The 144,179-nt window shown below is 42.8% G+C and overlaps 6 protein-coding genes across 11 annotated transcripts in view; 4 read left to right on the top strand and 2 right to left on the bottom strand.

The window, feature by feature from the left end:
- The window catches only part of dapk1 (death-associated protein kinase 1), an 83,707-nt gene extending 79,339 nt beyond the window's left edge, over positions 1-4,368 (top strand). For both annotated transcript variants that reach the window (XM_080766663.1, XM_080766664.1), the window contains 2 exons: positions 2,264-2,659; positions 3,435-4,368. In XM_080766663.1, coding sequence (XP_080622789.1) covers positions 2,264-2,659; positions 3,435-4,358 — 1,320 coding nt within the window. In that variant the 3' untranslated portion in view covers positions 4,359-4,368. The remainder of the gene's footprint in view (positions 1-2,263; positions 2,660-3,434) is intronic.
- Positions 4,369-14,584: 10,216 nt separating this feature from the next.
- ctsla (cathepsin La) lies at positions 14,585-19,531 on the top strand. Its single transcript, XM_080766584.1, has 8 exons — positions 14,585-14,736; positions 15,636-15,770; positions 15,948-16,070; positions 16,241-16,393; positions 17,489-17,713; positions 18,514-18,682; positions 18,803-18,920; positions 19,065-19,531. Exons 2-8 carry the CDS (start codon positions 15,645-15,647, stop codon positions 19,162-19,164), a joined length of 1,014 nt encoding a protein of 337 aa, XP_080622710.1. The 5' UTR covers positions 14,585-14,736; positions 15,636-15,644; the 3' UTR covers positions 19,165-19,531.
- Positions 19,532-21,864: 2,333 nt separating this feature from the next.
- fbp2 (fructose-1,6-bisphosphatase 2) lies at positions 21,865-42,440 on the bottom strand. The gene is made up of 7 exons (XM_080766134.1): positions 42,123-42,440; positions 33,267-33,429; positions 32,298-32,390; positions 31,495-31,641; positions 28,050-28,187; positions 23,933-24,052; positions 21,865-22,218 (listed from the first exon to the last, which is right to left on the bottom strand). Exons 1-7 carry the CDS (start codon positions 42,293-42,295, stop codon positions 22,033-22,035), a joined length of 1,020 nt encoding a protein of 339 aa, XP_080622260.1. The 5' UTR covers positions 42,296-42,440; the 3' UTR covers positions 21,865-22,032.
- Positions 42,441-43,995: 1,555 nt separating this feature from the next.
- Positions 43,996-52,550, bottom strand: fbp1a (fructose-1,6-bisphosphatase 1a). Its single transcript, XM_080766135.1, has 7 exons — positions 52,313-52,550; positions 51,131-51,293; positions 50,740-50,832; positions 49,681-49,824; positions 49,023-49,160; positions 48,444-48,563; positions 43,996-45,300 (listed from the first exon to the last, which is right to left on the bottom strand). Exons 1-7 carry the CDS (start codon positions 52,486-52,488, stop codon positions 45,118-45,120), a joined length of 1,017 nt encoding a protein of 338 aa, XP_080622261.1. The 5' UTR covers positions 52,489-52,550; the 3' UTR covers positions 43,996-45,117.
- Positions 52,551-55,569: 3,019 nt separating this feature from the next.
- On the top strand, positions 55,570-117,386 carry kank1a (KN motif and ankyrin repeat domains 1a). Of its 5 annotated transcripts, XM_080766967.1 has the most exons (14): positions 84,969-85,045; positions 86,774-86,820; positions 90,581-90,722; positions 99,214-101,904; positions 104,805-105,008; positions 107,468-107,579; positions 109,570-109,815; positions 110,981-111,068; positions 111,877-112,096; positions 113,616-113,758; positions 115,447-115,647; positions 116,121-116,219; positions 116,332-116,888; positions 116,960-117,386. In XM_080766967.1, the coding sequence occupies exons 3-13, from the start codon at positions 90,686-90,688 to the stop codon at positions 116,392-116,394; spliced, it is 4,104 nt and encodes a 1,367-aa protein (XP_080623093.1). In that variant the 5' UTR covers positions 84,969-85,045; positions 86,774-86,820; positions 90,581-90,685; the 3' UTR covers positions 116,395-116,888; positions 116,960-117,386. The 5 variants fall into 5 exon arrangements, with proteins under 5 accessions (XP_080623091.1, XP_080623092.1, XP_080623095.1 ...); XM_080766965.1 differs by lacking the exons at positions 84,969-85,045; positions 86,774-86,820 and adding an exon at positions 55,570-55,776; XM_080766966.1 differs by lacking the exons at positions 84,969-85,045; positions 86,774-86,820 and adding an exon at positions 82,560-82,654.
- A 3,517-nt stretch (positions 117,387-120,903) lies between these two features.
- On the top strand, positions 120,904-134,682 carry dmrt1 (doublesex and mab-3 related transcription factor 1; the record flags this gene model as incomplete). Its single annotated transcript, XM_080765697.1, has 5 exons — positions 120,904-121,104; positions 123,470-123,629; positions 126,535-126,689; positions 130,854-131,013; positions 134,645-134,682. 5 exons carry the CDS (start codon positions 120,904-120,906, stop codon positions 134,680-134,682), a joined length of 714 nt encoding a protein of 237 aa, XP_080621823.1.
- Between the last annotated feature and the right edge of the window lie 9,497 nt (positions 134,683-144,179).

Here is a 144,179-nt window from a genome sequence, read left to right as displayed (position 1 = left end):
ATAGCCACCTGATGTTCGTGCGAAACACTTTTGAAAACATGGTAGGCCTGTTGCATTGTGGGTTTGAGCTGCCCTTTTTGATGTCAATCAATCAAGTGCAGTGACCTTAATTCAAGTGGCAGATGCCAAAAATTACGTTATTACTTATTTAAATTGTATATTTTTAGGGCCATGTCATGTGGTCTACCTGCACAGCCTGTGTGATCTACTGGTAGATCACGGTCTACCTTTTGGGCACCCCTGACTGTACAGGGACGAAGCTGTGGAAAAAGAGTTACCTCTCTGGGACATTGACGGACTCGACCCGCATGAACACCAGTATGAGCCGCTCAACATTGACAAACGGCCTGTCTGATCTGTGCCAACTTTACTCACTGTGTTGAAGTTCCAATAACAACATCGTTACCCTGTCTGGCTTCGCGTGTGAATTGTGTTTCACTTGTAAATTGTGTTTCTAGAGAAGTCCTTTCAGGCCTCAGGGAGGTCATCGCCACTGATTGTCCAGCTCGAATCTCAAAACATTAGCGTTTTGCATCTGTATGCAGCTGTAGTCTGTAGCACGAAACCTGTTTATCAAGAACCAGGGTCACTGTGAAGGAGTATAGATGGGCTGTTTTCGGAGAAGAACATGGACATTAATATAACATACCCATTTTGGTGTTTTAAACATTGTTATAATTTAGCTATTGAAAAATAGCAGATCTATTTTTGAAAAATCATAGATAGAGGATTTAGAAGATTTTTTTAATTTTTGAGGTCAGGCCTAAATGGGTTAAGGGGTTAAAGTGCAATAATCAACATCTACAAACAGCCACATGGCTAACTCTGTTTATTGTTTTTAATCATTAAGACTTGATTCAGAAGTGAACCGGAGTCATTTTCATTTCCTATGATAACTCATGGTAGGCTATCTATGGTTCGACAATGATTCAAGATTCTAGAACGTTTATTAGAAAGGTAAAGGAGCTACAACACAAATAAATAACTCATCCATGATGTTGCCTCCATGCTGGAAAGCTGAAAAATCTTAATTCCTTTTATCTACCGCATTCCCTTGACGTGACCTGGTATGGCAATTATATACTGAGCAAGTCTGCACCATTATAAGTCAATAAAGTATGAAATAACATGGAAGAGCCACTGTTTAGTGTTTACTAGTCTCTGACCAGCAACATGGCTGTCAAGTGATACATCCCCTTTGGATTTTTTTTGCCAGGCGACTAGTGGAAAAAAAATCCAACCGTCTCCAGGGTTCTCAACCCTGTCCCCCTGCTATCCCAATCACACCTCAACTTCACACCCTTGTAAAACAGACAACATTTACATAGTCAACGAGTTGAGACTGCATTCCAAAGTCATCTGACCCAACCCTCGATTGTACCTGCATCTAGGTGTGGATGTTTAACAATGAGCAGTGATTCATATGAAGATACATGGATTAGAATCCATTCCACAGTAACCAATGGTTGGTTTGGGATTGAAAATATTAATAATATAAAAAACAAACAGTAAGTAATACTTTACTCTGTCTCTGAGGCATGCTTTGATCAATACATTTCCCTCGCTGTGTCATACCACTAGGGGTCGCTGTGTGTTCATCAGTAACATTGTCTCCATGTGCTTTCAATGACTCAGAATGTCCGGAACAGATTGTTTCTCTGCTTGTTTATGGGAATGCCTGTGGTTAGGAGCCAAGTGGATGACACAGCAAACTTTCAAAAGCATTTAGCCAAAGCTAGTTGTACATTACTCTGACCTGACTGAGTCAACTCCCTTTGAAAAACACTGACTGAGAAGAAAAAAAGACACGTCACCACGGGGGTCTGTGGTGACACAACACATTTTGCCTCCCTAAAATGTAATTCCCGGAGACGCCACTGGTGTAATTCCTTTGTATCTCAGATTTTTTGCTTTGTCTCCATTCTCCCACCATATTCTTTATGTTCAACGTCTTTCTTCACCACATCTGCTTGTGACTCTGTTCTCACCTTGTTCCTATTCCTAAATGCCCCCTCCCTGTTTTCAAGTTTCACTCTTGGCCACAATCTTTCTTCCCATGTTGTACTTCTTTTCTGCCTTTGCTTCCTCTCTCTCGTTCTCTCCTTCTATCTCCGTTTGGCACACACACACTTCCTGCACACATTTCCGTGTCTGGACTTAATTTCCCCGGCAATTTTCTTACGAGCCAACTCTGTCTGTCTCTCTCTGTCTGCTTCATCCACCACACGGCCCCCCTTCTCCCTCCATTCTCCCCCACCCTCAGATCAACATCATGCAGAGTGAGACGGTGCAGGACGTGGTCCTGCTGGAGCCGCGCTGGCTCTGCAGCAACGTGCTGGCCAGGCTGCTGTCGGCGGAGACGCCCAAGGCCATCCACCACTACAGGGGGCGCTACAGGCTGGAGGAGGTGCAGGCGCTGGCGCCCGACAGCGACGTGGACGAGCTGCTGCAGGTCCTGGACGCCATGGACGTGTGCGCCCGCGACCTCACCAACCCCTGCATGGTGGACGTGCCGGCGCTCATCAAGACCAACGGGCTGCAGCTGCACCGCTCCTGGACGGAGGAGGAGGAGGAGGAGACGCTGGTCTACGGCGGCGTGCGCCTGGTCCCCGCTGAGCACCTCACGCCGTTCCCCTGCGGCCTGTTCCACAAGCTGCAGGTGATTAGAATCAGTGGTTAGAATCGCTAGTCGATACTGCAATGTGTGGAACTACTCCCGTTACACAAGTAACAAGTCCAGAATTCTAAATGTACTTGAGTAAAAGTACAAGTGTATTGGCATCAAAATATACTTAAAAGTACCAAAAGTAAAAGTTCTCTTTATGCCGAAATGTCCCACTCCCATTTCCAAGTTTCAAATGTATGAACATCGTTTGAAAATAGCAGATCTACAAGCTCGCAATGCTCACAATGCGTCGCACCACGACGCATTGTAGAGCGGATATTTTCAAATGGCCAAAATGTATATAGGGCTGAAGTTGTCTGTTTTGTAATAATAATCAAGTTTTACAAAGTAACTAGTTCCTATCCTAAAGTTGTCAAATACTCAGTGGAGTAAAAGTACAATATTTGCCTCTGAGATGTAGTGGAGTAGAAGAAAAAGTACTGGAAATTGGAACTCAAGTAAAGTAAAAGTACCTCAAAATTGTACTTAAGTATTAGTTAACTTTTACTTTGTGTCCGGGTAGAGCTCTCACCTTTGGTAGTGCATGGGTTCGATCCCGGCCAACTCAGCGCATGAGTAGCATGGCTTGCGTGCGGTAAGTCATGTGGGAGGTGCTACTGGGAGCTAATGGTAGGTGTGGCGCTCCACCTATAAGCAGTCCATCACCCAGTGGTCTTTGGGCATCGTTACGGGGACAGGCGTGTTACCGGCTGATGGTCGACAACAAGCCACTACCGACCGACGTCTTCTACTTTCCACCGCTGTGTAGGTGAACCTCTGCCGCTGGAGCCACCAGCAGAAGCCGGAGGAGGAGGGGGGCGGCGAGGAGACGGACGGAGACATCCGCCTGTGGACCGACGGCGCCAAGGTGAGCCAGGCCGGCGCCGAGGCCATGGTGCTGCTGGTCAACCACGGCCAGGGCGTGGAGATCCAGGTGCGCGGCCACGAGTCGGAGCGGGCCAAGTGCTACACCCTGCTGGACACCGTCTGCAGCATAGCGGAGAACCTGCTGGCCTCCACGCTGCCGGGCCTGCTGACCGCCAAGTACTACCTGAGCCCTCAGCAGCTGCGGGAGCACCACGGCCCCGTCATGATCTACCAGCCCAAAGACTTCTTCCGCGCCCAGGTGCAGCGGGAGCCGTCGCTCACCAACACCATGGGCGGCTACCGGGAGAGCTTCAGCAGCATCCTGGCGTTCGGCTGCACTGAGGTCTACCAGCAGGGCAGCCTGGGCTCCCACGTCCACATCTCGGACGTTTGCCTCCTGGCTCGGAGGAAGCTCTGCCGCATGCTGGACCCTCCGGACACTCTGGGGAAGGACTGGTGTCTGCTGGCCATGAACCTGGGGCTGACGGAGCTGGTGGCCAAACACTCGCACGCGGGGACTCCCGACGGGGCCGCTGAGCTGGACTCGGACGGGCGCGGCGGCGGCGAGCAGCTCCCCCCCCCGGCGCTGCCCAGCCCCACGGCGGCGTTGCTCCAGGAGTGGAGCCTGCGAGCGGACAGCACGGTGGGCGTGCTGATGGCCAAGCTGAGGGAGCTGGGCCGCCGGGACGCGGCCGAGTTCCTCCTCAAAGCATCGCCCGTCTTCCGGGTCAACACGGAGGCAATGGGCGGGGCCGCCAACGGCTACGTCCCCACCTGCAATGGGGGGACCTCCTACAACTCCATCAGCTCCGTCATATCCCGCTGATCAAAAATAAATAAATCAAACAAACGACAGTCGCTTTGTTCTCCCGACAGCCTGCGAGGGGTCGAGACGGCGGCGGGGGCACTGGGACATGGACATGAAGTGCAATCTTTTATCAGAGGGACGGAGCTGCTCCCCCAGAAGTGTTTGTGTTTGTGATATACAGTATCTACCCATCCTTCCCGTCAATAGGAATGTTCTGAATCAGCTGGCTGTCCCGAGCTCCAAAGACTATAGATGCTCAACTGGTTTTAATTCTGTGTTTAATCTATTGTGCTGCTTTTAACACACTTCCAAACCCCAACGCACATCCATGTCTGAAGCTGTGCTCCGAAGGATATTCAGCTGTGAAAAGATGGCAGCCATTATATAAAGATGGCTTTTTCCACACGTAGGTTTTCCATAATGCAAAGCTGTAACGATATGATGGCTGCCATCTTTAGACACATCGTCTCTCCCAGCTACATATAGTATTTACGATCTCCTTGCATACATTTTGTGACAGTGGGCATTCTGTTCAGTGCTTAACGGGATAGTTGCTTCTTCTTTTTATTTATTTATTTAAATTTTTATCAGAGTGCCTTTATGGCCTTCTACCTCCCTGAAGAAAAGCACAATGATCCTGTTGATATGTCAAAACAATAGTTTCCATTCAAAACACATGAGGAACTGTGCCTTGTTGACAGTCATAGATGAAATACAAGCAGACAAAGTGCCCTCTGACATTAGCAAGAGCAAGCATTTATTTACATTTGGATTTATGTTATACAATGGTTAAAATAACACCCCAACTTTTTGTAATTTCACTGATTTCTACAACGCATCTCATTTCAATTTGAGTTCATGATACCGTTAATTCCCTATGGACTTGGGAAATACAGTGAATATATACACACACTAGTGTACAGTATGTATACAAAACCTAGGGCTAGGCCTATACTGTACTATACCCAAAAGTCTTTGCATTGATTCCGCAATCCAGTTATTTATGAATCCATGAATTGTTTCCACCAACTGTTGGCCCCAACTTTGAATTTAGATGTCACCTGATATATCGGTAGGCAGATGTCTGTGATTGTTTGTATACGGGAGACTATCAGGAAGCCAGTTGGTTTTAACCCATTCTGACCTGAGATCAGATTCTAAAAATGTCTTCTACATCCTGACAGTTTTCATTCTGACCTGAGATCAGATTCTAAAAATGTCTTCTATGTCAGTCGCTCTTCGTTTTTTCAAAAATAGCAGACCTACAAACTCATAGCGCGCCACTCGGTGGCGCGCTATGAGCTTGTAGATCTGCTATTTTTCAATAGCTGAAGCACGACATGATGCTAACACCAAAATGGGTTAATAATGATGGATACTAAGTAGGATCAATCGATGCCCATGCCAGCAACCTAGTGTTTCAACTCTCCCTCCCACCATCATTATTAACTATATAAAATATTGCAATTTGAGTTTTCGGGGCAGTTGACAGCTTTACTTTACTTTACTTTTGGTATAGCCTGAAATGCCAATATTACCACTGCACTTATACATAGGCTATACATGTAGAACATATCTTGAGGATGGTTTCTGTTCCTTCTGCCAACTGCCTAAAATCTACCCCATATCCTAGTCTCACTGTCCTTTCAGACAGTTACAACCTTGTTTCCAACAGGCTGTGTTTAAACACTGTAAGATGAATGTATTACAAGTCCTTCTGGGGTTATTGTGTCAAGTAAAAACAAAAAGAAAGAAAATAAGTACTGACTTCTTTGCAGTACTCGAAGTAATTGAAGAAATGTCCACAAAACATTCTGATCTGAAATGTCCCACAGTAGATTACTTTTAATATTTTATTTTCTTATTTTACACAAACTGTGGGTAAAATCATTGCCAATTATGTGTGCCTAAACACACATCATTCTTCTATTATTGCCTTGTACAGTATATACGCTGAAGTGAGATGTTTCTTAAAGGGAAGTGAGTATGTTTTCCTGTTCCTTGTTCAAAATACAGGCACATTTTCTGAATCCTTGGAACCAATATTGATAGTTTTTTTTTTAAACTTGTCAATGTTTGGTGTCTGTTTTTCTGGAACATTCTGAGTGGGTCCTTGCTCTCGGATATCAAAATACATCTGCGGGAGAGGAGTGGACTTAAAGGTTATTATTATTCTCTGAAATCTTTTTTACGTGTCTTTCTTTTAAGTATGTGCTCTCCACAGTTTCAGGGAAAACGGCATTATTTTGAGTGCATTTCCCCTGGAAGACTCCTGTCTAAAGCGTGATCTATACTTCGCCGCGCACTGGTGTCACACACTGAAAATAGACAAGCTACATGCTCACAATGTGTTGCATCGTGAGGTGTCGTGAGCTTGAAGTTATTTTTGGTGCAGGACACCCTTGTAAAACTTAAGTATAAATTAGGCTTAATCGTCTCTTTGCACAAGTCCCCTTTGTTTCTATATTTATGTTGCATTCCTTCAGCATGTCTTGGAATGCCATGTCCTTATTACTTCTGACACTTTATAGTGTAACACATTTTTATAATAAATTCTTTACCCAATACTACTGATTCCAATGCCTCATTGAAGCTGTACATTTAAAATGTTATTAGACAGCTAATTCCCATTAGGGGTTATATTAGGTAGTATCATCTATTTCCATCTGTTCCTGTTCTGTGCATCTTCCTCCAGTCACTCCAGCCACCTGCATGTCCTCTCTCACCACATTGATAAACGTCCTCTTTGGCTTTCCTCTTGTGTAGCAGTTTCATCTTCAACATCCCTCTTCCAATATGCCCATTATCGCTCCTCTGCCCATCCACCATCCCAACCTCTCCTCTCTTACTTTTAACACCAAACCTAGCTTCCAACCTGGGATGTCCCTCTAATATCATTCCTGATCTGGTCAAAATATCTTCAATTATTATATCTTCAATTCATCTCAGCCTCCTGGCTTTTCGTCAGTGACAATGTCTCCAAGCCATACATCAAAGCTGGTCTCACTTACTGTCTTATACATCTTCTCTTTCAGTCTAGCTGGTAACCTTGTGTTACAAATCACTCCTGCCAGTTCCATTCTGAGAGAGGATGATGAGAGGTGGTATGTATCTTAACAACTTCCCTCCATCTGATCTCACGCTGATATCTACAGCCTACTTAACAAGACAAAAGACGTAGATAACAACTCATTGTAAACCATTATGTGTGAGACCTCAACCCCCAAGTGTCTCAACAAGGTGCTAATGTTAACACACACACGAATACTTGTGCCTCTCATGCATAACATTAGGTACAGTCTACAGATAGGGTTTGGATACCTTTTTTTTTTGAGCGGTGCCTAACCGCTCCATTACATAGCAATGTACAGTATGTATATGTATGTCCGAGCACGGAAAGCTGCAACACGGCAACTCTGTCATTTCTCGACCGTTTCGGAGCCAGGCCGCCACCCCCGGTGTACAGGCATTGATTTAGATGTGTGTGGCAAAAAAAAGAAGCCTGGAGCACAGATTTGGACCACAGGTTTGAACAGATAGACACTCGAACTTCTGAGCTACTGCCTCACAATGTCCATGTGAATGTGAGAGAGAGAAGTCCGTGAAATTTAGCAAATTAAATACTGTGAACGGCTTTGTAGAGCTGGGCAGAATTCGGTGGGCAGGAAATATGGGTATTTTTTAGTTGACTCTTCATTGTGTAATGTAATAGCAGATTTCAAGCTGATGTTCAAAATGCTTTGAGCTGTAGGAATTATGAAGTCCAACACTTTGATTTTCCGCCTGAATTAAATCTGACATAACCCTTCCCAGTTGTGTTCTGTGTCTCGAGAACTCACTCCATTCTGGCACTACAAAAACAAAAATGATGCACATAATGCATTGGAGTGTCATGTCAGATTAACCTCACCACATAACAATCAACAAAGCCCTTTAACAGTATCAGTTGCCAGATACACTAATTATGAGTCTATATTATTTCCTCTTCTGAACCAGTGTTCCATGTTTGTTGTGGGTTGACTGTATGCTCTGAGGCTGGCCTGGATTGAATTCCAGGCAGTATTATTTACACTTCTCTGGCCTCATTGTGGGGTTAGCCGGCCTTCGGGGACAGGAGAATCCAAAAACATGCACGGTTGTTTTGGCCTGACCTGAGATCAGATTCTAAAAATGTCTTCTACATCCTGACAGTTTTCATTCTGACCTGAGATCAGATTCTAAAAATGTCTTCTACGTCAGTCGTTCTTCGATTTTCAAGAATGGGTTCCCGCCCAAAATGGGTTAATGCAATTACATAACAGACTTGGGTTTAATAATAGGCTATACATTTCACTGTGATACTTAATTACATATTCACTCAGTCTGTAGGCTACATATCCATTCACATACACTGTTGTGTTTACTGATGATATACTATTGTTAGAAAATAGTGACCCAGGCCCAGCATAGAAGCCCAGTTAATTTGAACTATTTTATATTTAATTTAACTGTATTCTTATGTCTCGTTTTGGCTCTTGACTTGACTCTCCCCTCTAGGTTTATCGCATTGTGGTAGTTACTCTATACTAGACCAAAGTACATGTATTAAACAAATTAACACACACACAGTGAGTATAAAGTACACTACAGTAACTAAATGTGTATATAAGCTTATTTTTTTAAGAAGTGATAATGCTATTTCCACTTTAATGCCACACAGTAAATAACATATTCTTAGATTTTTAAATCTTTCTAGTTTGTCTATATGAGGACTGTTTTTATACCGTGGTATCACTCCTCATACTGTAGGAACTAGCACTCGAAATTATTATACATAATATTATTATTATTATTAAATATAAAGCTAGGAATAACCAACTGCCAGTAAATATTTAAATAGTGCTCTTTCATTTTCAGGGGGAAGTTACATTTAAAAACTGTACAGACGACAATGGAAACTTAACTTTTTGTATGTCGAATATTTTCCAGACAATTAAGAAGGAACTGATATGTGTACCAAATACCTTACTGCACGCATGTATTTGACTCATCAGCAACAACTACATACAAATGATACAATACATAGCGAGTGAGAAGAAAAAGTGAACTGAGAAAAGAAAAGAAGGAACTGAGAAAATATAAAAACAAAGAGCTGTATTATCTCTGTAGAAATTAATACAATGTCATGCTCACTCTTTGAATACATTTTGTTAAAAAAAAGAAAGAAGGAAAGAAGGAACTGAACCATGTGCAGGCTACTACTTCACTATTATACATTAAACTGGATCATGTGCTATAGTCAGTATTTGACTCCAATATTTTGAATATTTGTGTGCATAATTTGATTATTAGTATCACAATATAGAGGTATAACCCTTTTAATGCTTTGTTAACTAAATACATTTTCCAGCCAGCTAGGATACCGTTGTTTTTATCCATTCATGAGAGGGAGCATAAGGATGGAAGCCATGAAAACAACACAATGAGCAGACAAATTTGGAACACAAAATTGAAGTTGATAAAAATAATAAAATTAATAAAAATAATATCACTTTCATGTTTTGTTCAAAGCACTTTTAATTGCCTTCATGTTGAAACATGCTATTTAAATAAGCTTGTCTTGACGTGCCTACTCTACACCCTCCCCAAGCCAATAGTGTTTTGTATTGATTTGTTTTACTGTGCCTTACGTTTTATTTACACCACGTTTTAAGTATCCTACTTGTACTTTGCTCATTTTGTTGATCTGTTGTTTCAATTCCTGCCCTCGTTGTGAACCACAACGTGTTGGAATGATAGTGAGACTGACCATGGTCTGTAGACATGTCGATCAATAGACATTAGTTTACTTTGTTTTGGAAGACCAATGCTGCACACTTACTTGGGAGAGAGTATCTAATCTGTGAGATAACATTTAGGAATGAGTGTTACAGCCTTTAGGACACTTAAGGACACTTCAAAAAGAATGTCTGTACATATACCTAACATCTGAACCAAGTATTGGTGCCTTAGTTTACTTTGAAATCTTGCAAATTTGTTAATGAAATCACTTCAATTTAAGTGGTTGACACCCAGTACAATGAAACACAGTACATTTAGCCAGAAGCTTATGTTTCATACATAGAAAATGTCAAAACCTATACTGTGTAATGAAAGGTAGAAAAGAAAACCTCTTTAAGGTTTGTGCAGACCTTCTAACTGCTCCCCAATGATGGATCTGAATTCTGAACACTTGGACAGCAATTATGTATCCATTTTGGAACCCATTACAGTGGGAGTGAGTCATACATTTTCCAACATGAAGCACAAGCACAATTAGGTAATTGTGCTCCTAGTCAAAATATAAAAGGCACACCATTTAAATTGCTTGGTTGAATGCTTCTGAATGTTCTTCTGATTGTGATTCTACAATGGTCAAGTATGTTATTTCAGTATTTGGACAGCTGAGCTTAATAACAGCCCTGAAATTCAGAGCACCTGATTGCACCTCTTGAATTGTTAACAAGTTACAAGAATCAGTTGAGAAAAAAACGGTATCTAACGAAACCACGTCAGTGTGGTTGAACTGGACATTGTTCTATAACTAGATATTGATGTTGTCTTGTTAGTCTAGCTACTAGCCGGCCTGGTAAACCAACCAACCACCCTGGAAGTAGGCTACTGCATGGGTTCAGTTGGTTGAACTGGATATTGGTTCAATCATTTGGTGTTGTACTGTACTGGGATCAGTTAGTTAAACAGGATGCAAGCATCGATATTTCTGTGACTGAATCTGCAAATGTATAATTTGGAACCATAACCAATCAAAACATGTTCCATTCCTGGATGTATTTCTTACAATTCACCTTTAGCTAAGCCTCACCCACTTAGACACTACCACTTGGACACTTTCCAGCCAGGCTCATTCATTCCAATGTAAATAAAATAGATTTTACGCATTAAATACTGGCTCATTCAAACCTTCAAAATCTCTTCCAACAAGGCCTGCCATATGCACTGGAGAAATATGTGCGTGACAATACTTTTTTAAAACAATGTTTTATCATAATAGGAAAACTATTGGTGGAGAGGTTTGTCTAACCCATGTTATGCTTAGCTGTGATTGGACCATAGCAATTTAGCTATAGGTCAATTGTGTTTTTCATCAAAAGGATGACAGAAAATGTGAAATATCTTTTTAGATTAGATGGAAACATATTGGCTGACAAAAAAGTAAAGTGCTAAAATTATTGTCAGACTAAAATGTCAACAGTTTTTGTTGACCAAAACTAGACAAATAAATGTACAGATTATTGGACTAAGATTAAGACTAAAATGCTCGACTTTTTTTTTTTTTTTAAACATATGTTTATTGATTTTCTTTACAGTACAAAGAAGTATTTTCAAAACAATTGACATATATTTCCCCCCCCCCCCCCCCACATCCCCATGGCAGCACAAATACAAACAAAATCTTATCACAAAATGTTTTGACAACAATACATACAGAACAAAAATTAATAAATAATAATGACAAAACGAAAAATAAAACGAAAATAAAACACATTACATACATCACAGTTCCCTACCCCCACCCCACAGCTGACTACCCCGGTTAAAATGCTCGACTTTTAGTCTAAACTTAATTACTACATTTAAAAAATAGCCGACAAAAACAATACTGGTATCTAGACAGGTAGGCTACATGGGTATCTTGGTGGTGTATCGAATCTTGTGGACTAGACCCATTGCAAGATGCTGTACTCTGTCGTCGACCCTAAGCCATTCCAGCCTGTCAAAGTGGGCAGGGGTGAGGTGGGTTCGGGGGGTGAGGCCAAGTAGGAGCCTGACCAGTTTGTTTTGGGAAGTCTGTAGCCTAGTTTTAAGGGCCTTTGAGGTGCTGTGGTACCAGGAGGTGCATGCATAGTCAAAGAAACCTTGTAGCCTACGAGGGCTCCTGTTAAGGTCTCTCACCTTCCTTCCTGTCATTAATATCTTATTACTACATAACGTCCATTAAAAGACTCCAGCGTGAAAAGGAGTCTTTGAAATAACTGGACATGAAAACTATGGTTCTCAAGGCAATGGCATGTGCCATAGCTACTTTGCTATCACAATAGTTATGCACCTATGCCCTAGGCTAGGGCAGAGGCAACGAGAGGGGGCAACACAACTGCGATAATCAGTCATAACAAGTTCACGTTTTACCAGTTTTACCAATGACCTCACCAGTCACATGAGAGCATATTAAAGCCTAGATGTGCTAACAAGTCCAAACAGCAGTTGCAAACTTGCAGACCACCAACATTGTTTTATTTCATGAATCATGACTTCACTCTTTGCTTGAGAACAAGGCTGAGTGTATTATCTAATTTAACATTTGTGGAGTTGGTCACCTGACCAAAAGCGGTTGACAGAAACTGGTCGACATGTTCTGTTGCCCCAACACGGGCAGAAACAAGGCCTTTTAACCAGGCTACTTACACACACTACAACTCGCTTACAATTCGCAAACCTGGCAACACTGTTCCGTGTTCTCATAGGCCCTCCAGGCCCGCCCCCACAGCTACTTTTCAGTCTCACAATCGGCCATCTTGCTTTTTACTTCGATGCGCGAGTGGACATTTAATGCAAATACATTAATTATAGCTCCAGCAAGCAAACACAAACACCTCAACTCCATCTCATTGTGAATAAGAATTCCGAGGGGAAAAATAATTTTTGGAACGCCACTTTCACCCAGTATGAAGCTAAATGTGGAAGCCGTGTGTGTCACACCAACACTGGTGACCCAGAGAATCCTGTGCCGATTCTCAGGCATCTGGCCTGAGGCACTGCCTGCGAGTTGGCTCTGCGTGCGCTTTTTCCAACTCTCACTGATTTATCCAGCTCACACGTCAATCACAGTCAGCAGCTCTCAGCCTGCACACACACGCACGTCTGTCTTGCGCACACGCGCACACACACACACATACACACACACACACACACACAGAGACACAGAATAGGCATGCAGGCTAAGGCGAGTGGCAATTTAATGCAAATAAATTATTTATAGGTCCAGCAAGCAAATCATGATGGTCTGTAGGTCACAATCACATTCCGATTTGAGGGGTTGTGTTTTGTATGACATTTTGGCCAGTAGTTTTATATCTATCTCAGCTTTTGCCTGATAGCACACATGCTAACAGTGCTGACCACAACGTTAGCAGCATTTGATGACAGCTTGCCATAGCAACGTACAGTGTGCGCAGACCTAACGTGAGCTTCTGGGACAGAAACTTGCGTTTTCATGACAGCAGCAGCTGCTGCACCCTGTGATAGATACTGTGCTAAAGATGCTAAAGCAACACAAAACAACATCCACACGCAAAACAAACCAGGGACCAGGGTTGCCACATATCGTGGATGTGAGAGTGAAACAAGCAACCAGGTCTATAAAAATGTTAATAGGCCAGTTCAAAGTAGGTAAATCAGAAATGGTCCGGAAATTAGTCTTAAAATAATCAATTATAGTGTTCACTGTCACACTTTGTTGTCTAATGTTGTTTCAGAGCAGTGGAACTCAAACATTTCCATGTCAAGGACTACCAATAGATAAACAAGTCCAAAGTAGCTTATAATGATCAGACTTGGCAACACTGTCTCTAGGTTGAACGTTCGACTTTACAAGCTCACACATATGAAATATGTTTTTTTGAATCTTCAAACTGAGACATATTTGATGATAATACTGTTAGCACAGTCATCATACTCCAAGAGCATACAAATGGAACCAAATGGACCCTGATTTTCCCAGAGAGCAAATGGTATCAAATGGGGGTCTGTGGCCTAATGCATTTCAAACTGGGGCTTCTTGCTATTATATTCTCTGCATATCTTATCAACTTGGGGTGAATATTTCACCACAATACTTTACTGAATATTTCACAAGAATATAACACAAGAGTCAAATGTACGGTCAAATGTAATCACAATATAGGCTACAGATGTACATATTTATGACACAGTAAAATGTCAAAATTAGTGCTATCCCCCCCCCCCACACACACACACACACACGACAGGCAAGGCTGTTGTTTGCATCGTTAGCAGGCAGCAGCTACCTTGCCACTGCTCTCTGTGACTGTAGTTGTTTCACCATGTTTGCATTTATGAGAAATAAAAAACACTTTCTGTTATTGCAACGACACTGGGATGAGCCCGGCGAAGCCGGGCGAAATTCTAGTACAGTACATTCAGATCCATAGGGATGCGATCACGTGCCATCGAATCACATGTCGATGACGCCACGTATATGGGCGGGGTTTCATTTGGATAAACACGACTGTCCACCAATGAGAAGAGGCTCCTCTCTGCCTTTATAAACTTTGTGTCCCAAGCACTGACTAAACCCAGAGAGAGAGCATTGTTTTTCTTCACGACATCAAAGAATAAGGTGAGTGTCCAGGCTAAATGAACCACATTGCTTGATTTCGTATTTATAAATTACTGAACCTATGCTATCGATCGCAACCTATTTTGTAACGATCCATCCATAACGTCGAAGTATAATTTGAGATTGTTTAATGTAGGCCTAATAAAGACAATGGAATTATGATTAAACTTTAAATGAAAACTACAAGATCTATTTTAATAATAGACTAGTAGTGTGTAACAAATTCTGCCACATTAGCAACGCTATGCCAGCTGGTAACATTTTTTATGGTTCATGTTCGTTGTCGGGAGTACAGTAGCCTAGCCCTGGCATGAACGAATTAAGGCCATTACTTTAATTTCATCATGTAACTAACTGTATCCCACAAATAATAATGTATTTAGCGGATCAAGACTTGATTAGGAGCCAGGGTTAGTAGATAAATGCATGGGCTTTTCTTTGATTTCTTGGCTGTGTGTTTTGTTCTCGTCCTTGTTGCTTGGCTCTGAGCCGCAGTGGATCCCGTGACTTGACTTGTTGGGACAGACAAACAAAGCGGCGTTGTTTTTTTCTCACGGATTTTCGTCAAGATCCTATTCTCTGATGTGTTGAGACCGTATCGTGGAAGCAAAAGGGACATGCTATTGATATGTTATGACCACTTTATAGAGATATGACGGTATATAGCCTATGGGCGTATTTGTTGAAAGCGCCGTTGTGGCGTAAAGGGCGATACTGCTGCGGTGAATGCAGATTGCAAAACACGGGTCGCATTATGATTGCATCGAGTCTTCATTTGCACGAATCATTAAAGGCAGTAGGCTTTGTGCCTTTGTGTTGCTGCCAAATGAAATGATCATAACACGTTCATTCGATCTTGACCTGGAATTCCAACTTGTCCCCCCCCCTTCCTTCTGCAGTAGGTCGCCATGATGCTTCCAGTAGCGTTATTGACATTATGCCTCAGTGCAGTCCTCTCAGCCCCAACACTAGACAAACAGCTGGACGAGCACTGGAACCTGTGGAAAAACTGGCACAGTAGAGCATATCATGAGGTGAGCATTAACAACTCAAATCCTCTGTGTCCGAGTGTCCGAACACTATTTTGCTCTGTGTGTGTTTGTTGTGCACAGGATATATAATAGATAGATAATAAATATATATTCATATAATTTATTGTTTGCCATGTTTATTAACACATAATTATTCATTATTATTATTTCTATTTGTAGAAGGAAGAGGGCTGGAGGCGAATGATCTGGGAGAAAAACTTGTGGAAGATCGAATTGCACAACCTGGAGCACTCAATGGGCAAGCACACTTATCGTATGGGGATGAACCACTTTGGTGACATGGTAAGATGGTCATATAATAAGCATCACATCTTTCATTGGAGTTCCACTGGGCCATGCGGAAAATGTTTATTTCTGATGCCGTTAGGTGATTTGGACGATGGCCAAACAACTTGGAATGTGTTTTGAAGCGGCTGCCATTTGTTGACCCACATGTGTTGTTATTTCCACAGACACACGAGGAGTTCAGGCAGGTGATGAACGGCTACAAGCCCAAACAACAGAGAAAGGTCACGGGGTCACTGTTCCTGGAGCCCAACTTCCTGGAGGCCCCTCGTTCCGTGGACTGGAGGGAGAAGGGCTACGTCACCCCCGTCAAAGACCAGGTAATCATCTTTATCCACCTGGTTCAACACTGACGTGACAGGTCTGAGTCGTCATCAGAAAATGTTACAATTCTGTGATTGAAAATGTTGGAGCATGTGCAGAAAGGTGGATTATTTAAAGGTGAATGACGATCTGCGCAAACAAACAATGGCCATCGGAAAACGTCCTAATTGTGGGGCGTAACAAAACCACAACAACAACTCACCTGTGTTTCAATACGGCATATTAATCCATGTGGAAATAAGAAGTGCCACAGAAAACAATATGTTATTAATGAATGGCAATAAGTTATTAATTAATGGCAAGGGAACATTGTGGCAATTTTTTTTTTTGCTTCTCTTGAAGCTAAAGCCTGTCCTGCGTTCATTAGTAAATGTTTAGCTTGAACTCTGTGATAAGGTGTCCCCTTATGAGTTGTTTTTGTTATCTGCTTTCCCCACACAAACACACACTCCTCCTTTGGTGTACAGTTTGTTCTCGCCACTCCCACACAGACACCATTTGCACGTGTAAACCGAAACCAGTCCAACCACTTGGCCATTAGGGGGCGGAGACTGCAATCTGTCTGTACAATTATATGGATGTAGATTGTAGACAGTGCAATGTTCATAAGGAAATGGTCTTCAACTTTCTCAAGTTGCTCTATCTCCACTTTAGATTGATTGATTAATTCTGTCCAAATCTTCCTCGAAGTCCATAGCTAATGTTTAGATTAGATGTTAGATATTTAATCCATTGTTAATCATTTACCACACCAATTCTCTGAAAGGGGAAAATGCACAACACGGCAGTACAAGTTCATCATGTTACAGCTTGTAGACCTGCTATATTTGTCCAATGTTCGTGCCCAGAATCTGCGTTCATGTGGCTCAAGTTGGAAATGTTTGAGTTGTTGACAAATAGGGATTGTATCTTTGTAATGATGATTTTCTCCTTTATTTCCCCCAGCTCATTGTTTACTATTTTCTTCATAATTGAAAAAAACAAAACGAAAAACCGTATCAATGAGAAGGAATATTGTTTTTCTCCCCATTGTCTTTATACTTATATTCGGATGTGTGTTGATCGTTTTTTATCATCTTGCATTCCACCAGGGCCAGTGCGGTTCCTGCTGGGCATTTAGCACAACTGGGGCCCTCGAGGGCCAGCACTTCAGGAAGGCAGGCAAGCTGGTCTCCCTGAGTGAGCAGAACCTTGTGGACTGCTCCAGACCGGAGGGCAACGAGGGCTGCAACGGTGGGCTGATGGACCAGGCCTTCCAGTATGTCCAGGACAACCACGGCCTGGACTCTGAGGACTCCTACCCTTACCTTGGAACGGTAGGGCTCTCACCATCATCACATGTTACTTGACGAGTACTGTGATTAATTGTGTTTTTGGCGTTGGACATTGGAACATATAAATAAAAGGAGAAAGGATGAAAGTTTACCCTTTAGGCTTTGTAAACAAAAGTTGCACAGGGCATATATGGCAAATAACTTAAACTAATATACAAAGAATTGCCTGGCAGTTTTAATACATTATATATGTTTTATATGAATAAATTAATGTTGAAATAGTCCATCTACATTAAGCTTGTGCTTGTGGATCTGCAATCTTTCAACATGGAAACAACAATAATTATTATCTCAAAAAGATGCGTGACTTCATTGTGACAGGCCTGGGGAATGTTACTCATCTCATAGAGGCAGATCATCTGTAAAGGGCCTTGCACACCAGGAATGATGAACTATGAAGATAACTATATTACTATAACAATAATGATGTGAGCGTCCACAGCGAACAAATACTGTACGTGCTATCGCGTTGAATGTGAGTGATGTATTGACGCCACATACATTTGTCTGGATTTGATTGGTTGTCACAGTTTATCATTCATCAACTCGCTCAAAATAATTATCCCAGTGATATTGTACACCACTTTCATTGTCATTATACTGTAATTGTGGCGTAGACAAATTTGTATAAAATACATAGTTAACGATCTTGGTGTGGACAGCCCTTAATATTGTATTTGCAGTGTTCATAATTACGGGCATGTCTGTGAGTGTTCTGGATCTCGTCGTCTGTTGTTCTAGTCTGTGACTTGTTGCTCATCCGTTCGCATTGTAATCCTCAGGATGACCAGCCGTGCCACTATGATCCAAACTACAACTCTGCCAACGACACCGGCTTCGTGGACATTCCCACCGGCAAGGAACATGCTCTGATGAAGGCTGTGGCAGCTGTGGGTCCCGTGTCTGTAGCTATCGACGCTGGTCACGAATCCTTCCAGTTCTACCAGTCAGGTCAGTGTGGATGATGGACAGGCTTGTGAAGCAGGTTTTCTCGGGCTTGAATCCAATGAATATTCTTCTGGTATGCTCTATTTTCGATTGCTTGTTCATTGTTTGGTGGCTGTTTTGTAGGGATCTACTATGAGAAGGAGTGTAGCAGCGAAGAGCTGGACCACGGCGTGCTGGTGGTCGGTTACGGGTTTGAGGCAGAAGATGTAGACGGAAAGAAATACTGGATTGTCAAGAACAGGTGAGTCGGGGGTTGTGTTTTGGCCTACCATACATCCTGGAAGACTGCTATGTTCTTGTAGAGCAGTTATTTAGCTTTTTAATATTCAAGGACACATTTTGAGTTTATAAACAAGTTTTTGACTGTATTTTCAACCTCTTTCAGCTGGAGCGAGAAGTGGGGAGACAAGGGTTACATCCTCATGGCCAAGGACAGAAAGAACCACTGTGGAATTGCGACAGCCGCTAGCTATCCTCTAGTCTAGCCTCACCACGCTGGTCAAGTTCATGGAGCTATTAGTGTTTTTAATGCAATGGTTTGGCAGGAGAGACGGCTACAGCCTGAAGGAGACGTCTCTGAGAGCAACACATTCAGAGCCCTCTGCAATGTTCTATGGAGACATAGATTTTAGGGAATCGATGCCATGGTGTTTGGCTGATGTTTATGCCACTTTATTTTATGTTCATTTACCAATATTTTTAGGTTTGTTTCATTTGCTCTTTGTAAATATGTGAATGCTACTGGTTAAGTGTTTTTCTTAACAGTTGGTTACGTGTTTTGCTCATGAGTTGCTTTTGCAACTGGCAAAGTGCTCTTTTTTTCTACTGTGATCATTAAACTTGTTAAATGTATTGTTGTTTGGACTCATTTTAAGTTAATGTTATAGTCAGGACCTTTGCGTCTGACAATTATAGTGTTTACAGGGATTGGGCGACACATCAACAGACATACTGTAAGTCATTATTAAACAAAGACCATTTTATAGTCCCTATATAGAGCATAGTTTATCTGTTGATTCAAATGATCAGGACAAGATCTCACCGCAAAAAGCATGATTGTTAATAATTGATCATTGCAAATGACCAAACAGAATGGTGTTTCATGACTTGCATGTACTCATTCTGCCATCTGTTTTTAATTAAGACCAAGGCATGCTATTTTTCATTCCTGGTGCAAGGACCATTTTAGGATTAGTCAAGTACAATGGTGTGTATTCAAGATGTTAACAAATGGGATTATCAAGGGTATGTAGAAAATGTAATCAGAACATTAAATATGTTGAAAATGGTGTGCATATAATTTAATACGGTATTAATGGTATTACCAAGTAAGGGTATGAAAAATTGTTGATGTCGGGCATAAACCGTAAACCAGTATTTCAACTTTATATGTTTTCGTAAATTAATATCCTATTTTATATATTCTTTTTAAATATACATAAAAGATGAACCGTTTTGGACATACAAGGTTGCCACACAAAAGTACCAAATATTAGTTTAAAAAGCTGTGCACATATAATTTAATAAAATAGTAATATATGTTTATAAACGTTAAAGATTTAAGATACTACTACTTTTAAAATACTACTAGTAGTACCTAGGTACTTGTCTACAAGATAAGGTAGGTAGCTAATGTGTCTGTGTGTAGCCCTCTTTCGCTGAACCAGTATCACATCACGTATTGACTTGTTTATCATGTCCAGGTCATATTCGGGTTTGTATGTGTGTAACATATGTTGTTTATGTTCTATATATACACTTAACCTTTGAGTTCAGGCCAACTGACAGGGCTAGTCGTAAGCAGGGGGTGTTGTGCAATCTGGCAAAGAGGTAGGTGCAGATGGGTCAGTGAATTATGGGCAGATAAAAAGCAATTAACTTCATAAGAGACACTGGGGTCAGAAGTTAAAGATAAACTGTTTCTGCTCAATTCTGGTGACTGCATTCTTGACAGATCAAGTGAGAGTGAATGAGTGAGAAAGGACTTTGTGCACCAGTACTGAGCTAGTTGAAGTCTGAAGACTTTGCCCTGTTGGTAACAAAGGCTGTGGACAATTAATCCCCATGAGGGAAAAGGCTCACACGGATATTAGTGAGTTACAGTATATCTGCTTATTCCTCAGGAAAAACAAGAGTCTAACTGCCTTTATTTCACTTTCCATAGCACAACATGGTATTCACCAGTAACGATTAGACTCTGGGTTGATACATGTTTAACTAGGTAATATTTGTCTGCCTCGGTTTATTTGGAGGCTGTGTAATTCAATGCAGTATAAAATTATGTCAAGCTTGGGTTTTAAACAGTACGAAACGATATGACCAATCAAAAATCCATATTTACATGAGGTATTTTCATATCATATATTCAATATAGCTTAAAATTATTGCAATGACTGCAAAAGTATTTGTATTTTGAACCTGTTTACAGCAATCTAAATCTATTAGAATAGAATAAAAAAATCAGCATTTCTTTTCCCTCCTGAAACTTCAAATCAATATCACAACTCATCTGCATTGGTGGAAGTCTAAAGGTTAAATGAACAGACTCGGTCGAGTCTGTTCACATTGGGAAAAGTGGACACGGAAAGTAGGATGCCACATGCTCTCCTCTACGGTGACCAGGCGTCCCGGTTTGGCCGTGATTGTCACGGTTTCAATTTGGGTGTCCCAAGTCCCAACAAATGTCTTAAAGCTCTCAAATGCCCTAAAAGCACCAACGAGCTGGCCGGATGTATGGGGAACCGGGATGACTGGAAGCGACGATGGAGGGCTCGTCTGAGGACGACCTAGAGAGAGAGAGCGCCCTGGTTTGTATCATCCACTACCAAATGGCCCCGGTTTTCACCACAGTTAAAAACACTTGTTTTGAGTGCTTAAATACAGTAGGTGATTATGATAGCATGATGATCGTGCTACGGTGCAGCCACTAGGAGTGCTACATTATAAAATGAATGTCCCCCATCCTGATGAAAACAACAGGTGGACCAACTTCATTAATTAGTGGCCAGGAGTTTTTCTGTTATGGAGGTCAGTGGATTGTGACTGTAGAACAGTAGCCGTGCCTGAAAACTAGATGGCTCCTTTGACAAGGGCAATTCCCCTTTGACTGGAAAAAAATAATAATATTTTTTTTTATAAATAATTAAAATGATGTCACACTTCTAAAAAGCATTTGCATTCGAGGGGGTCATAAAAGGCATTTCTTATTATTTTATTGTAAAACAGATTTTAGGGGACTGTAAATTGTGGTCATTCTAGGTGACATGATGGTACATGGTGTATGACACCGACTGAGGGGCTGCAGCAGCTGCCAGACAAGAAAAGAGAAGATGAAAACAAAATGTCCAAAGTGATTACGGGTGCTTCTTGACAAAGGACAGGTACTCGTTGACGTCATCGGAGGAGCCCACCACGAAGGGCACCCGCTGGTGCAGGGCCTCTGGCTGGACGTCCAGTATCCTCTGGGTGCCGGTCGTGGCCATGCCCCCTGCCTGCTCGATGAGGAACGCAATAGGGTTGCACTCGTACAACAGGCGAAGCTGTGGGGTGAGAAAAGAGGTTAACCTTAGCTCAATAAACCTGGCATCCATATTTCAGGCATGCCGTTATAGGCGAGACTTTAAAAAAGTTTTCAATCCCAAATCGCAAAAAGAGACAATATACAAGCTCACAATGTGGCACATTGGTTATTTCCCCTGGGCGATACCATTGTACAAAGTATAAAATAGGTGGTTAAAAGGGGACAATGTTCAGTTACAGCAGCCATTAAGGATATATATCTTATCAATACATGAGAACACAAATACCTCAGTTACTCGCCAAAGACAGAAAGCAGTACATTTAGGCTTGAGCCTGTCATTAAGAAGTTTCTCCACAAACAAATCTATTCAGAAGCAGAAACATCTCGTCTGTACTCTCCTGACCTTCAACTTACTCCAGAACTTAGTTTTCATTAATTCATTAAAAGAACAACAACAACGGCATTGCAGAACCAATGCAAAAAACTTTAGGGCTATCCTTCAAATTCTGTGATATGATTTGTTTTCAAGTAACAGTTTTATTGACTTGTGCTTTGGTCTGAATACTGTTAATAAAATGTTCAATCAATCAATCAATGGCCTTGGGTTTGCTGCTGTTAGCCCTCATAGGCAGAGATGATGATGGTCTGACTACACAAAACCTAACCTCGCGTTACCAGGCTTAAAGATGGATATACCAATCGATCTATTCCAACAAGTACTTGAAGAAACTTGCCGGATTCATACGCCAGATCTTATTGGGTAGGCCCAAAAATTATGACGCTCTTGATCACGGGGAACTTCTTATTCTGGTTTGAGGGTTCCGGCCTGATGACTACAAACCATTGACTACAACATTGTAAGATATCATCTGCTCCCGACCGGATCATAAACCCGAAAAGGAATGCTTCCCAGGCTACACAAAACCTAGCAGACAAACCATTGGACAAACAAGTATTGAAAGGTTATTGTGGTTCAATGGCAATGAGAAAACTGTGACACAGCGTCTGGAAAATGTTAATATTTGCTTATCCACAAATCAGAAGTTGAAAATAACATTCTTACAAATGAGAACAATGCATTTACTGCTGTGCCTGTGCTGCTGAGTGTGAAAAGGTAAAAGATTGTTGCTTATCTTTATGTTGCTGCCTCTGATGAGGACTTATAGAATAAGGGAAAAAACATATGCACAGTGCACACATTATTCTAATAAATGTAAAGTGTACCCAGAAAAATGTATATGTATTTATTTTTGTTTAAATATTTCTGATGAAATGTGAAATGTTTTGGGGCGTAGTGATATGGACACAAAAAACATAGTTCCGTGTGATAGAGGGGTAAAAAATGAACGAAAGTTGCACTAATATTTTAGAAATAGGTCAACAATACAAATGACGTTAGTTTTGTGGATTAATTTACTTTTAATGCGTGGCCCCCTGTGCCCCCCACAAAATGACCGGAACTACTTAATATTGACCAAAACCAGAGCAGAACTCCCACCACAGGACTCGGGCATTCAAATAATACAGTTGCAACCACTATATTAATAAGTTGTCCTTTAAAGTTTAAGGAATATTATCATACTCACATAATCCCATGCTACAATTTAAGCTACATTAGAACAGATTCATATACTGTACACTCCTGTAGTCCTGTTGGACAAATACCATCTGTAGTTTGAATCTTTCCCACTAGTGTTTTTTGACAGTGGTTGCACAGTGGTGTGTGTCATTACCTTTCCCTTGGGACTCTTCTCATTGGCAGGGTACATGAAGATTCCTCCATAGGCGATGGTACGGTGAATATCTGAGACCATGGAGCCCACGTACCTGGCACCATAGGGGGAACCACCATCCTACATGGGGTGAGGAGATTGATCACAAACTCAAACATTATTCACATTCAGGATCCAATACATGACATAAGACATCAGTGACATGTTTATTGTTATTATTACTTGTCTCTTTACGCCTTTTTGTCACAACGATGTCAGGCCCTGTCACACCAGACCCCTCTCACAGAACTGTGTGACAGGGATGTCAAGCCAGGGCCTGACATCCCTGTGACAGGGTTGGTATAACATGTTTAATATGCACCCGATACCAACGTCCCAATTCAATGGAATGATAACGTGGGTATCGGGTGCAATATGACAGGGCCATGACAGCCCTGAAAACCAGTGCTGTGAGAGAATTGGGTGTGTGGGAGCGGTAGGGGACCTGGATATTGGAGAAACACGCTCAACAAAGCTGGATGGTGGACAGCTACTTTAGGCTACCACAGCGCTGCGCCACCTTATCAGTGGCATGTTTAAATAATTTGTTTAACCGCTTTCAACCTGTCGTCCCTGTTTTGGGCGTGTCATTATAATTATGTGAGAACTTTTCAATGTTTTTCTTTACAAAAAAGAGCAGAAGTATTGCTTATGTAGTTTGTCACTCTGTTCTGTCTGCAAATAAACATTGTTGTGTTGTTCATTGAAGGACTGAAGAAGGAAATGTCAAGGAGAAGTTATAGTTCTATTGTCACTCTCCTAAAAGCATCACTGCTTAGTGCTTATAAGAGAAATGCTTCTACTGGCATCAAACGTAAAGCCTTCTAGAGCTCAGCTAGCTCACGCTATGTATTTTACAAGAGGATAATCTCAACCCAGTCAAGGCCAACTCGTGATTGCTCCCTTTTACATTGCGTGTGTGATAATTGCTCAGCAAAATTAGTTTCTCAAATGGAATATGGTACTTCTCTTAAATGACTAATAACAGAACCGTGACTATATTACTCAAGAGAATATTGGCAATATGCACACATGATCTTGAGTTTTTACTGACGTTTGAAGTGATGAGTATGATACATAATCACCTGAACACACTTCAACACAGTTATTCGAGCTAATCATGATTATTTTTGCATAATCGTTAGAATAGTTTCCATTAATTTGTGTTAATTCATTCCATGTCGTTGTCCACACTCTTTTAACCACTTTCAACCTCTCATCCCTATGAGCATTTAGGGGACATTTTGAAAATGTAGAAAATACATACAATATTTACATACATATTGAAAATGAGCAAAAATAACAGTTCTACAAGCTCACATCACATTGCGATGCAACGCATGAGCTTGAAGCCATGGCTTAGTAGTTAGAGAGTAAGCGCAGTCTGGTAAGCAGAAGGTCGACCGGTTCGCCTCCCAACCCTGATCTATGCGTCAAAGTACCAGGTCAAGGTATCAGGTTGAACTGAGCTCTAACTAGCTTTCAAAGTCAGACTGCCACAACAATGGCAGTCTGCCTATGATGCAAAGTCATGTGCTTGCTGAGTCACATCCTACGGTGTCACCGTGTGTGTGTGTGTGTGTGTGTGTGTGTGTGTGTGTGTGTGTGTGTGTGTGTGTGTGTGTGTGCGTGCATGCATCAAAAAAAAAAGCAGAGAAGAGAAGCCAAAAAAGTTGAACACAGCATTTGTGGTTAGAAAAAAGCCTGGTGGAGTCTGGAGTGGCCTTCTCCTGTTGCATATTATGTTGCGTTCACACGGGCAGACAAAGACGAATGGGAGTATCATTTGGAGCAGATACATGCATCATTGCTTCTTTGCATTGTCGTGTCGCTGGCTTCCATTGACAATGAATGGTAGACTGCATCTTTGCGTATCTGCCCGTGTGAATGCAAATCAGGGCTGCAGCTATCAATTACCTTCTAGTGATTAGTTTATTGATAACTTTGTCGGATGGATAACCAGGATATTTCTCCCCCTTTTTTATAACAAAGATTTACGCAAAAACATTTTAACAGATAGCCTAATTAACCCTATTTTATATTTTGCTGTACAACAGTGTCACGCAAGTTTAGTGAAATCACACCCGTGTGAACTGAGTGGTGCAACTCCCCTCTCCCCCCCCCCCCCCCCTCTCTCTCTCTCATTAGCAGGCAACAGTGCAGCACTGTCTCTCTCTCTCTGTTTCTGGCACAACAGCGCCCCTACTGGTACTCATACTGGTGCTCATTAACGTCACATACATAGGTGAACCAACACATAGGTGAACAATCACATCTACAAAGCTTGTAGATCATAGTTGACAGCATGCCTCCTTCTATGCATGAGGAGTCCAAGCTGCTTTTTTCACCTGACAGGGGAGAGTTTCCCCGGTTGGACTTAGCGCGTGGAAGGAACACATTATTCCAACCAGTTCATTTCCCCTCCATCAGGCGCCCCGGCTGGCAAGTCTATGAAAGATGTCACGTAAATTGCACGTAAACTGCACGCTGCGTTCATGATTTGAGGCTTTTTGTTCAAAACGGGCCAATCCTGCAAACTTTGAAAGCCAATGTTAGCCAATTAGGATGGAATATGAAATATCGGACAGATCCGTCTTGGATATAGTGTGTAACAATCTGTGTGATTTTTGGACAGAATCTGGAGGAGTAATATAAAAAAAATGTGTTTTTCAAAAGTCAGCCTCATGGCCATTCTGGAAAATGTGGGGCAGAGGTTCATTATTGGCATGATGGCATCCAGGGAGTGTGCGTGCAAAATTTGGAACCGACCGGGTTAACGGTGCCAGAGATTATAGCCTGTTAACAGACGGACGGACACACACACACTCACACACACAGACTCACACACACACACACACACGGACGGAGTGCAAAACATACTCTCTCCCCATGCCTGTGGCCTGGTGGAGACAATCATAACCATTTTTATGAAGCAGCTCGCACATGACATGATGAGTGCTCCTCGGAGCCTACTCATCATGTGTGTAATGAAGGGTGACATGATGAACATGCTGATAGGTGACTCTGCTGATCATGTGCTGAGTGTGCATCTGTAAGGACTGATAGGGTCAGCGGTCCTACAGACCTTATGTTTCCTGAGGAACAGACACAGTTTCCTGTGTCAACCATGTGGCTGTTCGGCAACTCAGCTGACCACGCCGCAGTCACGCCTATAAAGCAGGGGACCAATCGTGGGCCTGCATGCCTGGCATCTAGTGTTTGTATTAACGCCACGCTTATTTGCATCTGATCTCGTCCTCCAGATAGCATCGTGCAAGTTTACCTCACCATAGCGAATGATGCTTTGTCAGGAGGACTCACATGAGAGTGTGTGTGTGTGTGTGTGTGTGTGTGTGTGTGTGTGTGTGTGTGTGTGTGTGCGTGCGTGTGTGTGTGACTGTGTGACTGTGTGTGTGTGTGTGTGTGTGTGTGTGTGTGTGTGTGTGTGTGTGTGTGTGTGTGTTATGCATAAATATGGTGCGTGTCAGCGCTCTGTCAGGAGACATGGGTTGTTTCAACAGTGTGCTGGAGTTGTACGGTCTCGGTTCAAAGCGTCAAATTCAGCACCACAGGCATATCGTATACAGCTTCGATGCTCGGTAATGAATTTGTGTTCCAAAATAGGCCTCCCCAATTTGATTTGACTGCAACTTCTGTACTGTATCTGGCATGGTTAAAGGGCCACTTCACCCCTTTTGACACCAGATCTTATTTTAATGATGTTTAGGACACAAGAAACAACGTGTAATATGTATTTTCTTATATAATATATAAGAAAAAACATGACATACAATGTCATGACACCGTGTTCATGACCAAAAACATGAAAATATGGTCTCACTTCCTTCCTGGACTACAAAGTCACACCTCCATGAAATCATTAACCATATACGCTTGCGGTGCATTGCATTGTGACACGTACGTACATCTTACAGATCTGCTATACAATGTTGTAGTATGTGCCTGTCTAGGGCAAATATTAAGGGTCAGGGTACTGCTAGAATTAAGGTTAGGGTAATGGTAAATGTCGTTTTCGTGTGCGTGTTATGGGCATGTGCGTGTGCGTGTTTGTACTAACCTCAGGAAACTTCTTGTGCTTGATATACTCGGTGATAGAAGGGTGGAAGTACTTGGCGTAGCCCTCATTCAGACTGTAAGTCTTTCCCTTTGGTTTGATCTTCACATTCCTCTCGGTCAGGATGAACTCACCAATAGCCTGAAGAACAAGTGCACGTACATTCACACCAAAGCCACACCAGCGATGCAGTAGCAGTTGAATGATATAATACAACCCGTTTTCAGTCTTCCAGTGTCTGGACGGAGACTTCCCCACGTAAGTGGGGAACATTCAAGGTGAAGGGGACGAAGTTGATGTAGAGATGTAAAATAAGTACAGAGCTGACATCGGTCAAATGTACATATTTATCTACAAAAGACTGCTCACTCACACACACTATTGGGCTCCAGTTTACAACGTAGCATCGAATGCTGCCTGTGTGATGTTTAGAGCTACAGTGTGCAGACAATAGCATCTAAAATACACAGTGTTGTCCATGCTGACCGTTTCAACTCCACAGAGTTGAAATGGTAAAGATTGTGTCCATGATGCTTTGTCCCAGCATTCAAATGTTTCCTTCCTCATTCCCTTGTCATCACTTTGGTCATGACTGCATCATTGCCCTTCCCGTTACAGTATTTCTGTTTCGGTGTCCTTGTTAAGTTTTATGGCTTTAAGAGTTTTACTCTGCCTGATGAAGAATATGAAGCTTCAAGCTTGCAGGCTTTGTGGGTGTGTTAAATGTGGCGTTCTAAACTCAAGCCTAACTGTCTGCAAGCTTTCTTTTTTTTTAAGTTTTCTGCTCATCACCTGCACTATTTGGTATTGGATGTGCATGTTCTTCCTCATAATGCTCATTTATAGTTAGTATCGCTTGTCGACAAGAACAGATCTTGTCAGAAGGACCAGGGCCGTGCAGAGAGCACTGGGGGGGCAGGGGCTCAAACCCCAGAAATTTCCCCCACACATAAGCCCTTATTTGCCCCCCACACAAGCCCTTATTGGCCCCCACATAAGCCCTTATTGGCCCCCACATAAGCCCTTATTAGCCCCCCACACAAGCCCTTATTGGCCCCCACATAAGCCCTTATTGGCCCCCCACAAGCCCTTATTTGCCCCCCACAAGCCCTTATTTGCCCCCCAAATAAGCCCTTGTTTCCCCCCTACACAAGCCCTTATTGGTCCCCCACAAGCCCTTATTGGTCCCCCACAAGCCCTTTATTGGCCCCCACATAAACTCATATTGGCCCCCCACACCACATGTCCTTATGTGGCAGGTGCTCAAGCCCCCCTAGCCCCACCACCCCCACCCCCCCTCTGCACGTGCCTGAGAAGGACTATAAATAAACCTTTAGACGGGAAACGAATTCACTGCAATAATCTAACAAGACAGACCAGGTGTACAGGTTCGTTTGCTTGATGGAGAATAAAAACAGGAACAAGGAAAGGGAAAGAAAACAGACATATACTGGATTTACACCCTTATGGTATAATCTTGGTATTCTCATTGGTAGTTTATGACATGAGGGCAGAGGGGAGGCCATAGCTGAGTGGGTAGAGAGGCCGTCTGGTGACCAGAACGTCTTCGGTTCACCCGGCCTGCCCACTCTACATGTCAAGGTGCACGACAAGTGCACCTTGACCATCGGCTGTGTGATGAAACTGTTTGAAACTGTTTCTACCACAAGATAATAAAGGTCTGCCATAGACACTGCTACAGTACATTGGTTCATATACTGTACACAGCATAATGATCATCATCATTTTCAGAGAGGCTGCCTGAAAGCGTCTGAAAAAGATAAATAAATGTGGGGTTAGTTTTCCAACCAATATTTTAAATTGGTTTCCACATTGTTGTATTAATTGATATCTGCTCACAGGTAAGATACTATTATCTTGCTTTATGAGGCTTAAAGGAGAAAAGTGTTACATTATGCTTGTTAATTCTTCAGCTTTCTTAATGAAATGGTTTATAACAGATTTATAGTTTACTCAAAGAAAGTAAACTCTAACCTAGTAAAACCATAAAACTGAAACAGACCTTTGATGGGAAGGATAATGATGCAATCACAACTACGGCGATGACAAACATTTGCCAACATTTGTTGGCAGGGACAAAGCTTTATGGACACAATGTTGCCCATTTAAACTCTCAATTAAGAGTGATAATGGTCAGCATGGTCAACAACACTGTGTGCGATCTGTGTGATCAGGGGTTTTCAACAGGTGGTCCGTCCTAGAAGGTATTGCAAATTTGCATGTGGTCCCTGATCATGCATTTAGTAATGTAGCAAAGTGAAGATTTTGTATTTTCTTCCACGGAACAGTGCACTAAACCTGTTGTGCACTGTTCCGTGGAAGTGTGTAAATGTTGTCAGTTACTGGGAAGTCTGAGGTTAAGAAATTTCACAGAAGGGTGAAGTGTACCAGCTTGCCTTTTTGAACAACAAAATGCCTGCGGTCACATTTCATACCTGAAATGTGGCCATAATCATGTCATCATGTGATGTGTCTGCTCTATCAGTACTGTATATCGGTTAACCTGAGTTTAATGGAAGGTTGGATAAAGTAAGAGAATGGAATAAGGGTAACCGTGGGATAGGAATAGATAAGTGGTTCTCAAAAAAAAGAGAGAAAAAAGGCTGTATATTTCAGTTAAATATCCTGGGCTTGATATTACTTATTGCACGTAGTATCGTGCAATGAATTTCAATCTTTTTATTAGCTATTAGCTCAAATATTTTGTTACATTTAATGGACTTTTGAAATACTGTATTATTTAAACATATTTTAATACATTTAACAAAGGCACTTTATTTTTTATTTTAAAACATTTTCCCATGGACCACCTGCAGGCCTATATTAGATGTTGTCAAAGGGAGAACTAAAAGCTCTATTTCCTATAGGAAAAAAAGTCAATGTTTCACTTCTGTGAAAAGCCAGGTTTTTACTAAGATGGGTAAACCCAGAAACTTCCATAACCAGAAGCTTTGGTCACATTTCCATTACATTTTCCATTATAACATGTAATAAATAAACAAAAACGAATAAACAAATAAATCAATAAATAATCAAACAAACAAACAAACAAACAAACAGCCGATTTGATCTGCTACTTTTGCTATTTTAGACATTTTACTATCTCCTGTGCAGCGCCAAAACCTTATCCGAAACCGAGCAGTAACGCATGGAAACAAATCCAGAAGCCATGAAATATTCTTCACTGCACAGTTTTCTTAGCCTGTACACCAGATTAATCTGCCAGTGGAAAAAAATAGCCCTCGGTCTGGCCCCGCTCGGTTGTGATTGGATTACGCTGCCCCGGAAGTTGTGGGGCACCAATCAGGGCCCAGTATGCAAATATGGGGAGAGTTTTTAGCACCAAAAGCATAAAAAAAATAAAAATTGACCCAGTCTGGCCATGCCAGGCTACAGTTCTCTTCGTTCTTGTAATTGAGATACTCACAGGATCCAACATGAAGAAGTTGAGGCCAGAGCCAGTGCTTAGTGCCACCAGGGTGGCACTGCCATACAGGGCATAGCCCGCACACACAATCTGGTTCCCAGGCTGCAAGGCGTCCTGGTCTGTGGGTTCACCCTCCGGCTCCGATATCTGCCTCCGCACCAACAAACAGATAGAGAAGAGTTAAAACACATAATTAAAATATTGAACCACCAACATACTTTGTCATATACTTGAGTGGCAAGAATAGCCGTGATCAACAGTGAGGTCTAATATCTCTGTTCTTTAACCCTTAATCTTCACCTCTATTAAAAAATAAGAAAGAAGAATGTAACTAACTAACTTAGGACAAATGATATTGATTCAATTGGGTCAGATGAATTGAGTCCTGTGTGCTGTGTCATCCAGTGATTACAAATGTAATATTTCAATATCATTCTCTGTCACTGAATTTGTGCACGATAAAATCTTCTCTTATGTCGGTTTGGCCTGCCAGTGAACACACATTAGTTACATCATATAACTCTAATGTGTGTGTGCTACACATCATATGATATAACTTATGTGTACTGTGCAGCTGCAGCAACACATTTTGAGATGTAACAGCTCGATTGCACCCTCTTGTGTCTATAAATGGTTACTACTGTAAAGACACACCTAAAAGTGAACTGGTCTTAAACGTTTCAACAGGTGTTTCGAATATCACGGCAATCAGGGACAACATTAGTAGGTGCTGACACCGAGGAGTTTTGTTCTGAAATAACTCCTGTAGTTATGTTGCACTTGCTCTGTTTAAACAAACTCACCCGTTTGTAGATGGCAAAGATGGTACCGATAGAAGCCAAGCAGTCGATGTTGCTGGAGCCGTCCAGAGGGTCAAAGCAAACAACATATTTTCCCTATAATGAGACCAAACTCACACAAGGTAATTATTAGCAGTGATGGTTACGTATGGTACATTTTAAACTAAAATTAAAAAGGTAATTATTTTAGTAAATGGTGGTGATAGTCATCTAGGCCTGCTACTATGGAGGTAGGCCTGCCCTATACCGTATTACTATTGTGCGTTCAAAGAGAGAATTCCTAAAAGGCTTTGTAATTAGATTTTCCAGTAAACCAGATGCCTCGTGAAAGCTGAAAGCGATCATCTTTTTCATACTGTAGCCTACTCCAGATGGCGCTGTTTACCATAATGTTTGTCACTGACTTGTGGCCGCTTGTGGCGCATTCAATTGTGTGCTAGAAAAATCAGTCTCTTCTACTGATTTAGCCTACTCCTGTAAAGCTATGATGTGACAAATAGGCTACTAGTGATTCTGGCACAACATTTTTCAGGTGGAGGTCCAGTGTCTACAGCCAAATATCAATTTGTAGGTCCTTGACATGAAAATATTTGATATTACACTGGCATCTTAATGATCTTATAGTATAGTAGGCTACCCCCTCAAGGTCCTAGCCTAGCAGTCAGCAGCAATGTGGAAAGTGTTTTTTTGTAGATAACATGAAAATACATTTAATTTCTGTGTCTGATAGTCCATAAAATCTATCAATCAAATCTCTTTAACCATTTAAGGATTGTTTGCACTGAAAATAGCAGATCTACCACATGTCACAACACGAGAGCTTATAGATCTACTATACTTGTGGGGACTGGGGATATTTGGCCTTCACAAGTGTGATATTACAAGAGCACACACACACACACACACACACACACACACACACACACACACACACACACACACACACACACACACACACACACACACTCCTACCCTTTTCTCCTTGGGGGTGACGATGAGTTCCTTGTTCTCCTCAGACACCATGCAGCATGTGCTGTAGGAGGCCTGCACCATGTTGATGAACATGTCATTGGACAGAACGTCCAGCTTCTTCACGTCGTCTCCCGTCACGTTCACCGAGCCCGCCAGGCCCTGCCTGCATGGACCAATCAACAGCCAGCATTTAGGTTGGACACTCTCCATCTCCAATAATACTAATGCACAAGGGTGCATAAACAAAAACCCCAATTGATTTAAATATAATCATTTATAAGTTAGATAAATAAATACAAATGTGAATGAGCACCTTTTTATATTCTAAAAATAGCAATTGCAAGCTCACAATGTTGCTTGTAACTCACAAAATCTTTATATTTTTTGTGGTATATCGTTTTAAATTACAAAACACAGAATACTCGATTATTTATAGAAAAAGTAGTCGATAGAATGATTGATATGAGAATAATTGATAGTTGCAGCCCTAGTTGTAAACATTGGTGGCCCTTTCGATAAAGAACGAATGGCATCCAGCCATTGAATAAGAACAGTACAGTCTCTTCTCTCTTCACAATGAAGTTGATGTCTGGGGTTACTTTAGCAAATTGCTATGTAAGTCACTAGAATTTCGTGCGCGCTTCGCGCGCACTCATCCCAGAGCTACTTCGCCACGCACTATGGGAAGAAATAAATGGCGGGAGTTGACTCCACATGTAGTAACGGATGGGTTATTGGAAATGTACCATTGTTTTGTCCTGAATATTTCCACAGCCTAATTACTAAAGGATTGTGACTGGGACAGACATACAGTCTGACATACAATAGGCTACACGTGTGCACAGAGAATAAACAATGACCTATATGGCCAGATTTCTTAAATTAACATAGTTGGATTTTAACAGAAAGACAATGCCATAAATCAGTCAAAGTAAGTGACAGACTCAACAGTAGCACACAGCATGCAAGGCAGCGATGCATGCGTGCCAACATGTTTGTCCAGCTGAGATTTAGTGTCTCCATCTCTCTGTGGAAGAGGTTGCACATGACCTGTACGGCCACACTGAGGTGCTCCAACACAAACACAGACACAAAACAACACCACGCTGTTTGTCCAGTTGACCCAAATCAACACCAATACCTAGCCTGTTTGTCCAAAACACACTATCTGCTCGCCACGTTTCTACTTCGCCACAACCTAATGTTGGTAACAAATGTAGGGGAGAGCCGCCAAGGTTGTAACGCTTCACGGTTGTAACATGGACGTTATCTCTTGATTGGTCAACGCCACCATGACGCCATCGCGTCAGTATGTGTACAGCAAGGAAGTTTGAAGTGTTTACCTTCAAAATGCGTATAATTTTACACCTGGAGTATATGTGTGCTACAATTTTTGTCTTTGGTGTTGGTGAATAAAAATCCACATGGATGTGTTCATGCTTATGTTCTTCATTAGTTTGCATCGTGTTTAGACGGAATTCACATTCATTCTGGTCTGTAAGCAACTGCAAAGAAAACTTGCAAAAGCGGGTCATTTGTAACATGTGTTACAAATGGTCCGCTTCCATTCAATGCCATTATATGTAATATTTACATATTTGACATATTGGCCAATATTATATGTTCTAAAATTGTATTGTATTGTGTAGTGTATTCTAAAAGTAGTTTAGGGTTGTATAACATTGTACAACTCAATCAATCAAACGTTTGTTTAATCAATGTATTGCCCCATTGAAAAAAAAGAAAAGCCCAAACTGGTACACCCGATACTATTTAATATTTCCCTTATGTTTGATACATTTTCTTATCACATCCATGGTATGAAAACAATGCTAAGGAGTTGCTTCAATGAAATATAATTGCTTTAAGCTGAAAACGGGTTATTAGTTATTATGTGTAGTGTAGTGTAGTCAACATGTTAAGGCTCGCTATAATGACGCCCAGCTGTTATGTAATCGCGCATCTATAAATTCTAAGCGTGTGAGCCGGGAGTGTGTGTGTGTGTGTGTGTGTGTGTGTGTGTGTGTATATACATTCCGTCGGTAATTCCCTGTAGGCTTCACGTGAATAATGTTGTGTGCGCGCGTGCGGAGAAATAGTTATTTAATGAATCGCATGTTGGTGTGTGTGTGTGTGTGTGTGGGGGGGGCCTTACAGGCGTGCATGTGCGTGTGTGTGCGCGTGCAGGCGTATGTATACATTAGGGCTGTCACGATTCGCCTAGTCCACGATTCAATTCAATTTTCGATTTGCAGCTCACGATTCGATTCGATGTTCGATTCGCTATCACGATTCGCCTAGTCCACGATTCAATTCAATTTTCGATTTGAAGCTCACGATTTGCTTCGATGTTCGATTAAATTTTTTCAATCTATTTTTTTAAAACCTTCTTTTTCAGCATTGAGGGCTATATTCATTATAATTTAGGCCAATATCTTGGTTTGTAAAGAAAAACACTTGTTTCCCAATAAGTCACATTTATTTTCTATAAATAACAAATCAGAATGAGAATAATAAAAGGTTTAACAACTGTGGGTTTTATGCCCTAACATTTTTTAAATGTTTCTTGAAGATGAGATGACTTGTAACATTCTTGTTAAGCTCTAAGTAAGTAAAAGAAAGAAAAAAAAAAAAAGTCAAATAGTATATAGACCCATCTGTTGTTAGTTCAAGTATTAAATACTAATTTAAGTGTTCAATTTCACTTATACACTACCTGGTTATAAATAGCTGCAGTAGGCTACACCATTTTATGCAGTATTTTATACTATTTCTATTTAGGGCGCGTTCGGAAATGCGCCCTGAACGCACTGGTGTGCTCTCTTGTCGTTCGTTTATTCAGTGCACTCAGTGCGTTGTCGTTCGAAAATCCAGTGCGCTGCGCACCGGGTGTGCTGAGTGCACGCACTGAGCAACCCTACCCTCAGGGTAGGGTTGCTCGGTGTGAATGGTGTGCTTACGTCACAGCTGTGTCTCTAGCGCTCCCAGGTGGCCAAGGCTATAGTGCCTACTTACATTCTCAACTTCGCCGTCATCCTCGTCGCTGTCCACTATTGCAACAACAACAACGGCTGAACTTGCCAACAGAGAAACAACTGTAGCCATCGCTTCTGCCATGTTGCTCTTCTACAGTAGGCTAGGCTACTTGCTTGTGAAGTTGTACTTGTGCTGCGTTTCTCGTTGGCTGCAGAGACTCGAGTTTTAGTGCAGGCGTAGGATCAAAACAATCACAAACGTGCACGGCCCCTACAGGAAGGTGTGTTTGGTTGTAACTGGTCGTTCGTAAATAAGGCACACTGAACGCACTCTGTGACGTCACCGCCCACCACACTCAACAAACTGACCACATTCCCGGTGCGCATTTCCGAACGCGCCCTTAGTGTACATTTAGTGGATGTGGCTTACATCCGGTCTAAAGCCCACCCACTGTATGCGCTGATTTCCATACACAATCCGTATCCTCCCCTCACCGGATGTTGAATTAACAGTACTAACGGCCATATATTTGACGATCTTTTAGACAAAACGATTTTAACGGGCAACGTTTCACATGTATTATTAGTTTGATACATTTTAGGAGTGAAAACATGTGTGACCTGCATGGCATTTTGTAACGTGGTTCTGCTGTTCTGCAACTCTCATTAAATATTGAAAGCCAGCGTTTTCCACCACTGATAGTGGTCGCATGTCTGCAGCTATGCAGACCGCAACTCCGTGCGTTAATTGTTTTGCACGGGGCGAATTAGCTGAGAGCTTTTCTCTATAAGAATATAGTTGGCTGTGTTGTTGTCTTTGTACCATCGTCGTTGGACAGATCGATTTCTTTGTGATGTCTGCTCGTTTTCTTTTCCACACTTATTTCCGTGTATCATCGTCGTCGCTGTCTACAACAGCACTGGCCATGGTGAAACGCAACAGCCGTCTCGTTCTCTCACTTGTCAACTCCTCTCTGTGTGTGTGTGTGTGTGTGTGTGTGTGTGTGTGTGACTGACTGTGTGTGTGTGTGGCACTGCTCCGATACAGCTGGATTTTCGTCTCTTTTTTTTCTCCATGCATTCGCATGGGCGGAATGGCCCGGCCGCTCGCGGAAGTAAATTGGCTGTGTGGCGAAAATAGGCAAAGTGATCGGTGTAAGGGTGATATGTTGGCACAATCCGATTAATGTCAAAGAACAATGTTGATGTAACTAAGGGAATCGTCGAGTCATTTTTTTTGTAAATAAAGAGATTTAGATGGAATAAGCGAAATAGCGATCGTATAATCTCTCCTGTTCCTTCTGTCTCTCATCAATGTCCTGCGCGAGGGTCGCCTGCAGACCCAGCTCCCAGCGAGTGCTGCTGCTGCAAGCAGTGAGTGTAGAGTAGGCGTGGCGCAGCATTAGAAGGGCGCAGCAAAAACGACATTGAGGGGTAGAAACCATCCCGGGCGCGTGGTTCATGTAACATGTGTGTCACTGTGAAAGACTGGCCCCATTAAGTGAACGTAGTTGGCAACAGAGCTGGTGACGTAAGAGGCAGGGTGTTGCCAGGTTTGCGAATTGTAAGCGAGTTGTAGTGTATGTAAGTAGCGTGGTTTAAAGGGCTTGTTTGTGGGCTGGTTGGGCTTGTTTCTGACCGTGTTGGGGCAGCAGTGATTCCGTGTTCCGTGTAGGAATGTTTCATAAAAGTAATATTTAATAGAGTAAATAAGACACTTGAACGGCTAAAAAATAGCCTATGTCAGTTCGGGGAGCGTTCCGAATTTATTTTGCATATAGAGATGTGTGGTGAAAGTGTGGTTCGGTCGGAGATAGAGCAGAAAGAATGAGTATGGGTACACCTTTTCACTTGTATAGTAGATAGTCAAATGTACAGTGCATTGAAGTATGTTATGAAACTGTATATATATACTTGGCTGCAAACAACAAATCATGACCTACAGTATAATATTAATAGCAGAGGCTGTTTGGTTTAGGGGATCATCAATAACACAATTTGTTCAGTGTTAGGTCCACTGAGTGTGGAGCATCAGTCATGGTTGTGTGTGTCAGCACAGGTGTGGCAAGTGATCTGTCTTCACTACACCCTGGACAGGTTCAATGTAGTGTGTCCTTTGCTGTGGTTCAAATAAACTCTCTCTGACACTGACACACGCGCACACACACACACACACACACACACACACACACACACACACACACACACACACACACACACACACACACACACACACACACACACACACACACACACACACGAAATACATGTTCTCAACATAAATTATCAACAATGCAATTGTGTGTAAAATTCAGATATTTTACATGAATTGTATACAGCTATCAAGACTGCAGGCTTTCCTTTGTGTTTCCCATCAGATCAAATCTTCCCATCAGATGGCGCAGTAGCATAAAAATTCCAGTCTGCTATAAGTATTTAAACTAGCAATATAGATTAAGCCTGACCAATCTTCACAGTAGCCTAGCCCTCCTAGAGCCATTGTGTCTTTGTGCAGCTGAGGTGGCCTTATTTTAGATATCATTGAATGTCAGTTTGTATGGCTCAGTATCTTTCAGACCACAGTTAGGGTATCGGGGTGTTCTCTAGTTCATCGTTTATTACACACTTTAGATTGCATATATGAACTGAACACCACCATAAACTCATTGTAAGATTATCTGCGGGTGCCAAGCCTGCTTGCTATGCTATGGTTGGTTGGTTGATTCATTGGCACACACACACACACACACACACACACACACACACACACACACACACACACACACACACACACACACACACACACAAGGAAAACCAATGTATCAAATATTCCCTTTCTGTGACACTCCTAAAATATGCCATATTATGTTTTGTTTGACCTTGACATTGAGGCCTTGACCTTTGAAAATGTTGACTCAAATGTTAATCTTCTCTTCTGGGCACTGATCATTCCACACCAGTGATATGATAATCCGATACTATTAACCACTTGATGTATCCACCGTGGATCTGTAGGCCTACAAGGCGCCACCTTTTCACTATAGCTGTCAATCACTCTGGGATATTTGTGAGTCTTGTGACATTAACAGGACACAGCACAGTCTGGAGTATAATGTCAGAGAAAGGAATATGAACGCTGACAGGTATACAGGAGTCCAGTGAGCGACCATGCAGTACAGCCTACTGTACCTTTTGCTATTCAACTTGTTCAAGGCTACATGCTAGTATGCTTTTGAGCAACTCCATGCTATGCTTTTTGTCTGCTAGTAATAGTATGCTGGTCTCAGTTATTTATATCCACATGACATGTAATGGCATTTATACTGTACTGTATGTATTAAGTCAAAGACACCAGCTGACAGTTTACACATTTCACAGTCTGCTTCCTGTATAGAGAATGCTCAATGCTGCATGCTCGTTCAGCTGATGGTGCAAAACAGTTAATTGAGATAATTGATTTAATACAAACAGCAGAAAAATTGCAGATCTATAAGTTAACAAAGCATCACATGGTGACATATTGTGAGCTTGTAGATAGGCTAGTTGTAGTTGTAAGTGCCACCGTTGTTCAAAATAAAATGTTTTCAAAAACTCCAGCTAAATAAAATAAAGAATAAGCCACAAATAAATACTTAGTAGCCTACTTGAGAAAACTGACTTTTGTCCAGATTGAAGAAATGAAAAACATTGTGCAATCAAGGTTCACTTGAAGCATTTCTTATCATATCAGTATTTCTTTACCTTTTGCTAACCGTGAAAGATGTAGCCTATCCAGCCTTTTGTCACCTCATGTACTGTACAAAAAAGTGCAATGCGAAAATGACTGCGGGGTTAGTCAAAGGTCACTGTCCCGCTCACAATTTGTTCAGGTGCTGCCACAAGAGTGTGTGGTCTGGTATTAGATACTTACTGCACTGTGGACTAGATTCCCACTTAAAAATATGAATACAATATTTTTTGACCATATGAATTACAGTATACAATCTGTCTTGTAGGTAGCCAGTAGCCACATACTGTGTTTGGTGGTACACAACTGCTTAACTTAACACATCCATCCAGCCTGCCCTGGAACACAAAACAAGCAGACTGTTCTACTTACTTACTTTATTGATGCCTGACATGACACTCTCCTTGGATTTGGGCAAACTACCTGTACTATAGTGTCTGTCTACATACAGTAACATACAGTATATAGTGACACATTCTGGATCCTGGAACCGCCTCAAGAGCCCCTGGGGATCAGTTATATGAAGGCCAGTTATATTTCCAGTTATATACCAGGCCAGGAAGGTAATAGAAACTAAACAGTTCAATATGGTACAACAGTGATGCATACAGTATGAGAGAGTTGCCCTGATATGTCCCGACTGTTTTCCATTCATTTCTCCAGTCGTGGTTCATCCATAATATACCTATACACCTCATTGATACCCATGTATCTGTCTTAACTACTTCAAAAAACGTTAATCAAGTCCACAATCACAACACCAGAGGGAGCTCCACAATCATGTTCAACCCAGATTTTCTTAAAAAAATCCCTACTCTCTTTCAAAACTGCTCTGAAAGAACACTTGACAGGTGCTTGCCCCAGTAAAAACTCACTAGATTTGAATTTAGATTTGTTAACTTTTAACATAACTCTTCTGTTCGGGGGGGGGGGGGGGTGGTCTGCACTCCCAAATGCATATCATTTTGGTGGTCCTTGGCATGAAAAAGTTTGAGTAGGCTACTACTGATTTAGAATATATGTCTACCAGAATTAAGAGCAGTGTTCCAATGCATGTTCCAAATAACTCCATACTTCACACACATGCTCAGTGTTCAGGCTATTGGAATAGCTGCTTACAAAACCGTTAATGTACTTGCACGATGTACAGTTTGTATGAAACTACATTATTACGCAATAATTGTGCAGACTAGTGCCGGAAGTGTTCTGACGCAAATGAATATAAGTTACTTTTTTTCTGAACAGATCTACAAGCTATGTTATTTATTTTAACTCATGCATGCTTCTGTTTGAGCACAAGTGTGTTGCCTGCAATGTATGCAAAATGAAGGCAAGAGAATAGTTACTGAAGGGCTGAAACATGTAGAATTGATTGCCTTAACTACTGTATCTCTGCCAATCTCCACCAGGCCAGGTTGTATACCCAGGCCCGCAACCTTCAGCAGGCAGTCATAGCCAGTTAGCCACTTGGAATGGCGAAAAAGCTTAACCTTTCAAAGAATGTTAACTAATCGTCCCAAACCTCTAGTTTGTAGATCGGCCTCAGGTCTTATTGGTTTAAATTAAACATTAACAACTGATGGCAGAACATCCCATCAGTCAGTAGACCACCATAGTGATGTTGGTGTATATTGACAACTCACAAACCTCTTTTTTACTTATCCATGAATGGCACAAAACTGTAGGTAGGCTAACACATTGTTCCTTAGGGATATGGACCTGTGAGAATATTTCATAAGAGGCACATCACTGCCTCATTTTTATTAAAGAAATTCAGGCTTGTGCTTGTAATCAAAACAAGGTATGGGTCAACAACCAAATAACTGTGTACTTGACCATTCATTGATATGTTACTCTCCTGTTCTAGTTGGACTATGCTTGTGAACTCACTTACTATAGTTATTTCACATGTACCCTAGTTTTGTTTTTCTTCTAGAACTTATTCCCAAGAACATACCTGTATGTATTGATTTAACTGGATTTGTGCTGGTAGATGATGGAGGTCTTTTGCGTTTCAAGTAATTGCATTACAAAAGCTACATGATACATCATTGCATTTTCAATGGTAGGCCTATACAATATAGCATAATAGAGTTTTGAGTCCAGTTGGTCCATAAAATATGTAGCCAGCTACTTTGGCAGTAGGCTACTTACAGGTGGGCCAGTCCTGCCTTGCGTACAGCAGAGGAGATGGCTTTGATGGCAGTCAACATGGAATTGATGAGCTGCGTCAACTCGCCAGTCGCCCCCTTGGCCTGGCGACCTGTCTCTATGACGAAGCGAGTCAGGGTCCATACGTCCGTGTCAAACGCAGACTGGTCCGACATGTTGGGCTCTTTGCGCCCTTCTCAAGCTGGTAGCAAATGGCAGCAGTGTGTAGCTATTCCGCACAGGGGTACAGGGCAGACTGTAAAACAGGGGACAGGCTGTGTCCATGTGTCTGTGTGCAAACTCATTACCAGGTCAAGCCCTTTCCATTCCCAGCCACATGAGAGCAAGCCGAGGGTTCTATTGTGTGTGTGTGTGTGTGTGTGTGTGTGTGTGTGTGTGTGTGTGTGTGTGTGTGTGTGTGTGTGTGTGTGTGTGTGTGTGTGTGTGTGTGTGTGTGTGTGTGTGTGTGTGTGTCCGCGCGCATTTGCACATGAGCTTGTGTGTTTGGGTATCGGGTAACGGTGGAGATTGGACACAGACACAGTCATGCTATTACATAAGGATCTCACATTTTAATATATGTGTTAAGTTTGCAGCATATTAATAAGCCACTATTAGAGAGCAGAAAACAAACAAAAATTACTTTATTTCATGCGCTGTGCAAAAGAGTACAATAAAAGTATAAGTAATACAATAAAAGAAAGGAAAGTCTTTGAGTTAGGTCTTTTCATGAGGACAGGGGCAACGCAAGAAATAAAATAAAAATGTCTTGTGTCACACTTACTACTTACATAAATTTGAGCTTCAAGTAGTCAAGTGATATTTTGGGTGTATGAGCTCACTGCCCACTACCACTATCAATTAAATAAGTTATAAGACTATAGACTGAAGCACCCTGAAGCCAAGTAATACATGTTACATTATTTATGCCACGGGTCAGGGTGGGTCTCCAAATGATTTTGGGGGGTCCCCAGATGATTTGCTTAATGTGCAACATTGTTTCCTCACTCAACAGTAAACAATCCAACATACAGTATACAGTCATAATGAGTGTATACAGGGTATATGCACATTTCTAACCAGATCAAATATGGTTATTTTGGGGGGGACTGAAAAGATTGAGAACCATTCAGTCAGTAGTCAGTGGTTCTCAGATGACAGGTGACAATGTCAGGAGTCAGGACTTTTAATACCTAATACCTAAAGAAATCACATTACTGCATCAAAAAGTAATCAACAAACTATGTTATAAAAACTGGTCCAACATTGGCCAAATTTTCAAAGAGGCAAAACAATATGAAAATAGTTTATCTACAAGCTCACAAAGCTTCGCAACGCAAGGCGCTCTGAGCTTGGCCTAATGCATATTAAACTGGGGGTCCATGAAGGTTCAGGATTCAGGATAACTAGTGTATTAGAGTCATCATGGGTGCTAATAACTACGTAACTAGCAAAACAGCAACTGTACCAGCAAGTGTACCTCAAAGTCATTACAGCTCCCTCTGCACTTGACCTTTAACTGAAAGGTCAACTTCTGAGAATAGTTCAGTAGCCCTGAACTATAAATGCACTCTGCAAATAAATTACTACTAGTACTACTATAAGGTAACTACTAGTCAACAAGTGAGCAATATATCTTTGAATTGTACTATTCTTTTAAATCCCTTTTCTTACGTCAATGTCTCTTTATGTTGCCGTATGTTATACCTTTATGTCATGTGCTAAGGATTTCTGTCTGAAATAAAGAAGGATAGTTCCAAAAATCCCCCAAATATCTACTTTCGTTTTTTAAACTCCGTTTTGCAACTAAACTGTTGCAGGGTGAGCACACATTTACAGTACATAAAAACAGTTGACACTGTAGTCTTTGGCACATTTGGTTTTATTTAGAGGAATCGCATCATCATCATCAGAATGAGATGCACTTGTCTTTGGTCATCACACATCTTTGATCTCCATTGTGGTGTGTGTGTGTGTGTGTGTGTGTGTGTGTGTGTGTGTGTGTGTGTGTGTGTGTCCATTGATTGATTGATTGATGAATTTATTAACAGATTGGAGAATTACAGTACATTTCAAGCACAACTCAATACAAAACTGTTAACTGTGGACGACACCATAAAGTATTACACTTGTTTACAATAGGGCCCACCATGTTTAATTCATCATAAGAATTAGAGACGTACAAATATACCCTTCTATATCGCTAAAAACAGGAAATCATCATAGAGGAGCTAAAAAAGTGGGGGGGACGGACATACAGTGAGGGGGAAAAGGGGTGGGTGGGGGATTCAGGTTTTAAAGGGGCCAGTTTCAAATTGCAGCCGTCCGTAGGTGCCCTTTGAGAGCAGTTTTGACGGAGTCAAGGGATTTGCATGTCTTAATGACTGTTGGTAGGGCGTTCCACATTTTGGTGGCATAGGAGCGAAAATAATTTAGTCCCTTGTTTGTGCCGAATCTGGGTTGCACATGGTTTGTTGAGCTCCCTCGTTGACATTAAGGAAGTATTTAGACAGGTACATACATGCACCATTATGGGTATCTTGGTGCTGTATCAAATCTTGTGGACCAGACCCATTGCAAGATGCTGTACTCTGTTGTCAACTCTAAGCCATTCCAGTCTGTCAAAATGGGCAGGGGTGAGGTGGGTTCGAGTTGTGAGGCCAAGTAGTAACGCTACCAGTTTGTTTTGTTAAGTCTGGAGCCTTGTCTTAAGGGCCTTTGAGGTGCTGTGGTACCAAGAGGTGCATGCATAGTCATAGAAACCTTGTACTAGGGCTCCTGTTAGGGTCTTCAAGGTGTTTTTGTTGACCAGTGAGGAATCTTGTTCATTGGTTGACTTTTTTGATTACGTTCCTTGCTCTACACCGTGTGGACGTACAGCATGTCAAATTATGAAATATGTGTGTGGAATGTGTAAGTGTAAATTGTATGGTCCTACTATATCTTCTCTCTGTGTTTGGTATGTGTTGTGTAAAGTGAGCCTATCGCCGTCACCCTCTCACTTTCTGTTGACATATGTGAGGTACTCCTTTACATCTTCGGGAGAGCCCATAGCCACAGCGGACTTCTCGTGGATGTGTTTAGGCAGGATATCCAGAATCAGCTGGCTGCCGGTGGTAGCTATGCCTCCGGCCTGCTCTATGATGAAAGCCATGGGGGCACCTTCATACAGCAGCCGCAGCTATGGAGACAGAAAGAAAAGAGTTTTAAGAGTCAGTTTATAGACGTGTTGGGAACATCTGCATCTGAGTGGTACTAGCCTATTAACTGGCATGGAGTCCCAGAAGGGGCAGCAGTGGCCTGTAGAGCGGCCGGATGGGAACCGCATACGTTTTCAGTTCGATCCCGGGATCCCCCAGAGTTAGTGTCGAAAGTGGCCTTGAGCAAGACTCTGAAACCCTAATTGCTCCCGTTGTGCAGGTTGGTGCCTTGCATGGTTTCCGCCGCCATCGGTGTATGAATGTGTGTGCGAATGGGTGAATGTAATGCACAATTACATTCATGAAAAGTGCCTCGGATAAGAGCACTATAATAAATGCACAATTTATCATTTACCAGAAGAAGGCATCTTAGTCCTACTGTAAATACAGTTAGTCGAAGCCTATCTAGCTTGCTGCTCTTTTAAGTGCCCAGAGGACTTTCCAGAAGGAGAAAAGATCTAATAATTCCACAAATTTGGTGTCTTTTTCTTTCCATTGTACTGCCAAGTTACAAATAAAATAAAATAAATAAGCTTGACCAGCATCCAGTGGTGCTGGAATACAGGGGGCCAAAGGACTTTTGGTCTCCCCACTTTGTTATGGATTATAGGGAGGCTCACACACGCTTCCTCCTTATAAGAAGATATTAACTGGCATAGAGTAATTTTTTGAGAGCAGGTGCTGTCATGTGGTGTTCCCAGAAGTAGACATCTTGGTGATTCAAGGATGGAGGCTGGAGTTAGTCATAGTATGCTGGTAAAATGCCCAGAGCACTTACTAGATAAACATTTAATTATTCCACAAATTCTGTCCTCTATCTTTCTCTTTCCATTGTAGTGCCAAATTGCAAGTAAATGTCAGCTTGACTCGCATCATTACATGCTAATAAATATATCAAAGGTTGTGTCAGGCTGGCAGTTACCGGTTTTGGCCTTTTTTATGACAAATCATAATTCCTCTCAGACATCCTGACCACAAAAACACAGCTCTGTGCGCGTCTGTACACACACACACACACACACACACACACACACACACACACACACACACACACACACACACACACACACACACACACACACACACACACACACATGAAGTTCCCCTTCATTTCCGGTTTGTGTTCGCAGTCATGTAAAGCCTACTATAAATACAATTAGTCAAAGCCTAACTATACTACTAGCTTGCTGCTTCCCATAAATTGACAAATTTAAAGGATATTTATCACCACCAGCGCCAGGCTAAAAAAAAAACAATGAAACATTTTGTATTCAGCTGGTTCATTGATATCTGCTGATATCATGTCATGAATCATGATAACCATGTCATGCTCTCTCTCTCTCTACTGGCAACCCCACTTCAAAACTTGTTCCGCCGCCCCTGGCATCGTGACATGCTAAGCTCGCGCTAGGCCGGTAATTACCAGTTTTGGAGATTCTTTATGACAAAGGCCGGAAATTTAATTCCCACCAGACATCCTGGTTGGTAAAAACATAAACATGGCAATTATTATGATCACAAATGTAACAAAATGGATCCATTGGTTGCATTTGTTCACTCTCAAATTTATACTAATTAAATTAACACTGATGAGGCCTATGTATGTAAATTGTAGTAAAGGCTTGCTGCAAAATAGGTGAGTCCGGTGCGGTATTTCCGAACGCGGTGTTGTGTGTTTGTCTGTCCATATGTCCATGCCTCATGTCATGGGACACTGGAAACTTGATTCATGTATTGCTTGGAATTGCAGTATTGTCCTGTTTGCCCTGGGTGGAGAAGGCCACCTCAGGATGAAACATGTAGACCTGTTTTATACCAGTTAAAACAGTTTAACCTTGTAGTGGCTTGGGATAATCTTCTTTTGATTATAGATTATTTCCACCCTTTTGGACAAAAGAGCACCTTCCACTTCCAGCGACTTTATCTTCACCCGCCATAGAACGCCAGTGCCCTATACTCTTTATATTTTTTGTAGTATTTCGCATGGGAAATAAACAATATTAATGTGCTATTTCCAGTAACTCCCTCTTAACCACTTAAACCCGGCTTTATATCTATACTAGGTCTGCTCCTTTTTCTCTCACTGCCAGAGTTTCTCTAGAACAGTCTGCCAGCGTTGTAAACACCAAATATCTCAAATGAAAGAAGAGAATCTCTACTTTCATCGCGGAAGAAAAGTGTCAGTGCGATGTTCCGTTCTTTAGTTATTGGCAGTTTAATATAGCTTGCCTTGATTTCACCAAATATTATTGGTGAAAATTAGACTAAACCAGCTTGGATTTTTCACATTATTTCCGGGTGTAGGCCTACTCCTATAGCAGAAGAGGCCTTTTATCGTAAACACTTAAAATACCGTCCTTGATCTACAAGCTCACAACGCATTGCAAAACAAGGTGTTGTGAGCTTCTAGATCTTGTATTTTCATAGAATGTTTTTGCCTCAGAATAAGGACACTAATATTTATGCTGTAAAACACACACGCACGCACACACACATATTAGACATTACAAAACTGTAGTTCTGTATTCTTATCATTCAAACACTGAAATGGTTCGGTCCTTCTTGCAAATAGTTAGGCAATGAAGGATGTGTGGGGTGACAACATAATATTGTGACACTGTCACTGGCACTGTCACATTTTTATTACTGTCCATTACGTTATTCCTGTTTTGTAGTAGAATGTTAGACTCAATGTGAATTATTCAGTCAGTCAGTCAGTCAGTCAGTCAGTCAGTCAGTCAGTCAGTCAGTCAATCAGCCCCTACCTAGGTCCTCACCAAACCCTGTACACTCAAGACACTGCCCCCGCTGCCACCCTTAGATCTCCATATATGGAGCTGACCTCTTGTGACATTCCATATGTTGATCTGACCTCATCAAACCCTGTTAACTCAATATACGCTCCCTATATGGCCAGTACAGTATTTATTCCATATGTTGATCTGACCCCCCCATGCCAAAGCTCCTGCGCTCGCCCAGCAGTCTGCTATCACCCAGGCGGTATGTTCCAAAGCGCCAGCGCTCGCCCAGCAGTCTGCTGTCACCCAGGCAAATGTGGCCCCTAAGGGTCAAATTCAACAATCAGAAAGGAAATTCTGGAAGTAGCAAATGATGAAGATCTCACCTTTCCTGTGGGGCTCTTCTTGTGTGCTGGGTATAAAAAGATGCCTCCATACATCAGTGTTCTGTGGACATCTGCCACCATAGAGCCAACATATCGGGCATTGTAGGGGGCACTGCCATCCTACACATTTACAAAACAAATTTAGATTTCTCTACCAACACAATCCAATCAATGGCCACCTAGGCCTGTCACAATTATTATAATCACCTAAGCACAATTATTTGAAGTAAATAACAATTATTTTTGTCTAATCGTCATCTTTTCTATGTTGAAAAAATTTCATACTGAACATTTACAAAATAGTGGAAATACAGTAGCAGCATCTACAATTTGTTTTTAACAAATGTTGAGTATAAAATGATTGAATATGGCCTCATTGGTTTGTTTGTAGATTTGACATGTACACTGTGATGTAAGCAACACAAGCAAATAAAAACGTGTGAGTTAGATTTAGGTGTGTCAATGTGTAACTACAATATTATATTAATAATATAATTATATTAATAATATAATATTAATATAAGTGTTTCATGGATTCATGAATGTCACTTTCCTGTTAAAGTTTTTTTTTTAAATTACCTTAGGGAACCTCTTCTTCTGCAGGTAGTCTAATACACCTTGATCAAAGTACATTGAATAGCCCTCATTTATACTGAAGATGTTTCCTCTCGGCTTGATCCTCACATCTCGGTCCACCAGGATGAACTCACCAATGGCCTGGCAAGCAGAAAATGATGAATGCTATTAGACCAAATAACGTGTAACAGTTCAAATTTGGTAACTCCTTGGTGTAAAGTCATTTGCATGTTTGAATTGCATTTATGCCCTTTTCAGTGCTAGAGGAGGGGAAGGTCACTTAAACTCTATTCCTCTCTCTATTGGAAATGTCTCTCCTCGACATGGTCGAGGCAGATGGCCGCCCACCCTAGAGTTGGGTTCTGCTTGACGTTTCTTCTTAGGGGGGAGTTGTTCGTTTACCACTGTCGTAATATGGGTGGTGGGTCAGTTTTCTGCTCTACGTGTAATGTGTCTTGAGACAACTTGTTGTGATTTGACACTTTAATACAATTGAATTGAATTAAACATCCTAGTTCAGGAAGTATAACCACCATACAAAGTACAAATTCTGCTCCACGTCTGTCAATGGAATCAAGCCATTAGAATTAGAATTGTGCTATTTCTGCTTTTTTATTTCTTCGTATTAACCTATTTGGACATGCCCAAAATAGGGACTCACCGGGTCCAGCATGAAGCAGTTCACCCCCTTTCCAGTAGAGAGCACCACCATGGTGGCACTGCCATACAGGGCGTAGCCGGCTGCCACCAGGTTCCTGCCAGTCTGCAGAGCATCGCTCTCACACGGCTCAGTATCCTCATTCAGCTGCAGCAACATACAGTGCAAGAAGATACTTCCAGGTCATGTAATCATATCCTCATTGTTTGAATGTAACGGGTGGTTAAAAAAACAAACACAACTGCTCTCATTTAGAACCACAGTATGGGACATCCATGGTACACGGTTGACATTTATACTGGATTGTGTGGCTTTATTAAATTAAACAAATATGACCGCAAGCTGTGAGCTTACGGGGTTAACCTACATTGTCTTTGTCTGACTTTCCTGTATCTAGGTACTGTATGTCTGTGGAATGCATAAGAATGGTGGAAGTGAAACATGATAGCACATGATAACATAGTGTAGCAGTGAAAATAATCGGATAAATTGTGATGTTTTATCAAAAACACACATAGTGGATGGCACAATAAACAAACAAATGATTACACACACTGACTGAAAGTTGCTAAACTGTGTGTGGTAGCTGATCTTGAACCACAAGACAAATTTGCAGTGTGCACACAATACAGCCTATACAAAAGAAGTGAAAACTGTTTGGCAACATCCTAACACAGATAGCCCACTAATGCAATAGTGTGCTGTTTCAATCCATCTGTTTGGCCCTTCCTTCACAAGTAAGGTTATTATGCGTAGTTAACTAAAATTAATTAATACCTAATTAACTAACTGTGTCATAAAAAAAATCTCCTTTGCTTTATTCTTTGTTAATAATTATTTAATAGCTAGTATTTTGTATTTTATCTTCCAATGTTTTCACTGTGCCGGTTTTAACCTATTTTAAAAACGAATTAAAACTACCGGTAACTATAAAATAAGAACCTTTCAAAAACGTTCAAATATAGTAGATCATAAGCATGTTGTGAACTCGGCTATTTTCAAATAAAGACAAAGACATCTTATCACAAGAATCTCATGCCAAAGCAGAGCATCATTCTGTACCTTTTTGTAGACGGCAAAGATGGTGCCGATGGAGACCAGGCAGTCAATATTGGAAGAGCCATCCAACGGATCAAAACACACAATGTATTTACCCTGCAAGAGAAGCAACGTGACTTTCAGTCAACTGGATCAACAACAGTTACAACTCGGCAGGAATAAACAGTAATGCACCGTACAATCCTAGTAACTCCAACCCTCAAGACTAGTGTACAAATGGAACCAAATGGACCTGTAATAGTATCCATTTGATTCCATAGACTGGTACAGTTGGTTCCATTTGTACACTGACTCTCAGAGTTAAATTTACTGATGTGCTTCCTTGTTATAGACGTCTTTAAATGTGATTATTCCGTTCTTCCACAATCCAAGTGACAAGACACAAGTCACCTACCCGTTCCTCTGGATCTATGATGATGGCGTTTTCGTTCTCCTCCGATATCAGCACGCAGGAGGTGAAGGACGACTTGATCATGTTGATGAACATATCATTGGACAGAATGTCCAACTTTTTCACCTGGTCACCAGTCACATTGGTGTGACCTGCAATGCCATAGCTGTTAAAGACATAAAAGAGAGACGTTGACAGTTAAAGCCGTCAACATAGGCCTACCAGTTTCCTGTCTCAGACCTGACAGCAAATTATTTACATGAGACTCAAAGATGCATGTCCTACTCAATATAATTACATCGAAGCATAAAATGATTATGCTTCATGCAATGCCTCTGGTCAACCATGTGGTTAACTGACCACATGATCTTACATTTTCCACCACCTCCAAACATTGTTGTGTTAATTATATTGTACTAGTCCACACCCGTGGACACAATTACTACAATTATTAGTTAGATTAACACATTCATCCATATAGATAGGTTAAAATTACGTTTTATTTACACAAAATAAAGTTATGGCTTGCATCTTTTAAATCCGGTGGACAGAAAAAACATAAAATATATTTTATTGTATAAAACAATAAAATCTAACTTCTCAAGTCAAGTTTCCAACAAGAGCAGTTCTGTCATTATATCGTAGTAGTTATGGGTTTCAAGTTCAACAAGAGGTCAGGTATAAACTATATGAAATATAATATGATGTTGGGCATGTCAGCTTTAGATATAGCCACCACAAGATTTGACAGTATTCATGACCCCTGCAGGCCGGTTGCACCCTTAGACTCTTGGGGTGCAACCTATATACTCTAAGGCTTAGAGTATATAGGTCGCACCCCAATGTGGAAGGAGGATATCCAGCACACCTTGTCTAACTGTAATAAAACGTTATGATTTATGTGCAACCGATATACCAGAAATACCCTCAATATCAATATAGGCCATTGTGACCATTTTGTGGGGGTGACTATTGGTGCTTTCACAAAATATTTATACAATGACCCTTTTGATAAATAAGCATCAGTAATCCCTATAGGTTTATATAATAACTAAGTGGATAATGGGAAATAAATTAGAACAACTAATAATTTCAGAGCATCAGACCATATACATCACCACTGTAACGTCTGTTTACAACCTGGAAGACCAAAACAATAAATATATAAACACATATTGTACTTACAGATGAGCAATCCCGGCTTTCCTCACGACTGTGGAGATGGCTTTGATGGCTGTGCATATAGAATTCATCAGGGTTGTCAGCTCTCCGGTGCCATTGGACCTCCTCCCCTCCTCCAGAATGAACCGAGTCACTGTCACCACATTGGTGTCGATGACTTTTTCCCAGTTTTTCGACATGGCTTTAGGACAGAGGATACCGGGTTCAATGCAGCAAGATGATGGGCAGCAGGTTGCACGGCAGCAGCAGAACCATGTGAAGCAAGTGGAACCGCACATTAAATCAAATTCCAGCAAGGCGGAACCTTTAGGGTTGTGGTTGGGAGGAGCAAAGAGACGGACCAATCCCAAGAAAGAGCGCACAAGACAGAGGTGTGGTCTGAGAGGTGGACCAATCCCATGTAGGAGTGCACTGGGCAACAGGTGTGGTCACACCACGGATAACACGCTGTGTGTGTATAATGCAACTATGAACTCATAGTAGGCTACTGTTGCCCAAGGGCCTCTCAGGCCTGAAATCAAACTGAGAACAACCAATGTCTACTGTACGTGCTCTTTGCAAAAAGATTGTCAGAAGATATGGAGACGTTTTATTATTAAGTACAAGGGCCACCTAATTGAATGTTTCTGCTATATATCTATCTATCTATCTATCTATCTATCTATCTATCTGAATTGATTGAATATGTATTAACAGTTTGGAAAGTATGGTTGCCAGCCAGCCACAATAAATACATTTCAGGGTTGAACCAGTTACGCTACGATGTTTCAACAGAGGGCACCATTTTTATTTTTTTTCCAGGTTTGTAGCTGAACACAAGTGATCATTTTCAGCAATGCCCTGCACATAGAAACACAGACAGACAGACATTAAAACCGGGGAGCTGACCAGTACAACCTCAGTCTTATACTGTTGGCCACTAAGCAGCAGTTGGGCATTCAGTGCCTTGCTCAATGGCACTTCAGCAGTGTTGGGTGAGTGATGACCAATCACTTCCTGACCCAGATTGTTCCTGCCCATCCGGGGAATTGAACCGGCAACCTTTCGGCAACAAGTGCGCTCCTCTAACCCTTAGGCCACCGCTGCCCCATACAACCATACAACATCCAACAAACTAAGCTTGTTAGTCTGAGATGTCTCGGTTGGGGTAGAAGACATGTAAGTTTAAGCAAATAAAATGGGATTGGTATTTACTATTTAAGATAGTCAAAGGGGCAGTGTTCTCAATACCCTATCTGACTACTTCTCCAAAGTGAGAAGGGCGGCTGGTGTAGCTGTCTGGGCACCTTGGCTGGTAATCCAGTCTGGCAGTGTGCTGTGGGTTCAACTCCCGATCCTGCTGGCCTTTACTGCGTGTCACCCCCCATCTCTCTACCCATTTCCTGTCAGGCTACTTTCATCTATCAAAAAAAAAAAGGCTGAAGCCATAAAAATGTCTCAAAGTGAGGAAATGTCTCAACAATGAGGAAATTCTCATTCAAAATGAGGAATGCCCTGACACCTTCCATTAAATTAAATTGGCCTAAAAAAATATGGTGTCATCACTGTTTTTCCCTTTTCTCCTTAGTTTGTAGCCTACATTTAGTGTTTTGTACTTGATTTCATGTATTATTATTGTGTTATTTTATTTATGCTTTGTTCAAAGTTCTCATTACTTTTTTGTGTTATCCTTTAATATCCTATAGCCCTATAGCCTTAATGTCTGACTGTAGGCTACCACGTGCTGTTTCTGACTAATAAAGTATTCAATCAAAATCCATTAGAATTTAAACCCAAGCCATGCTTCCAGTCACCTATTTGCAGGTTCTCTTCCGATTGGAATTTTTTACATGCTTTTTGTTCTCTTTTGTCATCACGTAGCCACAAGATGTCACTCTTTTACTATCCTTGCATGAGTGAGGCGACCCTTTGAAGTGTAGGCTACCAGCATCTATGGCTACTATAGTATATTTTCATGTGTTGTGCAATATTACTCGAGAGTAATATGTTACTTATTACATATTACTCCTTAAAAATGAATAATATTATATTACTTATTATTTGGAATCAAGACTAATATATTATATCTTATTACATATTACTTTTTAGATTATTTTAGAACTTAATCCAATTGTTTTGAACAATAATAAGAGTCACCAATCGGCCAAAAAGGCTATAAAATAATGCAGCAATCTCTCTCAACCTTAAAATGAAATGTTTTCAAAAAGCAGCCAACAAAACAAAAATAAAAAAGTAATATGTAATATGTGCTATTTTTTACAGAGTAATATGGTATAATATTACTGTTTTGGCAGAGTAATAGGCTACCTTACACTAGGCCTACGCGTAATAATATTACAGTAATATATTACTAGTAACTCGAACTTGTTACTGCCCAACATTGATGATGTATAGGGTAGGGTGTAGGCTATATAAAGCGTTAAAGCCTATAATAATAATTTAAAAAACAGCACCTATATGTAAATATATTGTATAGGCTACTGTATATTGTACCTATACCTGCCAGGCTGCCTACTATTAACAATGGGGGGGGGGGGGGGGGGGAGAAAGAGAGAGAGAGAGCACCTTAAGGAATACAAACCATTGTGTGTACACTGTTTATCAAAACTACAAAGCTAACGTCTCATATATGGATGTATGTTGTATAACTATCTCTGATGCACAATCTTGTTATAGTTTCACTTTCACAAGATAGTAATTACTTACCCGTCCCAAAGTTAACAATGTTTCTCGTGTAGCCGCTCTTTGAATTGAATTGCAAACCACAATTCACTGCATTGCCGCATTACTAAATGATAATAATTACTCTCAATTTCTCAAATGTTTATACATTACTATATTATTATTATTATTATTATTATTATAAATTAGGCCTAATGTTTGCCCCATTAATGTGAATAATTCCCTAACCTAATAATTTCACCGCACAAAATAGGTTTCATTAAATTTGGACGTGTGTTGGCTATTAATAAATGACACTATAACCTGTCTGTGTAGGCGCCGCCCACTTTACCTGTGCCGTGCACGCTGACCTTCACGTGGACGGAGCGGAGGCTTGTCTGGAACAAACATGTACACTTCCTCGTACGACGGCGTGGCGTGCCGAAAATAGCCGTTCTACAAGCTCACATCGCGGCGCGGACGCGACGCGCGGTGAGCTTGCAGATCGGCTACTTTAGAAGGCAGTAAGTGCGGCATGTGCGCATGCGCGCGGTTTAACAACTTGCTGAAGCGGACAACTACAAAGAACGAAGAGACACTGGTGTGTGGTGTGGTGCTGCTGCGTTGTAGACGGTGAGACAGGGGCTGGAAGGCTGCGCGTTTAAGTGTCCCGTTCAGTTTTTAGTTTATTATTATCATCTTATTTCATACCAAGGCTTACCAACGTAGCTGACAAACAAGATAGAGCATTCGAAACCTAAAGAAAACAACCTCACTGACAGGAGGAAAGAGCACTTGGCGTCGGGGTAAGTTCAATTGTGAACTGTGCCGCTGCAGGATAGCCTACAGATGAGCAATAGAAGGGATACTAGGATATTAATGTTTATCTCTCCTCAGGTGATTAATGAGAACTAAATGGTTGAAGCTTGGCTATTGTTTTACATGTTGGTGAATACTTAGCCCCATATGTGCCCTCTCCCTACGCTCATTCTGTAGCTCCGAGATGAGGTCACACACTAGCCCCCTCCCACGCGTTTCAGGAACGGCCTTCAACGGCGCAAGCTTCCGCAGTGTACATTTCTTATCCTTACCACACCATTAATCCAAAAAGTGTATGGACAATGCACCTTTACACTAATTCATACATAGGAGCGGCGCAGAAAATCCCGCCGCTCCTATGTATGAAAGCCTTTACGTCCCGTCTTTTGTCAGTCGCTTCCATGTTTATCAAGGAAGTGTGCGTGTGCGCGTGCATGTCGAGTGAACTGAAGTCAGTTGGAAATTTCGACCAGGGGAGGCGCCGGGGAGGCGCTAAAGCTTTTCAACTTCCTTGATAAACATGGAAGCGACTGACAAAAGACGGGACGTAAAGGCTTTCATACATAGGAGCGGCGGGATTTTCTGCGCCGCTCCTATGTATGAATTAGTGTAAAGGTGCATTGTCCATACACTTTTTGGATTAATGGTGTGGTAAGGATAAGAAATGTACACTGCGGAAGCTTGCGCCGTTGAAGGCCGTTCCTGAAACGCGTGGGAGGGGGCTAGTGTGTGACCTCATCTCGGAGCTACAGAATGAGCGTAGGGAGAGGGCACATATGGGGCTAGTGAATACTCTGGTAGAAGGTTTAGGTGTACAAAAGCTACCTACGTCCGTGGAGTCTGGACTCCGTGCGTAGTCTTAAAAACCAAAACATTATTTTGCTGCGGTATTTGTAAGATGAATAGGTTTGTTGCTGTCTCCAATGGGGTTGTTATTTAATCTTTAGGGTAACATTTCATACCCTTTGGATCAAGCTAGTTTGTTTTGTTTTTGTTTTTTAACAATGAACAGGTGTCATTGATATCTCGCATGCTCATTCATGTGTTGAACTTTGAGTTGCACAATGCAGGAAAACAATATCTTGGAGAAAGGCCATTTTATTTTAGATTTTATCATGCATACGCTGGGCTTTGTTTAAACAGCATGATTTAATTTTGCAGATATGTTCCTAAACATGACGAATAGGCTACTGCTGCTGCTCATGGGAGTATGCAGAAGAAATGTGCTTTTCCATTGGAAGTGAACCTTGTTCGCTGCAGCTGGCATGTGACACCGTTACTTTACTTATTCTTTGCCTTGTCTTAAGACATTCAAGTCACATTATTACTTACTTGAGCACTGTAAGTGTAAAGGTCTTTAATATCCCTTCCTCTACAGCTATAATTTGACTATACCGTACCCATTCCCATTGTCTCCTCCCATTGCCTGAAATGCAGTGCTTGAGACCATAACAAAAGCTCTTTATAGTGCTGAAAGGGATTGTCACCAACTTCAAAATGTTACAGGCATTGTAAACCGCTGTTGTTCATGTCATATAGAGCACTGGTGCGTTAGACTTCTTTTTATGCATACATTTTCAGCAAGGACTTAAAAAAGAAGTTATGCATACAACATTTTCAGCAATTTTGAGGACTAGTTTCATGGATTCTCTCTCTCTCTCTCTCTCTCTCTCTCTCTCTCTCTCTAATATTATTGTGAATACCCAAAGCATGACATTTCTAGAAATGTCCTGAAGAATATGTGAGTGTACACAAAAGATTAAATAAAGGCTTCGTTAAAGGTCTCTCTCTCTTAATGATCTGGCACAGAACTATCTATTTTCTTACCATCACAATCTGAGCCAGGCATATGATGGGCAGATGTATAACAACTGCAGCAGAGCAGAGGAGATGACATTTAGGATTAAAATTGTTGGGTTATCCCCAGAGTGTAAACAGTGTTTAAATCCCCAGTTAATTTAACTCTGAAACTGTGCACAGGGCAGCTATATATCCAGATGGTTCTGTTTGGGTCCTTTTTGTTACGATGATTTTACTGTGTGGAGTGTGCCAAGCTTCAGACCTGGATGGTGGTGGTCCCCAATTGGCCTATTGTACTGGTTAGGCTTTGGAGATTTTCCCAGGGGTCATTGAGAGGGCTGTTCATCTTCCACTGGCTCCGGCTCTTTTCTGCTTTCTTTAGAGATGAAGCAAATGAATGGATATATTATCAAGGGGACAACATGACATGTGTTTCATGAAGTTCTTGGGATTCCAGGGTTGGCATATCGCCAGGTCTTTTTTTCTTGGGTACAAATCCTCTGTCAAATTATTCATTTGTAACTCAGACAGTGTAAAAATGTAAACAAATGGAAGGGTCCATTTGGTTACATTTGTATTACTACACTGACAGTTAAATGAACACGATTTTATTGTGGAAAAAAAGTCCATAACAAACAGTGCTGTCATCCAGCTGGCTAAAGCAAGCAATACCCAGGATTTACCAGTCTAATCCCAGGACGTCTTAAATTGAGACAAGCCATTTTACCAATAACTAAATAAGTGACAAAGTAGGTGTAAAACAACACCATCTGCAAATTATCTTTTCTACTTCTAATGGGACTTGAGACTTAAACAGACCTGAAGTATGTGAGAATGTGCTCATTGTAGCCAGACAGGACATGTACAGAATATGAGGTGATTTGGACCATCTCCAATGCACCTCTCTTGTAGTAAATGCTGCCTGAGACAAAATAGGCACCCTGTACTTAAATACTGCTACTAGTTTGGTGTTTGTGAATTTATACCAGCAATTTTCCAGTCGGACTAGGAGTACACTATACAGTAAAATATTCATTTGCAATGCTGAAAGTGTACAAGTGGAAGCAAATGGTGCTGTAACTGTAACACACTTAGGACTTGCAGCGTTGTCCTATGTAACATGAAGGCCATTTAATGGAGGTTTTCCCACATTTTAGAATCGAGTGCTTTACACACTGTAGTCTGTAGCTAGCTTAGCGTTTAATCTGCACATTGTGCACGGCCAACAGCATGCACAGCATTCCATGGACTTTTCCCTGGTTCCCCCGCTTATGCACAGCTTCCTAAGCAGATTGCATGCAGGTACGGACTGGTGTTGGTTGGTACATCAGGCTTATCGTCAGTGCTCTCGGTACACAGCCAGCCCTTGTGGACATATGGCATAGGTCCCTCAATTAACACCTGCCTGAGACAAACCCCTCTGTCTACAGTGATCAAAGGCCAGCCTCCACTGTTGAGACATGTCACTCCAACCTACACACTCCCTGTGATGTGAGTAAACTCCATCGCTCTGACGTTTGGTTAGACTCAGGAAATAACTTCCTCTCCGCTGCACCGCCTGAACCGGTCGTATATATCTAAATGTGAAAAATATAGTTTGCACACTGGATCATGCACCCACTGATATTTTCTTATATTTGCCACCAAAGGTGACATTATAAAACTTTTGAGCACCTAATTGACCGAATTGACCACAATTCATTGCATTGTATTGTGAGCTTGTAGATCACAGTTCAAAAGTTTTTGATCGATTTTAATTTTTTTGCCTAAAAAAATAACATGGCAAAAATTGGCCAGGGAGGGACACCATAAATATTAACCACAAATATTAAGTAATAAATATGAACTACATTGGATCCATTCCCATTTTTAATTATATACTTTGTATTTCCTGACTAATAACCGTTTTGGACATACAAGGTTTGTGCCAGACAGCAACAATTGTTTGCTGCTGGTCTTGGTAGAACTCCATGTGAAGGGGAAGGCATCCACTTTTACAAATGTGGCACATGGGCATACCGCCATACCTTAGCCTCTAAGATTACGCTGCCAATAATGAAACCTGTGGCTGTCTGTGTTGAATAGGGCAATAGGCAATGTACCAAAGCTGACCAATGGGAATCCTCCTCAAAATATCATGCTCTGATGTCTGATATTCGCTTTGTGGTTGCTGCTGGTGAGATTGAAAAATTACCTTGTTATACAATTATAATTGCAGAATAACGTGTAATTCCGGTTTAGTCTTCAATCTTTGGCTATTTAATGTTGACTATAAATACAGCCTGGTCTGGTAGCTTTGGACATATGGAAGCGATCTCCATACAGTAGCATGAGTTCAAAAATAGTGATTGAAAGCACCCCGAACAGGCTTCCAGTGCTAGGCTGAGTGCCAGCCCTCGTGTCAGATTGTTTGAAGATCTACAGTACTAGGAAGTGGTTATTTAAATGATCAAAGTGCTGGCAGAACATTTTAGAATCATTTAAATCTCAACTTGCTAGATTTGTATACTTTTAACCATGTGACCCCATAGCATTCCTATTCTGGGCATTATAATAGAGGGTACGTACGTGTGCCTAAAGTGAGTGGCAAATTGAGTTTAATGCAATGAGATAAGACTTTTCTGTTTGGATGTATGGGCTGTCAAGGCCAGAAAGTATTTTTTTGCCACTCAGTACTCCATAGGCTTTGCCGCATAACTTCCGGGTATGATGAGGATGTCACACGCATAAGGCCGATTCATACTCCTGTTTCGGCGCTGTAGTGCCGAAATGATTTCGGCTGGTCAGAAAATTTCAGTAGCACCGAAGAGCCGACTTTAGGACGGTACCCGCCCCCCCCGAACCTCAAATGACGTCAAATTGTAGGCTCTACAGCGCCGAACCGACTTTTATTCGGCTCTAAAATAGGAGTATGAATCGACCCTTAGCCTCTATTGGCGAACATTTTTTCAAGTGGCAGTAGATGAGAAAAAAGATTGCCAATATTTATACTAAACATTTTGGCTTCTAGCATGATTGTAGCATACTTCCACAACAACCCAAAGGTAACTGGTACCTGCAAGTCTCTTTTACTGTATAAAATAATTGAGATGGGCAACATACTTTTTCATGAAAGAAGACTATTTTTAAATGTATTCTGAACCAAATATGACACTACTCATCTTTAAAACTCAAAAGTAATGCTTAAACATTTTTTTTTTACACAATTTCATTTCTGTTGAGCCATTAACATAAAATAATTATTTAGCCCCTATTTAAGCTGTATAGAATCAATTTAGCAGCATCCTGAAACTTCAACGAAACACCAGAGCATCCACTCATCTAAAAGTGGTCTTGTGTTCTTTTGTGTCGTAAAAAGAAAGCTCAGGGAGGGAGGAAGCTTTTCTCCAGCTCACAGTGCTGCTTGATATCCCCGTTTGCCTTTGAAGCCTCAGACATACACACTGGGCTGAAGTGCTGAACTGGATTAAATCTAATACCACTTTAGCTAGTCCAGCTGTACTTAGCGCTGCCACATGTAGAAAGGAACCTAATTGGAGCGTGATTTCACCAAAGTCATCATTGGCACAAACAAGCCTCAACAGCTGATTCAAAAGTTGTTGTTGCTATTGAGTGTTGAGTTAGAGTGTATAAATCTCAGTTTAGAAGTCTCTTTCAATGTTTTACTGAGGTAGCTGACTGTTCCTGACGGACATCTTATTTTCTTGTGATGGAGACAGCAGGTTGCAATCAGTTTGGTGATGACCTAGTTATTCCTATTTCCTAGTACTGTAGTGAGTATTGTTCATGGTTGGTGACGAAGTCATGCATGCTTGAACTTGCATGTTTTTGACTTGAGGCGGATGAATGAGTGAAGGCTTTTCACTCTGCAGCTGGGATTAACCTTGGCTAAAACTAAAAGTGTATGTTTCAGAGAAATGTATTGTTTGCCAAGAATGTTAAGCCCTCTCTTGTCCGTCCCACTTCTCAGTTACCACCTGATGTTCATAACTGAGAAGTGCTATCAATACTAACCCTAACCCTGGTAATGTAGTGTGTATGTAGTCTATATGTAATGTATTCAATTGCAAATCTAGATGTGTCTGTTTTTCTTGGTTTTGGGAACTTCATATGGACTTCTGAGTGTATACAGTAATACTACAGCAGATAATTGGAAATGCCTTTGATCTGCTATTAGTGTTTTTCAACTAGTGGACCTTGAGGTCATTTTAGGTGGTCCCCAGTTAAATTATGGGGATTTGGTAACCAACTGGACCATAATAGATTTTTAACTCTTGAGAGTTAAATAATTGTTAAACATCTGCATATTACTTAATTTACAAGATGTCTACACAATTAGTACTATAGAAGAGACTACAGGCGTTGATCAAAATTATTTTCTAACATCCATACAGCATGGACCAAAATCTTATCCAACAATAACACAATATTCTTTCGTTTTGGGTCTGAGAGGGTAAATCTCATCAAATCGTGGTCCGTGGCTCAAATACTGAATACATAATGGAATTTATTAACCCATTTAGGCCTGAGGCCGATTCTAAAAACGCCTCTAAATCCTGACCTAAGTTTTCTGAAAAACCTCAAATATTTATATAGCGGCATATTCTTTTTTTTTTTTTTTTTTTACATTTTTGAATACTGTACATACTGTACAGAACCCAAAAATGGGTTCATGGCCTGAGGGGGTAAAACACCAAAAGGGGTTAAACTCTTCAAAAGAACCAAAATGTATTTCCAATTGTGGACAGCTATTTCAGTTCCATGGTACATACTGTATGTCATGGTAATTAAGTAACCATTTTCTTATAGCAAGAGCAGAGATTCAAAAAGGACATAAATAGAAAATGCCATGGACACAAAGGCAAGTCTAAACAAATGGATCTTGAGCAGTTTTTTTCCCACAGATATTAAGTCCAAAAGGAGAGAGTTCTGGTGTTTAGGATAGGAATTTAATTTTAAGCCTCCAGTAGATTGAACAACTAGCAAACCCTGATCAGAAAAGCTTAGAGGCCTGCTCGTGACATATACTGTACATACTGTAGGGCTGCAGTACTGTAGATCTCTAATGTGGCCTAGTCTAATGCCTGACAACCCAGGCATAGATCATCATGAGAACTTTGAATAGTATTCTGAATTTGACGAATTTGTTTCGTGAAGAGCTATCATCAGTGCTACTGTTACCTGAGATGAGACCTTTTGGAGGACCTGGTCAACACTTAAACGGCAGCATTTTATACCACTTGTAAATACTCAAGTGATCCATGGTCTCAATCAATGAGTCATTCATTGTATCCACTCAATCCATAGAGTGGCTATTATTAATTACACACTGACAGATGCTCAGAAAGAAACTCTAGGAGAATGCACCTTGTCAAGACTTGCTGTAATTGTAATGTAACCTTTTCATAATAGAGGACTGGCAGAAAACAGGAGAGAAATAAATAGGCAGGGACACCCGGAAATAGTATCCTTATAATTCTTAAAAGAGAATGTTTTTCATCGAATAGCTAAAAATATTTTAACCCTGACATCTGAAGTGGTTTCTCTGGAAATCTCTTCAGACTTGGTGGTGATCCATGGGCTTTGTGGTGTTTTCTATTGATGTATGTTGTCACACAGCAGCTGTGTAACACAACAAACACATAGCATGTGTTGCTTTGTGCGTGCGTGATGTACTGTATGAATGAGCTCTACGCTAACTTTTGCCATTACTGGGCTATATCTTTTTTTTCAACAATGTATTTATTTCTCTTTTCCACACAAATGACAATACAAATATACAAATAAACAACAATGAACAACAATGAACATTAGACAAAGACAATTACTGATAAAGAAAAAAAATCACACCTGTGTGAACTGAGTGGTGCAACTCTCCTCTCTCTCTCTCTCTCTCTCTCTCTCTCTCTCTCTCATTAGCAGGCAACAGTGCAGCACTAATGCTATCTCTCTGTTTCTGGCACAACAGCGCCCCTACTGGTACTCATAGTCATTGGCTCATTAACCAACGTCACATAGGTGAACACGGACATTGCTGTTCCTTGGAGTGGTTGCACCACTCAAAAACAACAGCACTACTCCTCTTCAGCTCCATCCATTAAATGTGACAAATTCTTGATCTTATATACAGTAACTTATAAAACGGCCCCACACCTCCTGATACATTTCTTGTTTGTCCTTAAGAATATATGTAATCTTTTCCAAAGGTAAACGTAAAGACAATTCCCTGAACCACTGTGTAATACTTGGATTTGTCTGGCCTTTTCCAGGTCAATGCTATCACTCTCTTAGCTTGTAAATCTATAAACATTTGTTCATTACGCTTTATCTTGTGTCCCTCTGGATATAGACCGAACAGGAAGAACTTTGGTTCTGGTACAATATTTATTGACAAAATCTTCTGTATTTCCTGCCCGACCTTCCCCCAAAACTCCATACATTTTGGACAGGACCACAGACAGTGGAACAATGTGCCTCTATCTTCACCGCATCTGGTGCATACATCCGGAATATTACAATTATACTTATTACGTTTAACTGGTGTGATGTACACTCTCATAAGCCAATTGTATTGTAGAAGTTTTAGACGAGTATTCCCAGTCTGGGATTGAGCTTGTGCACAAGCCGTACTCCATTGTTCCACTGTATTAAGCATTAAGCCTATCTTCTGAGGACTCTGGAGGAAAGTCAACCAATAGAGCGTAGAAATCTGATATTATCCCCCTTCCGAATGGGTCATTAACCAAAGCTTTCTCCAGCACACAGACATGGATGGGGCCAGCATGGATTGCTCCAGATTAGTTCTAATAAAATCCCTCGGTTGCAGATATTTAAAGAAGTGTTTGCGATGGATATCATATTTAATGACCAGTTCCTCAAACGAGAACATACTCTCCCTACCCCTCTCAAATACATCCCTTAATTGACCTATTTCCCTATCAACCCCCCCCCCCCCCATCAGCTCTACCTGGCACAAATTGATTATTACCCCATATTGGGCTGAAGCGAGACGTGGATGTTCTCCCAAAAATATATTGACCTCATTCCATGAATGGACTATCTGGTGTGAAATATATAACCAGAAATCCCAGATGGTTTGACCCGCCCAAAAGGATTTTCAGAAGCTATCCTACTTTCTGCCCAGCTGAGGGATCATGTAGAGGCCTTTCAACATAAAGGCCCCCTTTATCACTATCTGACAGCATAACAAGTAAAATGGTGGGCCATGAGACAAATCCAGGTATGCCTTGGGTTTTGTGACAACCACATTATTATTGCAACAATATACAATTATACAAAAACATATGCATTATATACTTTGTTTGTGCCCATTTCTCAATGCAGAGGACAATTCTGTAAAAATAGAAGCACTGCAGGAATCAGTCAGTGGCTCATGGGTGCTCTTTGGTGATACAGGTAAGATTATAGACAAAAAAAGACAAAAAATAATAATATATTATATATATCCCTTTAATTTTAATAAACAAAGAAGGCTATATATATAGCAACATTGGAACTATTTTCAACCTGACATCCATATTTTGGACAAAACGTTCAAAGGTAATTTATTTGAATGTTAAACCAGTGTGTTCTTTGTGCTTCTGAAGTGTTGAGGAAATGAGAGCTGAGCAAATCATTCAGGAATGATAGGAGTTCTTGGTGGCTGTTATTTTCTTTGTTTTCTTTCATGAAGCCATAGCCAATCAATCATGATCTGGAAAAGTGAGGAAAAAGAAAATATTTTTTTGGGGCGTTGAACAAGACGAGGCAGGTGCAAGGGAATTCCAGGGTGCAGTTGATATTGGGGATAATAACTATGCAGACATGATAGAACCTTCCTTGTCATGGTGAATCACTCAGCAATAAGGCAGTCTGTATGTTTGGGCCTGAGCCCATCTTTATCACAGAGGCTGACTACTTACAGCTTCAATTACAATAATCATCATAATTATGCATTGGCATTAACAATTATCAACTTAAAGGCCCTACAACATGAAATTCAACTTTTCCAATTGTTTTGGTGTTTTCTACGCTCCCCTGCGTTTTCTATCCCCACAAATACGCAATTTTGAACAATCAGGGTTTCTCATAATATGGAGCTTTCATGGAAATTGCTCTCAGGAAGAGCTCAACTGATTTGTTCATATGCGTGTGTCTCCAGTCAGTGATGCCACAGTTTATGGCTTGCATAACGCAAGGAGAGCTTTGGTCCACTAGCCACAACAATGCTACTCATATTACCATCATGTCTGTCTCCATCACTGGAGTTTCACTTAAGTTTGAGGATGTTTTGCTTCTTTTATTTTAGTTTTCATTGAGTTAAAGTCCAGCCGAATGTCCGTTAAATGCTTGGAAAAGAAGAGACTGGGGTCAAAGCAGTACAGGTGATTTCTGAGATATAGGGTATGAACTGGTTAGGTATTAAGTTCGCGTTGCCATGTTCGGAAATGTCTGCATTGGCAAAAATTGCCATGCACAATTTTAATAAACTTGACAATACAAATAATTACCCATTAACCACGTTTTTTTTAAACATTTTGAATAGGGTATACAAGTGGTTAAGGAAAAGACTTGTTTATTTAGAACCATAGCGTGACAACATGTCTCCTTTAGTTCTCCAGGCAGTACTCAAACTTCTCCTCGAAGAAGGTCGACCAGTTTTCAGTAAACTGTTACATTAGGGCAGTAAATTGTTTCCTCTTGTGGTCAGTGGGACTTTGTTTACAGTGGAGATTGACTCCCTAGCGACACCCTTGATCTTATCTGCTCTAGTTAAAGGCTCTCTTCCACATGAAGGCACACTGTCTGGTCTGCGCACCACATGAGGAGGGTTTAATATGGGACCGCCTCCACAGGGGGGCCACATTTCATTAAGCCCCTTTGATTATCGCAAAAAGAGTGACTGCATGTAATCATCTCTTAAGTCTGAAATCCATGTGTTACGTGATGTGGGTCAGCATATACCATGAGTGAATTCACGCGGTTAGCTGTTCAACTGCCTTTAGATTGAACATTTATGAAACTAGAAATGCATCCTGAACATTATTGCACTTCCCGAGTGTTGCAAAAAACGCCCAAATCAGATTGAAACAGTCCAGGCCTAGTGTTTACCGCTATCATATATTTCATGGAAGAGTCCAGGATTGAGTATTTGACAGTCTCTTCAGCATTCTCCCAAATCATGTTTGGTGTTTGTCTATGTAAATTCAGGCCTCAGCACCTGGCTGTGGGTGAAGTCTGATAATGGGCCCTAGTAGCCGCCCTACGCCTTCTCAGGTTTCAGTTTCCACAATGTGAGGGACAGATCACCTAGGCAACGCTGTCCGCAGGTTCCCTGACCTGTCCCTGTGATCCTCACTCCACAGCAGTGTCTGCTACCCGCCATGCTCTGGGTGCCACCGATGAAGATTAGCATTGTGCTGATGTTTAAGGAATCATTCTTTACAGGTACATCCCAAAAATAATTTATACACCATTGTGACCGTGAGAAGTCGGGAATGCATTTTAGTTTGGAGTGGTCTTTTAGTAGTGTTTCTGTGCTACACAAAACACATTATGTGGAAATTGTGTTGAAATTGCGTGCTTTTATTTTGTTGGAATGAAACGCAAAAGCATGACTAATCTGTCCTACTGTAATTGGACAATGTTCTTCTAAACAACCGGCCGGTGATATTTACAGTACGTATGGTGCTACTAGCTATATCCCCGGGTCAAATGCGTATCGGGGCTTCTCACACTACTGGGTTCAGTTTGCCTGTACCGGTTTTGTCAAGAGTACTACTGGTCTGGTTTGGGTTTTGGTTTGGCTGTCAGACCATAATGAATAATGTACGTAGATAAATGTTGATTGCAGGTTTGTCAGTCCCTTTTAATCTGAGAGGAGTGGCTGTCGAGAACTGCGGGGACGTCCCACTGGTATACGGTCTACTCGAATACGGTTATAGTGTCTTTTTAATGCTGTGATACAATGGACAATGCAAGTCTGATCTCGCCAGGTCTTTTCTTTCATTTTCTACAGTAGTCTTACTTCAGAAAGCCTTCATCTTACTTCACTGACATACCTTCAGAAAGCCTTCATCTCCGGATCCATTGTTGTCGTTTCCTTTCCTTAAAGGCATACAGCAATGGTGAACCTCTTCTCACTTTAGCGGTATAATCAGCCCTCTTTGTTTATTCAAATTAAAGGGATGTTGGCACTGAGGTGACTGAGCCAACTCTTTTGCATCAACAGGTTGGCAGGCCTTTGAGATATAGGTATGTACTCTAGTGAGCTTTTTTTCTTTATTAGACTGTTTGAAAGAATATTAAAGTAAGGCATAGCGTTATCATCACACCGGATGAGGTGAGCGTGGCATGGCATGGCATCATCCATTTAGATTTCTAATAACTGCTTATGGAAGAAGGTTTTCAATATCTGGTCATTGTCCTGGAAGTAATTTATGAATCCTCTTGCTTCCCTTTCTTATATTGTCATTTGTATATTCAGTGACATCTGTCTCTAGACAAATGCAGATTGTCCTTCCCCATCTTTGTCACTTTGTAGAGGATGGGTCACCAACGGAGTCAATATTTGTTCATGGACGGGAGCGCGCAGCCATATGAGCCCATTCTGTATTACAAATCCACTAGAGACTTTAACAATGGATGCATCTGTGGTCTCAGCATAGATTAATCTTCTCCATTGTATTTGCTTATGCAGTTCTATGTAGGCAAATTGGTGTCATCCTTGGTGTCACTGTTCCACAGTAGGGCCAAGTGAATGTTCAGTTCAGTTCAGTTTTATTTTCGGAATGGTGGACATACAGTTCATACATAAAGCACATTATGTATTATTTCCATTTCCCCCCCCTTTCCCCCCCTAGGGCCAATGGGCCCTACCCCTGGAGTCCATCATTTGCATATTTAAGTGCACGTGTTGTAGACTGATGGATATCTGTCTACCTGCACAGTGCATACATTCATGTTGTCCTTAGATATACAGTATACATTCCCCTACACATATTCATATATAAAGCATACATATAAATAAGCATTTAAACATACATATACACAGCTACTTACATACACAACAATATACATCGCATCAATACAATAATTCCTGCTGTGTAGAGTCAATACCTTTCATTGTCATTGTGTTATGGTTTACCAATAATGATCGATTAGGCCAAGGCATCCCGAAGTACAATGTCAACAGGGCCATATGATGAAAATGTATGTTATATCAAAAGAGCTGAATAAATGTTTTATGGCCCCATAATTGTGATTATTATTTAAGTTAAGTTTTGCCATAACCATTTATTTTGCCATAAATCAGGTAGCTTTAAGGTACGGTCATGACAGCAATGGTAGGGAAAAAAATATATTAATCATATTCGGATATTCGGTGTTCGGTTTCGGCCCAGAATTTCCCTTTCAGTGCATCCCTATTATTTTTCATGCATGGCCCGGAGTTGTGTGACTTTTGTAACTTTTAAGCTTGTCAGTCATGTTTTAGTTCACTTCACCATGGCTAATTAACTTGACAACTTTTGCCTCTGACTTTCCTTTTTTTTTCAATTTGTTGCCTTGCCCAAATTGTTGTGTGTGTGTGTGTATATATATATATATATATATATATATATATATATATATATATATATGCATTTTGTTGTCCAAAAGGAAAAAAAAACTGAACTGAACTGAAATGTTTTAGTGGTAGAGTACATTAGTGAACGTTTGTCAATTGTGAACACAACATAATGAATAGCCTAAATTGATGCCCATCTGACATTGCAAACAACCCATTGTTGGTTTTGAAAGTTGTGAGGTTTGAATGAATTATGTAGTGGTTCAGTATCAATGACATAACAACACATGCTTGCAAGCTTGTGGGTACATGCCACCATCAGCAACCTAAAGCCTGAGTTATTGGTGGTGTGCACCGAAAATGGCGGATCTACAAGGTTGTATTGTGCGGTGCGCCATTGTCAATGGTACGAGAAATTCTGATATAGCAGCCTATTGGCATAGTAATTAATGGGCATTAATTTGACATGCCCACCATGATAGTATTTTCATCAGCTAATGAGGTGATCACACACTGTCCTGAATAATTCTTTAAAGCTGGGCAGTTCCATCTTCAACCACTTGCGCCCTAATTCCAAAATGTTTCAAAACTTTTAAAATGGCCAATCTACAAGTACACACTGAGTGAAGATACAGTGAATGTTTTTGAAGATATTCCTCTCATGATCAAAATAGTCATACCAGGGTAAAATTGGCTAAATAAATTCCCACAATCTATCAGCAGAACTGTATAAATACTTCAAAACAAAGAATCGGACACGAGAAAGGATTCAGAATGTGAGAGGATTCTAAATGGACAAAAACATTTCCTAAAAACAAGTCACCTTCAGAAATTCCCAGAATGCCCGTAAGACTTAATCCCTTTGTCACAGTGGATGTGGAGATCCTCCCACTGAACAGAGGCCTGTGATAATGCCACAGTGTTTCCAGTGGAATGCTGCTGCTGTTGTAGGCCAAATGAGTGACTCCCACTGGGACGAGTCCCCCTCTCGCTCTCCTCTCCTTTTCCGCTCCCTACACAATACAATGTGTTGCATTATACCTATGAAGGCATGCAACTGTTTTGCTAGCCTATGACCCCACAGTCACTAGCCGAGGCCAGCGTAATGAAAAGGATGACACGGAAGTCATTCTGTAGTCCCACAGTTATTACAGTTTCCTTTGCGTTGACAAGGGCTCGGAAGCCTTGCTTTGAATTTACATAGAGCCGTGCCCCCTGGGCAGAGCAAATTTCAAGCTCGTAATTTGAGCAATTGGACATGTTTTTTTTCTCCCACCATTTCATTTTCATTGTAGTGGGATTTCTGTAGAGATTCTGTAGGATCTAGGAACATGACTTTGAATATAGCCCTGGCTTTCTTTTGCACCTGTAAACTGTAATCGTTTGCATTTGCAGCAAGCCAGCCTCGTCATACATTCTATCTGCTAACTTAGGTCTGGGCAATATTATCAGATCAGCTATAATCTTGGAAAAAATTAAATTAAGTAAATTTGTTCTCACAAGGTGATATTATCGTCACAATATCGATATTGAGGTAATTGGTCAACATTATCACATTTGATTTATTTCCATATCGTCCAGCCCTATGGCTACTTCTGTTTGCTAGTTTGTGTTTGCAAAGTCAACTCATTTGAGTTTAGGAAAAAGGTTGGAAGCACGGTTTGATCATAATTACATATCTTTTTACAGGCCATTTGCGTTTCTGCAGTGATCTATTTGGCCCATGTTGCCTTGCTCTTTGGCATGTTGTTGTGGTATAGGAGTATGTGAGGTATCAAGCTGTCACTCATGACTCAGACTCTTGAGTCTGTTTTTGTCACATTCTTCATTAGCCTTGTAAAGGACTGGAGGGGTAGGAGTGTGTGTGTGTGTGCGTGCAGCGTGTGTGCGTGTGCGCGCGTGTGAGTGTGTGCGGCAGGGAAGTCGAGCTATTTTGTTTTTATGTTAGTAAGGGTAGTCTTTCAGCCATCTTTCCTTACCCAGAGGAGAAGAAGCCTTGTCAGTGCCAAGGATCCATCTGCTATTGTTATGACATCCTGCAACTCCTTAAGTGCACCATACGAAGACAGGGAGTTTCTTTGTTTGCAAGCATTCTCGTAGAATGGAACCGACCCCATGTGTCTGTCAAGACTGTCAGTTTGGAAGGGCAAGGACACACAAACACACACATACCTGAGGGTTGGTTGTTTGGAGGCTCGCGGTGTATGTTTTATATACAGTATGATTCCATGTGTTAACAGGCTGCCCTAGATTTGCAATCACGTTTGTCAGCCAGCCTTGTAAGGAGGCCCAGAGCCCAAGGGCTGCTCATAACTCGACATGTCAGCAGGTTTGTTAACACACTCCCCCCTAATCTCTTTAATCGTATGTTATCGTATTTTTTTTAATTGCAGAGGGGCTTTTTCAGGCAGTGTGGAGGCGTCATCCTTTGAATCGCCGCAAATGTGCCATGTACGTTTTGGAGGTCACGGCATCGGTGGCTGAATTCCACGCTGAATTTGGCATGTCAGATAGTCGATCCTCCTCCTCCACACTTCACCCTTTTGTTCTAACATTTCCTCCTTCGTCTCACCATGGGAAGCAATTAGAATTTGAAATTCTGGAATTCCTTCACGTCGTGTATCAGTCAGTTGGCCTGGATGGGCCCCTCTGGGGACTGTCAGTGAGGAGGGCTGAGGCCGCTAGCGGGAGAGCTGAACAGGAGAGCAAAAGAGTCCCCACTGAGGAGGTGAACCTCAGCTCCCTGACGGTACTGTCACCGCCCCGCCCCACCACCCACACCGCCCCCAGAGAGACACCCCTCCCCATCTCTTTCTCTCCCTCTTTCACTGGAACAAATCATTTAGCTGCCGCCCTAATGGGATTAATCCACCCTCTGTATCTCCCCTCCCTCTCTCGCTTGACTATTCTCCTTTCTTTCGCATTCTTGGGTCCATCCTTCGGTTTCCCCTTTTGGGGCTCCAGTGATGGACTAACTAAGTACATTTACTCAAGTACTGTACTTGAGAGTACTGCATGTTCATTTTTCAATACGTTTTACTTCTACATGGCCTCCCCATGGACCTGAGAGTGCCGCAGACTGTGGAATGTTTTAAAACGGGCCTGAAAACCTTCCTGTTTCGGAAGGCCTTTTTGTGTTGCACTGTTGTTTTTTGTTAACCCTGTTTTTAACCTTCTATGATAGATTATGTTTTAACCATGTAGCACTCTGGGATTCCTTGTGAATGAAAAGTGCAATATAAATAAAATTCATTATTATTATTATTACTCCACTACATCTTAGTTTAGTTACTGTGTAGATTTAGATTATTATTGCAATATACATCAACCAATTAAGTCTCATTTTACGATCAACATGCATCGTACTGTGAGATGGTAGATCGGCTATTTTCAAAAAGGTTTGACGCATTTTCAAACATTTTAGTGCTTTGGAGCACCGATGGCGTATATATATACACATGTTTATACCATACATGGTTCTAATTAGATTCCCTAGCCTAATGGCCTTTGCTGCTTGTCACTCCCCGTCTCTCTCTCCCTGTTCCCCGTATAACATATCTTAGTACTTTGGTGCTACTGGAATATTTTGATACCAATACTTTTGTACGTTTACAAAATCAAACATTGAATACAGACCTTTTTATTTGTATTTCTACAGTATATTGTGGTAACTAATATAACACAGTCTGTGGTAGGTGGCAGAAAGGTTTGTGCATTCATGAAAAGAGTATAATCACTTCACTTGTTTTGTGGCATAACATATTGCTGTGATCCAAATCAGACCTAATCGCTGCACTTCTCCCTTTCTTGCTTTCTCATAGTGAGACTAAAGAGTCCCAGTGACTGAGCAGGAATGATGACCGTTGGCAACGGCATGATTAGCATGTTTGATATTATCCGTGACAAACACATCTGAAGCCGGTTAATCAGACCTAGCCGCTGATGTCAGCTTATTAGGCTCTACGCTCCTATCTCCGTGGTAAACAATGGGGCCGGCTAGGCGTGCACTGAGATTGTGACAAAAGCCAGCTAGCGTCCGAGACATTGCAGCCAGCTGGGGGCGAAGGTTTCGACAGATGGACATGAATATATTTGACAAACACATTTACATTTATTATTTGCTATTTTTGCCAACGCACTTACCCAGAGAGACGTACAAGTAGCCCTTCAACATTATAATAAACCAATGGAAAAAAGTACAGGGGTCAATTTAATGGTCAATGTAAGTAGTACTGTTCAGGAGTCATCATGGCAGTAAAAATACAGAGATCATAACAGTATATGGCCTGACTGACTTGTACTTTGTTGTGTGCTGGTGTCACTCACACACCTTAACCTAACATGCAGAAGTGCAACCATGTATAAATCAGGTGTAAGAAGTGCAGGGTTATATTATCAGTATAGGGATATAAGATGAACTAAAGTGAAAGACAAAGAGGAAACCACCTGAAATGGACAATACCATGCAGAACAGCCTCTTCACATGAAACTCCCTTAAGGCTCATACCTACTCCAGTTTTAGGTGATCAATTATCACCGTCACCTTCATATAGAGTCGAGGCCATCACTGTCACTTGACTTGTTGTCCTCGTGCTCAAATATCACATCAAATTACACTCTGCTGCATTAAAGCATTCACTGTGATCACATTCATCAATAGCGTTTCACAGTCACTTCAGGGATTCGCTGCTCTCCAGTAGCAAAGCAGTTTGATGGATTTGATATCACTTCCAATGGAAACACCTTTTCCGTTGGATGTTAATGTTGTGGTTGAAAGCCCCTGAGGCTGGGAGTTGTCATTCCCGCTCTCTGGTAGCACTCGGCTCTCTTTTGTTCCCAGGTTTTGGACCACGCATGGCACAGCTGGGGCTGCAGTCCCTTGAGATGAAAACCCAGTGCTTTAGGGGACGCTGATTGATTTTTTTTCTCCAGTGGCTACTCCAAAGAAGCCACCTTCCGAAACAAGCCAGGCTTTGCTTTACAATTTTCATAAAGAAGGATATAACTGCAATTCATTGTCAACTTTGCCACGATACAGAATGGTCTGGTCACCAACTGAATTTTGTTGGTGCGTTAGCTGGTGCCCTGGCTAGCAAGACAGGGGTGTTGGTAAAAGTCGACCTACCCCTCACTGTATCCAGCAAAGTTTAGGTTGTATTGGAGCTATGTGGGCGCAAGCTTTTGCGACAATTAAATGGCGAGTGTTTTGTGTATACTGCCAAATTTTAGGATGGATCAAAACATATGTAAGTAGGGCTTGGCATTTGAGTTTGTTCACACAGTACAGCCTACACATGTGGGTGCAAGGTTGCGTGACAACTTGGGTCAGTGTGGGACACACTTTGCTCTTCTGCTGGAACCTTCCTGTCTATAGATCTTAATCATTACATTGGTGCAATTCCCTCTATTCCCTGGCACTAATGCACCATAGATGGTCTGTGACTCATTAACATCATTATTGGTCCAGACCGTCCAGCAGCTCAAGTGTTTGGGCGGGCCAAACAAAAGTTGTTCCCCAGCCATCAGTCTTTCACCAAGAGGCCAGCTCTAATTAAGACAGACAGAAGTTTGCCTCCATGGCTCCCAAAATTCCTCAAATAGTTCTTCGCATGGCAAGTAGACCGAGGTTATCACCATGAACAGTTGAACTTGTCAAGGGTTTTTTTTAACACTTTCATTTGATGGATTTAAATGTATTCCTGTGCAGTGAGCACAGTGAAAAGTTCTGAAAACAAGTTCAACAGAAGTGAGCACAGTGTAAACACAACAGAAGTGAGCGCAGTGAAAACACAACAGCAGTGAGCACAGTGAAAACACAACAGCAGTGAGCACAGTGAAAACACAACAGTGAGCACAGTGAAAACACAACAGTGAAAACACAACAGCAGTGAGCGCAGTGAAAACACAACAGTGAAAACACAACAGCAGTGAGTGTAGTGAAAACACAACAGCAGTGAGCGCAGTGAAAACACAACAGTGAGCACAGTGAAAACACAACAGCAGTGAGTGTAGTGAAAACACAACAGCAGTGAGTGCAGTGAAAACACAACAGTGAGCACAGTGAAAACACAACAGTGAGCACAGTGAAAACACAACAGCAGTGAGCGCAGTGAAAACACAACAGTGAGCACAGTGAAAACACAACAGCAGTGAGCGCAGTGAAAACACAACAGCGGTGAGCGCAGTGAAAACACAACAGCAGTGAGTGCAGTGAAAACACAACAGCAGTGAGCGCAGTGAAAACACAACAGCAGTGAGTGCAGTGAAAACACAACAGCAGTGAGCGCAGTGAAAACACAACAGCAGTGAGTGCAGTGAAAATGCAACAGCAGTCACAACACAAGTTCCAGTTCCCTGTAGCACAGTTTGCATGTTGGCATCGTTTGAGACAGTATAATGAAACCACACATTTCAACACTACAACTTCAACCAATCTGATAGGAGGCTTGGGAGCTAAATGGAATACCTCCTTCACTGACCTCTTCAACACATTTTAATTTCTAAAGCCTGGTTCATACTTCGGCATTCCATGTGAGCTTGTAGATCGGCTATTTTCGATGGTACATTTTTCAGTTTTTACACTCTGAGTCTGCCTTATATGTGTAAACCAAAGGATTACTTTTGAGGCGTGCTTTCAAATTGTTTGTGAAGGCATTGGGCCTTGTGCCCAGTTTTCTGTGTCTTTCTTTCGCTTTAGTTCAGTAACTCCCCCCTTCAGTGAAAGACCTCCCAGCTGTCATCAGTTTAATTAGCTTGTTCTTTATTGTCTGGCCACTGTCAGAAGAGAAGGGCACCATAGGAGAAGCGGCGCTCAATCTTATTGGTCCGTCTCCAAAAGGTCAGGAGAGTGGGCTTGCCGGGCACAAAAGCAAACATGAGGGCACTTAAACGGGGGGATTTCTCCCACAATGTCTCTTTGACGGAGCTGACAGCAGAGTTAGTGAAAGCACCGGGTTTGACAGTCTTGACAGGGAAACTCGCTAGAGTCGCTAGTCTTGCTACAACGTTGTAAGATGAACTGAATGGTCTTGGTTTTGGCGCCAACTTGTTTTTCAAAAGTCTAACTTTAGACTAAAACGTGTCAGTTACTTATCTCCTCAGCCATGCAGTGTAAAACAATGACTGAGTACATGTATCAAGATGCTATTCCTTTTCTCATTATGGCAGCAAGTAGAAAAGCAATAATTACTAGTCCTACACCGCACAATGACTTGCCTAGGCCTATCTTTATATATCTTGTAATCAGCACACTTTCAGATGTTTAGTCTGCAAAAATGTAGTCTTATCACTAGCTTCACTAAATTATACAAACCGAACCTCTGGCACTGATACTGGCATGGTGTACCTCAAGCAGTATACACACTGCCATGCAGATAAGGGGGACATGTTATGCCACATAATCTGAAGAGATGGTGTCCCATCTGAGATGCCCTCCACGGGTTCAAGTAAGCCTTGTAGAACGTCCTCCAGGTTGGATGGAGGGAAACGTTCACACGGTGTCCGATGTTGTATGGTTGAATCATGTAGGTGGTGGTTTTCAAGTGGATGGTCCCCCACATGGGTGGTTGGACGGTGAAGTTCCTGGGGCCATGGGCCCCTCAGCCATACTGGCTCCACTCAAAGAGCTAAACAAATAATAGGCTCCAGCCTGTCCTTGGTCAAGTGCAGGCTGGACGGAGGAGACTATGGATGGGGGAGGGGGACAAAGAGCATGGTGCAGAAAGAATGACATGTTGGGGAGACTCTGGCCCAGGGAGGTCAGTGCAGTTCAGTGTTGACACCGGTGTGGAAGAATAGACAGTCACAGGCAGTGATGATAGGAACACGCCATTCTATAATGTGAGATATGTGAAATGAAGGTGAATCACATTCAATCAAACAAGAGTGGCTGTATTGCTGTGCTGATGTTCTCTGTTACTACTACTGTTTTGAGGAGTAGCTCAGTGTAGATAATAGATACTGTATATAGCTCATTATTTCCCACACCACATATATATATTTTCTTTTTACATTTACACTTGCAGTATAAGCAACAAATGCAACCCTTCTCTGTAGACTCCGGGGTTTCACTGCTAGTGACTTTACTATATTATTTGGTAGGGTAATGGTGGCTGAGATCCACAATCCACACGGTGGATCCACATGGCAACTCTTCCGGGTCGCCATGATGCTTTGTCAATTTCTTCTTGCCTATCTCCAATTCTCCATACTTCTAAAAAAAACCATATTGCCCTATGTGTTGTCACTTCCTGTGCGCCTTGGCTTGATTGGCCAGGTGCCTGTGGCTGGTCGTACCAGTAAAACCCTAGGGCTGGGCAATATGACATCAAATCAATAGCACGATTATTTCAGACTTTTGCCTTGATTACGATTTAATTAGCAATTATTTTACACACTCCCCCCCCCCCCCCCCCCTTTTTTACACTGCCCTCATCGTTTTCTGACGAGGTCTGTACTGTAAATACTATCGTCTCTCTGTTTTTGCACACCACCATAACAAAGTATAAAGGGCAATTTAAGTGTTTAATCAAACATCGATTGCTTCTTGATTATTCAATTAACCTACATGAGCAAGATTACGTTGGTTAGAGGTTCTAAATTGTCGGTTTTGATATATTTTCGGTTATTTGCCCAGCCCTACCCCTGAGTTATACAGAGTCGGGGAAGGGAGGGATTTAGTATTTGAATAGGGCACAATGTGCTATATAATAGTTATCAAAAGGTTAAAAGTGTGGAGCTAAAGTGTTCAAACGGGACACAATCCTCTCAACCACATGGAATTCTGGGCACCTAATATTTCGACGGGGAGTATAATGTGACTTGGGTGTGTGTATATTCTTTGTCTGTCAACTGTTGTGGCAAAAGCTTGTTCCTTTAAAATACGTTTTTAAATGATTGTGATCTGTAATTTATAGGCATTTTTAAACACCCCAATACAGTAATTTTAATGGGCCGGGTCTGTTATTTATTTTAAAAAGAAAATGAAGCCCAATGCTCTTGGGACCTCTGCAGGTTATTGCATGCTCTACCCCCAGGGGGCAGTGTTGTCAGCAGAAGCAGCTGCTTTGCCTCGACTACTGTATAAAGGTGGGTGGAGAAGAATGTGTCAGCAGCAGCAGAGTGGGAGAAGTCCTAAGTCAGCTCTCGGTGCCAAACTGCTTGATTAATGATATACATTGGGATCTTATTGTTTGCATAAAGGCCCAGTTTATATCCATTGCTGAAAACCTTCAATGGCCTTCATCAGTTGTGGACAGTATACTAACAAAGTAGACTGCATTTACTTGTGTAGTGTACTTAAGTACATTTTTGAGTATTGGTACTTTACTTGAGTATTGTACTTTTTAATTTCACTCCACTACATTTGAAAGAGAAATATTGCGTACTTTTAAGAGTCTGATAACAGTCTGAGTCTGATAACATGGAGGCGGACGGAGTAAAAGAATCTCTTCATGGACACTAGTTTGGCACATAAAGTAGCATGCAGTACATTTTGTGGGAGCATGTCGGAGTAAATCTCTGAAAGCGATTGCTCATGATCCGTTTGGCACTGGCAGAACAAGCCCAAAGCATGTGGATGGAGCTTTCTGACGGAGAGCCACTCTCTCTGTCTGTACATCCTCATCCTACCCACAGTAGAACTGTCTCCTCTCCTAGGCTCTCAACCAGCAGAGTAAAACACTCATCAATCATAATTCTGAAATTCTGGGCCCTCCTTGGTATCACATTGGACCCCCAAAAATGTATTGAGCAATAAAATGGATAAATGATTGATAGCCCGTGTCAGCACAGGGGCCTTGGGGTTGTCATAACTTTTCACACTTTTACTGGGTTATTGATTATAGCTAATACAGTAAAAGGTGCTGCTGAGAACATTCTGGAATCTAGTAGCTATTTATGTACAAATTATATAATTTACTTTACCGTATTTTTACACTTTAATTATATAAGATTACTTTAGAAAGTCTCTTGAGTGAGAAAACATGTTGAGTGAGAAAACAACTTTGTGTATTAAGCTCATTATCTGGGGACCGGGACCCTCCCCATAATAACGTTGGGACCCCCTGGGAACCACCGTGCTACAGGAGGTCTGTCTGAAGGTGTCTGTGTGTCTGTTAAAGGTCTTGCTACAGGCCAGGGGTCTTCTGAGGAGAGCTGTTGTTTCACCAGACAGACTGCATACACAGTACTAAACCAGATGAAGTGCATTCCTACACTAGAGGCACCGCAGGCCAAAGCAACATTCTAAAATGAGCTCTACACCCCTATCTCGCGGGTTCAGTTAGGGGGGAGGTGTGTGTGTGTGTGTGTGTGTGTGTGTGTGTGGGGGGGGGGGTCTTGGGGCTACTGACCACCAAGAGCTTAGAATCTTTTTGTAATCTTTTTATAGATTTTGCTATGAAAGCCGAGTCTCTCAGCAACGTCCCTTACTTTACTAAGTACAACATAGTTGCTGAACAAATGTGTGTCTCCACGTGTGTGAGGAAAACATGGCTATCATCACTGAATAATAGATGTTCTAAAAGTTGTTTTATGCCAGTTATGGTGTGAGTGAATGATTGATTGAATAGTTTATTAGACAGACTGTATAAACAGTACAGTCAAACACTCAGTCCAAAAGGGATAGCGCCAAAGACATTCCTTGCAGTCTTGTTTCCATTTAGGCCCTATGGTGCTTTTAGCTTTTTGCACAGACCCACCAATGTGTTTTTCTTCTCTCGTCGGATCCACTCTTGAACAGACAGCCATAATTAAGTACACATTCACCCTGCAGCGTTCTATGCCTAGAAATTATCTTCTGGAAGATATGAATGACTAAAATGACCTGCTTTCACCCCTATGTACAGACGATGTACATTTCTGAGTGAGCACCTGACATTTTACCACTTGATTTATACGTTAGTGTAGATTGGCTACTTTTGTTACGCAACACCACGATAAAGTACAACGCTGCGATTGCACTGTGAGCTTGTAGATCTGCCATTTGCAGTTAAAAAAAAGTCAGTGAATGAATGAATGCCCAGAATGAGTCTATGACATGGATAAGATGGATAATGTTGTGTCAACCAACTGTCAACCATTTCCACAGTTGCAATGGAGCTGAACGACGAGTTGAAAACCTCTGCTTTTGTATGAAATAGTCATGTTTGCGTTGGTGTGCAGAAGGGTAGTGATACCATGCCATTGCATCATGTGCCTCACAGCTGGGCCAAATGCATTGCTCTGTAATTGCAAAGCCTCAGTCCAGAATCCATTTTAAGCTTCAATAATATAATGTTGCGATAAAGATGAAATAACAAGATCTATAACTTCTGTGGAAGATGGACATTCTTGGACTGTGCTGCACCGTCTATTTCGGATCTATTCATTCCTTAGATGAAAGAAATGAATGTGGGGGGTAGAGGAGTAATGAATGAAAGAGGGAGTTGTTTCACAGCAGTGTAATGATGGGGCGTCTGCATCATCTTTTCATTTTATAAAATTACTAAGGCTGCAGACTTGAAGTTGAAACAAGATACTACATATTCTGTCATGGTGCACAAGGGCTGTGGGTGGCTTCGTGGAAGGAACAGCTGGGAGTTGAAGACACCCCCCCACTAAAAGAAAAACGTGTGCAAACCGATTACAGTGAGTTGACTGCATGATCCAGTCATCCTCTGTTTAACGTTCCTGTGGGTGTTATATTTAGTTGGCTGGTGCGTTAGATACATGATGTGGGTGAGGTAGCAGTGCAAAGATGGTACTGTTTTTACTTAGGGAGGTTTCAGTTTTGAAGATAAAGTAAACTGAGTCTTCATACTTGATCATTTTCCCATGGATGTATTGTTGATGACATTTCTGCCGAAGGTGGTGTTTCGACCTTCGAGCAACAAGCTCTTCCGAAAGAAACGTGACCTTTTGGGGGTTATTTAATAAATATCCATTGGGACCATGATCCAGTTTTGCACTACTGCACTACTCAAGACCTTCCCTGCCTATCTTGTCAAATTATTGGAAATCTAGTCATATCTGCCTGGGCAAAACACACATCACTTGACAGAGGAGTAGTCCCCACACAATTCAATTCAAAGGCGATTTATTGGCATGAGAAAACGTTCGTTTCCGTTGCCAAAGCAAGTGTCAAAAACAAACCGATAGCGACTGACTGAGACAGCCTCGCGTCTCCTTGGTCCATGCTGTTTTTCTGTCGTGGAAGTGTTGCTCGCCCTGCCGGTTGTGGAAGCGCTAGATAGGCGGGGGGGAAAAAAAACCCAAAAACCTCTCAGCTGAGTTTCATTCCACAGCCCTAGCTCCTTTTTCTTGCAGGGATAATTACAAGGCTTTCTGAAGAACTAACCCCAGCAGGTCCCATGTATGTAGGAGGGGGGGGGCGGAGGGAGTGTGTGCACACACACACACACACACACTCAGCCCATGTACATGCCATGTCAACCATCCTGCAGGTGTCTGCCCCCTCACCCCCCCCCCCCCCCCCTCCCATGCCCCCCCCCACTGCCTCCTCCTTCACAGTTGGCACAGTGGCTTCCCCTCCGAAGCTTCAAAGGCTTGTCCTAATGAGATCCAGATGCAGAGAGTGAACATGACAAGTAGCCGCCACTCGCTGGGCAGTTATGCAGCTGCACACGCGTTCCTGAACAGGCATACATACCGTATGATGCGTACACACACACACACGCATGCCACTCTCCCATTCTTCAACAGTTGCAAAGGTTACACGGCACACACGGTGTGTGTGTGTGTGTGTGTGTGTGTGTGTGTGTGTGTCAAATTGGAGCCCCCACTGACACATAGACAGAAGTATTCAACTTTATCTCGGGGCGTTTTTCCTCCATTAAAAACCACGACCAGAGAAAGTGAGGATTTTATGAGGGGAAAAAGCAGCCCTGTTGAATATTCACAGTAGCAACCTTTTAACCCTTTTATAGGCCTCTCTAACTTAAGCACTCGCACTGTTTACTGGTTTACATTTGGGTTGAAAAACCTGCACTGAGAGCAGGGATTGTTTTTTCTGTTTCAGTGGAAAATGTTACGCTAACTTGTCACAGTTTTGTCAGCCCTCGATGAATAGCCACTTCTTTAGTGAGGTTATTAGCATTGCCTGGTTTTGTCGGAGATCTTGTTGCATCCGTTATTGTTTTCCTCGTCACGGGCCACCTGTAGCGTGTACAATCATAGTGCTGGCTTCCTTTGCAATGCAGATACTGTACACACACACCCCTGCCGCCTGAGCTCGTGTAACTTGGCAACAGGTATGCACCTGCAGCACCTGACATACCGGCATACAATATGTGCGTGCTTAATATTTATGTAACTACTCAGTGACCAGGAACAAAACAAGTCGATCCGGTCTGTGTGTGTCGGCTAATGACAAGCGCCCCGTTTCAGACCTTTCATCCTATTGTGAAATAAGGTCTCCTCCAGACAGTCACAGCTCTCACAGCCCTGCGTGGATCTAAGTGGCATGGTCTGTTTCGTCTCGTTTTGTCCTGTGAATTATGGTGAGTCGTCAAGCTTCTCGTCTTTGACTTTTGAAAACATCCTGGTGGTAGATTAACAGATAGATTTTTTTTTACTGTGAAGTGAACACATGGCCACCGGCACCAACTGCTAATTTAATTCTGAGAGTGTGCAAATGTCACCAAAAGGACGTGTAAGGTTACATCGAGGGTTGCATTTGCACACACAAGAGTTTAAAATGGATAAATGAAGGAACACAACATTATTTTACTAGCTTGAAAACATACCGTTGGTGCCTTTTCTTTCAGACATTCAGTCCTGGCCTCTCATGACCACATTTTGTGTGGATGGGCGATTGGGCGTGCAGCTGTACATGCATGTGCATATGCTTGTGAAAATGTGCACGCATGCATGCAGGACTTGCTACGTTTCAGCGGCATTTCAAGTCCGCAGCATTCTTAAATTCTCAAATTCTTAAATAGATTGCAGAGCCGTGTCAGGTAACGGAAGAGCCACACAACTTGACACAAGGCTACCTTTGCTCTGTCACATGAGGAACGCTTGGTTGGCCTGTTGTGGATGTACTGTACTGGTGTAAATACAGTAGATCTAGATCTTCAGAGTTTCCTTTGGGGGAAGCATAAGCTATTCCATTAACACAATGGATGTTGTGCAACTGGCTTTGCAACGCATACTAGCCAACAATTTTCACTCGGTCCCCAGTGATGAGAAGACTTCCGCACACCCAGTTCAGTTTGTTGCAGGTGCGTTGGCGACAAAGCAGTAGACGTAGAAGGAGGGAGACCCGCACACTGCCAAACAAACCTTCTTAATTTTTGGTATCAAGCCTTCCTCAGTTGATGATAGTGTTGATTTCACTCTCTGTGGCATTACTCGGTGTATCTATGTATCGCACATTCCTCATTCTAATTGGGATGATAAATTGATTGATTTGGGCTTAATGATCATTTTGTTACAAAGGCCTCTTAATCTTGGCTAAATGTAAATGTACAATGTCTTGCTGACACATGTGATATTTTGAGCTGCTGCCTTGTAGCAGACTGTAACAGCACTTGAAATGCCTGACACGTGAACTAGACGGGTCATCGTGTAGCAGCCATGTTTATGACCACTCCACCCCCATGGGACACACCTAAACCCCCCCTCTCCACTGCTCAACAAATTAGGTAGTACACGTAGAAATTGTCGTTGTTAAAGGTACAGGTCCATTTAGTTACATACTCGGGACCAACAGATTCAGCAACAGCTTCTATCCCACAGCGGTATAGTTGCACTCAATGCTGCTAAGAAATGATCTGTTGCTGTGACACACGTTTTGTTTTTCTGCTGTCTTAAGTGCAATAAGGGTTTGTTGTGCAATAACGGCTACAATTACATGTTTGTGCATTATACATGCCTATAGTGCTACAGGGATTGTGCAATAACAGGAAGTCATGTGTGTTTCGTTTTAGCTTTATGTGTTTTGTGATATGATGCACTGATTGGTTGGCACTTTTAATTTCGTTGTACATGTTGCAATGACAAATAAAGATCTATTCTATCTATAAGCGATTAACACTGAGGATTTTACTGTGTAGCTTTGTCTGCCTGTAAAACCGATCATAAGTTATCATTTTAGCTTTTTGTTCAATAGTCGACGTATGAATGAACGGTTATGCTGCTTGTTCTATTGCAATTCATTGATGATAATCACTCCGAGGCCACCTGCTGCTGACTGAAATGATCTAATGTCAGGTAATTAAATTATTAATAACTTTAATTACTGACATTGGATCATCCCCCAGTGTTGTTTCCACTGTACTGTAATGATGGGAGGCACAAATTCCAGTAGCCAGTCAGATAACTACTGGGACATGTGCGTCTGTCTGTTTTGTGTCTCTTACTCCAGCCCATCAAAAAGATTATAACGCTTAAGTTATTAATGGGCTACAGAGTGGTGTTCTGCCACAAGGCTGTTTATTTACCCTGTTTCCACCTTCAGAAGGTGGAGAGAAATGCTGACTCTTTCATTGGACAAGTTAATATTTAGCCATTTATGAAAGGGCATATATGGCTTATACAAACCATTGTTTTTGTCCTTTGGACCCTTTTCAACGTTGAAGGTCAGTCCAGAGAGACCATGGAGGTGACCGGAGGTCATTTGTCTCAAAGTTAGACCTTTACCTGGAGGCTGCTGGGACACATTGGGGTGGCCCAAACTGCCTAAAGTACTCTTTCCTCTTATAGTACACAGATCGTTTGGCTGTCATCTGAGGAAGTCGGCTAATCTTAGCTTGGTAACCCATCCCTCCCTCTCTCTCTCTCTCTCTCTTTGTGGATTGCTGGGCTATAGGCTAGTTGTCAGAACTATGTGGATTCACTTGTACTCGCTACCTGCATGCTGTCAGAGGAAGTTACTATGAGAGTTACAGGTAAATTGCTTGGGTGAATGTTTAACAAACGTATGTTCTCATCATTGTTGTGGATTTGCATATGTTGATATAAGCATGTGAGCTAGCATAGACATAGCAATCCAAGATGCATACATGCATGCTAAAGCAAGTTTAGCCTTTATTGCCGGTTTTCATACTGCCATAATTTCTACACCTCATCATAATCTATCCCTCAGTGTCCGTTTGAATTTAACAGGCTGCTCTTGCATCCCACAGTATTTATTTTGGTTAGAAATTGTTCTGCTTGTTGCTACTGGATCGTTGAGCAACAGTCATTGAATGTGTACACTGGCACATCTGACATAGTAGTAACATAATGGCATTTAATCCTGAGTAGCACTTTATCCTGCAGCAGTATCCTTATAATCACTGTCGGGCAGAAACCTTGTATCTCCATATTTAATATTTTTGTTTTTCATAATGCTATTTTAGACCTACGTATGTGTCGTACACATTGGTGAAAATAGAAAATCTGCAAGCTTATAAATCAGCTTTAAATTGGGCTATTTAAAAAAAAGCTTTTAACCATTACATTTTTTGTTCCACCTATAATGACCAAAATAGGACTCAAAAGTGGCTGGATAGTATATTTAAAGGGATATTTCACTTTCCAAAAAACCTTTGGTAACAGGTGACAGTTTTTAAGTTGCTCAATTCAATATTTAGATATTTGATATTCATTTTAGCTGCCCCGCCCCCTTCCTACTGTATACAAACCCATTGTAACTTCACAACACCATTTTAACCATGATAGATTCATCGAAAATACCGGTCCTTTTTTCTGATGACTGATATTGTCCTAATACGTGAGGGGGCCATGCTTTTTCATTTACTGTTCATTTTTAATAATTATTTTAGATTTATTTGAGGCAACATTTTGAAAATGTTCGCGTGTTCTGATCTGATAGCCGCCTCCCCTCCCCTCAAAACAGTTCTCAATGTTTACATCTTACTTGACGAGAAGACATGTGGACATATCCTTATGGAACCAACCAGGGAGAGGGGAAAAACACCACGAGAGTGACGAGTGACCAGTCAAACATGTGTTCTCTCCGCAGTAAATAAATAATCTGTCCGTATGCGATCTGACCATTATTATTTTGATTACACTGCCATGCTCGTTTGAGGACAGGTAGAGATGTCTTTGGGAATGTTGCTGAAGGTTATGATATTTTGTCAGCGGACACCCAAATCAAAGAAACCATACAGCGTGTATTTAATTATTTGATACCTCCGTCCGACAGTCGACGCACTGCAAGGCTACAATGGAAGCATAATTCTCACAGCCCGCGGTGGAATGGACAAGTAACCGGGCAGACCCATTACTGTTGTGGATCAAGGTTATGTTATTTTGTCATCTGACACCCAAACCATACAGTGTTTATTTAATTTTTATATCTATAATCTCCACAGTGAGGCTGGAAAATGTAGCCTCGCAGCCTACTACTATAGCCTACTAGCCTACTGGTAGGCAGGAAAATGGCAACCAGAATAACCCGTTCTGAGTGAAACTCCTCCCTATGCACTGGCCCCTGGAAGAGGGCTGGTCGGCTAAAATTAATATCAAATCATTTGTTTTTGACTGACACACCCAACACATTTTGGTGAAGTCTCTCAAAATTCTTTCTGTATTGATAATCTGATTTTTGGGAATGCATGGAATCACGAAAATGATGGAAGGATTACATTTGCTGTTCCTTCCTACAGGTTTGTGTAACAGCAGCCCATGGAACAGGACACTTCAGAGACGTTTGGTTAGTCAAATGGTTGCTTGTTTGTTGTCTCATTGCATGGAGAAAGTAGTTTATGTCTTGAATTGCTCACTTCACTCACATGGTCTCATGTCCTTCTCAGTGTTGTGTCTGGTGACAAATCAGTTTCTGTCATACTGTATGTTTGCGTCTTGTCTTTGTAATGTAATTTGAGCATTTTTAAGTTTCCCTCACAATGATTATTCAAGCTGACAGGGTGTGGTAGTGTGGTTTATTCAAGCTGACAGGGTACTGTGGTAGTGTGGTTTATTCAAGCTGACAGGCTACTGTGGTAGTGTGGTTGTGATTATTCAAGCTGACAGGGTACTGTGGTAGTGTGGTTGCTGACAGGGTACTGTGGTAGTGTGGTTGCTGACAGGGTACTGTGGTAGTGTGGTTGCTGACAGGGTACTGTGGTAATGAGGTTGCTGACAGAGTACTGTGGTTGACAGGGTACTGTGGTAGTGTGGTTGACAGGGTACTGTGGTAGTGTGGTTGGACAGGGTACTGTGGTAGTGTGGTTGGACAGGGTACTGTGGTAGTATGGTTGCTGACAGGGTAGTGTGGTTGACAGGGTACTGTGGTAGTGTGGTTGCTGACAGGGTACTGTGGTAGTGTGGTTGCAATCCTGGTAAAGCACAATAACATGAAATACCTTGCTCCGCTGATTAGAAATTGATAATCCAAAATTGTCTCCTCATTGATTTCCACTCGGATTCTGCCAATATGACCTCAAACACATTACCTCATTTGTTTTATACTTCATATTTGATTTAGCTATTTGTATTGGGAAGAAGATCCGGAATGGATCTAGATCTGTATCTTCAAATGGTAAAATCAACAGTTAGTATTATAAAATTGGCAAAAAGTTTGCGTTTTATTTGTGTTAAAAGATTTGGTTCATTGTGCGTGGTAAGTCAATGAGGAGACCATTATTTTTCTAATCCACGGGGCAACAGAAAAACCATGGCAAGGTAACCAGTACCAAAAGTGTCATTAGCCATATTTTATACTTTGTTGTATCATGGTGACACGCTGCGGAAATAGCCGATCTACAAGTTCACAGCACATTGCATTGTGGCTTTAAAATGACATGATTGGCGCGCCAATCAAATATCACTTGATGGAGAGTCTTAATTATTTTAGAGCTAATCTTCCCATAGCAGCATTAATTGCATAATGCTGGTTTAGTTGAACAAGAAATTACTGCGTTAAATGATGGAACCACATTGTAGTTCAATATTGATTGTTAATGTTAATGCACCAAAATGGATGGAAAGGCTGCAATATGTCGGTTCCTCAACATGAAAACTTTGTTTTATAGTTGCTTCTGTATATGAATATGCTCTGACTCTGTTTATATTACAAACTGATTTTCCATGCAATGCCATGCAATGAATAGGTTTTTTTTTTAGAACGTGGCATGGAATTTCAAGTATTTGGAACCAGCATCAAAGATTTCTGTAAACAATCATCCCCCATATTTCAACATTTTGTATCTTGTAACTTTCCCTGCTTCCTCGCTGTACTCCTTCTTGCTAAAGCTATATAAGACCACAATTTACAGTGTATATATTTATATGGACCAGCTCGTGAATCTCATTCTATTCACATGCTTATGATATCGAACTATCGACTCAAAACGGCAATCAGTTTTAATTATTTTCTTAGTGGGCCTACACAAATTAAATGCAGACACGTTTTTTTGTGTGTACTATTATGCCGAATTTGTAATGGCTACAGGCACAAGCAACGGAATGTTGGAGCAGCAGGTCCGCAACAGCAGCAGTAACATACACACAAGATTGATCAAACTAATGTTTACAGAAACTATTCAGATATGAGGTTAAATCCTGTATTCCCTCACATCACCTGACCTAACCCTATACTATATATTGTACTTCAATAGTGAATGATCGTCTATTTTAACGGAATATTTGTCTTTGTGCCCAGAGGTGTAGGGATGCTAAGGTCCATGTATTTAATTCTGAGGTGGAGCAGCTGAGAAGGGGAGGCCAGTTGAGAGCTTGTAGGTCTACTGTAGGACTAGGCCTATTTGCAGATCAGAGTTTGTTAAGCAGGCTCTCTCTCCCCTTCATATCAGAGCTATTATAGGTCCTGGTGGTCACGATCTAGATGCGTCTTGTCCTAATTGCTGTGCATCTTTTTTTGGTAGCGCAGTCAGTCAGTAGTATAAACAACTTTCTCTAAACAGTGCTGGCCTTTCTACAGTATGGCCCTAGTAATGCATTTTTCCACTGAAACATCACCTGCATTGGTGACCAGAGCTGTTTCCATCTGAGTTTCAGCTGCTGACAGAGACAGAGAACTTTTAAATTATACTTTTATTGGAGAACGAGGACACTCGCTGGTCATTTCTCTAGGTCCTCCCACAAGTACATATAGTCAGCTTAATACTACACCCAAAATTACTACATTTTGTATCAATTTACTTACCCCATGTGTCCTGGAATATAGCTCATGAAAAAAGTGTCAAGTTCATGGATTTATTTGAAGATCTGCACGATTGGTCTGTGAGAGGACTTCATGGGATTTTTTTCCAAATATTATATCGATAAATTGATGTTTGGCATGTACTGAGCATAATGGTGCCTGGGACTGTATTATACTGCATGATTAGTTTACTTTGATCATTTGTTATGTACATTTTGAATTGGTAAAACATGCATTTCAGTTGATTAACTGCATTGTATCACAAATGGCATACTGTTTTGTAATCTCTGTGAAGGCAAGGGAGTAAGAAGAAGTCTTTGTTGTCTCCATTGTCATTCATCCAGATCTTTTTTTTTTATCTAAGCCGTCTGTTGCCCCTGAGTCAAACTCTTGTTCCCTGTGTTGGTTCCATATTAAGGGGAGAATAGCTCTTTTGTGTTGGTTCATAATGTATCCATTGATAATAATGACTGGACTAGTGCACACAAGACCTTTATGCTCATAAATGTCAGATGCAAGCACACCTGTGAAAAATCAGGGGTACATTCTGTTGATTGCATTAAGTGGGCTTTTAACCTTTTTTTAAAAGAAAGGCCTTTTGTGTGATGCAACTGTGTAAGACTTTAAATGTCTTTCATTTACTCTGTCAAATGTATGAGATATTTGTTTGTTTCTCCAGAATCTATTAGCAGCTATGTTGCTTGTTTTAATCTTCTATGGTTATTGGCTGTAAAAACAGACAAAACTATAAAATGTGCCCCTTGGGGCACAGTTCTCCACCAGGTCTCCATCAGGTTGTGGCCTCCTGGTGGCGCTATAATAGGCCAATGTGAAAAGGGTGCCATTTCTTCTTACGCCTTGGATGGCAATTGTCAAAATGATTTGACAGTAGGAAAGTCTGTGAAAGTTCCACGTAAATTGCATGCTGCGTTCATGATTTGAGGCTTTTTGTTCAAAACGGGCCAATCCTCCAAAGATTTTTGGACACAATCTGGAGGAGTAATATAAAAAATGTCATCGTTTGCATCCAGGGAGTATGTGTACAAAATTTGGCATCGACTGGGTTAACGGTGCCGGAGATTAGCCGGTAACAGACGGACGGACGCGCGCACACACACACACACACACACACACACACACAGGGACGGGGTGCAAAACAAACTCTCTCCCCATGCCTTCGGCCTGGTGGAGACAAAAAATCTATAGGGTTTCATGCTCCTCTAGTGCGGTAGAATGTGTTCTAACATTATTACTATTAGTACTACTACAAAATGCTCAATGTGTGCTTGTGTTTTCTTTCTGTTGTCAGTTTGCAGGTTGCATGGTAAGCTGGACTTAATGCATGGCAGTTGCATGACCCCAGTGACTGCGAGTCTGGTTCTGGGACAAAGAGTGCACGGCTACAACCACAACCATGGCTCAAACCATGCACGTGAATGGCAACGGCCCAGGTAATCACCTGCTTCTGTATTTACTTGGTGTTCACCGATGCCACTGTTCACTTACATTCTACGTACACTGACATGTTATATAAACTGCCTGAATATTATGCATCCGATTAGTTGTTTTGCATTATGTGTATTATTATACTGTTCTGTTTTTATTTATTTACTGTCATGAGTTATATTTCTCGCAATTGAAGACCAACTCATTGGCAACTTGTTGACGGGTTTCGAAGGTCCTAAATCTGTGCATGTCGTCCTGGCTAAATAAAACCTAGCCACGTTGGGATACAATAGGGTCTAATGTGGCTTAGCTATCCAGTTTCATCTATGTTGGTATGTATATTTAGCCTGTTGAGGCCTGCACAACCTTGATTTTGCATGTGGATGCTATGTCGAAATGATCAGAGATGATTTTCTAAGTCTTTATCTGACTTACGGTATTTTAACAAATCCAGTGTTAAGCCAATTTATTCAAGCCCAAGACGGATCACTGCATCTACATTCTAAAGCTTTTGTAATGCTCAGTTCTATTGCTTACAGTAGAGTAATAATCTATATATTACAATAATCTTTGTCCGTCTGTGCCTATCATTTAATCCGATCGAGCTTCACATTTATTAAATGCATTGTTAAAAGCACAAAAGTACAATATTAGCGAGTAGCTGTTCTATAGAACCTTATTGCTCCAAACGGGAGCAAGAACTGTGGAACAAGTTTTACACTAGACTCTATGCTGTGGTGTTTTACACTAGACTCTATGCTGTGGTGTTTTACACTAGACTCTATGCTGTGGTGTTTTACACTAGACTCTATGCTGTGGTGTCACGGTGGTGTCACTGTGGTTTTACACTAGACTCTATGCTGTGGTGTCACGGTGGTGTCACTGTGGTTTTACACTAGACTCTATGCTGTGGTGTCACGGTGGTGTCACTGTGGTTTTACACTAGACTCTATGCTGTGGTGTTTTACACTAGACTCTATGCTGTGGTGTTTTACACTAGACTATGCTGTGGTGTCACGGGTCAAGTTTTACACTAGACTCTATGCTGTGGTGTTTTACACTAGACTCTATGCTGTGGTGTTTTACACTAGACTATGCTGTGGTGTCACGGGTCAAGTTTTACACTAGACTCTATGCTGTGGTGTTTTACACTAGACTCTATGCTGTGGTGTTTTACACTAGACTCTATGCTGTGGTGTTTTACACTAGACTATGCTGTGGTGTCACGGGTCAAGTTTTACACTAGACTCTATGCTGTGGTGTTTTACACTAGATTCTATGCTGTGGTGTCACAGGTCAAGTTTTACACTAGACTCTATGCTGTGGTGTTTTACACTAGACTCTATGCTGTGGTGTTTTACACTAGACTCTATGCTGTGGTGTCACAGGTCAAGTTTTACACTAGACTCTATGCTGTGGTGTTTTACACTAGACTCTATGCTGTGGTGTCACGGGTCAAGTTTTACACTAGACTCTATGCTGTGGTGTCACGGGCAAATGGACGTTTTACACTAGACTCTATGCTGTGGTGTCACTAGACTCTATGCTGTGGTGTCACGGGCAAATGGAAGTTGCACACCACTGTTGGAATGTCAGACATGGCATGTGCTGCCAAAAAAATGCTAGCAAGTCTGATAACGGTGTCAGAAATGCATTATACCATGTCAAAACAACATTATGTAATTACCTGTCTTCAAACTTAAGGAGTCGTTTAGGACTTAATTTGACCCCTCCCATTTCAAAAGTGCACCAAGGCTGTTTGTTTCTGTGCTTGCGTGCACAGAAGAGATTTCCACACTTAAGTGCGAAATCAACCCTGTCAGCCTAGGTCCAGCACAGAGCACACACCTGCAGACGGCTCACATTCTTGGCCTGGCAAACAAACACAAGCGGAAAGTGAATCCTTTTTACTTACAAATCCCCAGAGGTATGCACAGCATGCGTGGCAGATCATTTCTGGACACTTGAGCACCATGTTTTGTGTGAGCCTGAGCCTGTATAAGAAACCTCTTCTTATATACCGACAACAACAACCGGGGTGGCATCTCAAATACACACAAAGATGTGTATCAGATGTGTATCACATAAACATACCCAAAAACAACCACAGAGAAGCTCGGCGTTTCCATTTTGAGTTTGATGTTTTTGATTTAGCTGCAGCGTTTACATTTTGAGTTTGGTGTTTTTGATTGAGCATTGAGTTGTAGGATATCAATTGTTATCTGTGAAGAGGCTCTTATGCTGTGCAACGGTACACATCTATTTGATAGACTGATGTTGGAAAAGAAAACACAGAGGCTGGGGCTCTGCCATTACATGGCAGCAGTGGACCAAGACAGAGAGCAGCCTAGCAGGAGTAAAGTGAAAAGTGGAGCCTGTAGAGCTTCTCCAAATCCTCTCAAGCAGTGTTGTTTCAACAGAGAGACAAGCCAACTACAACTTAAAACGCCCCACGGCATTGTGGTCCGTGAGCCGGTTTCTTATTGTGTCTGTAAGACCTGTGTGTTTGTGAGTGTATGCCAGAGGGGCGGGGTGGCACCACGTGTCTTTATTGTAAATGGCATAATTGTGCCTCATTCACTAAGCCTGACTGGATTTTCAACATTTTTACGCCAAGATTTACACCAAGAGATTTGTCATGTGTTGGCAAAATGGATCTCTGGTTTCAAGTGTGGGTTTGCCTCTAATTACATTCAATAGTATAATGTCACTTTTTGAAAGGATTACATTTTCATTGAAACTTTGCCTTTATCTTGGTTTAGACATTTGTATATTACAATCTTTTCAGAACCTAAACTGGGATTAAAGCACAATTACACCTCTGTAGAAGTTTCAATTGTGTAGTTAAGTTATTACCATGATGTAACTCCTAATATTGTTGAGATATCTTCAATAGTTGCTCCATTGATTGAAAATTGACGGACAGTTTAAACGGGTGCTTTGACCACCCTCAGTTGCAAATTCTGTCCCCTCAGTTTAAGTTTTATATACATATTGTTTTACTATATAAAAATGATGTGTGCCCCATTCATTTAATCCTGGAGCCGAGCCTGCACATCAAAACATGTGATTGGCAGGGAATGCTATTACTGTACAAATACATTAACTACACTGTTGATCTTTATCATAGTATATTGAAACAACAATAATGTCTGTTTCGGCCTTTCATGATGCATTATGTGAGAAAACATTACATCAATCTGATGTTTTCTGAAGTCAAGATTTCTATTTTGACATGTACACGGCAAACGATGTCACAGCCACCAAGGCTAAAAACAAGCAGTTAGGAGATATAGTTTTCACATTCATGGATTGTATACAGTGATTGTGAAATCATTAGAGTAAACATTTCAGCATAACTTTGGTGGCATTGGAGACAGTTTTATGACTGCTCTGCTAGTGGGAACAACAACAATAATACAATGAGATAATGTTGACAGTTTGTGATGGCACTTTACATAAGTTTTGTCTCTGTAGTTTGCTTTGATAATTCTGCTGAAGTTAAGAAGATGAGTTGCCAGTATAGAAATATTCCATTCTGTATTTCTACTTACAGTACAGTCACAAAAATACGATATTAGATTGATATTCATTTGATCAGATACGCCCCCTCCTAAATAAACCCATTGAACGTCAAACTAAATTGTATCTATGTTAGACTCCTTGAAAACATATGTCCCTGGTTCTGGTGAATGATATTGTCCTGATAACTGTTCCACCATGCAGAAAAACTGCAATATCACTTTTTGAGTGGTGCACTCCAAGGAACAGCAACGTCTGTGTTCACCTATGTACCTATGTGGCCATGAGCACCAGTATATGACTAGGAGTACCAGTAGGGGCGCTGTTGTGCCAGAAATGGAGAGAGAGAGAGGGATAGTATTAGTGCTGCACTGTTGCCTGCTAATGAGAGAGAGAGGAGGGGGGGGGGGAGAGGGCAGTTGCACCACTCAGTTCACACGGGTGTGATTTTTCAATAGCGTTCAGCCCTCCAGTAGCGTTCAGCCTGTATAATTGTTTTACTTTATGCACTAAGGGATTGAGATGGACAAACCCTTTCATACTTCATCTCCTGCCTCACTGCTTGCTAAGGAAGCCCGGACATTTCCTCGAGTCTGCGTCATTGTGTAGAATGTTGTTGAATTTGGCAAGAACGTCTGGCACTGTCTCGCGAGTTGCTTGAAAAATGAAATGTTTTGGTTCTAGCACTCTAACCTATTTGTCCTTGATTTCCCACCCTATCCGCCATTGAAAGAAATGGTACAAAATGTGTAGTGTAGTACTGTGTTGTTTGGTGTTTGCATCCTGGGTTTATGTAAGAATGCATGTCTTGTAGTAAGAGGGGTTGATCAAACGTTGTTGTGACTAATTAGGCGTATGGGGCTCACAGGCAGGGTCAGGAAATGCAGTGCGTGCGTGTGTGTGTGCGTGTGTGTGTGTGTGCGTGTGTGTGTGTGTGTGTGTGGAACCTCTGTTATTCTGTGTTGGGGCGTGTGTCTGGCTAGTTGCTACCATACACTAGTCCTGTCCTCTAAACACTTGGCTTCACACAGCAGTATTTTGCCAACATTCAGCGTCACGCACCCAAGTGTGAGTATGATACATGAATATTACACCATTTTCTGGTAACTTAAATATTGTTTTAACACTAGCTACTGTAGGGCTTCATGCGAGACCTGTCTTCTGATTTTCTTGGAACTCGAAGGAAAGTTCTCTTGTGTTCTAGACAGGGAATAATGGTAATCTTTCTCAACTGCTATTTTGGGTGGTTTTCTCTGGAAAAAGTATACTTTTTGTTAGACAGACAACGGTTGCATTATATGAGTTTGGGTGATGTTGACATTTCTAACTGCCCATTTACTGCACAAGTATGCACTCTGTACTGCATGTACTCGTACAGGATGTGTACAGTATCTACATTGTAGGTGAAGTCTTAAGTAATGTACAGTATGTACAAAATAAACAGTGATGTGTCTAGGCGTCATCAGGGAAACCTACATGTATAGGATGTATGGCAGCAGTAGTTCTCATCCTGTTAAGAATGTGTGCCCATAAAGCTCTATCGCTGGTATAATGTGCCAGTGAGCGTAGGCTAGCAAAACAGATTAGTGATTTGACCACTTGAAACCTAGCATCCCTGTTCCACGAGGGAATGTTTGCCATAGAAATAGCAGATCTACAAGCTTAAGTTACGACGCATCACAACGCGTAAATAAGGTTGGTTATTTTCGTCGAGTGGAGTACAGCGCAGACCCTGGTAAACCATTAGTTTATACTAAGTATAGATGGTTTAAGTGGTTAAAACCAGGAAATAGCTGTGCCTTGGAGGTGCTGTTGACGAATTCACATGCAACTAGGAAACTATGCAGCCTTTTTAGTGCAGTACTTTGTTCCGTATCCAAGCACACAATGGATTTTAAAGGGCTTTTGTTATCACTAAATGTAAACTTTTACAAACGTCCCTGCAAACATGGGCATAGTGCCATTTTCCTCTGTCCTGAATATAACTTCATTGGTCAACACAAACATTCCAACATGAACAGGAATGCCAGCATTCTAAGAGCCCAACCGATTTGTGGGTCTGATTGAGATTTCCGAGAATCCTAGACCACATTACTAATGTGTTGACCAATATTTTGTTAAAGTGCAACTTCTTCTAATAAATTTGGGAGAACTTGGAACAAACAAATATAAAAATAAACACAAAATGCACTTGGTTTACTTCTTGTCGTCCTGTGTCCAGGGCTGGCAGTGCACATTTCCATTGTTGGGCCTCAGGACAGTGGTAATGACTTTCCTGTCTGTCTGTGAAAGACTTGTGATTGGCCTTCGTAAAAAAACAAAAAATCAAAAGGAAAAAAGCTTTCTTTCCTTGGCTACTACAGTACAGTAATCAGTAATATTTATATTTCTGTATCCCTGCTGAGGATGCATGACACTACAAAGATGTTTGGAATCCCATCTTAAAAATCTGTTTTGAGTTGTTTACATGCCTAATGTTTCATTGGGTAATTAAAACTGCTCACAGTTGGCCATTTTATCACCACTTCAGGGCCAATAAAAGTTTGCTTTCAGAATGTGACTGTTTTCCAGCTCCATATATCAGATGTTCGATGGAAAGATTCTAATTCTAATACAATATATTAAAATGTGTCCCAACTGACCATATATACTGTATATTATGATCAGTTGATATTCCTTTCACTGATTGTATTAACGATTAGAAATTGTCTATTGTTAAGGTAGTCTAAGGTAGTCTCTCGAGACAGACTGGTGCGGTTTTGTCAATGGGTTCCCAGAATGGTCAAATGGAGTGCTACCTCAAAACACTTGTATTGTGTGTAATCCCTGTCACATTGACAATGTAACAACCTCGTTAGTGTGACTATCCGTACCCTGTCACTGGAACGTGCCCCCCCCCCCCCCCGCACACACATCAGTTGTCCCTCAGTGATGAGGTCACAGCTCAGCTGTTCAGGGTCTCCGTGCCCCAGTACCAAAGAGCACCCTGTCACTTCTATGACATGGCTGGTGTGCTCGCTGTCCCTCGTGCCAAGGGAGTCCTCGGCTCCAGACGGTACAAGAGTCCGTCTGTGTCAGCAGGGTACAGGGAATATTTACACCAGAAAACACAGGATGTGCCCTTTCAGGTCAGTACATGTCACAGTACAGCATTGACAGTGGCATTGACAGTGGACGCTTTGTGTTGGAACGCGTAGCACAAAATCTGCACTGTTGAAGATACTTTATTTTAGAATGGATTGATGTTGACGTTTTCTTTCAAGCGATGTTGGCAAAAATGTGCTGGTTAATTCTAGAAGATGTATTCATTCATATTCAATTCACTTGGAAGAACTACAACATGAACCCACTGTTTCTCGTTCAATAGGTAACTCTTTGTTTTAAAGGTTTGACCTCTGATGCTATAAGTAGCCAAGCAAGCTACATATCCCAAGAACATAGGCTTTATTGTCATGGCTGCAGCTACCTGACACTGAATAACAGGACCCCTGTTTGGGCAGGGAAGAGCCTGGCTGAAAGCTGCACGCGATTGGAGGAAGCCATCGGCCAATAGCGCGTCTGACTTGTGCTTGGCTAAGTTTACACCAATAGTGGAATTTTTTCCCCTTATGGAGTGAGGATTGAGAAAGAGTGAACAGAGAGAAGAGAGAGAACAGCTCTGTAGTCTGTTCCTTTTTATATCCTGTCCTGCCAGCGCGTTCACAGTGAGAGAGAGAGAGAGGGAGAGAGAGAGGAGAGTGTGCTAGGGACTGGAGCCTGCTATTTGACTGAGGTAAGTGAAGTTTGAACAACAAGGCAGTGAGGTTTTCGCAGCAGGCTTAGCATTGTAATTCCCTCCTCTGTTTTCACTGAACGGAAAGGATTGACGGAAGAGGCTGTCGGAGCAGTGTGCCCTGGGAAGTGAGACCAGCGGGGCTGTTTATTTCAAGCCCCTGTTTACTTTAGTCCGTAAGAGTTCCTGGCATACCAAGAACAAGGCGCTGTATTTGGCCAACACAGTGTGAATGTATAGTCTGCTAATGGCCTGGATAGTTGGGGAAAGCAGGCCTCTCTCATCTGATTGAGGGGGCATTTTTCAACCAGACGTGTGGAATTTGGACTTCGATATAAGCAGCTTTGATTGACATCCAAGAACATGGTTTACTCAATAATTAAATCTAGATTGTTATGTTGTTGTTGTTTTTTTCATCCTTTTGTGGAAAGACTGCAAAGACATGCAAAAGTGTTTATGTGAGTGTTTGAGGGTAGAACAGTTTTTTTTTTAGAAAAGGGATCATTTGAATCGTTAAAAGGGATGCATTTTGGACTTAAAATATTGACTTGGTGTGTTGACCTTTTATCTCTCTGTGCTTTCTGACTCTGCTATATCCATGTTCTGTAAACAAGAGATTATGCAGGTTGTCAGCAGGTCTGTCTGTCACAATACATACATGCAGTCAACGGTCACAAGCCTCATTCATGTTAATGTTTAGTTCTATGAAAAAAACCAAACATTATTTACACGGAACAACAGTGACATTAAAATGAATATAGTTTTGTATTGTTATCAAGAGACAAACGAGTTGTTTACTTCTCAAGTACATGTTTCCAGGGAGTTGCTGTCCCATTGGGCTCTTGCATAGTTTCAGGCTGACTTGAGCCACCCGTCTCCAAAATGATTACCACTCGTGTTTTTCTAGCAGAAACATGTGAAACATTTGAGTCGTGTTTAGGCTTGCAGCTGCAAATAAGGGCAATTGTCTGCGGCTAAGGAAACACTTGAATGTTTAGTTTTACCTTCAAGATTTGTATTTAATGAAAAAGAAGACATTTGTCTAGCTGTCATTTTTGTTTTGTTAAAATGAAATCCTATTCTTATCGCAAGACGAGGATCAAAACTGTTCTCCAGAAGAATTTGAAGAAGTTCTGAATATGAAAATGTGAACATGGCATCTAACTGAATGTTGTGTTCTCTTTGTCTACTTCCCTACACAGAGAGAGGACAGAGGTGTCCAGGCACAGAGGATGAAAAGGATTCGGTGGCCCCCTACTACGTTGAAACCCCCTACGGTTATCAGCTAGACCTGGATTTCCTCAAGTATGTGGATGACATTGAGCGGGGCAACACCATTAAAAAGCTGAGCATCCAGAGGAAGCCCAGAGCGGCCAGCAGACCACTGACGGTGCCAAGGGGCAGCACCAGTGGGGGCAGTGTTCAGGCTGAATGGACCTCCACAGACTCCCTGTCCTCCTCCAACAGCGACGACACCAAGCAGTCCCCAGTGTTCTTCACCTCCAGGCCCCTGCAGGCCGCTCCGCCCCTCACCCCCACACTGACGCCCACCCTGAGCAGGGCAGCCGTGGCCTATGACACCCCGCTTCAACTGTCCTGCTTGAGCAGCTCGGAGCCCAAGCAGCTGCTGCCGCCCCCCTCGCCCCGGTTTGCCACTCGCCACAACACCCAGGTGGAGAAGACGCTGATGGAGACGCGGCGGCGTCTTGAACAGGAACGTCTGCTCATGCAGCCCCACAGCGAGCCCCCTCCCCGCCGCCGCCTGGCCAGCTTCGGTGGCCTGGGCTCCAACAGCTCCCTGTCCTCCTATTCTGGCTCTGTGGGTCTGAGTCAGATTTCCCCCAGCAGCCTTCAGCCGCTCCCCCTCAACGGCCACCTCCACAATGGGGAATACAGCACTTACTACCCGCCTTCCCTGGGCAGCTCCATTCGCCATAGCCCCATGAGCTCTGGCATGACCACGCCGGTGACCAACGTCAGCCCTATGCACCTGCAGCAGATCCGTGAGCAGATGGTGGTGGCTCTCAAGAGGCTTAAAGAGCTAGAGGAGCAGGCCAAGAGCATTCCCATCTTACAGGTCAAGATTGCGGTTCTGCAGGAAGAGAAAAGGCAACTGACTGCTCAGTCCAAGGGCCAGGGGCCTCCCGGGGGCTTCCGCAAGCGCTCGTACAGTGTGGGCAGCGCTGACCAGATGGAAAGCCCGGGCCCCATCCAAAAGGAAACGGAGCTCCACATTGTGGAGCCTGAAGCCCAGGAACAGAACGCTCAGCGTCTGGAGGAGTTCAGGCGCCTGGCCGCCGAGGTCCAAGCTCTGGAGAAAAAGACCCAGGACACCAACGCAGCTGAAATTCGGCAAATCCAGCCGGCTCGCGCACAGAACCAAACTCGCCAGCAAAACGTTGGCATCGGCGCGGACGAAAACATGAACAGCCTCGCCGTCACAGAGAGGAAATTGGCCACGGAGCCTCGGTTTCGTGACGCCGGGGTGTCAACGGAGCGACAGGAGACACGCAGCTCCGCGGTGGGTGTAACTGAGGCCATGCTGGGCATGACCAGTGAAGCCGAGAAGGAGATTGAGCTCCAGCAGCAGACCATAGACGCGCTGAAGGAGAACGTCTACCGCCTGGAGGTCCAGCTGAAGGAAACCACCCACCAGATGGAGATGGGCAAGCTGAAGCTGGAGCTGCAAGCGGCCGGCGGATCCAGCAAGAAAAAAGTAGACAAGGGATGCATGGCCCGGCCCGAGATGTACAGCACCTCTGTGGAGGCCAGAATCCAGACCAACACCCAGGGAGTGGGTAATCACCTGGAGTTCAGCCATGCTAGCACGGCTAAGACTCTTCTCACCCAAACCGTAGGGGTGACTTGTCAGCCCAGCATGTGCAGCATTGCCATAGGCCCCGAGGTACCCATGGAGCGATGGGTGGTGCACGAGAGAGTGGAGGTCCACGACCGATGTGTAGGGAGACGAGTGGAGATGTGCCACCAGGGAGTAGGCGTGGACCTGCTGAACGTCTCTGACGTCGGAGTTAACACGGAAGACAGCTCGGCCCTCTGTAAACCCGCTGCCGAGCCGATCAAGGAGTCTAGATCGCTCGGTTGTGGGGAGTGTTCTGTGGACGTGGTTGTCAACCCTGTCAAAGAGCTCGTGTCTCAAGGAACCAACCCGGATGTCGTCACCAAAATGGACTCTGGCGTCATGGTCACCCCCGAGACGGCGTCTCAACAAACTAACACCGAGACGGAAGCCGTGAGCAAGGCCACCAACACGAGAACAGCCGTCCTGGCTGATGCGTTCACCAACACCGTGTCGGTCACTTGCGACAAGCACACCAGCACAGTGGTCAACGAGACCAGAACCATCGCTGCCGGGGACGGGCTGGTCAAAGACGTTACAGACACGGCAAATAAGCGTTCTATAGCCGTGGGCACTACCACAGAGGTGGAGTCATCCCTGGGCAAATCCTCCCCTACCAAAACCAAAGACTGTGGCGTGGGACCGCTAAGCATTCACGAGAACGTCTTGATCGGCCTGAAAACCAGGAACATAGCCTGTGGCCCGTCATCCCAGCTGACGGAATCTACCAAAAGCAGCGGGGAAGAGAGCACGGGGGTGCCGACAAAGGCGCAGGCCGGCGGGGCCGCGGGACTGGACCACTACATCGAGAGGGTGCAGAAACTCCTTCAGGAGCAGCAGATGCTCCTGGCAGAGAACTACAGTGAGCTCGCCGATGCCTTCGGTCAGCCCCACTCCCAGTTTGGTTCCATCAACAGTGAGCTGGTCAACACCCTCTCGTCCATCAACTCGGTCATGAAGTACGGGAGTGCCGAGGAGCTTCGAAGCGTTGACGTCCTGAATCTGCAGCCAGGGGGCGCCGACGCTTCCCACAAAGGTCAGGCTTTAAATGATTCCAATGTGTTTATGTTTATCCTGCAAGTTGATGACTGAATGCATAATATGTTGGCATCCCTTCTCTGTCACTGTATTGCAAAATACTGTACATAGTTTCCTAGCAATGAATTGTCAAGGGACACACACACACACCACACAGACACACACACACACCACACAGACACACACACACACACACACACACACACACACACACACACACACACACACACACACACACACACACACACACACAGCTGGCGCAGCCAGACTGTAAAACATCTAACCAAAATGGCTGTTAGCCATTAATCTGCTGCCTTGTGGGGACATTGAAGAGAAAGTGAAGATTTACTGAAACAATTAGATTTCACAAGATTGACTCGTTTTAAACCCTGATTTGTGTTGCCAAATCCGTTGCTCTGCTCTCTCACTCTTTCACTGGGATTGAGCATTTATTGAGGCTTTTTAGCTACCTTAATTAATGTAGCTACCTTTCAATGCATTGAGCAATGCATAAATAGGTGATTCATAATATATACTATATATATAGTATAATAATAATATATAGTATAATATATATACTTATACTGTACATATTGCTGATATGTTTGTTAGACGTCGATTTTGAAATAGTCTTCAGCACACATGAAGCTATATTTCCCCCTGCAGTGCACTCGTAAGGAACTATTCGGCGAGGAACAAACCTGAACTGAATTGTCACCATCCCTCACTGACCTGTCCACAAAGGGATACAACAATGCTGCAATGAGGCAATGCAAACAATATGGCCGATATAATAACGTGGCTGAGGACCAAAGGTCTATTTTTAATCTGTGGCGGGTCCCGATTTGTGCCATGCTGCAGAGGAGATAGTGGGTGGAGGAGGAGGACGGGGGTTCACACACTGTGCCATGCTGCAGAGGAGATGGTGGGTGGAGGAGGAGGACGGGGGTTCACACACTGTGCCATGCTGCAGAGGAGATGGTGGGTGGAGGAGGAGGACGGGGGTTCACACACTGTGCCATGCTGCAGAGGAGATGGTGGGTGGAGGAGGAGGACGGGGGTTCACACACTGTGCCATGCTGCAGAGGAGATGGTGGGTGGAGGAGGAGGACGGGGGTTCACACACTGTCTGCATGTGTAAAGTGACGCCTGATGGGATCGGACAGGCCAAAGTTATCTCTGACCCCGAAAAATGCGGCGGGGGCTTTGGACCTGTACCAACAATGAGCTCATTTCTTTCAGGAGCCAGTGGCATCGGACCTATTGGCCACTTGTTGTTTTTGCCCACGTCCCCCCTGTGTCCAACACCCCTCCCATCCTCTGGCTAGCGCCTCACTGTTGATGCTGATTCATGGCTCCCTCGTTACATAACCGCATGGGGCGTCCTGGTTGCCATACGGATAGAGAGAGGGGGTCATTGTCTGTCTTCGGGGCAAGCTTGGTTTTTGGTCAGATACTGGCCTCTCTTGGAAGACTAATGGTGCTGTTCTAGTAATTACACAGTTTTATTATAGTCATTCATAAATGAGAGAGAAATAATGTCAAAGGTAGTAAAAGTAAGCCTGATGCCAGTTCCAGGGACATTCTGTGGCTGACTTTGCACCTACCTACGTATCAAAGTAAAACGTATCAAAGTAAAGGTGGACATTTTTTTAATATAATTTAATGTCGACAACTGCAGACCACTACTGTAAAGCAGGTATACTAGTGCGAAAGGTTTTAAACTATGTCTAAAGTCAACCGCGAGCCAGTGACACGGTCCTGTTTCTTGGTTGCGGTTGGTGGACCGTTGCTGCTGGATTTCAAACGGGTCGGAGGATATTGAAAAAGCAGGACAAAAGGGAAATATCTGCATGGATAATGTTCTCCAGGTCTGACCTTGAAGCAAAACAGCTGAGTTTCTAAATCCAGATGACGGGAGCATTCTTTCAGCACACTCATCTTTCAACATCAATCATTCCTGCATTCGCTAACCCTAGATTCTACCTTAACCATTTAGATCCATTATACTTTGTTGACCAGGGTCCCCCAAGGCTTTATGCTAGGCCCTCTCCTTTTTTCCTTCTACACCAAATCTCTCTCTCTCACAATATAATGCATCGTTATTGCGAGCTTGCTGAATCTTTGCCTATTATGACGAGCCCAGAATAGGGACCTTAGGGTCCATGTGGTTAATACGAATGCCAGTCCTTATTTTACTATGGATTTTGTTTATATCCAGTATCTCCCATTAAAATATTTCAGAATGTAATGTTGCAAAAACAAGTGTGCCTGGAAGTTGGTTATCAACTGAAACTTTAAACACGATGTGCACTTGAGTGTTTACTCAATGCGCGAGTGTTTGTGTGTAAGCATCTGTAAAGTCTTGCCCATACCTGCCAGGCACTTTTAGATCAAAGAGCACTCTGGATGGGTTTTTACCATAGTAAAACACCATGAGATCCAACATGGAATTTAACCCCCTTTGCTTGTTACTTTCAGAGCTCTTCGTGTGCAAAGCATTTGAGTCGAAGCATTTGTGCACAAACTTTTCCGTTTTCATGCATGAATGCAGCACAGATTGCATAAAACTGTTTTAGGTTAACCCATTTTGGGCGGGAACCCCTTTTGGTGTTCGCATTATCTTATGCTTTAGCTATTGAAAAATAGCAGACCTACAAGCTCATAGGTCTGCTATTTTTGAAAAATCAAAGACATTTTTAAAATCTGATCTCGGGTCAAAATGGGTTAATTGAAAAGACACACAAATGGGAATAATACAATAATAATAAACAGAAAATAAATAAAAGGTAGTTCATGAAATGTGAGGCCATGGTGAAGCTGTGTTGCACTATACTATCTGTCGCTTAACGTCAATCTCCCCCTCCTCTCATCACCTCCTTTTCTAAACCGTGGTAGAAGGCAGCCAGCAGCCAGCAGTCTCCCAGTCAGTGAGCGTACAGCGAACGGAGCTCTCCTGCACACAGCTGACCACCACCTCCACCACCACGTCGTCGACGTCCCCGCCTGCTGCAGACAACCCTGCGTCCACCCTCACCCCGCAGCAGCAGCAGGCCGAGCAGAAGATCCGTATGGATCAGCAGATGTCCACAGCGCTGCATGGTAGGTATATACCTCTCTGAGGTCGGCACCTCCCACTCACTGCTGCTGTAACCATGGCTCTCGTAACGCCTCATTAGCGCCGTAGCGCCGTTGTCATTAGGTTTCCCAGGTGAAGAATGTTAGTTGAGCCCCATCATGCAACAGGGTAAATACAGCCGACAACAGCAGCAGCAGGACTTGTGAACCGGGCGTAGTACGTACGTACGTACGTACTGTATGTATACCCCCAGGCTGTTCACACTCTCCCCCCACCACCTGTCAAAATAAAGGAAGCATGCTGAAAGTATCATATGCAAACGTTCATATATACGCATTACGCACGGAAAAAATGCATACATGTACATGCATGAAACCTTGCTCGTGCGCGTGGTGTGCGGCTGTGCCCCCCCCCCTCCCCCCCCCCCCCCTACACACATGCGTGCGCACAGAGCTGCCCCCCCCTCCCCCTCCCCCCAAGAGAAGCAGTGGAGGCCCATTGGGGCGAGTCTTGGCAGATGTGCTGACTGTTCTGGCTCTAGGCTGGTATTTGGCTTTGCGAGGCCTGTACTTAAAATGATTTGGATACTTCTGGGTTTGGGGCTCGTTCCCATGCCACACCGACTTGATAGCGTTGGAGAGAAGTGGACAAAAAGACACTCGGTACTTCTCTACTTTTCTCCCCCACCACAGCAGTTGAACTGGACAAAAAGACACTCAGTACTTCTCTACTTTCCTCCTCCACCACAGCAGTTGAACTGGACAAAAAGACACTCGGTACTTATCTACTCTCCTCCTCCACCACAGCAGTTGAACTGGACAAAAAGACACTCGGTACTTATCTACTCTCCTCCTCCACCACAGCAGTTGATCATGTCGTACAGAGAGCCATTCAGCCTCTACCAAGCCATTTGGAAAGGAATTAACCAGACTATTTAGTGAAGTTGTTGGCTTCAGTTCACTTTGAATCGGTCTCAATGAACTGCTTGGAGGGAACATGAGCATTTCTTAAGAGGAAACCAAAATGTTAATAGATATTTTTTAAATGATAATTATCTATCGGGCAGACACCTTTTATCTCCCTATTAACTTTTTATGTTTTATTTTGTTGAAATCAGTGCCCTACTTCATTGTACAAGAGTGCCATATGCAAAATTAGCCGATCTATAAGCTCACGCTCTTAAGGACTTTCAACCTAATGTCCCTATTTCGGGGCCTTGGGCAGGTGGCGGAAACACGCCACAGTCCACCGTGTGCTTGTAGATGGGCTATTTTTTGACATTTCTGAAATGTGGCTTAAGTTAATTCAAACTTCAAGCAGGATGTCATATTCTCTTGTACAATTACCAATCAGTGGCTGATTTAAAACATATGGGTAGTTGCGTAGGGCGGCTGTTTGTCAGGCCTGGAGTGCAGCGGGCATAGTGGTTTCTCAGGTGTAATGCACGGTCTCTTTATGAACCCGGTTTTGAAGCTATCACGACATTGTTTTAATGCCATGGAGTTGTTCTGGTTCATCCCACAAGTACAGCAATTCTACTTCAGACATCTGTTTTGTATATTTAAGTTGTGAGATATTTCTCTCACTTGACACTGTAACATGGTTTGAAATTATTGTGCGGTCAACCAGGAAGCCAGCATATTTTTTATTTACCCTTCACCCTTACTTTCACGCCCATCGGAGGCCTGACAAACAAAAAGACAAACTTGATGTCTCCCCTGGACCCAAACTAGTGAAAATAGCAGATCTACAAGCTCACAACGCGTTGCTTCATGACGTGCTGTTATCTTACTACTACTTAAACTTTCTAAACTTTAAGTTTAGATTGTTCTTGTATTTCTTCATGAAATTACTGACAAAATTTGAATGAAAAATGTTGCTTTTTGGGGGGGGGGATATGTTTTGAAATAATAATAAAAATGTGGGAATCAGTGCTCTAGGACACGCCTTAGGCATCTTACTCAATCCATGCCACCTGTTAAACAGAAACGCTGGCCAGGTGCCAGAGATATGGGACAAATGAAAGAATAAATAGCCGTGGGTGCATCCGCGTGCACATCGCGTGCACGTCAGATATACATATATATATATGTATATATATATATATATATGTATATATAATATGAGAGAAAAAAGGGACTCCTGCACATCCAAAAAGACCCGTAGGAGGTGCAAGTCTAGTTAGCAGGCATAGAAGTCTAGTTAGCAGTCCCTTCCAAGGAAGGGACTGCACACTCAAGGGAACAGAGACGGACAACTTACTGCATCAACTTATTTATTAGCACGACGCGTTTCGCCGTGAGCTTCGTCAGGTGCACCTGACGAAGCTGATGTGTATATATATATATATACTTATTTTTTGAAAAGCACTGTATAAATTGTGTGTTGGTTGCACATCAAAAATGTGATCTACAAGCTCACAACGTCATCCAGTGTTGGGTGCCTCCTCTCCTCTCATTCTTTTTTGCCTTGTTCTCCCCAGGAAGTCCGCAGTGCAGTCAGAGCACCCTGAAATCCATCATGAAAAAGAAAGACGGCCGACCAGGGTCTAATGGCACCAAAAAGAACCTGCAATTTGTTGGGGTGAATGGAGGGTGAGTGTCAAATACATTCAAATACTATATTCCCATGCCACATAGGACCATTCAATTACATTTGGGGGGCGGCAGTGGCTCAGGGGTAGAGTGGCCGGTAGAACGACCGGATGGGGAAACCGTGAGGTTCCCAGTTCCATCCCGGGCTCCCCCAGAGTTACTGTAGTGTCGAAGTGTCCTTGAGCAAGACTCTGAACCCCTAATTGCTCCAGATGTGCAGGTTGGTGCCTTGCATGGTTTCCCCTGCCATCGGTGTATGAATAGGTAAATGTAATGCACATATAAAAAGCGCGTTTGGATAAAAGCGCTATATAAATGCTTCATACAGCAGTATACTTATACGATGCAACATAGATGTGTGCACAGTTGAGCTAGTATGGCTGGAACTCACCTATGCTTTTTATGGCATAGGCGGATCCGCTGGGAGAAACTAAGCACAGCTGCAGAGAGAGAGAGAGGAGTGTGTTTGTGTACGTGTGTGCGTCAATTTAACAAAGGTGCAAATGATCAGAAATCAGCAGAGTGAGCGACGTTTGCGCTACTGTATGCCGAATTGAAGTAGACTCTGTCCCAGACTAATTTTTTCTCCCTGGAAATACAAACGTCTGGGTTTCCGAGGCTTGCTTCCTAAACAACATTAGGAAGCAAGCCCAAATAAGCAACTACTGTGTACACTTTAGAAACAAAAAAACAACCTACCAATAATTTATTTACAAGCGACTTTACAGAAAACAAGCCAAAGGTCACTTATAATAATATCAGCAGACATGGCATGGCACACACAAGGAGCCCCAGTACCTTCCCGCCCGAAACAGTGGAATAAGACCCAATATTGCTGCAGAGCTTGCTTATTTCCATTGTGGCCCTTTGAGTATATCTGTGTCTGTGAACTAAGTGCCTCTTGTTTCAGAGGAGGTAGACACGGTAGCAGAGACATTTATTCCATAAAAGTACAATATAATATACATTCATACAATTTCCAGTGTAAAAGACAACTAAACCAGCTACTACTCAACTAAATTATGAACGGAGTGACATAGATACATGTCTAATAAATGTATCTATGTTCAGTATGCAATGCATAATATATCTCTGTATGTTATACACAGGCAGATAAGCAGCCTCATTACTATAGTTATTATTTTTATTTACACTGGCAGCACTGTGCAGTGTGCACACTTATTTTCTTATTTTACTATTTATTCTATTGTGATATTTATCCTGTCTTGGTACCATAAATAGAGACTTCTTATTGATACTGTGTAAGATGATAACGGTTGACACCTGTGTTCAATTACTGTTGATTGTATCTCATACTCTTGCATAAATACCACACTTCCTGTTGTCTTGTCACAAACGCTGAGGAAGGCCAGATAGGCCGAAACGCGTACGTTTTCAGTCTCAGAGGTAAATAAAGTCATGTAAAAGGACATATAAATGAGTGCTGGCATTTTCTTCATCTCAACTTCTATTTTCGAGCCTTGCACCTATAAGGATTTTGTTTGAACCTGGAGTGCTGCGGGTTGTCTGCTACGGTAGTACTTCTCTCTCACAGCTCAATAAGAGCCGGCAATTAATGACTTGGACCCTGGCGTCCCTATTTTGGCATGTCATAACATTTCTAAACTTTTCTACAAGCTTTCAACGTGTGTGACCTTGTAGATCAGCTATTTTTACTTGTGTTGTCCGATCTGCTTTTGTGCCAACCCTGGGCTGTTTTAAAGCCGTTTCTTAGTGCAGTGGTTCCCAAATGTGTTTTGCTCGAGGGCCAAAAGCGACATTTTGATGTCTCCCTCCCTGGGACTCAAACTAGTGAAAATAGCCGATCTCCAAGCCTACAACGATGTCCTATTTTCACTACTCCTTCAATCAAATGGGTCCTGGCCCAGTGTTTGGGAACCACTGGTTTATTGAACAGAATGAAGTAATGAATGAATGCCCTGAGAGCTTAGGAGTTTTGTGCTGTGTCTGTCTCCCCCTGCTGGTGTAGGTACGAGACTACGTCGAGCGACGACTCCAGCTCAGAGGAGAGCAGCTCCTCTGGGTCAGAGGAGGAGGAGGAGGAGGAGGAGGAGGAGGAGGAAGAGAAGGAGGAGGAGGAGGAGCAGGGAGGAGAGGAGGAACACGGGAAGGTGGAAGAAACGTCGACCCAGGAAGGGTTCCAGAGCGAGGGAGCGGTGGATGTGGAGAGGAGAGAGGAAGAGGAGAGTCCAGAGAAGCAGGAGATGAGAGAGAGGTTGGTAGACGGCAAGGTTTTAATAGTTATTTAAAACTAATGAAATCATGAATAACGAAATAAACATAAAACATATTTAGTGATTTTCTGATATAAAAACTAACTGAAAAAACGTATGAAAAAAACAAAAATCACAGTGAAAATGTCCTTAGTTTTATTTTGAGTTTATTTCATACTAGTATTGTGGGTGGATATGAAATCGTACTTTCCAATTTTGTTATACATTTTTATAGGGATGCACCGAAAGGGAAATTCTTGGCCGAAACCGAATACCGAATATAGGAAAACGGTTGGCCGAAAACCGAATACCGAATATCCGAATATGATTAATATTATACATCTTTTTTCCTACCATTGCTGTCATGACCGTACCTTAAAGCCACCTGATTTATGGCAAAATAAATGGTTATGGCAAAACGTAACTTAAATAATAATCACTATTATGGGTCCATAAAACATTTATTCAGCCCTTTTGAATGCATTAATTGCATACACTATTCGGTGATATAATTTCTGCCTATTCGGGCCGAAACCGAATAGGCCGAAAATGCATTTTTAGCCATTTTCTGCCGAATATTTTCTGCGGCCGAATATTCGGTGCATCACTACATTTTTAAATGGTAGGATGTTTTGTTGACAAATACCCAATATTGCAACTAATCAAACTAATCAAATAAAATAAGACTAAACCTTTTCAAATAAACAGCCCACATTAAAAACAAATTAAAAACAACTTCAGCAATGTTGGCCTGTTGAAAATAAAGGCTGATGGAGGGGAAAGGAACTGGTCGGAATAACGTGTTCCTTCCACGCGCTACGTCCAGCCGGGGCAACTCCCCCCTGTTAGGTGAAAAGAAGCAGCTTGGACTCCTCATGCATAGAAGGGAGCATGAGGTCAGTCCGCTTCCCCCCCCCAGGTTGGCAGAGGAAGTGTAGCGCCCAGGATTACATTAGATAATTGACAATTATCTAACAATGGGTTGCAATATCGTGAGATAAAAAATGATTAAAGAAAATAATAATTAAGAGAGATCGGAAGCAGACTTGAGATGAAGAGTTGAATTAATTGGGCGTCCTAAAGAACTTTTCAAACTTCTCGGAGGACAAGATCATACAGTAGGTTGTTGTTGAGGAGTAGATAATGTCCATGTTCCTTCCCTTGCAGGTATGAGCTAAGTGAGAAGATGCTGGCTGCATGCACTGTTCTGAAAACACACCTGAGTGATGCCAAGGCTGTGACCAGTAAAGACCTGGTGAGTATTTTCCTTCTCTGTGGTCCTTTCTCTCTGTCTGTGATTTATTCTATTATTTGATTGTTCAATTAAATACTTAATTAGTCAGACAGACATGTAAACTGCACGAGGGTTTTGAAGGAGTCAAGGAGTCAAGTTCTATGTATTTCTATGTCTTATGTCCTATGTAATTCATCAGCATAGCATAACAAATTTACACAATACCCGTCATCAACAAATACAAAATACAACATGTACAAAGGAGAAAACGGCAGCAGTGAATGACATATTTGAATTTGTATTTACCTCCCCCTTGTGGTCGCCTGCTAGATGTTTTTTCAGGCTGATTTTGAAAGAAACCAGTGATTCACATCCTTTTTTTTTTAGGATTAAATTCCCATTGTCTGGATAATTTGACGTCATAGTGTCTGCGCAAATAGACATGTTACGTCATGATGACAAAATTCCCATAAGAGCGCCCCTCACTTCACACGGGTGTGATTTTTTTTTAACCCATTCTGGGCGGGAACCCCTTTTAGTATTAGCATTATGTCACGCTTTAGCTATTGAAAAATAGCAGATCTACAAGCTCATAGCGCGCCACCGAGTGGCGCGCTACGAGCTTGTAGGTCTGCTATTTTTGAAAAATCGAAGAACGACTGACACGGAAATATGGCTTTTTCAGAAAACCGTCAGGATGTAGAAGACTTTTTTTTTCTCGGGTCAGAACGGGTTAAACATTTTATTCCACATTCTGCCATGGCGTTTTCTTGCCCATGCTGATGCCTATATGTATCCCTCCTCCTGCTCTGTGTGTGCCGTCCACCAGAGGGCGTGCCTGAACACGGTGCAGCACGAGTGGTTCCGCGTGTCCAGCCAGAAGGCGGCCGTGTCGGGCATGGTGGAGGACTATCTGGACGGCTTCGGGGCCGCCTCGCCGGCCGTGCTGCGGCACATCGTCAACATGGCGGACGGGAACGGCAACACGGCGCTGCACTACAGCGTCTCCCACTCCAACTTCCAGGTGGTTAATAAGCTGCTGGATGCCGGTGAGTAAAAGCAGGTGTTTTTTTAAGACCCATTCTGACTGACAGCATGCATGAATGAGTGAGTGCAGCTAGTCCTATTTGTAGCCTCCCACACCGACCTGTGTGCAGTGAGCAAGCTGCCAGCCACTCAGCCTTGATTGGCAGGGAGGCTCCATGGGCCTTTTCACACTGACCATATAGTATTAAAAGGATAGAGACTGATCTGGCCCAAAGCTCCGCCCTCCCCTCCGGACTAAGGCTACGACCTTTGAAAAACATGACTTGTAACTTCAACTATATTGTCAGATTTACAGGTGTAGAGAAGTGGGTGAGATTATGTTTTCGTTTTTTCTAGATTAGAAGATAGTGGCTCCTGAACTAGCAGCATATCATTACCCACGTTGCATTGCGTGAATAGCCAGAGGCGAGGGTTTGGTGTGCTTTATCTCATGAACCATATCAGCCCCGTTTGACTCCTGGTGGAGCCGACTACCATGTGTTCCGCTCTAAAGTGAGAAGTTCCCCCTTTTCTACTCACCCCACCCTCTGCCCCTGTTGCTTCTTCCACCCTTCTCGCCATTTCTCATCCTTCTCTCCTCCTTTCCGCTGAACATCCTCCTCCCCCTCCTCGCTGATCCTCCCCCTCCTCGCTGATCCGTGGCTCTCTCTGAACGCCCAATAGACTGTGATGAGGTCCCCGGCCACTCGCTGCACTGAAAGCCCTTTGTCGTCGTCTCCCCCCCCCAGGCCTTTGTGTTCCTGTGCTGTCTTTCAGTCCATTGTAACCATTGTCCTCCCGCAGCCCCAGTTCCTTACCCAAAACCCTGCCCGTCCCCTGGCAGGTTGACCCCCCACCCCCATGCTCACTTTTGGCCCTGTCGCTAACTATGTTCTGACATCTCTGAAGTTCACTGTATCTCTAGAGGTTCCTCCATTCTTGTGTAGTTGTTTGTATAGCTCCAGGTCTGAATAAGCCAGGTTCTAGACCAGAGTGTAGACTTGTTTTTTGATTATGCAGACCCAGCCCACGCCCTCTCTATACATGTTTGTTTGACGAGGGAGGGGATGTGATTGACGGAGGAGGCCCCTCTTGTACATTATTGTGTTTGTGACTGACATGAGACACAAGGGGGCAGGGTAACAAGTCAATCTTGTGGATTGACTTGTTACCCTGCTTTAGCTATTGAAAAATAGCAGATCTACAAGCTCGTAGCACGCCACCGAGTGGCGCGCTACGAGCTTGTAGGTCTGCTATTTTTGAAAAAATCTAAGAGCGACTGACATAGAAGACATTTTTAAGAATCTGATCTCAGGTCAGAATGAAAACTGTCAGGATGTAGAAGACATTTTTAGAATCTGATCTCGGGTCAGAATGGGTTAAATAAATTAATTTGATTAGCAATGGCACCCCTAATCAGCGTGTTATTGAAGTGTTGGAATTCTCACTGAACGCCACCCTTTGTGTGTGTGTGTGTGTGTGTGTGTGTGTGTGTGTGTGTGTGTGTGTGTGTGTGTGTGTGTCCGCGTGTCTCCACCGCAGACGTGTGTAATGTGAACCAACAGAACATGGCGGGCTACACACCCATCATGCTAGCTGCCCTGGCGGCCGTGGAGGCTCCCAAGGACATGCGCATCGTGGAGGAGCTCTTCAGCAAGGGCGACGTCAACGCCAGAGCCAGCCAGGTAAGAGCGGGCGCGGCAAACCTCCACACGCGGTCAGCGCCAATAACGCCCCCTCTCTCAAAGAGGTGAAGGTGATTCCAGGGTCGAGTCGACTGTAGGAATCCATCTAATGCTACAGTTGATTTTGTTGATGTGATGTGATGTGCAATTTCTCATCGTCGTCATCATTTATTTAACTCACGACCATGTTCACATGGTGTCGAGCACAGATCCATAAATAGGATACAATAAATCATATACAATATACATGCAGACATGGCAAAAGGCATTGTATTCATTAGTTGAACAGCGGAAGAATATTTTTCAGAGAAGCACCCACTTTTGGTTTGTCTGATTTTAGTATTGAAATTAATTTAAACGTAGATGGGTGGGTTATAAAATAAATTGGCAGGTATTTTTTGTCTAATGTTCATAATGCTAGTATTCTCACATGATTCCAACATAACGTGATACTCATCTCCGACACGGTTTTCGTTACATGGATTGCATAGCCTCTGACTCCTTTCCATTTCTACCAATGACCTTGGAGATTCTCGTGTTGTTCAACCTGAAGTTACAAATGGCCTGTCTGTACTGTACATAAAAGGTATTTTTCTAACTTTTGTTTGTACTCAACGTAAATGTCACATGATGTCATATTATTAAGTTCACTTTGCCACTTTTGCAAAAAACTGACCTTTACGTGCTTCTCTTGTCATCGGCAGAATGCGAGATGGTTGAGTTTTTCCAGAGTAGACCAGTGTATTTCCTGTTTCTACCAAGACAAATTGCAATGTCAATCTAGAGTACTTATTCAACATTAACTGTTGATGAAGAGAGTGTGTCTAGATGGAAAAAGACCTGGCTGGGATCTCTGTGGAGGTTGGGGGGGAGAGAAGCGTATGTCAGTCTTAGCCAGGGTTTTCTGAATGCCATTAATTTCATTGCCATGGGGGAGAGGTTATGGACCCTGGCGGAGAGGTGTCAGACGAGGGGTGTTGGATCCTGCTCAGCAGGCTGCAGTACAACATGACAATCTAATTCTACCCCCTCTATCAGTCACAAACCAGCATTTACTTGAGTACTGTACTTAACCCATTTAGGCCTGCTATGAGCTTGTATTCAATAGCTAAATGTTTAAAACCAAACCAATAGGGGTTCCTGCCCAAAATGGGTTAAGTACAATTTTGAGGTATTTGTACTTTATTTGTATTTGTATTTCCAATACCTTTTACTTCTACTCCTCTACGTCTCAGAGGCAAATATTGTACTTTTTCTCCACCACAACTATTTGAAAACATTAGTTACTAGTTTACTAGTTACTAAAAAAAAAGATGACATTTTATCACTTCAGCCCTATATACATTTCGGCCATTTGAAAATAGCCATAAACTCATATATCTCATAATATCTACAAACTCATTGTGAGCTTGTAGATTTTTATACATTTGAAACACATTCTGCACAAGAGGTACTTTCTACTTTTGGTACTTTAAGTACATTTTGATACCAATAACTTTGTATTCCAATAATTACCAATATACCAATCATTTTGAATTCCAGACTTTTACTTGTAATAGTCTAGTAATTCTACACTATCTACTTTTAGTACTGTGAATACTTTTTCCACCACTGCAAACCACACACACACAGCCAGACCCTAACGGTGTAGTTTGTCCCCCCCCCCCCCCCCCCTGTGACTGTGGCAGGCCGGTCAGACGGGTCTGATGCTGGCGGTCAGCCATGGCAGGATGGACATGGTGCGCGCCCTGCTGGCTCAGGGCGCCGACGTCAACATCCAGGACGACGAGGGCTCCACGGCGCTCATGTGCGCCAGCGAGCACGGCCACGTGGAGATCGTTAAGCTGCTGCTGGGGCAGCCGGGCTGCGACGCCACCCTGAGCGACAGTGTGAGTACAAGACCAACGTCCTTTAACCCATTCTGACCTGAGATCAGATTCTAGAAAAAAATTCAGTTTTCTGAAAAAGCCTGACAAAGTGTCAAGGATGGGGAAGGACAATCTGCATTTGTCTAGCCCATTCTGACCTGAGATCGAGATCGATTTTTCAATAATAGCAGAACTACAAGCTCGTAGCGAGCCACTCGGTGGCGCGCTACGAGCTTGTAGATCTGCTATTTTAGCTACAAGGTGACACAGAGGCGTCGCGTCCTCATGTCTAAAATGGGTTCATGCGAGGCATGGGCTCGTGCAACTATCGACGTTTCTTCTAAAAGATTATGGTTTATATACAGTGTTATTATAAAGTATGCGTCTTTCTTGTTGTTTTTATCTTGGAACCACATTAAATATACTGTAAGTCTTTGTCAGAGACCTCTACCTTCCTTTCGTCCTCGTATTGATTTTCCGTCTTGCTTCTTCAGGATGAGAGCAATGCCTTGTCCATAGCTCTGGAAGCGGGACACAAGGACATTGCAGTGTTGCTTTATGCACATGTCAACTTCTCCAAAGCCCAGTCACCGGTGGGTTCCTCAACTATTCATGCTTAACTGTCTTATTACCGGGTATTATATTTAAATGTCTTTATAATTCTCAATTTTTTTACTTACCGTGTGTTTCGTGCATGTATTTCAGGGGACACCTCGGCTCAGCAGAAAGATGTCCCCCAGTCCAACTAGAAGGGGTATGTTTGATTAAAAGGTTTCCGCTTCTTCCCACAAAACCCTGCGCTGCTATTGGTTCACATTCAAGGATGCCTTACCCACAGCTGGATGAGGGGTCCAATCCCAGGCACCAACCAACCAACCAACCGAGGAGGAGGTTTCTGGAATTCTTTTTCATATGCACATTCACCTCAATGACAAGCCCAAAGTGCCCTTCGCAAATGAATGTAACCAGCTGGTGCCTGACATCTCATCGGCATCTACCTGAAACAGCGAGAGTGTATGGACATCCACCAGCATGCAAGACTGCCACGGAGGCAGACGCAAAGCACCCACGCCATTTATTCCAAAGTGGCGATTTGACTACAAAGCGATTTTTGTTTCTTTAAATTCCCAGCGAGCTCCGTGTTGATAAAAAAGCACCAGCACCTATCATCTTCACCGACATCATTATCAGCATTCTGTTTTATCACAGCAGAAGAGCAGTTAACCCATTCTGGGCGGGGACCCCTTTTGGTGTTGCATTATGTAATGCTTTAGCTATTGAAAAATAGCAGACCTACAAGCTCGTAGCGCGCCACTCGGTGGCGCGCTACGAGCTTGTAGGTCTGCTATTTTTGAAGAATCGTGAAAAGTGACATGAAAGTGTTTGCGAACGACTGACATAGAAAAACTGCTTTTTCAAGAAAACAGTCAGGATTTAGACGACATTTGCAGAATCGTTCCCAGGTCAAAATGGGTTAATATAATTGACATACACCCACAAGCTAGAATCCATGTTCCCTGTATATATTGGGCCTGTAGGCTATATTAAGTGCACCAACCCATGGCAGATGAATGCATCAATGAATAGATGTGACCTAGACTGGAGAAATTCTACTTTTATACAAATCCTTTGTATCTATTTAAAAAACAATCACAGTATTTTGAAATATTTCCTATTACTTCTTAACGATACATGAAGTTATATATTTATCGAGGTATAGTTTTTAATGCAAATAAATGTATTTCATTGTATATACTGTGGTTAATTAGAGATTCTACTTTTTTTTTGTCCTGTGTCCAGTTTCTTTCTGTCTCATGTTCGTTGTATGATATACCGTAAGCTGTCCTGTCCTCCACTAGTATTCAACAAGGTACTTACTTTCATTTAAATTGAGAATTGAAGTGCCCAAGACTTTGCCATATAACAATTTACATCAATAAACCATTAAATTAAAGAATGTGTGGTCTTCATGATATATATAAAAAAAAGTGTTTTTCAATTTGTTCAATTTCCTCATTACATTTCGAGACTATTTTATAATGGGGAGCCCGCTGGCCTAGCGGTCCAGGCGTATGCCACATGGCCTGACAGCGCGTCATGCGTTCGAGTCCCGTTCATGACGACCTTTCGCTGCATGTCTCGCAGTGTCTCTGCCTCCCTCTTACCTGTCCATCTTCACTTGGAGTAGCAACCAAATCCAGGAGAATTATATAACTCGTATAACAAGAAAGCTCTTTCTTTAAAATTGTATCGTCTTCCATAATTTGAAATTATCTGGCGCAGGGTTGATTAAATTGCATTTATTCCCTCTTTGGTTTGAAGGCCTTCACTAGAAGTCTGAGGTATTCCATCCAGAGTCTGCTTCAAAGGCCTCGTGCTTTGTAGTCGGCAAGTCGAGCTCTCTTTTACAGACAATAATCATAATGAATGTTTGTAAATGCAGACAAAACTCAACAAAGCAATGGGGTTCTTTTTTTTTACTTGAAATTCAACATCCCTTGTCTCAGAATTTGTGTACTAATTTCATCTACCATTTACTTCAGATCAGCTCCCTCTGTTGGTGTATTCTTCAAATGCTGACCGATTTTTACAAGCTGCAGGTGCTTGTCATGCACACCTTGAAAATTGCCTTTACTTTTAACATGAAACCATCTATTTTATTTCTGTTCTGCATTTTCACATTTTAATTTCATTCATATACAGCATAGGAATCTACTTGTATATTGTGGCCCCATGCTCTCCTTTGTTGTTGCACAGCTCCATACCACTGGGATGGGAAAGGAGTGAGTCTAATAGAATAGTTAAATCATTGTGTGACTTCATTATCTTATCATAATCCGTCATTATCACAACATGCTGAAGTAATAGAGGCAGTGTTGCTATTTCGTTGAGTTACACACACCAGCCTGCAGATGTTATCAGGAGCAATGGTGCATAGCAGTTATTTGTCTCCATTGGTTGATTCAGGGGCATGTAAATGCAACCCATTTTAATTGGTAACTTCTTTCCATCTCCTCCTCTCATTCTGGTTTTAACTGTGTGCCTGTATGTCGCACACCACTTCATCCTGTGCATGTAAATCCACTCCGCTGAATTGACTGACCTGTGTTGAGATTAATTTGGTTTCAGACCATTCAATAAATTAAAAACAGCATTCATTCACCATACACTGATGTGCTATTACAGCAGATTACACACACACACACACACACACACACACACGTAACTATCATTCGAATGAGTCTACTAATAATACTTTATAGTTCTCTATACACATTATCAGTGTTTGGGAAGCTACTTTGAATGAGTAGCTTTGGAAGCTACAACCATGGCAGTAGTTTTAACAAACTGCATGTACTCCTGGGGGAAATAAAGTTGGTAAAGTAAATTGAGAATGTATATATTGTGTCATATATGGCATTGCATGTAAACAAAACATGTCATTCAAGGTCACGTCATATCTGGACTGTTTGCCATGCAAACTGCATGGCCTAATGCAGCAACACTGGCTGTTATTTTACCATCCAAATTTGGATCAATCATTTTCAAATCAGGGAGAATGTTGCCTATACTCACTCACTATGTATGTTGCATACATACTCAAGTATACAGTATAAATAGCTGGTTGGTTTTTAATATACCTCTTTTGACCTTGACTGATTAGCCTCTGTCTAGAGGATTTTAATTTCCTGACTGATCAAAAACTGTAGGCCGAAGTGACTTTGATAAGTGACAGATATCTCAGCCTATGCTTTACCAACATTAGAGACTTTTTGGGCTACTTCATTCAACGGGGGGGTGTGTGTGTGTATGTGTGTGTGTGTGTGTGTGTGTGTGTCGTGGTCTATGCACACTTGTGAAGGCCAAATGTCCCCAGTGCCCACAAGCATAGCAGATCTATAAGCCCACGTGTTGAGAGCTTACAGACCTGCTCCACATTGACATTCTGAGACCTCCCGGGACAGTGTTGACATACAATGGCTCTTCTTGCAACCACATCTGATCTATGTTGAATGGTGGTCGTGACCTCCGTCTGCCACAGAACAAGTGCAGGAAGAGTTCAGCAGCACAAGCAGGCTGACCAGGTGGTGGAATTGAAGGATTATTATACAGGTCTCCGTTGGCTCCAGTACTGATTGTTGCTCGATCAGAGTCAGAGATCAATCTGAAAGAAAGTCATTGACCATCAAACCTCACCGGCCACCCACTCTTCACAGAGAGTGGTGACCTTAGGCTTCTATGCTCAGACGAGCAGCATTTGGGGCATAATTAAGTGACCGTATGCAAATTATGCTAATGAGAAAAGGTTGCATGACTTGGTTATCGGAAGACATTTATCGATATCCCAAACAGACTTTCAGGCCTGCCTGAAAGGTATATATATGGCTGATTGTATGGCCAGAGGTCAGTCTTACTAAAAACAAATTGGTGGAATGGATTCAGCACCCCCACAAACCCTAATTAGACAGGCCTACCACAAGCTCATATAGTGGGCAATTTGAATTTTTCCTGTTTTTTTCCGCCAGGCCCTCTGGCCTCTGGGTACCCCAACTTTCATTGGCTCCCACAAAGTGTCACTGAGGATTTGAGTTGGAGCTAATTGAGTGGTGTCAGGTGTTGGTAGACACGTTTATGTACACATTGAAGAAAGCTAAGCATTGCTAAGCAATTATTTTGCAAACCGTGGCTAAAGATGTTTGCATAATAATTAGTAAAATGAATTAAGAATAGTTTTATTGTGATCCTTGGCCCCCATATCTCCAGTCTAGACACCTTATTGTAATATTGTCTGAGAGATTTTAATGGCGGCATTAATTTGCATAAAATGGTACATGGGACTTTTTTTTTTTTAATATATGTTTATTGGTAGTAGTTTTCAACAGTGTAGTACAGTTTGAACATACAATTTTTTTTTCTCCCTCACCCCATCCCTCACCCCACGTACATGGGACATTTTTACAACTTTTTAATATAGCCCATAGTTTTCTACAAATTTTTTCCCAACCAGAAGTACAGTAGGCTATATTTCCTTCTGTGTGCACAGGCAGCCCAGTGTCCTCTCCTCTGTCCTGAGTCCTGACTCCTGGCAGGGAGGCGACACACCCACTACAGGCTACTCTCCTTGACTCCTACGCATCTGTGTGTGGCACTGGCAGGGCTCTGTCAGAAGTCAGATACAGTTAGTTACTACTACTAGTCTTGCACAGCTAGCAGAGAAACACACAACTCCCATCTATTTGACCAGAGGCAAGTCAAGTGCTCCAGTCCGCAGTAACGATGATGAGCAAAGAAGAAAGACCCATGGACGGACCACCTGCTCCAGGACGGAAGGCCCCAAGAGAGCCAAAGTGTTCTCGCTGCAGGAACCACGGCTTCGTGTCTCTGCTCAAGGGACACAAGCGCTTCTGCAACTGGAGAGATTGCGGGTGTAACAGGTGCAAGCTGATCTCGGAGAGACAGAGAGTTATGGCCGCCCAGGTAACACTTGTTTACTGTATTTTTGTTGCTGCTGTAGTTTGCTTTTCCTACAATGACCTGGGGGGGATTACAGTAGCCAACTATATGCCAGTTTACATTGATCAGATTCCCATGCTCAATATGCAATCCAAGTTAGCCTCCTAGTATGTATGAGTAGTATCCATCCATCCATCCATCCATGTGTGATTTTCACGCCCTCCTCCCTATGTACCGGGCCATGTTTCCTGGCTGTAACGTGAGGTAAACAATGCTTGAAAACGTATAGTCTATAATGTTGGCTAACATTAGCGAACTTCGTTTATAAACAACTCACTTTATATCGTAAACCACTTAGTATTGTTGTTTGAGTGTTCCAAGCTCTGTTTTTAGTTTATAAACAAACAATTGATTTGTTGGATACATCTTGTTTAGTTACTGTGGCCACATGGCCAGATACTTTGTAGTAGGCTATCAGTTTTATCCCCCCATATACATTTCTGTCAGTTAATTTATTATTTTGCCAGTGAACTTTTTATTTTACATGATGTGAAGAGTGTAACTGTAAGGGATTTTGAGATGGGAGTGCGAGTGCTGGACCTGTTTAAAAAAAATCACACACATCTGAAGTGTCACTCTTATCATCATACATCATCCATTCATTGTCATTTTTGTGACAATCAATGTGTGGGTTGTGTAGGACAAAAATAGCCGATATATGACAATTATTCTCCATTCATTGTCGATGGCATTTAGGACAGAAATCTGCTGAATATAGGAGGGGATAGCGCTCCTCAAACTGTTGGAGTAAATGAATTGTTCTATGGCTATCAGGAAATGAATGTTAACATCTTGCTCAATACTGACTATAGATTTGTACTGATTTAGTAAATAATCATCTGTCATTTTTGAGTGGTGCAGCCACTCAACCACACTATAGACAGCTACAGTATGTGTGTGTGGCTGTGTTCCTCATGTGTCACTGGGTCTGTTTCTTGCTGTGTCCCTGGCGGTGACCCTGTGTCATTGGGTCTGTCCCTTGCTGTGTCCCTGGGTCTGTCCTTGGCTGTGTCCCTAGCTGGGTCCCTGGGTCTGTCCCTGGGTCTGTCCTTGGCTGTGTCCCTGGTTGTGTCCCTAGCTGTGTCCCTGTGTCTGTCTCTGGCTGTGTCCCTGGGTCTGTCCCTGGTTGTGTCTCTGTATACCTGGCTGTGTCCCTAGCTGTGTCCCTGTGTCTACCTGGCTGTGTCCCTGGGTCTGTCCTTGGCTGTGTCCCTAGCTGGGTCCCTGGGTCTGTCCCTGGGTCTGTCCTTGGCTGTGTCCCTAGCTGTGTCCCTGGGTCTGTCCCTGGGTCTGTCCTTGGCTGTGTCCCTAGCTGTGTCCCTGTGTTTGTCTCTGGCTGTGTCCCTGGGTCTGTCCCTGGTTGTGTCTCTGTATACCTGGCTGTGTCCCTAGCTGTGTCCCTGTGTCTACCTGGCTGTGTCCCTGTGTCTGTCCATGGCTGTGTCCCTAGCTGGCTGTGTCCCTAGCTGGCTGTGTCCCTGGTTGTGTCCCTAGCTGGCTGTGTCCCTAGCTGGCTGTGTCCCTGGTTGTGTCCCTAGCTGGCTGTGTCCCTAGCTGGCTGTGTCCCTAGCTGGTTGTGTCCCTGTGTCCCTAGCTGGCTGTGTCCCTAGCTGGCTGTGTCCCTGGTTGTGTCCCTAGCTGGCTGTGTCCCTAGCTGGTTGTGTCCCTGTGTCCCTAGCTGGCTGTGTCCCTAGCTGGCTGTGTCCCTGGTTGTGTCCCTGGTGTCTCTGTCCCAATAAAACAATTGGTGAGAGATATTAAAAAATGTAGGTGTTATACCATACAGTTATGAGCCTAAACTAAAGAACCAGACAAATCTAAATACAAAATTGACAAAACAATACACATGGGATATTATGTTACTAAATCACAGTAAACCAGAGATACGTCCATTCGAGCTAAGCATAGCCCAATGTATGTGCTACTCCTGTATGTAATGTATGTATTGAGCATGTTGACATGTTCTTAAATTTGGTTTTTATAATGTAATTTCTTATCCCCCCCCCCCAAAAAAAAGAAAAATCTAAAAACATTCCCAAAAAAGCTAAACTTTTCATGAATCACAATCCAATGTTTTTTTTTTCTTCTTCAGTAATGTCATGAAGAAATGAAAGAAAAATCTACGAAATTCCATAATTTAGAACAAATATTTAAGAAGCAGTCAAAATAGCCGATGCTTGTATAGATCTGCAATTTCCACTAGTCCGGGCCGGGGGTGTCTTGGGTCGAATATCTCATTTCTGTTTTTTGGGTCACGGGAGGAAGAGTTTGGGAAGCACTGCTGAGTACTCTAAAGGTCTTCCTTGAACTCCCACCATGCCGTGTGTAGGTTGCCCTGCGCCGACAGCAGTTCCAGGAGGAGGAGCTGGGCTTCTTTACCCCCATCGTTCTGACTGGATCTGAGGCCAGGAATGAATCGGCAACCTGCCTGTACTCTGGGGTACAGGCCACCATCTCCAGCACCACCAGCTCTCCTCCCTCGGTCTCAGGTGAGCACTCATGCACGCCACGCACCCACTCGCGCGCGCACGCTCGCTCACTGCACACACACACACACACACACACACACACTCACTCACTCACTCACTCACTCACTCACTCACTCACTCACTCACTCACTCACTAAAATGCTCACTCACTGAGAGAAATAGTCAGTCAGTCGGTGAGTCAGTCAGTCACGTTATGATCACCCCATGTCATCAATTCAATCCAAAGGGCTTTATTGGCATGAGAAGACATGACAACATTGCCAAAGCAAAAGTGGAACAATACAATCAAAACTAAACAATGTATGTTCAATTTAAAGTGAATAGATATGATGTGTACAGTACACAGAGCTGTTACATTGCAACTGAGGGTGTTTTTGCTTTCTTATTACATGATGTGCTTTTTTTCTATTGCTTTGTGAATAGACTATGTTGCTCTTGTCTCTTGGTAAGCACAGTGCTACATACTGTAAATACATTTGACTTGATTTGAGTGGAATCTAACTTCTAAAACCATAAGACTTTTGCTCTCCGAAATAGTTTGCATATACATCCACATTGTCACACCACCTTCAGCATACAATACTGTACATACAACTGTGTATACAGCATTGTCAGATTTTCACAAACTCGCACAATAGAACAACTTGATTCATATGAATGAACATAAGATGGACATTGCAGTGTAATGGTAATTGCTTCACCACTAGGGGGACTGTACATTGCTCCCTCCTTTTTCGCCTCTTCACTAAATTCTCTAAAAATCACTGATCTACAAACTCACTGTGCGAGTGTGCGATGCATGGTGAGCCAAATGATTGCCCAGCATTAGGATGCAAGGCAAGTCATTTGCTTTTGGGACATTTTGTTAGGCGTGAGCTTAGAGCAGGGATCTGGAACGTCTTTCGGGTCAAGGACTCCTTAGCTGAGAGAGAGAGAGAGAGAGAGAGAGATGAAGCTGGGAGCCCCACTACATATTATAACATTATGTTGCAGATTAAACCGTGGCATAGATTTCATAATCATAGTGTTTGGTTCAGGTTAATGTTTATTTTCAGATATTTAAACCCTCAATCAAATCACTCAAAAGTTGTCTTTCCCCCCCCATACACCATACTGTACCTCTTGGCTGATCTACAAGCACACAATGACTCTCAGCACAAGGCGGTGTGAGCTTGTAGATCGGCTATTTTTGGTTAATGTTCCCCCCAGAAAAGGAATTCTAGGGTTCCAACAATACATAGAATTTATATAGCGCTTTTCAAGGTACTCAAAGTCGCAAAATAAAATAATAATTAGAAAAATAAACTAGTTAAAAAGGTTAAACTAGAAACCAAGGTAGACAAACAAAGTGGGGGGTGGGGATTTATGTAGGGAAAGCAAGTCTGAAAAGGTGGGTTTTGAGTGTGCTTTTGAACGGTGGGGGCAGCTCTGATGTGAGCTGGGAGTGAGTTCCACAGTGAAGGGGGCGGCCACTGCGAAGGCCCTAGTCTCCCCAAGTTCCCTTGTTGGACTTGTGGGGTTCCAGTTGGTTGGCAGTGCTTGACCTGAGGGAGCGGGTGTGAACATGGCATCTGATGAGATCAGAGAGGTAGCGGGGGGGGGGGGTGGGGGAAGATTGTTGAGTGCTTTGTATGTAATGGTGAGTATTTTGTAGTCAACTCTGTACTTGACTGGGAGCCAGTGGAGTTCACGGAGGACAGGTGTGATGTGGTCCCTGGATCGGGTTCAAGTAATTAATGTAAAAAGGTTCCTACCTACCACACAAACATTTGGTGGCCTCGCTGTAGTAACTCTTTCGTTACAATGTAATGTTTTACCTCTGCTGAGGTGCAACGAAAGAGAAGAGAAGAGAAGAAAGGAGAGGCAGTTGGCAGAGTGGATGGAGTTTAGACACTGTGTTCTCTTCTGATAGCAACGTCAGAAGCTTGAATTCCGACCCGGTCAAGGTTGCCCATGGCTGGTTTGTGTGTGCGTGCCTTCGTTACAAGAGAGCAGAGGACAGGACAAGGAGGGGAGTTGACCGCTAGGCGATACCTGAACTTGTTACAAATTAGAAAGACCTCGGGATCTTTTGTAACAAATGTAGGACATGGGGAGTCAAGCACTCGGCAACTCCATGATGACAGAGGGCAGGATGAGGACAGCAGTTTTCATTATCTTTCTGTCCCACAGCCCTTGTTAGTTCTGTTAAGATGGGGAAAAGATCCGAAAAATGTAGTGTTGCTGCTGTGGAAAAGCTGACCACGGATGATGAATTTCGATTTGAGTGGCAGGGTTTTGTCCCGAGTTTGGACAGTTGTCATTGCTTCACTGTGATGACGCTTGATGCAATGAGGTTGGTGGTGCATGTGATGCTGGGGGTGATTTGCCACAAATCTCTCTCATCATCTCTAGATGGTGCTGTTGCCAATAGTTTGAGACGTCTCACGTCTCTGTGTTTTCCCCACTCAGGATCTTTACACTGAATTGACAGTCAAAGCATCTGTAGAAAGATCAATGGTCTGCTAGAGTAAGAGTTGAGCATACCTTGAAAAATATGTGTTAGGCAGAGTGACACTGTTAAATATCAGGAAGTCCCTTTTGGCAAATCTAACGTATAAGAACACACTTAATAATGAAACTGTCAGGATGTAATAGACATTTTTTTTAAATCTGATCTCAGGTCAGAATGGGTTGAACCACATGACCACTAGCGTCCCTTTTCTGGTACCAATTCTACAAGCTCACAACACGTTGCAAAGCGAGTTTCGGCAAAGATATTTAGTGATACAAAAACAAGAGGGGTCCTAGTATAGACCCCCGAGGACTCCGGTTAACTGCTTAGGTGTGTTTTATTGTAGCTCATAATATGTCTCTGTGACAGTGAAAGGGACTTAAGACTGTTGTGGTGTTGTCTTGTGTCCAGGAGGGAGCGCCTCCCCCCCCGCCGCCTCCAGCGCCTCTGCCAGAGGCCAAGGTCAGGCCGATTCTGCTGACCTGCAGATGGACCCCTCCTACTACAACCTCTACCCGCCTCCCCGCTACCCTCCCTACTATGGCAACCTCTACAGCTACCAGCAGGTAAACCATGAGCCAACAGTGAGTTATCCAAGATGTGTCGCACGTTGAGAATTATTTTTTCGTTTTTCAAAGGTTTATTAAACGGTGTGTTCATTCATACATTAGCCAAGTGCTCTCGCCATGCATCTCCCTGGTGGAGCGTTGGGTTGGTGTTATGATTCTGAATTGTGTTTTTAGAAGTTGTTGATGCTGGACCCGCTTGTTTTTCGCTGCAAAGAATCTGTGTTTTACTTGGCTCACTTCAGGAGATGATGATTCTGCAACCGTTCCAAGCCATTGGATGAGCAAACCAATGTGGAGGCTGGAGAATGGCTGGGATACAATTCAATATCATGTTTTACATTGTTGTATTAAATATACATCAACCTGGAGCTGCAGCCAGACCTTTACCATTGGCCGTTCCCTCAAACCTATTCAAGCAGCTGATTTAGAAAGTTTGTTAACAATATCTGAGAGCTTCTATTCATTATAGGTGAGCTTGTTGTGATGCAAACGATGACACTAGGGCTATTCTATGCGACTCACTAAATATCCTGCCGTGTTCAAGGTTGTACATAAGAGTGAAATATATTTCTGCTTGGCTTCTTTCAGACAATGTTTCATGTCACCTTTTAGTATCTCAGTTTGCTTGTCCTTGACATACCAAAAAAGTACTAATGTTTTTCAATGGAAAACAAAAAAGGCAAGAGTTGCTACTATGCAGTGGAACTGGAAAAGTGCCATACGTTTCTCCTTTAAGTTTCGTTCCTTTAAGTTTCATAAGTTTCTCTCAACTGCCAGCTAGACCTTTATGACATATTGAGTCACAGTTGGAAGACATTACATTACATTTTGTGAAACACCAGACGATATCAAATCCAGGCCATGTAGCTAACATTAGTAGCGAGCACTACCATGGCATTGACAAAGGCAGGTTGGTTATTTGGCCTAACACAGTAATTGTGGGTGCCGTTACAGTAGCAAGGCTTAGCTGGTGGACAAACCTTTTCCATTAGTTCTATACTGTAACTTGTGACTACATACCTGACATGAATTGCCAGCTGCTCAATAGTTTGTCTATTGAGCAGCTACACTCAGCTCTTGTATTGGGCTTACCTTGGGCAATATTAAAGTAGCATTAACTAAAATGTGCACTGGAGCTGACACAGTTTACACAGGCTCCGAAGAGAAGGCATTTCCTCTGTGAACCTAGTGTGAGTTTAAATTAATATAGTGTTTATTCTCAGTTTTCATATGACACTAAATAGGTTGAACTCACCTTAGAATTACCATTATTTGTGACACACATAGGCTGGCAATTATATGGGAGCTCCCATCAAACCTATAACCTCCCAGTGGCTCCACACACGCACGCGCACGTGTGTGCTCACACGCACACACACAACGCGTATATATTCTCCCTGATTTATAACTAAATGTATCACTATTGTGTCCGATGAGATGAGCTTGGGCACGAGGCAAATTAGGTCCATATTTCTTCAAGGACCCTCTGCTGAGGTGCTTTATTTTCATGATGAGGGTTTTGTAGCAGCAGCTCTCTCTCTCTCTCTCTCTCTCTCCAGACTCCCCTAGTAGCAACATCCAGTTCTAGGGTCACTGCCTCCGCTAACCTGCCGACGAGCAGCTCAGACCTGAATTGCAAAGGTTAATGGTATTGTCTGTCGGCAGTGGCACAAACCGTTATGCCTCGACGCTCATCTGAGAGAGAGAGAGTGCATTAATGCTAATCAGTTAGCGCATTTAGCATAATTTAGCCATCCTCCCCTATGAATTATGAACGGGCTGCTATGTGTTTTTGGTGAAGTTGTCGGGTTGAGAGTACCGAGTGCAGTCCCGTTATTCAAATTGAGCTGTATCTTGTTTATTTTTAGGTGCCTCGTTCGTTTGACTTTTCGTCCCTAAGTTATGTTTATGAATACAATAGTGGGAACCCTCCTAGCTTTAGTGCCTCCTGGTTTTAGTGCCACATTGACTGAGAGGTTAGAAATGGATTCTCAGATTTGAAATAACACCCAGGATGTGGTCTGTGATACCTAGTTCAGACTTGTGCAACCACATGAATACATCTATCAACAGAACTTAAATCAATGGTTCTCAAAGTGGCCTTCCAGGGGGTCCCCAGCAAAATTTGAAGGCATCAAAATCAGTTTAACCAATTTGAGCTTATATTTTATATTTTCAAAAATAGAAAAAATTGAATATTTTCGAAAACGTTTCACAAATCTTGTATGGGGGATCCCAGGCTCAAAATATTTGGGGTCCGCAAATTGAACACATACATAAAAAAACGACTGACTTATTAAAACGACTGACTTATTAAATCACTGTCTCCCCCCCCCCCCCCCACACACACACACACACACACACACACTTCCAGAGGAAACAGTGTGGTCTTTATCAGCTTGGGGCCATCTCCCACCCTCTTCCCCGTCCTGGGCTCTCTCCCCTCGGCGGCGTTGGGCTGTCATGCAGGTGGAGAATGATAATAAAAGGGTTGCGCGGAGCGCTCCCAGACATGAGATGGTGCCAGATAAGAACACAGGCCACGTCAGGGTGGTAAGGAAGCCCCCCCTGGGAGTCAGAATTATAGGCTGGAGGAGGGGGGGCAAGAGCGTGTAGTCCAATATCATGCTCATTAAGGAAATTAGGAATCTATTAACTGTACTGTACACGTGTCATTATTTCAGCAAGCATAGTATTCATACCCCCCCATTCTTCAATATGACTACATGCTGTAAATGAGTCATTTTGTTACCCTGTGATGGTATATTACTACTTGTGGTAAGCATGACCTAGACGGGCAGCTTCCGCCAATGCTAATATTTATTTTTGCATGTGTTCCTGTAATACGCAAGCTTGGTGCATTTTCAAAATCCCCGTCCAATCTCTATTGTATTTGTCAAGGCCCAATACAAGAGCCGAGTGTAGCTTAAATAACAGTTTATAAAGCTGTCGGGGAATTGATGGCGTGGACAATATGGGGTGACATATTACAGGCTGACAGAAATCAAATTCCATAAAAGTGAAATTGAAAACCCTCTGCGAGGAGGCTGCCTCGCTGCAGAGACAGCTCCTTCTAAAGTTTTCCAAGGGCTGCTTGTTGCAATCCATTTTTCCATCAGTCCACCGGCCTGTGAATTCAACCGCTACTTCTCTCCTCTCTCCCAGGCGATTTTTTTCCTGTCAGATTAGGCTGTTAAACTGCAGCCAGTAAAGATTAGGTGCTCGCTTGGGCAGATTTTAAAGACAAATTCACTGCAATGGATATACTCTTGGAAAACGAGGTGTGTGTGTGTGTGTGTGTGTGTGTGTGTGTGTGTGTGTGTGTGTGTGTGTGTGTGTGTGTGTGTGTGTGTGTGTGTGTGTGTGTGTGTGTGTGTGTGTGTGTGTGTGTGTGTGTGTGTGTGTGTGGACTGGAGCTATATGCATTTGTGTATTTGTCGGCCAAAGGAAATGCATAGCTTAAAAAAGGGAGGCCAGCGGAAAACATATATCATTCAATGTTTCACAACTGCAAAACAAAACTTTATGGTTTGAGTCATTTTACAAATAAACCCTCTGCACGCCAGTCACTTTGCTTTAGTTCTCCCCAATGTCTTTCCCTTGCAACTGTTGACATAGACTGCAGTTTTATGTTGTGATTGAATAAATTTTGTCATTTGCAACATGGGTAAAGCGAAACAACTGCTTATACTACTTTTCAATTAAAATAATAAAATAAAAGAATACTATATATTTATCGATCATTTTGTCCTGACTTGTCTAGCTATATAAAGAGGAGGACATACAGTAGTCTCACACTGTGAAGGGTACATCACATTGGGAAACGTAACCGCCTGAGTTCCTTTGTCGCAACCCGTTGTGAGCTTGTAGATCGGCAATTTTGAGCTGATCTTTTTTCTTTCGTATAAAGGCATGCTCAAATTTTGCGACACCAGGTTGAAAGTGGCCAAAGAGGCTGTCTTATTATATACAGAAACTGGCTGCCCCCAAGAGGGGTCAGAGGTCAAGGTCACAATTGAGAGATGTAGAACAGGAAACGGAAAAAGTGTGTAACACGTGCATTTCTTTCATTCTACTGTGTGTGTGTGTGTGTGTGTGTGTGTGTGTGTGTGCGTGTGTGTGTGTTCGTGTGTGTGCGCGCGCGCATACTGTATGAAGCAGGTGCCCAACAGTGATGGCCTGCTGCCCAATCCTAGCATGTATGACTACATGCATTCCTACTACACTGCAGCCTTGAGTCAGGGGCTGAGCGCTACTGTCAGCGTGCCTCCCGTCTTCGCCCCGGAGGACAACAACAACTCCACTGAGAATAAGGCAGGCTGTGAGTCACACACACACACACACACACACACACACACACACACACACGCACGTGTGTGCGCGCGCACACTTTCTCAGGCCCCATAAAGTTTTATCCAGACTTTGTCAAGAGCGTGGCAGCAGAGTACATCCAAGGGAGGTCTGCACTCAAGTCAAGGGCACCATAAAGTTTATAAAAAATAAATAAAAGTCAAAAGAAAAGATTTTTTAACGACAGCCGCTTGTATTTAATCCTGACTTAAAGAGAGATAGCGAACACATGCGAGTGTGTGTGTTGCAATTATAGCTGTACACCGTGTAGCTTTATCTCAATTTGTCTGTCTGTCTGATAAAGTCAAAACTATAACTATAACAGTCTTTCAAGTTCCCCAAGACATTAAGACAATGACCTTGTGTTTCCTTGCTGCTATAGGATATCATGTTTCAAGTTGAACACTTTATTTAAAAACATTAAAAAACAGTATGAATTATGATGCTTCGTATTCAGAATCAAGTGGGCCGCTCCATATCAAATGTGTCTGATGAAAGCTTGGCTTCATGACTTTGGCACAATGGTAAAACACAATGCATGCATTTGATTTGGTGAGGAAAAAAGGGACAAAAGATGGACCAAACCTTTGGGTTACAGGAGCTCAAGCTTCATGCAGTGTGAGAGTTGAAGGGGATTAATGGCTTGCATAGACCAGAAATTGTTTTAGCAATGCATTGCACACACAGAGTTTGGGAGGTAGTCTTAAATGACACTATCTGATCTCATCACCTGTACCTGTACCCGCACTCCAGTCCACACACACACCTGCCTGCCTGTGCACATGTATAACTTACTTTCTCCAGCTGAGTTTAAGCAGCAGCTTGCCAAAAGCACTTGTTTCCTATACCAGCCATTTCCTACCTTGTATTTGCAACTCCCTATAAAATAGGGATAGGACAGTGGGTTAACCACTTTTATTTGACGCACCTATTTCATGGATGTGATTATAGGCATATTTTTTAATAAACCGTGAAAATGTCTACACGCTCGCAATGTGTTCCATCGCTTGTAGCTCAGAGTCAGACACCCTGCTGTTTGTTAGTAGTAGCTGTCACCTGTCCAGCTGTGGTGAGGGTCCCTCGTCAGCCTTCTGCCATGTATTGATATGCTCCATTACGAGACGACAACGACGCTGTCTCGGAGGGTGGTCCTCCTGTGTTTGGTGGTATCAGCTCCACACATAGATAACTTTAATGCACTGCTCTATATTTCTTCACATTGGCCTACATACAGTACATACACACACACACACACACACACACACACACACACACACACACACACACACACACACACACACACAGTATGTCGTGGTATGTACAGTATTGTCTTGGTTCAGTGTGTCATGAAGTTTAAATTCAGTCCAGTCCCACTGGTGAGAATGATAACCTGCCAGTATGCGTTATCGGTCACGTCTCAACCATTGGCTCACAGGGTCAGCAAGTACGCCTCTGAGAAGTCTGATAGATGAATGCCATTCTTTGGTTTCAGTAGCCTCTAGGTACAAGGGTTTGTGGAAGGATAATTTCAGGTTTGACGATGACAACATGGTTTCACACGCTTTATTTTCTCCTTTCTTATTGGTTTTTTTCTTGGGACTTAATGTATTCATATTATCTGCCACTGAGCCCCCTGCACCTTCGTCACAAGCACTCCTCCTGTCAGCACCCACCCACTGTGCCAGTACAGTTCCTTCACACTCCTCTGCCCAGTTTATCAGGAGTTTCTATTTTATCTTCATTCTTTTTTTGTCGACTGTCATTGTTTTTGCGGGGGGACTTACTTACTTTTCCAGTAATATCTGCTTGCTAGCACCGACCTCCCCCCCCTCGTCACAGCAGTCACAAGCGGCCCTTCTGTCAACACCCAGACACTGTGCCAGTACTTTCAGTTCCCAACTCGCTAACACATCTGCCAATTCATGCTCTGATGATCAAGGTTTTGGCCGAAACACACTATAGCAACTCATGTAGCAGTTATGTGTAACAAAATTACATTTTTATCAATTGGAATTCCTTCTCACTGTCATGCCATGTCTCTCGAGTCATGGGATTTTTTATTTTCTCAAGGTCATAAGTTAATCTTATTTATGGAAGAACAGGACACTATTAGAAATGTATTATGTTCTAAATATCCAGAGATTGACAAACTAGCCATATAGCACCTTGTTTTATATTGTGTAGATATCCATAGACATTCCGCCTGGAAATACCGTTTGATTGGCTGAGCAATGTGTGTGTGTACCCCATAGCGATTATTTGATTGGCTGAGCACGGAATGTGATGTATGATGATAAGAGCGCCCCTCACTTCACACAAGTGTGATTTTTCTTTTATTTTTCTTCTCCGTTGACTATGACTCAGTAGTTCTAGTTTTTTGACAATTGTAACGGCACAAAGTCTTTCTTATGGGGGTCCCGGGCACAAAATCTTTTCAGATGTGGGTCCCGTGGCCAAATAAAATACACATCAATTTCTTTCTTCTTAACCCATTTTACGCGGGAACCCATTTTGGTGTTCGTCATGTCGTGCTTTAGCTATTGAAAAATAGCAGATCTACAAGCTCATAGCGCGCCACCGAGTGGCGCGCTACGAGCTTGTAGATCTGCTATTTTTGAAAAATCGAAGAACGACTGACGTAGAAGACATTTTTAGAATCTGATCTCGGGTCAGAATGAAAACTGTCAGGATGAAGAAGACATTTTTAGAATCTGACCTCAGGTCAGAATGGGTTAATATGAAAATGGCTGAGAAACAGTGGACTACAACTATACATCACCGCCTCCATGGAGACATTAATTTCAGTTTGCGACTCCAAGGCGCACCACAAACGTTCTCCTCTCTATAGCGTCCAGCGCCATATGGGTGAAAGTGAGGTGCACCTCCACATCAGGCCACCGGGGAGCACGGGTGCTGTGAGCTCCGAGCTGCCCTCCCTCCCTCGCTCTCTCTCTCCCTCGCTCCCTCTCTCTCTCCCTCGCTCCTTCTCTCTCTCTCTCTCTCTCTCTCTGGCTGCCAAACAGCGCGCCGTCAAATTTATCTACAGCCCGGGATAGGGCTAATCAGTTGGCCAAATACAGAGATCCAAATAACCTTCAGGAGTGCCACGCTGTCCTTTCTGCACCCCCCTCGCCTCCTCTCCCCCGAACCAACCGCCCGCTCACCCCCCCCCCCCCACGTCCCCCAGGCCCCCCCGCGCTGTCTCCGCAAAATTGCCTTCTGGAGTTAGTGAGCGGGAACAGTTAAGATTTACAAACAATGATGAAGCTTGTCATGCGTCTTTCTCCATCCGTCACGGCGGGCCGGGCGGAGCCGCGGGGAGAGCCGTCCCGGTGTTCTTCATAAAAGCCAGCCCCCTGTGAAATACGCCCCCCCAGCGCGCCTGTTTACTGCCCCGCGCTCGTCAGCAGCACCGGCGCCGTAAATCGCGGCGCGGGAGGTGACACCGCAGTCCATCAAACACCGCCCCCGCCGCCCCCCACCCACCACCCCATCCACCATCGTCGCCACTCCATTCCACCCGCCCGCCCGCCCACCCAACACCTCACCTCACACTACAAACACTAACACCCCCCCATACCCACCTCCCTGTGCCTCCACAGACACCCTGCTAGGAGCTACCCTGGAGATGCTCAGATGAACTGCCCCCCCCCCCCCTCCCAATACTTGAGTTATAGCTATTTCAGTCTCACAGGAGGCAGCTTTTGGCTGGAGTCTGTTGTCTTTCCCCCCCCCCCCCCCCCCCCCCTTTGCTGAAAACTTTTTCCAATTTCAAAAGTTTTGTAAGCCGTCTGGCACTGCGGCAAAGCCCTGATCATTATGTGTTTGTTTCGCTTTTGCGGTGAGCGGCGAGATTTATACAGTCCCTGGCGCGCACGTGGCGCCCATACATTTAGTCTGTTTTGTTATATTGGTGTCAGCACTGTGCACACAGTAATTTAAATGCAAATCAGAGTGTTGAGGTATTGCAGATGTTAATCCTGCTAATCGATGGACCTGTGTGAGCCCATTAAGTTAGAAATCCATTACTATCTTTCGAGATGATATTCTATTGATTTTCCTCGGTTCAATCCATACCGTACTGTACAACAAAATGAGTTACTGCGTATAAACTCTGCCGTTCCAGCTTCTCCACCTTCTCTGACAAACGATGGAGAGATCGGTGTCGATAGGTTTCTTTGTTTCCCCATGTAAAATGGGCCTTGCCTCGCTTCAGATCAAATTACTTAAAACTTGCTATTTGCACACGGCAACTCACACACACACACACACTTGCGCGCCTGCGGCCACGCTGAAGCCGGAGTTGGCGAAACGCACCACCCCATGTCCCCCCGCTTTGCTACGGAATCCAAAACAAGCAGTGAGCACTCGCGGAGGAAGTGCTGTTTCATTGTCATGTAACTGACAGAGTTCATTCCCTCAGAGAGCATCACTCACCGCTACACCACTGGCTGCACTCTTGTGTCACTTTACTGCCTCAGCAGACTAAAGCGATGGCTGTTGTCTTACTGTCTAGTGTGGTGCAGTCATCCCAACTATACTGTACCATGGCAGTAAGAGAATTGATTGTCTATGTGGTTTAGCTATGGCACCTCAAGTGCTTTTTATGGGCGTTTGTTTAACATATGGTCTACTCTCCTCTAATATTGCATTAGTTCGCCCCACGTTACCTTAATGCCATTTCGCTCATTGTCATTTTTGTCAGTGTTATTCTTACCGAAAATAGTAGATCTACAAGCTCTCAATGTGTCATGTGGTGTGAGCTTGTAGATGAACTATTTTCACTATTTAAATAAACAAAACATGAAATATAGACATGTATTGTAGTCTGTATTGGGAAATGACTGTACACAAACTATTGATGTTGTCAAATAACAAAATAATTCCGTACGTTTTCTTTGTGAATACAGTAGGCTATATTGTTGAGTGAAGGGAGAGGAGTGTCATAAAGGCCATCAACAGGATGTGCTCTGTGTCGTGATTAGCATAGTATTTGATTTATTTGCCCCAGGGTTTCCCTATGCCAACCTGTAGTGTTAGTATTTGCCCCAGGGTTTCCCTATGCCAACCTGTAGTGCCTTATTTGCCCCAGGGTTTCCCTATGCCAACCTGTAGTGTTATTTGCCCCAGGGTTTCCCTATGCCAACCTGTAGTGTTGGTGTGTTACGCATTGATAACTGGCACAAACATGGCCTCTGTCCCTGCCATTTTGTTCCCCTTCCGTGTCAGTTATGCCCTGTATGTTTGTTTTTGCCCTGCTGATATGTGTGTATGTTTTCCAGTTTACACGGTGTCCTTGTGTTAACTGTTATTTTGTCAAGTAAAGTCTTTGTTTAATAGTGTTCCTCATCTCTCATGTTTGAGTTTTGAGTCTTGCATGTGGGTCCTACACTTCCCGTTCCTGTCAGATAACAGAGGCAGCATAGACATTCTTTTGTCAAATGGAAGTGAATTTTATGTGCAAATTTCTAAATTCAATTCAAAGCTTTTCTTCAAACAGTATATGGCTAAAAGTAACATTACTTATTTCAATTTAAAGGTTTCCAAAGTGGACATCAGGAATGGCTGGGAGTCCATGGGCTGGGACAGGCTGGGAGTCCAGGTCCGTCATGGTTTTGAACAGAACACTGTCACTTTTCCTCATAGAAATCATTGGCACTGGGTAGCCATTTTTCCCTGGTCAAAAGAAAAATGCATGTTCATTTCCAACCCTATAAGGCCTGCTTCTACTTGTTTTCTTAATGAATTATTCAGTACATTGTTTATTTTGTTTCATAATTGTGCCATGCAAAACAATTATTAAATGACAATTACTTAAAAAAAGAAAAAAAGTAACATTACAGTAACTTCCGTCTCCTTTCATTCGTATCAAGCGTGGTTGCCCTAGCCACGTGTCATTTTCACGTGCAACATTTTAGGTTTGGTTCGTTAAACGATGAATGCCCCCCTAAGGCTTGCAGGGAGGACTGTAAGTAAGAACGGCTCTGGTTGGACTCCTGCAGGCCTCGGAGGGCTTCACTCAATCAGCTGCTAATTGTATCAACGCCTGCCAAATGCCCTGAAGAAGACATCTCCCTCTTTCTCCGCACTGCTGTTGTGCTAAGTGCCTGCCTAGCCTCTGGCTCTCTGGATGGGCTAAATACTAGTATAATTGTCCGCTCGGGGCACAAACACTGTTGTAATGTGTTGTACAACATCACCATTAACACCAGCCTGGGGCTGTGGAGACATTAAATGGCCAGGGCTGTGTAGTTTATGTCTCCGCTCTGCGCGCGCTCTCTCTCTCTCTCTTGAGAGACACGGATGCTTTGAAGGGAGAGGAAATGGATAGAAATTAAGAATCTAACAACCACATTTTAAATTATGCTGCTTATTAGTCCATGTACATGAGGCATTAGTATAATATTCCACTTGATAAGCAGTATAAACCATGTATCTCCTGTCAAACTCAACTCAAGCTCCCATGGTACAGTATTTTACTTTGCTGTCTCATATTATTTCCCGGTTATCCAACTTTAGAATGAAAGTAATTGAAACCTGCATGTAAGCAAAGACAGTTGGTTAATATGAAAAAGAACTAACTTGAAAGTAACGTCAAAGTCATATCAAGCAGTGTTTCAATCCCTCAGTCATTGTTTACAAATGCTGTGTATAGGATAACTGTTATGTGATATGCTTCACTTAAGCTATAAAGTCCCATCTAATTAAGGTGTTGCAGTTGCTTCACTTGCGTTGTTTTGAGCAACAATGGAGTCCAGTTGAATTATCTGTGGGCATTGACAAATGATGATGGCGGTTCCTGGAAACAGTCAAGCAAACCTTTTATAAATACATGCAGTACTTCTATCACCTGCGAGGGTTGTCCTCGCTGCTATAGCCATATATTTCACTCTACATGTGTCCTTTGCTTTGGCATTTTTCTCACCCCGTCGCCTCCCAATGAATCTCTTGTTTAAAACGTAATGATAGAAAAATCCCACAAACAAATTGATCCACAGCCTCGGTTCATTATTGTATATCCATAACTTCTCAGCGGATCACATCCAAAGACCCAACGATGGAGTGACAGGCCATTTTGCGAGTTGATGGGGCACAGTAGCCGAAATGGAGATTTAGCATAGGGACGAGGGCTGTGTCACGCCTCTCCGGCAGTCATATCCACCTGGGACAGATTGGTTAACAATGCAGGAGCAGAGGTTCCTCTCTGCTTAATTAGCCTTTGACCCTAGCACTGATGCCTTCTGTCACCCGGCGCTGGCCTGTCTGCTCTAGTCTCTCCACACTTTTAGAATGCACCAATAATGGGGCACACTGACAGCCATTTGTAAGATTGCATCTCTTACAGTGTTGATTTTTTATTTTGTTTAGTTTTTATTCCTTTTGAATAAAATTCGATTAAGTTGTAGTCATATTTTAGTGACCTGAAATGTTTGACTTTTAGGTCTGGTTTTTAGTATTTTAGTTGTCTAAATAGAAGACTAAATCTGCAGTTGATTTAGTCGGCTAGAATGTATTTTTGGCGGGCCGTGACGCCATTGATATGGCTGATTTTCACATGACGAAAATAGCCGATTTTGAGCAATATGTTGTCACTTATACATTGCAGTAGCAGCATATGCTTTGAGAAATATGCTTATTCTTAAAGTTTTGCCCTAATGGTAAACGGTAAGCATTAAGATTGAACCATTGCAGAAGTTGTTTAATTAACAAAGGTGCTGCCATGGCAGGTCTGGGACATGCCTGATATTCACATGGACTAGAGCAGTACGTGGTTCTCAAAGTAGGGTCTACCAGGGGTCCTTGAGGGGGTTCCAGGGGGTCAATATACTTACAATACAATACACTCGATCTACGAGATCACATTGCAACGCGGTGCAAATCTTTGTGAGCGTTTGATCTGCTATTTTGTTTTATCTTGAAACATTCCTATAAATATTCCCGGCACAACATTCTAATCAATTTGGGGGAGAGTTCCCTTTGACATGAAAATGTTTTGAGAAGCACATAAAGCAGTGTATTTCCCTCTTCAGTGACATGGGTCTTCCAACTGTTCCACCTCTCTTCAGGCATGGCCTGTTTAAAGCCTGCCTGCCTGTCTGCTCTTTGACAGAGTTTTCTGGGCCATTAAGTCCTGCCACGGGCCTAATGATGAGCCAGACGCCCATGTCGTCCCTAGAGAAAGGAACGTCCATCTTGGCGAGGGTCATCCGTAGTCGGGTCCTGTACCCCTCCCCAGTCCTTCAAATGGGCCAGGGCCAGGTTTTCTTTTTTTTAGACACCGCTCGTATCGTTTTAATGGGCACTATTTAATCCCAGGCCAACCTTGTCATATGACAGGCAACTCTTCATTCCAAGGATTGAATTTTTACTTATGTGATGATAACCTCCACTAAGTGCTTCTGGGTGGCATTGAAATGTGGGAAGAAAAGTTCATTGTTTTATTTTTTTTAAGATACATTTCAGTTTTTGTTATATTATGATTATGACGTCATAACTTCATCATGATCTTATTTCATCATGCCTATTTTATATATTCTATTTTTGTCACTTCTTATTAATGATTAACTGTGCTTTTTGTTGCATAACTTGCAAAAATATATTACTCTGGTAACTCGTGCCAGTGTACTGTAAATGAGGGTCGTTCCTCAGGGGATGATGATGATGATAAAGATTACAACAAAGGACCTAACCCTACTGTACATAGTTAAATTGCAATAATGCACAATCTTTGAGCTTGTTCGTAGATCTGCTATTTTCAGCGAGAGTTTGCGTATTTTCGCCAGATGTTCGTCTATTTCCGCCTATTCCGATATGCCCAGAATAGGGACGCTTGCGTTCTGCAACAGTGCAGAATAACGCGTGTGTGTGTGTGTGTGTGTGTGTGTGTGTGTGTGTGTGTGTGTGTGTGTGTGTGTGTGTTTACTTAAGTGCGTTATCTACCCTCATGACCCTTGTGTATGGTGGATGAGTGTCGAGTATGAAACCCACAGCGAGAGCTGCTTATCCACACTGGATCAGACTGAATTACCATCTCCCCTCACATCTGGGCTTTTGTTCCCCTTCTTTGGCAACGGCAGAAATGATTGAGCCTTCATTCACTCCCTCCTTCCCTCCCTTTCTTAACAGGATGGGGGGGAGTGGGGGGGGGTGTTAAAAAGCTTCCTTTTGTTATTCTGCACAAAGACAGTTTAATAGTTTGGAAATCTTATATAGTGCGCAGAGCAACTGGAGAAAAAGGGCAAAAGTTCATTTATGGGAGAACGTTCCCCTCAAACATCACTGAGTAAAGCCTCTCTTGTTACACAGTTGTTTTAGACTTGAGGGACACCAACACGTTTCAGTCTGATCTCCCAGGGGGAGTTATTTGAAGGCTGGGTATACAGTGAAGGACGTAGGAATAGGATAAAGGGCTGTATTAGCAGTCTAAAGCAGTGTTTCTCAAAGTAGGGTCTGGGGACGCCCAGGGGTCCATGAGTTCCCTTTAATCCTATTTTACATTTAGGCTATTTAAAAGTTTTGACATTTTTTTAAATGTTTAACAACACACATCTTGGGCGTCCCTGGTACAATCTTCCGGACAGAAAGTGATCCACAGCGAAATACTGTACACTCGTATATATTTTTTGCATCCTTGACATGAAAATATTTGTGAACCTTTTTTGCTAAATTATCGTCTCTCTCTCTAGGTCGTCCTCAGACGAGCCCTCCATCGTCGTTTCCAGTCATCTCGGTTCTCCATACATCCGGCCAGTTCGTTGGTACTTTGCACTCCTGCATCGCTCTTGAGTATATCCACGTATGTTAGCACGGGGCGTCCTCGTGATCGATGGCCGTGTGTTGGTTCCCAGAGCACCAGTTTGCTGGCTGGCAGTTCTTGATGTCTTTGGCAGTGTCCTGCTAGTCTCATTCTCCTGGCTGCTATTTTCTGGCTCACCCTCGGTAGTCCCTCATACAGAGTCATGTTAGTGACATGTACAGTCTTGCTGATGTTAAGTACTGCACGCAGCATTCTGGTGTAGCACCCGTCAAGGGACTTCTCCAGGGTTGGCTTCAGGGTCCAGCATTCACTGCCGTATAGGAGAACAGACTCCACTGTTGCGTAGAAGAAGCTGAGTTTGATTTGTCGGGGGAGATTGGAGTTCCAAACACTGTTCATGCCATTTAGGGACCTCCATGCAAGTGCCTTCCTCACTTTCAGATCTTGCTCGGTTGAGTTGACCCATGAGCCCAGGTACTTGAAGTCCTTGACTTCCTTCAGCACCGTGCCTCCTGCTGTTGTGAGAGGTGGATGTTCCGGTGAGATGTTGTAGGTGATAACCTCAGTTTTCTTGGCATTTAGCCTAAGGCCAACTTTGGCACACTCCAGCTCCACACTGTTCAGGAGTTCCTGAGCTTGTTCCACGCTGTCGGAGAGCAGGCCGATGTCATCCGCATAGTCCAGATCTGTCAGGACTACCTTGGGATGTCGTCTTGACCTCCTTGGGGTTAGGGTGAAGCCAAGATCCTGCTCTCGTCCACTGATAGCTTTCCTGAGCGCATAGTCCAGGACTATGATGAAGAGGAAAGGGGCTAGGGTATCCCCCTGCATTACCCCGGCCCGGATATCAAACTCCTCACTGTTACCATCTGGGGTCACCACCTTGGCCCTTGTTTTTGCATACATGGACTCTATTGCCCGGAGCAAGTTGGGAGGGACACCGTAGGCCTTAAGGATCTTCACCATTGTGCCTCTGTGAATCGAGTCAAACGCCTTTTTGAAGTCGATGAAGCAGAGTACAGCAGTCAAGTTGTCCTTCCTCACCTCCTCAATCATTCTCCTCAGTGCCAAGATCTGTGCTACGGTAGTTCTCCTCTCTCTGAAGCCATTTTGGTTCTCTCTCAGGAGAGGGTCGATGGCATGCCGTATCCTGTTTAGTATCATTCTGTTGTAAATCTTTGCAGTGATACAAGTCAGGCTGATGCCTCTGTAGTTGTCTGGCTTTGAGAGGTCCCCAGCTTTAGGCACTGGAATGATGTTGGACAGAGACCATATTTCAGGCTGTTTGTTGTTCATTAGTGACAGGTTGCAAAACTCCAGGGTGAGGTCATCAAGGTCACAGTTCTTTAGGACCTCTGGGGGTATGCCATCTGGCCCAGCACTCTTGCCCTCCCTCACTGTGGATTTCGCCTTGGAAAGCTCACTGGACGTAAAGGGACCATCTTCGATGTCCAGGCCCTGGAGGATTTCCGGCACATCCTCCTCAACTCCATCCTCTGCTGTACCCAGGAGCCCCTGGAAGTGGCCGAACCAGGTAGTCACCCTGTCCTCTGGGCTGTGTCCCTCCACCTGTCCCTCCTTAGCTCTTTTCCGCCCAGTCATCTCATTGATGACTTTCCAGGCCTCCCCATATTGCCGTTCACCATGCGCTGCCTGCACTCTCTGTACGCTCTCCATCAGTTCCACTCCTTTTATCGTGTCGTATGTACTGAAGAGAAACTGCTTGGCTTCATTCAGTACAACACGTCTCTCCACGGTTGGTTCGCGCTCAAAGTTGAGCCGTGCTTCCTCCACCCTGCTGCGTGCAGCTACAACCTCCGGATGTCTGGACCGCATGGACACTCTGGCTTTGTCCAGCATTGGCACGCACAGCCTGGTCGCCTCCTCATTCGCAACAACAAATCTCTCATATTCGCTGCTGGGCTCAGCTCCCTTGTCCAGCTGCCCAAAGCGCCTCCTAACCTCCTCCGTGTACCTGGCTTGCAGGCCTGGGTCGGCTGCGAATGCCTTCCAGTCGTGCCGGATCTTGGGGCTTGGCTTGGGGACCCTGAGGCTAAGTCGCACTCTCATGGATACCACCCGGTGGTCAGAACCCACAGAGTTAAAGGTGTTGTAGGGTTCCGCGTTCAAGATGGAATTCCTCCATTTTCGTCTCACTAGTATGTAGTCTAGTTGACGTCTCATACCGGTGGGCCGGTCCTGGAAGGTCCATCTTTTGCCCATTCTTTTTCTGAACATGGTGTTTGCAGCCAGTAGTTCTTGTTCCTGGAGTAGTGTGGCAAGGTACGCTCCATTCCGGTTTGTGTCCTCATGGAAAGTGTATGTCGCGTCCGTTCGTCCGAGTCTCGCGTTAAAGTCCCCCAGAATCGCAAGAAAATTGTGTGCCGGGACGCTTCGGACTGCCGTTGCTAGGTCCCTGTAAAACTTCTCCGCTTCCTCGACTGACGCCACGTTGGTGGGTGAATACACTGCCATGATGGTTGTTACTGGACTGCTACTAAACTCGGCGATGAGGATCCGCTCTGAGAATCGGTGGGTTTTCCGCAGTGTTTTACGTGCTCTAGGGCTCAACAGCAGCCCCACACCTCCGGTTGCTGCCTGGGCCTCGTTCCTCCATGCCGAGGAGGTGACGAAGGTGTAACTCTCAACCCTGCAGTGTTTGATGGTGATCTCATTGTGCACCCTTCTGTGCTCCTGGACTCCTAGGATCTCCACTCCTCTGCTCTCTGCACAGTGTGTGAGCTCCTCCAACCTCCCATCTTCTCTGACCGTGCATGCGTTGAAGGTTCCCATTATAAATGGTTTCCTGCAACGCAAGATTGCATTAGACCGTGTGCTGTTTTCGGACTGAACCCTCCCTTGCGGGTTTAAGGTCCAATCGTCATGTTGTCCCCCCGGGGGAGGACCAGCACTACGGTCCGCTGCTAGGCTCCTGCGGACTCCCGCCGCTGGAAGTATAGGTTTTGAAATGACTAGACTTTCCATGGTTGACTTTACAATGCTATATAAGAACTGTGGGGCGCAACTCCTCACAGTCCTGGTTTTAATTCGGAGTGTCCTTCTCCTAGGTGGGTTGCCTCGGCTGTGAGCTCCACCTGCCCATGCTATTTACCCATAACTGGGGCAGTGGTTGGTAAGGTGCCAGGGCGTGTCCACACACCGGTGGGCCTGCACACCTCACCTCTGGGGCCCACTGCTGCTCCGAGATCCCCTGCATTTTAGTTTGGTGTCCGCAAGGACACATATCCGTGTGTGACCACGAGGAGGCACTGCAGGAGTCTTGGTGGTGGAGAGGCTGTGTACCGGCAGGAGGAGACTTACGCAACTCAGCTCCTCTTTTCACCCCCCGCGAGGAGGGCTAGCCGACGGCAGTAGCTGAA

The sequence above is a fragment of the Protomyctophum bolini genome (assembly GCF_963924005.1).
Source record: "Protomyctophum bolini genome assembly, chromosome: 6".
In the NCBI taxonomy this organism is placed as follows: Eukaryota; Metazoa; Chordata; class Actinopteri; order Myctophiformes; family Myctophidae; genus Protomyctophum; species Protomyctophum bolini.
This window is presented reverse-complemented; position numbering and strand designations above follow the sequence as displayed.

Coding starts and splice junctions, on each gene's coding strand:
- fbp2 (XM_080766134.1), bottom strand. CDS start 42,295: ATGTCGGACCAGTCTGCGTTTGACACGGACGTATGGACCCTGACTCGC. Junction 32,391..33,266: donor TCACCCCCAAGGAGAAAAGG/GTAGGAGTGTGT, acceptor GTCTCATTATAG/GGAAAATATGTTGTTTGCTT. Junction 24,053..28,049: donor AGCACAAGAAGTTTCCTGAG/GTTAGTACAAAC, acceptor CACCCCATGTAG/GATGGTGGTTCCCCCTATGG.
- kank1a (XM_080766965.1), top strand. CDS start 90,686: ATGGCTCAAACCATGCACGTGAATGGCAACGGCCCAG. Junction 105,009..107,467: donor GATGTCCACAGCGCTGCATG/GTAGGTATATAC, acceptor TGTTCTCCCCAG/GAAGTCCGCAGTGCAGTCAG. Junction 116,220..116,331: donor TCTCCAAAGCCCAGTCACCG/GTGGGTTCCTCA, acceptor CATGTATTTCAG/GGGACACCTCGGCTCAGCAG.
- fbp1a (XM_080766135.1), bottom strand. CDS start 52,488: ATGTCGAAAAACTGGGAAAAAGTCATCGACACCAATGTGGTGACAGTG. Junction 49,825..50,739: donor TCTTTGCCGTCTACAAAAAG/GTACAGAATGAT, acceptor ATGTTGCTGCAG/CTGAATGAGGATACTGAGCC. Junction 45,301..48,443: donor AGAAGAGCCCCACAGGAAAG/GTGAGATCTTCA, acceptor CTGTCTCCATAG/CTGCGGCTGCTGTATGAAGG.
- ctsla (XM_080766584.1), top strand. CDS start 15,645: ATGATGCTTCCAGTAGCGTTATTGACATTATGCCTCAGTGCAGTCCTC. Junction 17,714..18,513: donor CCTACCCTTACCTTGGAACG/GTAGGGCTCTCA, acceptor TGTAATCCTCAG/GATGACCAGCCGTGCCACTA. Junction 18,921..19,064: donor TACTGGATTGTCAAGAACAG/GTGAGTCGGGGG, acceptor AACCTCTTTCAG/CTGGAGCGAGAAGTGGGGAG.